Raw genomic sequence first — 144179 nt, 5'->3', positions numbered from 1 at the left:
TTCCTTTTCTAATTCAAATTTTTGAATATTCATCTTTATTTGATAAATTAAAAAATTTTGAATTATTTTCTGAAATGTTAAGTATTAAAAACATTTTCTTTATATTTTCAAGTTTATTCATTTATAAAACAAAAATTAATATGCATTCAAAGAATGACAAATTATGTAGGTAAGTAATCAAATAAGTAGATAATTTTTCAAGAAGATGATTTTACAGAATTTTGCAAAAAATTAAAAAAAGCGCGTGCTTTTTAGCATTTTCCAAACCAAAGAATTTTGAAATACATAATTTTGAAAAACAGAATTTTGAAAAACAGAATTTTGAAAAACAGAATTTTGAAAAGCAGAATTTTGAAAGCAGAATTTTGTAAAGTAGAATTTTGACCCCGGCAGAATTTTGACCCCAACCCAATTAAAAACTATTAATCGTCTACATTTAACGATAAGACTTAAAAAAAGAGAGGGTATTAAATGTAGAAAATATAAAAATTAACTTTAAATAAAGTTATAAATTGAATATTTCATAAAATCGTTTTTTGATAAACAGTTTGTTAAAGCGGACGATGTTTGAATAAAAAACTCAACATAAAAAATTTTATTTCGCTGCTGCAAACATTAAACTTGGAATAAGTAAAAGGTGTATAGTTGTACCTACATGAAATTTTTGTATTGGGTTGAAATCTTTTAAAAATTTTTTCACAGTCAATTCTGAACATGTTTTCATAATCAGTAGTTACCTCGTTGGATTTGGAAATAGTTAGAGTTTGAATATAGATATATTTTCAAAAATACAAATTCCAGGGCAAGTACCTAAATGCCTAAAGTCGATGTCTTAGTGGACCAAATTAAAAAAAAAATGGATTTTTGTAATCTTTAAGGGTGGAAACAAACGCTTTTTGTCCCATTAACCAGATTTCTGGGGTGTAATGAAATTTCCACATACCATTTCTTTATCACAAGCCCTAAGCCCACTAAGTAAATTCCCGCCCAGAGAAAAAGCCCCTTGCGGCTAAACGACAGGGAAAAGACCCCCTCCTATACGATTTTTTTCTTGTCTTAACCCAACCTACACGCTCCAGATTTTTGGCACATTACTCCTGAATCACATTGTTTATAAGTATATGAGGGTGGACCTTATTTTACTCTTTTGCGAAAATTGAATGTGACGCCCCATAGATTGGTTCCAAATCAGAAAAACAAAAAATTCTATTTTTTTCATATTTTTATCTCTAACCCTTTCTGACATCCGCTCAATCGCCTCCAAATAAATAAAAAAAATCCTCTAATATTTTCAGATTTGTATCTATATACCCCTTACTGGCCCTGTAACAAGGTGAAATTCTTGTACATGGACTTTGCGTCTGATTTTTGGATTATTTCCATATATCTCCTTTACGACTTGATTGAGTTTGTTCTAATTTTGCACAATTATACTAACAATGATCCTTAGTAATATTGCATTCCAAGATATTTTTAAAAATACATTCTTGAACCACAAAAAAATCGAAAAGGAAATCGATTTTTTTCGTACCTATAACTTGTAGCATACTTTTTTTTATATTTCTCGAAAACGGCTCAAGTAATTTTTCGCAAACTTCGTCAACACGTTAATAGACAATGTTTAAATGATGTTGCATACTAAAAATTTTCATTAGTGTTTTAATTTCCTCGTAAAAAATATCAGAAAACTATTTAAATTTACAAGGAAACTAAAACACGAATGAAGGTTTTTAGTATGCAACTTTAATTGAACATTGTCTATTGACGTGTTGACGAAGTTTGCAAAAAATTGCAATTCTGTCTAAGGGATTTTTGTGTAAATTAGAATTACCTATTGTATCATAAAGATAAAGTTATTGAGAACTTCCAAGCGCCTTGATATAGGTATTGCAAACAAAAAATTCAAATACTAAACAAAATTCAAAATCGTTGTTTAAATATCAGCCTGAAAACCTTTTCACACATAAAAACAGAAAATCATGATAATATTGCAAAGCATATCTCTAGGCTCCATTAAATATTCTTCAACTGAAATTTGATTACATTAAATTCGATTTAACACATACAAAAGGTTCCCATTAACAACAATTTAAAAAAAAATACAGAAAAATAATCGTTAACAACAATTTCAACAATCCAAAATGTTATTAATAAACAAACAACAGCTGATAGTAAACAATAAATTCTCGCATTTAATCATCAATAACTCTTGTCTTTTGTTTTCCACACGTAAGGTTTACTCAGCTTACGAATGCGAACAAAGTCAAGACTATAATGTTGATACTACTTGTAAATGTTTTTCTGACTCATTTACTTACGCTCGATTGTGATATGACTTGAACTTTGATCGGATTTTCATTCACATAGGGTTCTGCTTTAAGACCTTTGTTCTACAACCAACGACATTGTGTAATGGAACACTCTCACTTTTTAATGAAATACATAACCGTTTGCACTTGTTTATAGTGTTTTTTTTTTAGAGGGATTGTATAAAGAAATTGCAATTCAAAGACCATTTTTGCTTCATTTTATACCCCTTCGACTTTGAATACGTTAATAATGACCTTGGATTAGCTAAGAAACATTATTGTTTCTCTGAAATCGATTATTGCCTCATTCACGTTATACATAAGATTGATTGATCTAATCTGAATGTTTTCATTTAAAAGATATGATAAGCTTGTATATGGACTTTGATCAAAACAAGTACGTTGATATCGCGCTTGCTTACAGTTTTTATTGTGTTTTATTTTTTTTTCATATGAATATGCATTGTGTTCAAACAAAAACAAAACATGAACTCTGAATTTTATCAATTTCGACATTTTGATCAACAAGCTAGCGCACTTGGTGACTTGGTTTTCAAATGATGTTTCATCGAGATCGCTGCCTTCGTTTCGATGGTGCATATGAGAGGTTATAGTGAATGTATGAGCTTGAGATAAGGATATTCATGTATTGACTCTGTTCGAGATCATACGAATATACTACGTGTTCTAAATCAAAAATTGTTTAATAATATTTGTTAATCGGCAAACATTTTACTTCTTAATTGAACTTGAAATTGATTGAGTTTAAGAAAGGAACTATTTTTTTATATAAATCAATTTAAGTAGATCAATAGCAAGAAATTGTATATAAAAAAAGGATTATCAGTGAAAATTATGCATAATTTTGATAAACAAAACCGTTTTTTATTCAAGGGAACTAAAAAACCTACCTTCTGATACCAGTTTCAAATATTTTGGAAATAGAAATTACGTTTTTTTCCGCAAAAAAGCGAAATAACGTTTTTTTCCGTAAAAGTGAGTTAGCGAGTCGACGGAATGAAATGTCAGATTACTGATCCGATATTTCAGAGGCGACTTGTGTGTGTATTTGGTATATTTGACACCTTTTGATAAGTATGTGTTCTTCCTTCTGATAATGTGTGTCAAAAATTTTGTTTTAGCAAATTTTTTTTTTCTAAACAAAAACTATTTGTATACTCTAAGCTACATTTAAAGACCATAAAAACTAACATAAGTCACGACTTTGTTATGTTATTCTTATTAGCGTTTGAAAGTAGCCGTATTGTTATTTTTTTCGATTTAAAAAAACAATCAAACATGGAAACCTTTTTGTATTTTTTCGTAATTTTTCGAAAAAACTTTGAAAATTGTATGTTTATATTTGTTCAATAAAATCTTATAACAATTCTTTTAAAACACTTGTCTGAAAAGTGCAGACCGTAGATCTCGAAATATTAACATATTGTTGCACCCATACCCGAGAATTTTTCGTTTATTTTTTTTTTTATGAGAGCTTTTTTAAAATCTCATTTTCTGCGCTTTTTTTGACAAAATATTTTTGAAAAATGTTTGCAGAAATACCGTTACTATATAACCAAAGTCCTTACGAATTCCTTTTGAGGTTTGGCCACCATCTTCAGAAAACTGCATCAATAATGCAGTTTTCGGTTGAGCTATATCTTTTAAACTAATAATTGTTCTTGATAGAGGTCATATAAATGCCTAAAACAAAATTAAAACCAAATTTGTGACAGCTATTAGTATCATGGGAAAGGATTTCCCTTAAAGATGGAGAACTAAACTACTGTTGGTTAAGAAAACGGTTGTCAATTTGTAGCAACCGAACAGACTTTTAAAAGTCTTCATACATCACTGATTTTTATTTTTTCAATCTATACCGAACCTGAGTTACAAAAACTTACTTTATAATAACATTCTGAGCACTTTGAAGTTGAAGAATCCCTTTTATTATTTTTTTTTGTAACTTTCAAGAAAGCAATGTTTTAAAACAAAAAAGACTTATGCTTAAAGCCTAGTACGCAGCTAAAGCGAAACGAAAATTTTTAAAGTCTCCAAAGTCAACAGGGAACACGAACATATTAAAGAAAAAATACCATCGGGTAATATCCGATAAATAATAAAAATACAAATAAAAAAAATTCAGGAAAAAACATCAGAGTATAAGTTTTAAAGCAAAAACAAAAAAAAAATTTGATTTCGTTCAAGATTTCGTTATCGAAAGCTGCGTACTAAGCTTAAACCTTGAAATAAAACTCCTTTATTTTAGGATTTTATTTCTTTTTTTGATTTTCTTAGTACAATATTTAAGGTATGGTTCAAACTTAATTACTAACCTTGCACAGAAAACCCTTTACAATCTCAAACTCCAATTTCAACTTCCACATAAACCTTAAAAGCATATAATTTTCCTTGTTTTCATGGTAAATCTTAACACTATCGTTTAGTTCCAACAACATGCATTGTCAAGGCACTGGTCAGTATACAAAAAAAATTTCCAAGATAACAAAACTATGAGTGTATGTGCAATGTCCAAAGATAATAATAAATAATATTAGAAAACCAAACTCTCAGAATCAAATAAACTATATTATAATTATATTCGACAAAGTTCAAAACCTATCTATAAATAAATTTCCCTTATTGGTAAACATTAAAAGGTATTAGAGAGTCTTTCTTTTTTATATGTTTTTGTTGTAATATCTTAGTCTTTTGATTATGTTTATGTATTTATTTTTTTTTTTAAACTTCAAATACATTTTTATTATTGCGATAACTGAAAAAAAAAAGCAGATAGTAGCTATAATAATTCTCCCGTCTTCATTCGTCGTTGTTGTCGTCGTCACCATCAAAGCTTAATAAAATCACTCCAATTTAAAACCGCGTCGATACCGCAGTCATTAAGTGAGCTCCTCTGTGAAAAGTTGTGTTTTTAATTTATTGTTTTCGTCTTTTTTTTAACGACGAATTAAATTTAATTTAAATTTTGTAATTTTACAAAACAATACAAAAATATAATGTAAGTGCAATTTCAAGACACGCATTTAAACACGCAAATCCATTCAAAAGAAATGATAAAAATGATCACTCATACTGATCGAAGGATCAGTTAAACTTCATAGACTCTATACGACGAGTTAGCGCAATCTTTTAAAACAATGTGTTGCATATTTATCTTTCAGAATAATGGAAAACAGTGATCCAGCCTTCAATATCCGTGATGGATACACAACCCCTGAAGCTTGGGAAATAGCAAAAGTTGAACTCCGTGAAACCCCCGAAGTGAGAGAGGCAGCTATTAAGGAGCTTAGGGAGTTGTTGCATGCCTGCGATGACTTAAAATACAGAGATGATGATGAATTCTTGGTTATCTTTTTGAGAGCTTGCCATTTCTATCCCAAAAGTGCATTGGAAAAGGTAAGAATAAAATATAATCTCTTAATTTTGTTTTGTCCAAAATATCTTCGTTGCCAAGGCAGCTTATCTCAATTGCAAAACCAAGTCATCTAAATAGGCCAACTTACTTATATTGGCAATAATTTTATATATTTTTCTTTGATATTAAAAACGGTGAAAAAGTTCAAAAATGTCAAACACTAACAAATAAACAACTTACCGTTGACTAAAAGATTGCGTATCAGTTCAGCGATTTGATCTTTGCCCGCGCGCTGTTAAATCCAGTGGAATGTTTTGATAAGCTTCAAGTGGTTGCTCATAGAGGTATTAACGTGATGTTTCCAATTCGATAAATAATTTTATGATCATGTTGAAAGTTTTCAAGTTTAAGGGGGTTAACACACTTTTTAAAGCCTTTTATTAACATTGATCTTTTGATAACGATCATGTGTATTTTTATCTTTTTTTTTTTTTTTTAGTTGAAAACAGTTGCCAGTTTTCGTAAGGAAAATGCTGCTCTAGTTCATGAACTAGGCATTGAACAACTTAAAGATAAATTCATCAAAGGAAACATTGTGAATGTCCTGAAAAATTGCGATCAATTAGGTCGTCGTGTAATGATCGTTAGCTGTGGGTCCATTTGGGATCCTAGTTACATTTCTTCAGAAGAGATGTTCCAAATGCTTTATTTTGTGCATTTGGCAGCTCAGATGGAACCCGAATCACAAATTCGTGGAGTTGTCGTGATGATGGACTTTGATGGACTATCCATGAAACAAATTAAATCTCTGACACCAAGCTTCTCAAAACGCTTATTGACATTCATTCAAGATGCTATGCCCCTGCGAATGAGGGAGGTGCACATGGTTAAACAGCCATTTATCTTCAAGATGGTTTGGTCATTATTTAAGCCTTTTGTTCAGGAGAAGCTTAACAAGAGGGTAAGTTTATTTACTGTTTATCGCTTTATTGATTTAATACCTTATTTATATTTTCTCTTTTGTAGATGCATTTCCATGGTAGTGATATGAAATCTCTACACAAATTCTTATCGCCTGAAATTCTACCAGAAAACTATGGTGGAAAATTGCCAAAGATCGATTATGGTGGCAAGGAATGGTATCCAGCTGTTGAGAAACATCAAGACTTTATTAAGGAATGGTCTGAAATGGGACCAGCCAAGTGGTGATTTGAAGCTTTTGTCCTATAATTCTTAGTAAGAATTCTGTCTGTCCATCACATTGATTTTTCTCTCGAAAAAAGTCCGCTTTTTTTAAATTTATTTTGTACCTTAATTTTAGTTATATAAATATTAATACCAAAGTCAAATGAATTTTATTAAAAATAATGTAACAGTAATAAGTTAGATAGAAAAAAAAAGTTGGTTGTTTATTATGTAATTTTGTTTTTCAAATCATGACTGCCTGACAAGATCAATTACTTTGTTATTCTAAGCTTTGACATTTATTTTTAAAATTTTTAATACAAAAAAAAAAAAACACTGACTTATTTTAAATAAAATTATAAGATTTAAGAATAAATTTTGTTTTTGTTAAAAATGTTGGTAGCATTTTTCTTAAAAGAATTTGGGTTAAAACTACGGCTTTCACACAAGGGCAAATTGGTGTATGCTAAAAGACCTAGCAAAAGCAATAAAAGGCATGTAGTGGAGTAAATTCTGTAATAAGTGCCCATAAGCCAATGATGCGTGTATAACGTGTAAGAACATTAGTTAGATATAAACTTTTAATTTGTCAACGGAACCAAAAAAAATAAAAATAAAATTTATTTTTGAATGAAAGGGTGTTTTTTTGAGAAGGGAACATGTGTATTTATAATAAAAAATCAGTTTTAAAATTGGTTATCGATTGAAATCTAGTAATGATGCTACATTTGGATAGAAGTGCAAGTACTCAAGTAACTATGTATGAAGGCAATACAATTGTTTTGAATAAAAGGGTGTTTTTTCAAGTAAGGGAAGAGTAGAGATTTTGAACGGAAATTTTATTCGGAGGAATTTTTTTTTTTCTTCACTCAAAAAACACTCTGTCACCAAAAGACTCATTCATTTATTTGTCTATATTACAAATATAACGTTCATAAACCAGAAAAAGACAAGCAGTTTTATATAAAAAAAAAACTTTTCCCAATCTTTATAGGTTAATATAACACAAAATTGTAAGTAATGATATTTAAGCTTTTTTTAACATGGTTGAGATATATTAACACGCTGCCATTAATGACTTAAATTAATGTTTTTCCCGAACTAAAGAAAATTTCAGAGAAAACTTTCTAAAACTTCTTGTATACAATTGAAAATCTAAAATTGAATAACATTAAAATTTGCAAAAACAAAAAAAATGTGATTTGCTATTTGAAAAATATTAAAATCGGTTTTTTTTATTTTGAAATTATTAAAAAAATAAAATGCACCACTGGGTCGGAAGAACTTGCTCTTAGAGTTGAAGTTGCTTAAAGTTTTAAGACTTTTTATATAGGTAAAAATTTTCGAAATGTAGGTATATTATGTATCTAAAAAAAATAAAAATCGGTTTTCAAAGGAATAAAACAACATTTGAAATCAAATTGCTCCCAAAAACAAGTATGCAGTTTTTTTTGTTATATTAGATGCATTTTTAGAAAAAAAATTTTCAAAATCGTTAGAGCCGTTTTTTTAAAAAAAACTTTTTTTATATTTTTTTTTTTTTTTTAATTCCCACGCCTCTTTCCCCCTCCCCCCATATGTAAATAGTTTTTTGGAAATAAAGTTATAAAATAAAATTGGTATGCCACGCCGTTTTGTTTAAATCACTAATCAACATCTAAAATCAAAATTTCAAAAAAATTCAATTCCAAAATTTTATTAAAAAAAATTTTTTTTTAATTTTTTAAAAATCCAAAAATTCATTTCTGATTTATTAAATTAATATAAATACATATTATATATTGTATACAAAATTTAGTTGAAATACATTTAGTTTGGCAGAAAATCAGATAATAAGTTATGAAGTCAATCGGTCCATTCGTTTAGGCTGTAGCTCCTTATACAGACACAGACAGACAGACTGATTGAGAGACATGGAAAAATGTTATCTCAACTTTTTTTGTACGAATGCATAACCTACCTATATCGCAAGTAAAAATAGTGACTTTATTTTAATTTCAAATATTATACTCGTACATTTTAAATTTTGTTTTGTAATAAAAGGAGTTGCTAAAGTCTAGTACGCTGCAGAAGCAAAACAAAAATAGCACAACGAAAAATAATATCGTCATGTTTTTCGTTTTTCAGTACGCAATATCGGAGAGTTTTCACTCATTTAACACTCACTTTTTTATTTTCCTAAGCTATAAGCTTGTTTCTTGATCCAAAAGACTTGTGATGACTGTTTATTATTCATTTATTTTTTTGATTTAAAACTTATTTTCTGATGTTTTTTTTTTTAATTTAATTAAATTTGTAATTTTTTTATTTGGACTTTGACATAATACCTATACGATGATATTTTTCATAAGCATTTGCGTTGCCGACTTGGGTGACTTAAAATTTTTTCGTTGCGCTTCAGCTGCGTGTACTACACGGAGAAAAAGATCACCAAGATGACTTCCGTCTTAAATTAAGAGGAAATCCACTCAATTTAAAATGAAAATCTTTTATTATAATAAGAAGATTTTCATTTTAAATTAAGTGGATTTCCGCTTTTCGTTAAATAAATAAACAAAACGTGTTTTTATAAAATGTGTCTATTATCTATTATAAGCTTAACTTTAAAAAAAATTACAATTTAAGTAATAATAATCACCACTTGGCAGGGCCAAGCTCTGCCCACTCTCCAATATAGTCCTTATGAATCTCAACAGCTTCGTACCATTCTTTGCCACCATAATCAATTGTTGGCAGATAGCCACCAAAATCTCGAGGTAAATAATCAGGTTCTATGAATTTGTGCAAAGATTTCATATCATCTCCATGAAAATTGATCTAGAAAAAAAAATTATTTTATTTTTAACCAAACATTTAAAAAAAAAGAAAACAAGTACAAACCCTATTACGAAGTTTTTCTTGAATCATAGGTTTCGCCAATGACCATAAGGCTTTGAAAATATAAGGTTGTTTAACAACATGAACTTCTTTTAAACGTAGCGGGAAAGCATCTTGTATGAACGATAACAAACGGAGCAAATAGTTCGGAGTTAATGCTTTCAATTGTTTGAATGAAAGTCCTTCAAAGTCCAAAATACATACAACACCTCGAACTTGGGATTCTGGTTCGAGTTGTGCAACAAGATGAGCACCATAGAGCAATTGGAAAGTTTCATCGGACGAAACAAATGCCGGATCCCATGCACCACCGGAGTTAATAAGCATAACACGTCGTCCTAATTGATCACAATTTTTGAGAACATTTATGGTATTTCCATGCATGAATTTTTCTTTGAAAGGTTCAAGTTGTAAGCCACGAACTAAGTGAGCATAATCCTTTCGAAAAGACGCAATTGATTTCATCTGTAAATTGAGGGAAAGAAAAAAAAAAATTTAAGTTATGATTATAGAGACAACATTTTTCAGATTATTGTTTTTTTTTTAATGTTCAGATGGTTGACTTTTTTAACTTTTGAACCTCAGGCCAAATTTCTGGTTTCTATGACTGCAATTACCTGTTAACATATCAATGCGATAGCAGTTTATGATATTAATTTTAAGAAATCGATCATAAACGATTGTTTGTAAGCAACAGTTGGCTTATGCAGATTCTATCGATGCAAGTTTTAATAATCGTCTGTGTTGGCAAAATTAATAATTTTTCATAGTCTTAGGTATGACTTTTTAAGGGTATATAAGATTATTTATAAGATTATATTATATCCAAAAACCAGCTTTAAAAAACTCTGAGATCGATTTTCTCAAAACAATGGTGAGTTGGCATTAGAGATTGCAATCTCGGGATTCGGGATCCCGGGATCCCGAAAATCCCGGGATTATAGCTCTCCAATCCCGGGATTTTCGGGATTGATGGCTAAATATTCGCATACAAAAAGACACAATTCTGCAAAAAAAAATATGTAAAAATGGAAAGAACTTTCCTTACTAGTTGATTGTGGAATAGACTTCTTACGATGATTGAACGCTTTGGACTTTTAAAACAGAGCATTCAAAAATCGCTTATCGATCTCAATCACCCTATAAGGTTTGAAGAAACAGATTTTGATTTAATAAATGAGATTATTGAAGTACTGGCTCCAATAAATTATGAGTTGAATCTCTTTGCCGTTCTGATTCTAACATGTGTACAGCTGATGGTGCTCTTAAATTTCTTTTTAAGAGTCGAAAAATTTAACAAACTGAGGACAGCTTTAATTAATCGCTTGAGTTTGGTTTTCTTGCTCACCTACAGAACTCAAAAGTAATTTTCGAAAACTCAAGCCCAGAAGTAAGAAATTTATTTTCAAGTCCCAACAAAATAACATTAATAAAGCGCAAATTACATCAATTTTAAAACGTGTGGCTGTGGGTGCTGTCAACGATGACTATATTCATGAAACTGAACCTGTTGCTGTTCCATCAAGCTGCGAAGAATTAGAAAATTAAGTAAAAAACAGTCTCAAAAACATATAACCTAACCAAAATATAGAAGCGGCTGATGAAACGAATTTAATTAAGCTATCAAAAGAGGGATGCTGCTTTTTGAAGACGGGATAAGAGGAAAGTACTTAGAGCAGGCACATAAATATTTAATGTCCATCCCTTCAACGAACATTGAACCCGGGCGTGCATTTTCCGCTGCTGTAAGTCTTGGAACCAAATTTAAAAGCAGACTTGCAGCCAAAACATTGGAAATTGGATCCTTTGCTTTTTATTCGATTTTATTATAAAAATAATTTCAATTTAATTTAATTTAATTTAATTTAATTTAATATTTATTCATTTTTTTTAATTACTTCTTAACTAAACCTACAGACTGAATTAATTATGAATTAATGTTTCGAATGTACCTAGAGTTTATTCCGTTAGGAATATTTTTTAAGTTTTTGTTCAAAGCTATATTGTTTTTGTTTTACTTGTTTTGTTTGTTTTAATGAAGAATATTATTTTTTTTGTTCTTTGTCCGTTGTAAATAATAAAAATGAATGCATAAAACTTGTTTTTTTTTGCCTCCCAAGTTTAGTCTGAAAATATTTTTCAAATCCCGGGATTGTCCCGGGATTGAATTTTTTAAATCCCGAAATCCCGGGATCGGAAAATCATCCCGGGATTGCAATCTCTAGTTGGCATACAGATTTATAATTCTCAGCCAAAGAAATAATAGCTTTGAACATTAAAATGTCTGGGTTGTCAGCGATGCCAAATTTTTTAACTTTCTGTGCAAATTTGTTTGAAACTTGCAACTTGCAGTTTCAAAAACATACAGTTTTTAAAATGAAAACTTTATTATTTATAATTATTATAACGGGACCATTGTTGTATTAATGTTTTGTGTTGTAAAAGCCGATGGACTAAGTTTCAAAAGCTGCAGTGTTTCTAGTCCTTAGATTTATGTTCGGATTAGGATGTAATGCAATGAAAAGTAAAAAAAAATGCGCGATTGGATCTCACGTACCTATTTGCTCTTACGGTAAAAGTTGCTTTTAATGTTAAAACTTTTTATAGAATAGAAGAATAATTTTAAAAACAAAAATTATTTTCTTTTAATCCAAAATTGAAAACGATATTACTAAAACGCTATCGTTAAAAAATGTAATTTGAAATAGGTTAAGTCGTTTCAAGAAAGTAACGTTCAAAACATATTCTTCTATATTTCAAAATCGTTTTAGCCGTTTTAGAGAAAATCAACTGCTTTCATTTTCGTAATATGGCGAGTACCATTAGTTTAGAAACCAAAAAAAATCAATTTCTCTTCTAAGGAACCACCAAAAACCCTTCACAGTTTGAAGCAAATCGCTTTGGTATTTTGGGCTTTAGCTTGAGATAGACGTAGGCAAACCTATAGTCAGAAAGACAGACAAAACTGCGTGATATACCTAATACCCACTTTATTGACATTCTTCATCTTTGTAATGTCATGACTCATTGTTATCTTGAGTTCGATTTATTTCACTTGCCCTGTAGAGCCTGTTATTAGTACCTACAATATCGCAAGTAAAAATGCGAACAACGATCTTGATTTTACTTTAAACATATTTTTGATTTGTGAGTGTTGAATAATTATGACCCAATCGATAATCGTATTACCTATAGCCTTTTGAAAAGCTAATACCAACCGATAGCGTCACATCGCTTTGCTCTATCAATTTCTCAATTCAGTTAACAGAGCTTACAAAAAATAATTCTAAAACTCATATAATAATCATAATCGACCTTGTTATTTTTGACTTACATTTTTATTTAATACTAATTTAGCTACCAGCTATAAACATAAACAACAAAATGTTTAGCTGATTATTTCTCGTCACCGATCTTTATCAGTATACTTCATTTAATTTATTGGGACAAAAATAAAATTGCCATACATTTATCGAATAATTTTAAATTTGAAACTTTTGAATAAAATCAATTTTAATTTTTATAAATTCTTTGGAATATGAATTTTTGATAAATTCAAATAAACTATATTTGTCCAAAAAAGACGCTTTTTTATGGACTCTTTTGATTCTTGATTCTCAAAACAAAAGCAAGTTTTATACCAAATTTCGTTAATGTTGTATTTTTTCAAAAAGGGACCTCAAAAGACATACTTTATATGATATTTTGTATAAGGAGAAGTGTTACCTTTAATCCTTTCTTAAACATTCATAAATTAACATTTCTCGCCGAACATTTTTTTGTTCTTGTAATATGTTTTTTTTTTTTTTTAAACTGAGCAAAAGCTTTTAATGTTAATAAAATAGAAGACTTTTGATATGGGTTAAGTTTAAAGTTAAAAAAGTTATGACTGCTATAAAAATGAATATTAACCATACCTTTTTCAGCGCACTTTCTGGATAAAAATGGCATGCTCTAAGAAAAACCACCAGGAACTCATCGTCATCTCTGTAGTTAAGATCAGGGCTTGCGTGCAACAATTTTCGGAGTTCTTTAATAGCTGCTTCTCTAATTTCAGGTGTTTCACGCAATTCAGTCTCGGCTAGCTTCAAAGTAGCATCACTGATATATCCTACGCGAATATTAAATTCTTCCGTTTTATTTTCCATGTTAAGAATCTATTATATTATACAGGTACTCGAACACACACAGGGCGCGCGCTGCAGTTAATCGTACAACAATCAGGAACTAAATACTTTCAATTGTTTATTTTAAATAATTTCAAATTTTTTTATCTAATCACGAAATCCATTATAGTCCAAAAAAAAAATAAAATTATCTCAATTTGATTAAGTTAGCATGCATTAAAATATGTTTATAACTTTTTTCTGCTGCTGATCAAATTACAACATTTATGTTAATTTATTATTGTGTTTTCTAAGAATTCTTATCATTTATAAAAAAAAAAAAGATTGTTTTAATGCGACTTTTCAGAACGGAAATCTAATACGAACTGTTAGGGCAAGAATAAATGTAACAAAGTTGAAATCTATGGAAAATGATCTGGAACTTACATAATAATTATTATACTTGTTTAGATCGGTGAATGTGCTCCAATATGAAAATATGAGATTAAAAAAAAAATCATTTGAATTACTCGTAGGTTACAAATAAATACTTTACACTCATCATAATGTTTTGATAGATGATTAATTATACACTTAGTTTGCAACTTTTTCTGTAAAGCGTGTCGAGAAACTTGATAGTAGGGAGTATTATTTTAGTAAAGTTTGCACTAATTTTTACTTGCGATATAGGTACTATTATATCAAGTTATGCATTCGTAAAAAAAAAAAGTTGAGATAACATTTTTCCATGACATTACGATGGTAGACAATGCCAAAAAAGTGGGTCCCGGAAGTCCGTCTGTCTGTCTGTCTGTCTGTATAAGGAGCTACAGCCTAAGCGGATGGACCGATTAATGTCAAACTTGGTATGTAGCGTTATTTGGCGACTCTCCAGAGGGGTTTTTGGAATTAATTTTTTTGGACCAAAAATAACGGTACTTGTCATATACCGATTTTAGTAAAATTGAAATATCTCGAAAACGGCTCTAACGATTTTGTTTAAAAAATTCAAATGTTAGTTTTAAGCTAAGGTCTATCTTTCAATGAAAAAATTTTTTTTGAGAATCATTATTATTAACGGTACCTGCCATAGAACCGTTTTTTTCAAATCCGATTATCTCCGAAACTGCTTATTCGATTTCAACGAAACTTTTTTTGAAGAAGCATTTATATAATTTAAATATAAGTCAAAAATAAGATTTTGAAAAAAATAATTTTTGGATTTTTTAAAAAATTTTGAAATTTTTTTTTTTTAAATCAAATTTTCGAAAACGGGACATTGAATTTTTTTGAAATTTTGTTTTTAGATGTTGATTAGTGATTTCTAAAGAATGGCATACCAATTTTATTTTAAAACTTTTTCTCCAAAAAATTATTTATAAAAAATTAGTTTTTTTTAAAAAACGGCTCTAACGATTTTGAAATTTTTTTTCTAAAAATGCATCTTAATATAACAATCAAAACTGCATACTTGTTTTGGAGGGCAATTTAATTTCAGATTTTATTTAATTTTTTTTTTAAAAAGAATTTTATTTTTTTTTCCAAATTTCTATATAAAAAGTCTTAAAAATTTAAGCAACTTTAACTCTAAGAGCAAGTTCGTGCGACCCCAGTCGTGCATTTTATTTATTTTGCGTTTCAACTTTTTGTTTATGGATTCCCCAAACGAAAAATTGAGTTCAAGATTCAAATCAACAGTTGATTAAAAAAAAATAGGGGAAAGGTGAGAACAGTGAGATAGTGCAAACAGTGAGACAATCCATTTTTCTCGTTTCTGAAAATAAGCACAGTAACTCTAGTTTGGGTCAAAACGTTTATTTCCCCGTCTGCGTCTTTTAATTTTGTCCCGACTTAATTAAAGCTGTCCATTTTCCTACACCGTAAAATATCACACAAAATCAGGTGAAAGTAGTTTTTGGAGTGTTATAAAAAGAGTGTGTAACACAAAAAAATGTGGTTAGTGGACAGAACTTTTTTTACATAAATGTATTATATTTATTAGACTGGGCCAAAAAAATAAAATATTTTTTTTTTGAAAGTTACTTTGAAAATCTTGTTCAGGATGATGAAAAAAAAATTTGGTGAAAATTTGAGCAGTTAAAAATAATTTTAAGAGGTCTATCATCGGTGTTTTTTTATTTTTATACATGATATGATGTGTTACAACAGAACTGCTAGACGATCAAAGTAAAAAAAAATTCTGTTCATTTTTTCTTACATAAAATTAAATTTCCTACAAAAAAGATCTAATTGAAAATTTTCGTCAGACGAGCCGTATTCGAGTAATTAAGCTTTTTAAATCGAAGTGTTTTTTCAATTTGACTGTTTCACTTTGGAATTTTGTGATGAGCAAATAAGTGAATAGAAAAATAAAACCACGACAGATTCTTATAGTAAATTTAATTCTCTACAAAAAAGGTCTCTCAGTAATTTTCCCTAAATTGAGTTCTGAAGAAATTATTCACGATTTAAATCGAGAAAAAAATTAAAAAATCAATTTTTAAATCGTGAATAATATATATTATTACATAATATTATTTATATGTTCTTTCATAAAAAAATATCATGTAATTATAATTCCTTCTCGTTTTTTGTAATTTTATATTTTTCCGAAAAAGGACAAAAAGTAAACAGTGAGACATTATGTAAAAGCAAACAGTGAGACATATAGATTTTAAAAAAATTTATTATTTTAGCATGACTTCAATATGATTTCGTAGTGTTTTTTCTTTCGTTTTTTTTTTTGGCTTTTTGTTATTTTTTTTTTGAAAAAATGGGTTACAGTAACATAAATTAATTAATTACATACTTGTCAATTACCTAATTATTTGACGTTTTCGTAAATTTTTTTTCACCTAAGAATGTCTCACTGATCGCACCCCTGCAAACAGTGAGAAGTTTTGACTTTTTCTACATTTTAGTCCAATGTGATGCTCTCATTCATTCTTTAATTACAATTTTTTTTTCAACATTAAGATAAAATATGTCTTAAGCTCTGTTCAAAGTTTCGTTAAGCTATCTTGAAAACATTCTAAGATATACTAATTTAAAAAAAGGGTGTCTCACTGTCCGCACCTCTCCCCTACTCATGGAAAATTTGAATCAAGATTTGCTGTAGATTTTCAGAAAATGAGGATAATAGTTTTAATAAGGTTAACAATAGAAACAATAGTAGGTATAAAGGGCTTTTCCACCTCCAACGGCAACGTCTTGCTTATATTTATTTTGTGTAGTCTTTCCTTAACAGCTACAACGATTTTAATCAAATTTTCACCTTTTTCTTTTCGTAAAGGTTCTCATTCAATTAAATACTATTCAAAAACACAAATAAAAAACAAAAAATGTCTATACACAGTAACTGCCGGTGTTTGGCCTTGAACTTTCTTAATCGTTGCTCGATAATATGTTTATCGATCTTAATAAAATTTGACAGGTACAATTTTAATTCTCTTTTAAGATAAGTGATAAGTATATTGAATCGGTAGAACCTTATACGTTATATGTTTCGCACAGTAATCACACTGAAGCCATTGTCAATTTTCAAAATTAAATTGAAATAAAAAAGTAACAATGATAACAGCTTGGAAAATATGAAGTGGTAGATTGTTTATATTCGACCCAGTCCCAGTTATAAAAACCAACAAATCTTATTTACCCAATTGCTTAAAAAGAATGAGCAAAAATGTATTAACAACATTTATTTTTACTTTACAAAACATATTTAACCATATTTTTCAACTGGTATTTGGATTCAATGCTATGAAAGTAATTAAGATTTTTAAAACTTTCTCATATCGTAAGCACTTCAAGCGTACAATATGAATAAAAGAATTTTATATTTAGCTTTTTTATTGTGTATGAAGTGTTTACAAGATAAAGGTGCTTTAAAGAGAAATTTCGTTTATAATTTGACTCTTTCCAAAGTTAAGTTTTTGTCTCATCGATATTTCTCTGTTTTTATGAGTTTTCTAAAACAAAACTTAAGAACAATTTACGCAGCAAAAAAAGTAGAGATAAATAGTTTATGCTCAATTATAATGTTTGAATTTTGTTTCAGTAGATGGCCGGTCCTTTAAATGTTACACGTTTTGAAAAAAAAAAATCCTAATCACTTTTATCTTATAAATGGTTTCATTTTTACTATTAAAAAAAAGTACGTATACACCAGAGTTACCCAAAATTCTATTTAATTTGATGATCGATTAACGCCTCATTGAGTGTTAAAATTTTGCAGTTTGCAATATTTATATTCCATAGTTAAACTACATAAATGTGCTAGAGCCTAGGGGTACCGCTCTATATCACAAAAGTTTTTGAGATTGCCATGTGTTAATTTTATTATTTGTTGTATCCTTATTTAGTTTTAATTACACTAACCCAAAAAATTAAGGGAACAGTAAAAAATGATCGTATCATGACAAAATAAAAAGGTTTTCCAAATTAATTCCAAAAGTAAGAAAACATTTTTTTTAACAAAGCAAACTTTATTTCTTTGTAGGGAATTGAATGAATTTTTTAAATGTGTCCTTCAATTTTCTGTGATCCGTTGTTGAGATATTGACAGTCAAAGTCAAAACTATTGTTTTTGGTTTGATGACTGTTATTGCAGTCTAAAGGCCCCAGCCCATAGAATTCGTTGCGTCCGTTCCGTCGAAGTTTTTGACTGACAGCTCGATAAAATACACACGTTCTTATGGGAAGCGACCCATAAGCGACGGATCGGACGGAGACGGACGGTTTCGACGGAAGAAGTTGCCCAACTTTCTACTTTTTCATCCGTCGTATGGTTTGACATTGGTTGTCAACAATAGATCTGTTCATTTTTCTGTTTGAGAGTGCACACCGGGGAATTTCAGAACTAAATGAACTGCGTTCTTTTCTTCTCCGATTTTATGAGTTGTGAAATTTCAGTATTCATTAGTGAATTAATTGTAATAAAAGTAACATTTAATGATGTATCTTATAAATTATATCAATTAAATACTCAAATTCTGTTGTAGAGTTCAATTTTACTATGTCAAAGTCATATCTACAAATGATAATCTGTTATTAAAAATTGTTTTTAACTGAAGAGCAAGTACCTACATGAAATCTAGTCGCGCATTTTATTTTATTAAAAAAAAGAACAACAATAATAGTTAAAAATTTCTTGCATCAGAACTTCCTTAGTGCACATTCAGCGATAAAATATCGAACACACCTCGGAATTTGAAGTGAGCTGTCAAAAAGCAATCCGTCGTACGACGTATTCTATGGGTCACCCCTTTCTGTCCCAAACTTCAACTTCAACGGATGGATTGACGGAACGGACGCAACGGATTCTATGGGCTGGGGCCTTAAGAAAATCATAGAAGTTTGAAACAAAATGAATCTTAAAGCCAAATAAATAGCCTTTCTTAAAATTATAATCATTTTATCAGAAAAAATGTTCCCACTTTCTTAAGAGAAAAGTAAAAACAAACAAAAATTTGAAAATTTTGGTTTTTGAACAGTTGCAACGATTAAGCTAGTTTACTTTTAAAAATAAAATATTTTAACATTTAATCCTAAAAAATAGAAGAATAGAGCTTTCACATGCTTTTTACGATCATTTTTTACTGAGATACAGCCTATGGAAAATCACTAAGCAAAAATCACCATTTTTTTTGTTCCCTTAATTTTTTGGGCTAGTGTTTAATTTTATATGCACAAATAGAGATGATTGGTTTTATTGCATGAACATTGACATAGGGTTACCTTAACGAAATTAAAAACTTCATAGGGTTGCCGTTATTTTAACATATTTGTTTTCTTTATGTTCATTACCATAAAATACATATATGACAAAGTCTTAAGCGAATTCAAAATAGCTATGCCGGAATATTTCACGGCAATCCCATTACTTGAGCTATCCATAAAAAAAAAAAAAACAAAAAATAAAATAAAATGCTCCTATATAGAAATTTGTAAAATTTATGTATATAAAAAAAGCAAACGAAAAAATCGTTTTTCAAAGCAATAAAACAACATCTGAAATCAAATTGCCCTCCAAAACTAGTATAGGTACAGTTTTATTTCATATGTACATATATTAAGATGCATTTTGGGAAAACAAAATTTCATAATCGTTAGAGCAAAAAAAATTAGAGTTAGAGTAAATAATTTTTTGGAAAAAAAATATCAAAATAAAATTGGTATGCCATTTTGTAGAAATCACTAATCAACATCTTAAACCAAAATTTCAAAAAAATTTGTCACGTTTTCGAAAGTTTAATTTTTCAAAAAAAAATTTCAAAATTTTTAAACGAAAAATAATTTTTTCAAAATTTTATTAAATAAATTTTATTTATTAAAATTATATTAATTCTTTTTTATAAAAAAGTTCGTTGAAATACAATAAGCAGTTTGGCAGAAAATCAGATTTGAAAAAAGCGGTTCTATGGTTTTCAAAAAAAAATTTTCTTTCATCAAAAGATACCCTTTTTTAAAATCTAACATTTGAATTTTTTTAATAAAATCGTTGGAGCCGTTCGCGAGAAAATATAACTTTTCAGAAACTAGTATATGACAAGTACCTACCGTTATTTTTGGTCCAAAAAAATTAATTCCAAAAACCCATCTGGAGAGTCTCCAAAAATGCTACATACCAAGTTTGAAGTCAATCAGTCCATATTTTTAGGCTGTAGCTCCTTATACAGACAGACAGACAGACAGACATGTCATTATTACAATATAATTGTGGCTGTATGGCAAGGAGCATTGTAATTTTCAACGCAGGACTTATCAAATTTTCCAGAGTATACGTAGGTAAACTTCAGCAATAAATTTCTGCTATAGGAACACATTCTACCTTTTTCAGCCTCAGATAAGCATCCCTAGACCGTCACACCTTCAATTTTGCGGGACATCGGTAAGATGCACTCAGAGCTCAGTCTTTCCTTTGCTTTTCTTCACGCAAGAATCCTCCCATCTCCAACGTGCAGCTTAAACTTTCGATTTCTCGCAAAAGATAATATTGTTCCATATGCCTTGAGTTCAAATAAGATGCTCCTGAGCTCAGAGCAATCGGTTTTTCGTTCAGAATATTTTTGGAAATTCGGCTTCAGCATCGTCACAAGACTTTTCTTTATAAACGAAATTACTTCTTTTATTTCTGTAGCTTGACAAAGATCATTTTTAAAAAGCACTAGATTTCTTCGGTTCGTTTTGGACTGCTATCACGATCCAAAATCACCTCTTACTCTTATTCATTATAAAATCGACTTTTAAGCAGTATTTGAAAGAGATTTTGCTACCTACATGCATTCCTAGAACTGCGCCCGAAAAGGGTAATAAAATGTATGAGCAACATTTTTAAAACGGCAGTTTTTGAGAAATAAGATTACGTATACGCCACAAGTACCCGTAATATTAATTTTTTCATAGTTTTATTTAGCTGAAATCCAAGGTCCACAGAAATGAATAGTGAAAATTGGTCCAGAATTATATGTTTAATAAATCAAAATAATCCATCAATAAGTGGACAAGTTAGAGAGTCTAACGAAATCTAGTCCAATTTTTAATATTTGTCTATTAGAATGGAAAATAAAATTTTTAACATAATTTCATTCACTTGTCTTTTTGACGAAATTCAAAAACGAACAGAAACACTAACATCTCTTGAATACTGGCGTTGTGTTTATTTATTCTCATTTCAAACCATTTACCTGTAATACTTGCGCATGAAAAAAAACAATGCTCCTAAGTTCACCTTTTCCTTTGTTAGCGATTTATAACTCTATATCCCCTGCCACCCTTATTCTGAAATTTAAAACCAATGTGCATCGATATTTCGTTTTTTCTGTGCTTAAGTTATAAATCTTAAACGGATACTTCAAACTTTGCTCTTGGCAATTTTTTTCTATCTCACTTTCCATAAGAATGAAGTGTTATAGTAAAAAAATAAAACCATTAGAGAATTCCTTCTAAGAGCAAATTATATAATTATAAAACCAAGTTCCTATGCTTTCATTTTAATAAAAATTGCATTTAATACCACATTAGATCAAAAAGATAACATGTTCATAAATAAATGTACAAACACTTTTAATATTCAAGATCAGTAAAAAAAACGTTTGAGTCAATTTATGAATAATTATGTGAAAACTGAAATTTGTTACAATTCAATTAAATTATAAATTGCATGTGGCCAATCTATTTTAAGAAAACGAAGAAAAAAACAATACCTACAATTAATTTCAGATAATTATGAAAATGCTTAATTGTTTGTTTATGTAAACAATTTCTGTATAAAATTGTTACAAAATCTAATATGAGATATCCAATTCATGTTAGAAAATCGAGTTATACGTACTTGTTCACCTTAAAAAGATTTTATTTAGGTACTATATCAAATTATACTATTTTTCTTCATTTTTAATTTGAACTTAAACTGGTACTCACCAGCCCTCATAAAAACTGTGACATTTTATTTTTTGGCACAATTCTACAAGTGGCGTCTTGATTCTTGAAAAAATCAAATCATTTTTTACGGAAATAAATGCTACATGACGTAGGTAGGTTTAAAGTCTCCTACAAAAATAGTACCTTCAACCTTCACCTCAAAAAGCTAATGACTTTTCTGACAACATTGAAAGTGAAACTTATTCAAAAAAAAGTTGTTAATTGATTAGAAAAAAAACTCAATTTGTGTTGTTGTTGTTGTTGTTTTCGTAATAAATATGCATTTATTTACTTCTTCATAATATATTTCCTGTTTTGCGGGACGTTTTATGTAAATTACTCTAAGGAAAATATTTATATTTCTTTTTATCAATTTTTGTTTTCTTTCTTTTTTTGTTTGTTTAAATAAATCTCCATTTCTCTAGCGATTCATTTAAAAATGCAAATTATTGTTGTTTTAAATGAAACAAAAATATAATTACAATAAAACAAAAGAAAATATATAATAAAATCAAAAAATTCGCCAGTAGTGTGTGTTCGCCTAATTAACAGGAGATTTATCGACTAACTATTCAACAGAATAACTTAACATTTTTGTTGTGAGTTTTTTTTTTTATTTTATTTTGTTGTTTCCTTAGGGGAAATTTAGCATGGTAGTTGGTAGTTTAATTTACAATATCATCGATGCTGGGTCCTCCATGAAGTCACGGAAGTGCTGCAGCCATTTGGCACCAACAGCACCGTCAACGGTCCTGTGGTCTGCACTAAGTGTTACAGTGAGAACATTAATTTCTCTGAATCTGTGCAAAAGGAAAATAAATTCGTTTAAGTTTTGAACATTAGCTAGTAGCAATTTTTTAAATTACCCTTTAAGCTCATTGGGATCAACAATAAGCTTCTTCGATGTCGTTCCAACGGCAAGGATACATGATTGTGGTGGATTGATAACGGCACAGAAGTTGTTTACACCTGAAATGAATGTTTTTATATGAGAAACTGGTCCACATAAGAGTGACTAAGTTAATACCGAACATTCCCAAGTTGGAAACACTGACAGTGCCTCCTTGGAATTCATGGGGCTGTAATTTATTATCGCGAGCCTTGGCAGCTAAAGCCTTGATGTCTTTGGAAATATCAACGACACCCTTCCTGTCGGCACCGAAGACGATTGGAGTGATAAGGCCACGTTCTGTTGAGACAGCTACAGAAACGTCAACATTGTCAAATCTAAGGAAGACCAATTAAATTATTTTCTTTAATCTGAAATTATGGATAAATGTTTGCGAACTTACTGTCTAATAACGGTATCCATCCAGTAAGAGTTAGTTTCTGGAACCTTGCGGCATGCAATGGCAGTGGCCTTGATAATAAAATCATTGACAGAAACCTTAATATTCTCCTTGGCGAGCTTCTTATTGGTTTTCTCACGCAATTTCAGAAGCTGTTTGGAAAGTTCAAAACTCCATTTAATACAAATTCATACAAATGTAATAAAAATCCAACTTACCTTATCGACATTACATTCAGCAGTAAGATAGTAATGAGGAATTTGTTGTTTGGACTCCTTCAATCTCTTGGCAATTACTCCACGAATGTTTGACACTGGGATATCGATGTAGGCTCCTGGGCCACTTGGACCGGCTGAAACGCCTGCTGCTGCTGGAGCACCTGCAGCACTCATGCCTGCAAGATCGGCGGATGTTATTGAACCAAATATGCCACTACCCTTTCCTACACGTAAGTATTAAAAACAAACACAAGCAAAAAAGGGTCATTCACATTGTTATTGGATGCACAAAAACATTAATCACACCATACCTTCCAATCTTAGCCTTTGTTTCTCAGCCAAGTTCTTGGCCATCGGACTAGCATAAACTCGCTTACCACTTTGTTCAACAGCTGTCATTGGTGCGGGTGCAGCAGCAGCTGGAGCAGGTGCTGGTGCAGCAACAACAACTGGAGTTGGTGCTGCAGCTGGTGCTTCAGCTTTTTTGGGAGCTGGAGCAGCGCCAGCGCCATCATCTTTGAAATCCTTGAAGGCAGCAACATCGGCTTCGTTTTCAACAATGATGCACACAAGTTTGCCAATTGTGACATCCTTTTGACCGGCTGGCACAATAATTTTAGCCAAATAACCTTCTTCGGGTGTTTCGAAGCCCATTGTAGCCTTGTCTGTTTCAATTTCGGCCAACAAATCACCTATTTTTTTTTTAAGAAATAAAAAAAAAGAAAAATAAAAACGATTTGTGGTATACTTCATTGGGATTTGGAATGTTTATTTTGTAAAATTAAACTTACCTTCGTTCAACTTGTCACCTTCTTTCTTCTCCCAGCTTACGATGGTACCTTGTTCCATTGTTGGCGAAAGAGCTGGCAAAGTGACTTTAATGTGATCGGGCAGGTCGCTGTAGGCGCGAACAAAATTCGTACTCCATGCTGATTGTTGTGGCTTTTTCAGTTGGTAATCTGATATTCTAAATTGAAGAAAGTTAAAAACAAAATATGTTTAAGCTTTTGTGTTTCAGTATTTAAAATATAACACTTTGAGATGCAAAAAATGCAGTGATGATCTGTTTTGATAAGACTTTGCTTGAAAGATTAGTCAGTCAACTGAAGATGAAGATGAACGTGTGCGGAAAGGTCATTAAAACACACTGAAAATAGCTGTGGTCCAAGAATCGACCCTTGAGGAACACTAATAAAAAGATCTGAGGTACAACAAAAACAGTCTTTTTCCAGAAAGGCAGGAAATCATAAGGAAACTGCGTTTCTTTTTGAAATAAGAACACTATGATTTACTGCATCGAAGGCCTTAGAAAAATCAACTAATTCTATGAATGATACGTGATCACCTTCCATAGCACATCTGAGATCATTCGTCACCTTAAGAACACTAGGTACAAAACTATGATTTGTTCTAAAACAAAATTGGTTTGCACAAGGTAGTTATATTTTATAAAATTAGTGATCAGGCTTTGTAGAAGTTTATCAAGGTCCTTGAACAAAAAAGAAAAGGTCGATATTTAAGTGGCAATAAGCGAATGCTAACGGCAGCGAAACTTGTTTATCATGATGACAGCATTAGAAAATTTATGTGAAAGTTTGAAGTTGGTGGCGATTGTCAACTATCAATTTATAGTTGATAAATACTGAAATTTGGTGTTTTAAAATCTAGCTCATGGGAAAACTGGTCAACTTTTGAATAGAATTTTTCTATTACATTTCAATTAATAAAAGAAGGCATCATTATCGGTTTTCAAAACCTTTGGGTATAATAAGATATCGAAATTTATTTTTTATCAATTCTCAATTGAAAGTTGCTAATCGCAATAAGGGTGTTAAATTTAAATAAAATCATTCCATTCTGTATTTCAATACAGTAATACATTTTTAAGATGGTTGCGATTGTTTTCATTTCTTCCGAATTTTCTGAAAAGTTTTCCAAAACAGAAATTGCGGCAGCATTAAAACTAATAAAATACTTTTTTACGTACAAAAATCAGCTTTTTGAAAGGGCGGAACTGTTGCAGGTATAATTTTGTTTTTTGCTGAAACTAGTTTTTGTTTAGAAATTTGAAATTAAGTAGAAAAAAAACTTCATTCTTCCCGATATAATTATACAAATAATGATCAATTATAGTAAAATCGGCCAAAAAAACGCATATAAACAAGATGATAACATGCGGATAAAGACACTAACATGCATAACGACTAATTTCAGCAAAAAAAAATATCGAACCTAAAACAAGTCTGCTATTTCAATAAGCAGATTTAAGAAAAAAATGGAACCTGAAACAAGTCCGCCCTTCCAATAAGCAGATTTTGTATCTAAAAAAGTATGTTATTAGTTTAACTGCTGACGCAATTTCTGTTTTTGACAACTTTTCAAATTCAACATATCTCGATCAAATCGAAGGTTAAATAGTCTAAAAAATTGCAAAATATTAAGAAAGCAAAATTCAGTTATTATCACAGGTCACAGGCCAATTGGTGAGCAAACTGCTAAACTCGGTATACCGTGCAATGTCTCGTGCTCCCTTACTAGGCGACCTTGGCGATCTCTCTGATAAAAAGGTTAAATACATACCTTATAATTTTCTAAGCAAATTTCTAACTAATTATAACAAAGCGGCAAATAGGGCATGAACGAGTAAAATTCACAGAAACCTTTTCGATTAAAAGACTTGCACATCGTGTTTTGAGCTGAACGAACTTGCTTTATGTTCTGGGATACTGAATTGAACTGAAACCAAAGACAGTATCCTATCGGGCGATGAACACAATTCAGCTTTTCTTCATGTGAAATGTAGTTCAGCAATAGGGCTAGTAACTTTAATCAAGCAATAAGGTCAAAATTGAGTGAAAGTTACAAGTACCTAATCGAGCAAAAGGTTTGCGCACTGGATCTTCTGGTGAACGACCTAAAGTTTGGGTTCTGCGTTGCTGATGAGAGTCGGAACTAATTAAAGTAACCGTCAGCGTAATAGGCCGTTACGACAACGACTGCTTCGCTGTACTGGAAAATGTTAAACAATCAGCATCCTTCCACTAAATAAGGCAATACACTCCCAAGCTCATGCAGGTCCGATGACGATCATTAATCATTTTTTTTTTTTTACTGGCAGAACTATATTTAAATCTTCCACAACCAATTAAGGTCCTAAGAGTTATGGTATCAAAGTTGCGCAAATCAGGTCCAATTAGAATTAAAAAGAAATCAAGAACTGAAGAATGTTTATCTCAAAATGAAATAATATATCAAAATTTTGTGGAGAGCCTCTTCTAAATTAAAAAGCTTTTTCTTAACTATAGGTACATCTATTCCACCACAACTAAGTTATGCCTTGACAGTTGGTAGGGTAAAGTTGCCTATTTTCGGCCGTCTCCAGTTTCCGACCACCTTTCGAAAAATCGTTATGACTAGTGATTTCGAAGGGGTTTATTCCAAATTTTCGCTCGTATGCTGTTCTAACAAATTAGAGAACAGCATAAGAGTACAATTTTGGAATAAACCCTATGAAATCCATAGTTATAACGATTTTCCGAAAGGTGCACAGTGTGGCCAATCACGAATCTAGCTGGACAAAATTAATAACTCGCGTTAAATCGACTTTTTTTCTAAACAGTTTTAAACAAATGAATGTGAATAGATAAAATTCTATAAAAAAGAAATATTTTTTAAAAAGAAATCTATAATTTCTGCAAAAAGTGGGTCAAAATAGTGATGAAGAAAATGCATTTTTATAGTATTTGAATTTATGTTTCCGTAAACGTATTCTATGATTGGATATACTTAATTATTTTAAAAAACGCTTGAAAAATCTCAATAAATAAAAGCTCTATTGCTATTCACGAAAAAAGAGAGGCGGAATAATTAGTTTTTATTAAGAAATAGAACTTTTACACACGTTTTTGACAGGTGACATATATGATTTATTTTCTCATTATCATGCTTTAAATTAAAATTTTAGCAATGATTTTAATTAAATATGCTTCACAATCATAAAAAATGGCATCACCTTTAAAAATATCTGCAGATAATTTAAAAAAGTAACTCCTTTTTGTGCGATGCAAACTTGAAACAGAAGGGCCTATTAAAAACAGCTGTGTTTATATTACCTTCGATGTTTTTCAAGCTAATAATTCTCTAAATTTCTTCGTGACCCTATTTCTGGCCTTTTACACTTGCTTGCTTTTTGCATTGAACTTGTTTAAGATGTTCCGACAGAAAAGCATCATTCATCAATGATAATGCCTCATTAGTTGAAAATTCCAGTAGTTTAGTAGTTCCAGAGGATCAGAATTTAATTTTTTATACATTTTGATCCTTCACTCATTTCAATAAATCCTTTCCGGTATTATTGGAAAATGCTTTTTCAATTTTGCGGAGAGCGATTCTGCTGATTTTAACTATTTTCTAATGGATAGGTGCACTTAGGAGACTTTTAACCTTCCGTTTGTTATATTTTTCCCGTTTTTTTAGTTTTTAAAAATTCTTTTCTACTTTTGTTTCACTATCTACTGTTTTTGTTTATTTAGTTATCACATAATATTGGTCAAGCAAAATGAAATTCATGTTTAAAGAGCGGTCCAATGTTTCTTCCACCTTTTTTGTCTTTTTTTTTCGCTTAACTTGAAGCACAAAACTTTTATATATGTTTTTAATTTTTCTTTATTGTCAAAAATGTTCCAAAGATGATACCTGCTCATTAAAAGATCAAAAAAACTGTCTTTTCGATCTTATTTGGCAGTTTTGACACATTTTTCGAAAATTTGTTTTTTTTGAAAATCTTGACTTCATTTTGAAAAGTGAAAAAAGTTGTATGGCGGTCGAGAAAACGCGAGACATGTAAATAGCTAATCTTAATGACAACACTCCACAATACATTAATTAATTAATTTCAGACCGGAAAAATGCGGAAAAATTAACTTTACCTCTAATTGAAAAACAAAGATATTTTTTTTTTGCACTTCCTAGCCTTCTTATAGAATTTATTTTTTTTTAAATAGTTGCAATATTAATTAATAAATAAAAATTAAAACACTTTACCTCCAAATGTAGATTAACAATTAAAAAAAACAATTAGAACCAAAAAACTACCACAGCGTTTTTAATCGTCAACCAAACTCAAGCGAAAAATAGAATACTTTGTATTATCTCCATCCAACTGTTAACAAGAACCAACTTTCAAGCTTAGCTTACGCTAATCCGAGATGAAAACAAAAAAACCAAACATGAATTACAGTTACCCATTTTATTGAGAAGCTCAACTCATGATTTAAAATCATGTGGCTAAACTTTTTTTTTTCTATTTTGTCCAGTCAGATTGGCGAATTACCACACTGTGAGGTGGTCGGAAACTGGAGACGGCCGAAAATAGGCAACTCTACCCTAGTATATCTAAATAAACTAAAATCTTAATTATCATCCACTTATTTTTAATTGCGATATATGTAGGTACTATAGGGCAAGTTTAGGATTCGTAAAAAAAAACGAAATCGAGATAACAATTTAACATGACATTAATATGATCGAGAATGCCAAAAAAATGGGTACGGCAATTCTGCCTGTCTGTACCTCGAGCTACGGTCTAAATTACTAGAGCGAGTTGCTTCAAACTTGGTAATAAATAATTTTGGGTGGTTCTTCAGAGGACAAATTGAAATTTTTTTTAGGACCAAAACTAACGGTATACCTGTCATATAACGGAAATAGAAAAGTTAAACTATTTCAAAAACGGCTCTTTAACGATTTTGATTATAATTTTTCTGTAAGAGCCTACTTTTGAAATAAAAAACAAAATTTTTTGTAACGTTAGGTATTAACGGTCCCTGCCATAGAGCGGTTTTTTTTATTTATGAATTTCTCGTAAACGACAAAGCTGATTTCAACCAAAATTTTTATACAGAAAAGTTAAAGTAAACGTTATAAAAAAATTTTATAAAATTTTCAAAAAACACATACCTATTAGAAAATGTTTTTTTTTTGAAAAACCAATTTTTTAAAACGGGTCGATTAATTTGTTTGATACTTTGTTTTTATGTGTTGAATAATATTTTCTTAAAAATAATTTTTTATATACATACAGTGGTGGCAAAATAATTAGAAACATACTCCTTTGTTTACAAAATGTAATTTTTTTCTTTCTATAAATACAAAATATTTAACAAATTTTTAGCAAACACAAGTGATGATATAATCCTTGTAACATTTTAAGAAAAAAATTTTAGAATTTATCCAACAAAAGAAAAATATTGCAAGAAATCTAAAATATAGTCCAATTTTGTGTGGAAATATAATTAGAAACACTGAGGAAAAATTACTAAGAAATATCCTGTTTTTGATTTTTAGCATTTACATTTGCCAAACTTGGTCAATTGATTAAACGTACAATTAATAAAAAGGACTATCACCAACTAATTTCTATTAGTTGGTTAATGCAGTCCTCGAAAAATGCCACATGTTCCAAAAAAATAATAAAACGTCCTTAACAATATTCCTGACACACCAACCCCTTATATTTTAGAAAAAGAAGGTGCAATAAAGAGGAGATCCTTAGTAAAACATCAAGCTCTTCAAATACCTCTCTTAAAAAATATTTCTAATATTTTTTATTCATATTAAGAACATACAAACATTTTGAAAAGAAAGAGCGTGTTTCTAATTATTTTTCCACCACTGTATGTATAAAGATTTTAGAAATTTTTTTCCAAAAACTCTCTTATAAACAAGAAATCAAATGGTATACTTGGTTTTGTTTAAAAGATCATTTTAAACCCTTGTAACCCAACATTGCAAATTTTAAAATTAATAATGTCAATCGACTTGCCTTTAGCAAGTCGTTTACACGTATTTTTATAAAATTCAATATCTTCATTATTTATTAGAGTGGAGCGTTTTTGGACTTTTCTTTCAGATCACTGCGTGCAACTCATGGTTTATGCCTTGTGCTCTTCTGAACATATTCTAATACTTTTTTTTTATTCGACAATGGAAAAATAAAAATCGGGAAGCCTCTAAAGATTGCTCGTATTTCACGAAAATCGATATTTTATGAGGCGTTAGAACCCATCTGAATTGACTTAATCCTTTTCATTTCACTACCAACTGCTCATAACTTATGCTGAGTGGTCTCTAGAACCAGATCTGATCCCCTATTTTGAGTCGTTAATGGAAAAAAACGAAATCGGGAAGGCTCCGAAAAATGCACACTCTCGCAAAAATTCAGATTTTTTAAATTGTATAAAATCCCACCCAGAACAAATTTCTTTTACAACTTGTTTGTATTTGCTATATTTGTTAGAACCTATTTGAACCTTATAAGCTATGAAGCACTCAAACTGAGAACTTTTCTGTAATAATGACGTCGTTTATGGGGGATTTATGAAAATGCTACTTTGACATCCCCTGACCCATTTCAATAGAATTTTAAATTCTAATACTACACAGTGATCTGAAAGAAAAGTACAAAAACGCTCCACTCTATTATTTATGTACAAGTACATACTTAGTTTTTTCGAAATTTAATGTGTAAAAAAATAAGTTTAAATACCTAATTTATTTTTGTAGATAAATGGAAAAATTGAAGCAAAAAAACTATGTAATATTTATTTTTAGGCGCATTCATAAAATCCAAAAATAAAACCCTGTTAGTTTATGCAGGGAAAATATTTTTTCTGAATTTCGTAGTTTTTACACAAATTTGCTTGTTTTCAAAAAAAAGCCGAACTTTCAACTTTAACTGCCAATTAAAAACTATTGGTGCCATTTATCAAAAATATGGTGTATTATTTCGATAAAGCAATATCTAAAAAAAATATGTTATAAGCTTCAAAAGAAGAAAAATATAGTTTTTGCAACAATTGTGGGATCTTTGTTGGTTTGTAACAGATGTGGCACATGGGGCTTCAAGGGGTTAAACAGTGTTAAATTAATAATAAAAACTAGTTTTGTTCAATAAAAAGCTTTAATATTAGAGTTACTTTTACCATAAGAGCAAGTACGTGCGACCCCAGTCGTATATTTTATTAACTAAGATTTATCGTTATACCTAGTTCCATAAGCAATATTACTTAGAAATAATTGAAAAGATAATTTAGCTTGGTTATATCTGATTTGAAGATAAATTAAGTTGAGATAACAGTTTGCCAAACTTTATAATCGATGATAATTATCAAATTTTCTTAATTAATTTCATTTCATTGAGGATATGCAATATGCATGTACTTATACATCACATTCTAAATTATGAATGAGACTTTTAAAGCTCATTCGTGAGAGATTTTTAGTATGTTTACTATAAATCACCAGATACAGCCGCTCGCTCGTGTCTATTCTTACGTCACAAAAGCAGAAGCAAATTATCGAAAATCATTGATTTATTCACGTCAAACGTGTCGCCATCCATAATAAACCCCACGAAGAGGTTTCATGAACATACCAATTCCCAACGTAAACAAATAATTTATCTACAAAAAAAAGTGGACACAATCTAGAAGAAGGTCAGCTATCTATTTTTTTTTTGTTGATAATAATGATAAGAAATTAAAAATCAAATCAAACGATTAAAAAAAACCGCTCGTAATGGCCAACAAATAACTTGGACATGATTTCGAGAGGGCAATTCGATTCTAGCTCGCGATTCATTGCCACTTTGCCAGCATGGATGGAAATGGAAAGAAATGGCAAATGAAATTGGCTGGCATTTGAATTTGATTCATTTTTTTATTGCATTTGACGTTTTCAGAGCAGACGACAGACAGCGAGAAGCAGTTAAGTAGCTTTGGCAAAAAAAAATGCTTTTGCTCTCCCCCTCACAAAAGATTACACAACATTATTTCTAACCTTACCTTACATCAATGAGCAAGATGAATTGAAGAAAAAAAAACCAAATTTTCACTTGGAAATCCAAAATTTCGAATAATATTTACCTGAAAATCTGTTGTTTCCTTGTGGCCTGAGTGCTCAAAAGACGAAGAGCTACTCTGGTTCTGCAACGGACAGCATTGGACAGAGTTCCTCGGAGAATCGATTCGTTGCGAATGGCAATGGTTCGTAGCATTTTTGTCGATTAACTATATTTCGTGTGAAATCTGTTTGAATGGATGAACGAAAATAAGGTTTCTTTAGTTTTTTTTTTGTTTATAGAAAAAACAAAAAACGAAAGCGATTTGGGTTGAATTTTTGTAATGCCGATTAAATTTTTTTTTGGAAACCCGCAATCAAAATTTTCGCAACCGACCTTAGAAATTTTTGATAGGTCATACGGACTGATGACAGTTCGGAAAAGAGCTTTTTTTATAATTTTTGTTTTTTTTTTTTTTTGCGATGAGTGAAGTGAGCTTTGAGTGGATAAGAAAAAAAGAGCTTTTTTTAAACGTCAAATTGTGGAAAAATGGAAGAAAGTTCTGTTTGGTGACTTTTATGAACTGTGCATCATTGTATATATATTTCCATAGTACTATCATGAAGTAAAACGATCTTAGGAACTCTAGTGGTGACTTGAAAAAGCAGAATTTGTATGAAAAAAACACACTGAGCGCCACCTCAAAAAAGTGGCGACATCAACTAATACTAAATTCGACTTCATGATAGTACTATAGAAATATATATACAATGCTGTGCATGAGACTTCAAAAATAAATCAATTTTTTTTCCATGAAATGCAAAAACGGAAAATTTTTGTTTTGGACAGATTTCAATCAAAAATAAACTGATTTATTTTACCCATTAAAAACCAAATAAGTGAATTTCTGTGAGTTCAATTGCGGGGTATAATTTGAAATTTTTTTGCAGTCACTAATGTGTCAAAACTTTATATTGGGTAGACCTGTTTGTTTACCATATTTACCAGGTTTACCAAGAGTTTACTCCATCGGATGAATACACATATTAAATTTTTTTGCATACGATTTGACATTTTTGTAAATAGGTAGCTGAATTTTTTCTCAAGTAGGTATTACTTTTTAGTGGAGAGAAAGTACCCAACAAACAATATCCATTCTTTACAGGAGCTAAATCAATACCTGTAAAGCTTTATAGAAGCAAACTTGTTATTCGGGTACTCCTCTACGTATATATTCCACCGGTTATTTTTGCACTTCTACGTTTATGAAATAAAAGAGTCAATTTAAGCTTTCTCACTTTTTCATTTTATATAGAGCGAGAAAAAAGTCGGTCGAAAAGTGCTATGTCAATTTCAATGCATTATAGAAATCGTTGTATAAATCCCAAAAGTAATGAACACACCTTTTTTTTTAACAATGCATATTTCAACAACTAAACAAACAGAACTTACCATTCATTTATCTTGTTCCCTGAACGCAAAAGTTTTCGTGTAACGGCATATGAGTGGAACAAGTCTTGTTTTGTCTACCGGTTTGTTTTTTCGAAAAAATCATTTCGTTATTTAAAAATTTTATATGTATTTTAAATAAATTTATCAAGAATCTTATGAATTTTATCATATCTATTTGTGCAAAAAGCAGTGTCAATGAATATTTAAATGTTTTCATACTTGATAACTCAAAATAACTTGTTTAATGTTGCACAAAAGGAATATTTTTAAATAACAATCTTCGACCTGCGATTGTTTATAAATATTTTGATCATAAAACACGTAGAAAATAAAAAAGGTATGTATTGAATTTAGTATGTTAAATCTATTTTAACTTGCTTTTGAGGTTTTTAACAAAAAAAAGCAACTTTTTTGAGGTAGGATTGTTGGAGAACTCCAACAAGTTAGCCATAAGTAACGCTGCAACTCGGTGATATTATAGTTCAATTCCTGGCGAGTTCATCTCCTTCGCAGTTTCCCAGAATATCTCTTGTGTCCCGGCACCCAAAATAGGTAAAGTTTACACTGTTCAAACGTCTTCATGAGAGACTATGGACTCTCGCGGGCAGTTACAGAGTTTGTAGAAAGATGCAAACGATTTGAGAGCCGCTTGGCTATCAGAAATCAGAGTTTTCTTTGTTTCGCTCAACCCCAAAAACTCAGATTTATAAAATTAGACTATTGCAGCTTATTTGACACCAAATTCATCCTTACTGGTTGAACAGAATGAAAATTCGCCTGTAGCAAACAAAAACGCCGTGGTACAAGATGTCAAATAAAATCGCTCAAAATGTAGAAAAGACGAATTGAATATGTGGTGCACTAAAATGTCAAGTGTGTTGAAAAAAAAATCATTTTAAGCAACCGCATTAGCAACGTCAAAAGTCATTGCGCTTGTAGCTTGAAGTAAAAGTTGATTCGACTTGTACCACAGCGAATTTCCTTGCTTGCTACAGCCACAGCTACGTATTCTGGCACCAATATACTAATTTCATAATTTTTAACTTTGACAGCGCCACAAGACAGCCACAGCTACATCATTCTATTCCACCAGTTAAACTCGATAATGTCTAGATCCAAAAAACAAGAATGAAAAAACAAACATACTAGCATTGACCCCTTTCGGTTTTGAAACAAGCAAGATACTAGGCTATTCTCTAAAGACTTGTATGTATTTAAGATGTTCAGTCTTATCTTTGACTTGGTAGCAAAGCAATTTGTAAACTTACCGGTCAATACACATAAAACTTCGAGTGAAGGTCAAAAATATAGTGAACAAAATTGTTTGTGGAATATCATCATATGATACATGTTTTTAATGTATTTGATCCTAATGACATAAAAATAAAGTCAATATGACTTCAACAGGTAAAATATAACCGAAACCCATGTGGAAAACATGCTACACTGATGAAATTCATGTGAGGGTTTAAGATAAAGCAGGGACAAAGGATTCATAAAGTTCTTAAAAATATTTTTGGTGAAAGGATGTTTTTTTTTTTTTTGGGATTTAAAATCAATTGTCCATACATTTTTTTTTTTCATTCAAAAGGGTGTTTGTTTTTAGGTGTAGAGGAAATATCGGTATATGTACCTATTTGAAAAAGTGATCAATACTAGAGTAATACTAGTGGTACATACCCTTTTTTATTAATAATTAACGCGCACTTAAGGGATTAGTCTACCCTTAACCCTCTGTAGGCACACCTCTTTTTTGCGAATTTGGTTTATACTTTTTCATGTCGCTAGAACTTTTTTCAGTCTCACTATTTTATAGAGAATCATATATGAAATTGATGTAGAATATTCCGAATTCGAATATTGTATTCAGAATTCAAAAAAATGTATTTTCACCCTTATAAATAAACTTTTTGTGACCACTTTTAATTTTTGTCCTGCCAAATTCGCACCCGTGTGCAGACAGAGGGTTAATATGGTGAATACCAGCATTAGGAAAATAGGGAGGGGAAACCCTATTGAAATTTAGCAACTATGTAACTTTTGAGATTAGAAACAAGAATGTAAAGTGTATATAAGAATATCATGGTTAAAATGGTGTTTTTTTTTACTGAAAACAAAAATGATGGTCACCCTAATAAAATTTGGTAAAAATGTTGAATTCTTATACAGGGTGTCCCAAAAGTAATGGATCAAACAGAATATGCTGATAGGCCAACCTTAGGGCTCTCAGAATTTGGTAACTTGTTAATCCAAAATCCTAACGGTTTTCGATATAATGCAGTTTTTGTGAAATCTCGAAAAATCCCGACTTTGCAACAGTATTTTGCTTCCTCCGCTCATAATTGATTTTTGATTTTTACAACTCTTTCACTAACACATTGCCTAATAATAAGAAATAATTAATTAATCAAAATATTTTTTATTTCATACGCCATTTTGCTGCAAATTAATTAACAGTTCCATGTTTTATAAAAACTCAATTTCTTATTTTTATTTCAAAGCAAAACCCTGAAAAAAATTTGTATAGTGTGACTCTGGTTTATTATTTTGAAAACTTGCCGTGTTATTGCAGTTTTCAAAAATGTATAAAACTTTCCAAAGTTGAAGTTAGAACTAAAGATATTACAATTTAAAAGCAACAAAACAGGGCTTTTTAGAGAAAAATAACAAAGAAAAATAAACACATTTTTTCGACTGTTGTTTGTTTATTTCTTTTTGAATAAAAGCCTCGATTTTTGTTTGTTATTTTGCTCTGAAAACCTCTGTTTTTTTGTATTCAAATTGTAATATCTTTCGTTCTAATTTCAACTTTGGAAACTTTTATACGTTTTTGAAAACTGCAATAACACGGCATGTTTTCAAAATAATAAACCAGTGTCACACAATACAAATTTTTTTCAGGGTGTTGCTCTGAAATAAAAATAAGAAATTGAGTTTTTATAAAATATGGAACTGTTAATTAATTTGCAGCAAAATGGCGTATGAAATAAAAAATATTTTGATTAATTAATTATTTCTTATTATTAGGCAATGTGTTAGTGAAAGAGTTGTAAAAATCAAAAATCAATTATGAGCGGAGGAAGCAAAATACTGTTGCAAAGTCGGGATTTTTCGAGATTTCACAAAAACTGCATTATATCGAAAACCGTTAGGATTTTGGATTAACAAGTTACCAAATTCTGAGAGCCCTAAGGTTGGCCCATCAGCATATTTCGTTTGATCCATTACTTTTGGGACACCCTGTATACACTTTACATTCTTGTTTCTAATCTCAAAAGTTACATAGTTGCTGAATTTCAATAGGGTTTCCCCTCCCTATTTTCCTAATGCTGGTACTGTGTTCACATATTAAGGGTAGAATAATCCGCGCTAATTATAAAAAAAAAGGTATGCACCACTAGTATTACTCTAGTATTGCTTACTTTTTCAAATACACTGCCGGTCATCTGAATACGTCCACATTTTAGTTCATCTTATTTTTAGCCTGGCTTGGTATTTATTGCAATGGTACATCTTTTTTACATACGTAACGAGAGAACATCTTTATGCGCTTAGCTTAGGAGAAAAAAAATTGTCTTGGGACCTACCGTTCTTCTCACACGGTAGCTAGACAAAATCTATTCATAAAAACAAGTACAGCTGTGTTCAAAATAATAGTAGTGCCTGCAACAAAATAACATTTGTTATATTTACGGTGCTTCTATGGTTAAAAATTTAATTTCTTTGATGTCAAAGTTTGTAACGGTCAATTACTAATAAATGTATCGTAATTTTAAAGTGGAAAAGAAGGTGCCAAATAATTTTTCAATGATTTTTGGTTGTTCTTTCGAATTTGACCTGTTCAAAATAATAGTAGTTAAAGTTATTTTTTAAGAATTTAATAGCGGTTTATAACTTAGAATATTTATTTTTGGTTTAAAAGTAAGTACTCATATAATTTGAATAATTTTTCAACAAAAAACGATTTGTTTCGGTTTTAATCTATTTAAAGTTCGAAGAGCAAAACACTGCAGTTCGGATAACGGAAACTTATACGAAAGCTGCTTGAAGAAGGGAAAACCTACTTGGAAATTCAAGTTTATATTAGGATGCTCCCCTACAATGGTAGCCAATGCAATAAAGTCAACGAAAGACCCGAAACGCGCGGTAGAAAAAGAAAAAAGACCGCCGTAGATGACAGGAGTAATGTCCAGACGAGCAAAGTTGAGCCTTCTGCATCGTTGTTTCACATCCAGAAGGCTTTAAACCTGGATTACAGTGCAGTGAAAATTCGGAGGCGAATGTTAAACACTAATTTGTACGCTTGAAGTCCACGAAAAGTTCAGCGAAACATGTTAAAAAGCGTATCCAGTTTGTAAAAGACCACATAAACTGGCCAGCAAAGTAATGGCTTAACATATTGTTTACTGATGAGAGCATATTTGTCCCCTTTGGTGGTACTGGATCTCCAGAATACGTCCGACGTCCACCCAATACGGAATATGTTCCAAAGTATACGACGGAAACAGTTAAACATGGAGGGTCGAAAATTTAAGAATTTAAACATATTTCTTTGTTAACAGCGGAACTTTTCGTGGACTTCAAGCGTACAAATTAGTGTCTAACATTTGCCTCCGAATTTTCACTGCACTGTAATCCAGGTTTAAAGCCTTCTGGATGTGAAACAACGATGCAGAAGGCTCAACTTTGCTCGTCTGGACATTACTCCTGTCATCTACGGCGGTCTTTTTTCTTTTTCTACCGCGCGTTTCGGGTCTTTCGTTGACTTTATTGCATTGGCTACCATTGTAGGGGAGCATCCTAATATAAACTTGAATTTCCAAGTAGGTTTTCCCTTCTTCAAGCAGCTTTCGTATAAGTTTCCGTTATCCGAACTGCAGTGTTTTGCTCTTCGAACTTTAAATAGATTAAAACCGAAACAAATCGTTTTTTGTTGAAAAATTATTCAAATTATATGAGTACTTACTTTTAAACCAAAAATAAATATTCTAAGTTATAAACCGCTATTAAATTCTTAAAAAATAACTTTAACTACTATTATTTTGAACAGGTCAAATTCGAAAGAACAACCTATATCATTGAAAAATTATTTGGCACCTTCTTTTTCACTTTAAAATTACGATACATTTATTAGTAATTGACCGTTACAAACTTTGACATCAAAGAAATTAAATTTTTAACCATAGAAGCACCGTAAATATAACAAGTGTTATTTTGTTGCAGGCACTACTATTATTTTGAACACAACTGTATATTTTTTGACTCATCTGAATAGACTCAAAAGCAAAAATGTTAATAAATGATGAGTTGCATGGGTCAGTTGGACTCAAAATTGTGTCTGTCAATAAATCTGATTGTCTTTAACCTGTAAGGACGAAAACGGGTCGGAAAAAATCATTAGGCGCGGAAAAAATGGCGAAAATAAAAGAAGTCTTTGAATTAGACCGAAATCAACGATGCATTGGGACAAAAATTAACACAAGTTAAAATTTAGTATGCAGTTATTCGCGCAATATCCAAGGGTATAGAAACAACATTTACAATCGAAGTTGCTTAGCCACAACATTGGCCGATAGATGTGCAATGATCTGAACAGTATGACTTCGCGCTAAAAATTAAGCTGATAACTGGTATGAAATGCAGTTTAACGACGGCAAAACGGGTTGTCAGAAGTGGTAAACATTTGAGAAGAACAAATCTTCGCAAAAACTACCACTTTACAAACCACGAAAAGAAACTCGCCTCCAATAGTAAAAAAAAAAACATGTCGTAAAAGTCGAATTTCCAACCGGTGATTTTACAAAGGAAAAAAATGAATTAAGTTGACCCTTAGGTCTAAATTCCTATTTGTATGACCTTCGTAGAGAGAAGGATTATTTTAAGTTGTCTGCATAACTGTGAAGGGAGTGTCATTAAGTGCAAGCTATTTTTTTCTACAAAACTTTCGATCTGCAATTTCTAACACAGTTTTTTTTACTATTGGAGGCGAGTTTCTTTTCGTGGTTTGTAAAGTGGTAGTTTTTGCGAAGATTTGTTCTTCTCAAATATTTACCACTTCTGACAACCCGTTTTGCCGTCGTTAAACTGCATTTCATACCGGTTTTCAGCTTAATTTTTAGCGCGAAGTCATACTTTTCAGATCATTGCACATCTATCGGCCAATGTTGTGGCTAAGCAACTTCGATTGTAAATGTTGTTTCTATACCCTTGGATATTGCGCGAATAACTGCATACTAAATTTTAACTTGTGTTAATTTTTGTCCCAATGCATCGTTGATTTCGGCCTAATTCAAAGACTTCTTTTATTTTCGCCATTTTTTCCGCGCCTAATGATTTTTTCCGACCCGTTTTCGTCCTTACAGGTTAAAGACAATCAGATTTATTGACAGACACAATTTTGAGTCCAACTGACCCATGCAACTCATCATTTATTAACATTTTTGCTTTTGAGTCTATTCAGATGAGTCAAAAAATATACTTGTTTTTATGAATAGATTTTGTCTAGCTACCGTGTGAGAAGAACGGTAGGTCCCAAGACAATTTTTTTTCTCCTAAGCTAAGCGCATAAAGATGTTCTCTCGTTACGTATGTAAAAAAGATGTACCATTGCAATAAATACCAAGCTAGGCTAAAAATAAGATGAACTAAAATGTGGACGTATTCAAGTGACCGGCAGTGTAGGTACATATACTCATATTTCCTCACACCTAAAAAAAAAAACACCTTTTCGTATGAAAAAAAATGTATGGACTTATTATATTATCGTAAGGGTAACTTTAATATAATTGATTTTATATCCCAAAAAAAAAACATCCTTTCACCAAAAATTGTCCTTTGTCCCTGCTTTATCTAAAACCTTCATCCGGAATTTCATCAGTGTAGCATGTTTTTCACATGGGTTTCGCTTATATTTTACCTGTTGAAGTCATATTGACTTTATTTTTATATCATTAGATTCAAGTACCTTAAAAACATGTGTTATATGATGATATTCCACAAACAATTTTGTTCACTATATTTTTGACCTTCCATTCAGCTGGAAATGTCGAGAAACAATTTCCCTAATTTTTTTAGGTTTTTATTTGACTTCATTCATTCGTGGTTGTAGTGAACAAAAACATAAGATGATAAAATTTAAAATACACTGACGAAAAAAAGCCAATAAATTTATGAACTGGTTGCGATAGAACTTTTTTCTATCTGTTTTTAGAACAGTCATAAGTGTAGCTATCAGCCGTTTAAGGGTTGTCCATTCTCTATCGGACACCCTGTATTATATTCGGACCTATTCTAAACAAAAATTCCCAGGGAAGTGGTTTCGGGAGAAGGGCCCCAATCGGAAAAATGGTGGAAATTTCCATTTTCTTTTTTGCTTTCCCCATCTTCTGAATCATTGAAGAACGAAATTCCATCTAAAAAAATAATGAAATTTCAAGAACTTTGCAGTTGGGAGTTTTTTTTTTCAGAATAGGCCTGATTATGACAATTACAACTCAACTTCAACTTTTTGAATCGTTATACCTAAGAAACGGTGGATATTAGGAAAAAAAGTGTCATGACAATTTTTATATATATTAATCTGGTCTACAATTCTCGCATTGAAAATTTTTTGATAAGACTTACCGTTTTGCTGAAAATTGTGAAAAAACAGTTTTTGTGACCTTTGGCCCCAAGTAAATTTTTTTCCAGGTCTCGGATTGATGAGGACTTTTTAGATTTAATTTATGATGGTGTTTTCAACAATCCTACCAACTTTCAGCTTGCTGGGAATTATTGTAACCTCGGATGTCTAAATTGACCGGACTATTAAACGTTCTATAAAAAATTCCTTGGAATCAAATTGATTGCTTTAACCGTTTAGATGATAATGGTATCCAAATCGCAATGCATACGAGTTATAAGAAAACTACTGAAATCAGTGGGCATTGGTTTGGATACGAATATCTTCTAAACAGTTAAAGCAATCAATTTGATTGCAAAGAATTTTTTATAAAACGTTTAAGCCTCTACAAGAATTATATCTTGCTAATTTGAAAATAATGAATTTCCAATAAATTAGAAAATTTTGAAAAGTAAAAAATGTTTATATAATTTTTTTTTTAACTTTGACCTCGAATATCTTTAAAATGGTTAGATTAATGAAAAAAGTTAATAAGACCTTTTTTGTGGAACAATCTTTTTCCTACAAGAATATGTCTTGCGCGTTTGATTATTATAATTTTTCAAGTTGTTAAAAATTAAGAACAAAAAACGAATTTTTAAAGATTTTCTCGATTTTTGGACCTCAAAAATATCTATTAAACGGTTAGATTAACAAAAAAAAGTGTACAAGGCCTTTTTTGTAGAGCGTTCAATTTCCTACAAGAATATGTAAAAAAATTTGCTAAAAAATTGGTTTAAAAAGAAATGATTTTTTTTTTAGTAGAAGCTTGATGTAAAATTGGAAAATTGCGAAGCGGAGGACCTTCCCATTAATATTAAGAGCTCATATTTGCTGTGTATATTCTTAGTCTATTGAATAGACCCTTTTGGATGGAACAAATTCGTTCAAGAGTTTTTATTGGCGATTATGATTCCTTGGCATACAAGAATACTCCACCCAAAAGTGCTACTAAATCCATTGGTGCATTTCTGAGAAAACGGCAACACTGGTCGGTTTTCAGTTTTTTTGATTTAACTCGAAAACCAAGCCTGACTTTGAAATGGTTCAAAGACACTTTTCATAGCAAATTAAATTTTCTGTCAAGTTAAGATGGTTAAAAAATTTTAAAAATTATTTTTGTCTAAAATTCTAACCTAAAATCAAAGAAAAAAAAGTTAAAAAATTGACAATTTTATTTTTTTTTACTAAATCAAGGGGCATTTTGTGTATGTAGCCGGGACGTCCAAACTTTGTACTAATGAAATAAAGTAGAGGTAAAATTCTTTGATAATATGCAATTTTTAATTTTTTTTGTCAAGAAACAACTTAAATGTACCTATTCAAAAATTAGCACTTTTTCTAAATTTTTGACTTTTTTAGTTAAAAGCAAGTTTTTAAAACTCGATAAAATCGTATTAATTGGTAACTTTTAGACTTTTAAAGTAAACATACTTCGAGGGATTGATTTAATATAAACTAAATATGACAAACAAAAAAATTTATTTGCATCCTTATGGCCTTTTGTGCAATTTTGTGTATGTGCATTTTTATAAATTCGGGTCGAATGGATGGACGGAGAGCCATTAGCTTTGGTCTATTGCATAGAAGAACATTTAATACCAACTCTTTTACTGTTTTCAATGGCCTGAAAAACAATTCTTGTAAAATCCGCGACCAACGAAAAGTTTCTCTTGAAAAACGAAAAAAATACTCTAATGAGTTTGAAACAAAATAGCTCAGGGAAATTAGTAAATCAAATTGCACTTTTCGCGGGACAAATTTTTTTCATGGAACGTATTTAGGTGAATGTCCTTATCGTAAAAGTGAATTTTTTGGGATGATAAGATATCGGGAACAGCCGCCATCTTGGAAAAGAGGTCGGTGCCGTTTTTATTTTATAACTCCATTTTTACTCATTTAAACCAAAAATGTCCGAGGGTAGACTTATTATCAATTAAATTATCTAAAAAATGATATACAAATGAATTCCGTGAGTTAGTTAAATTCAATTTTATAGTCGGTCAAAGTCCGGGTTCTTCTCGCAAGGTTAAGACAATATGACATTTTTTCAAATATCTGAAGAACTTTTGATTTGTTTGGGATTTTCTTAAAGAATGAATTATAGCACTTTTAATTATCTATGAAATGAGCCCTTTATCGTTACTGTAACCAACATAATGTATAATCCATCTAACGTCGAAGTTCACATTCTACTATCCAAAAGTGAGAAAATAACAAGTTTTCTTCTATTAGACCGAGCAAATTTTTGAAGTGGAGGTATAACCAAAATATAAGTAAACAGTTTTTTAACTATATTCGTCTAAATATTGAATTCAAAGTTTGAAATCTTTAATGTTAACCTTTATATGGTTTTCGAGGTTTTAAATGAAGTGAATTTTCCAATTAATGTGAATAAGCTCAAGTGACACTATTTAAAATTCTAAATATAAGAACTGATGCCCTGTCATTTTTCCTAAACATGAACACCTCAATCTCAGCATTACGATAAGTATAACTCAAGATATGAGGTGTGTAAGCCGTTATGTTTTCGAGACTATTGTGTTTAATTTTTGATTGTTTATTTGAACTATTGAAATCCCAAATATGTTCAGTTAAAAAATCGTATATCATGACTTCGACGTTTGGTTGCCTCTACAATGTGATGGTTACAAAAACAATAAAGGGTTCATTTCATAGATAATTAAAAGTGCTATAATTCATTCTTTAAGAAAATCCCAAACAAATCAAAAGTTCTTCAGATATTTGAAAAAATGTCATATTGTCTTAACCTTGCGAGAAGAACCCGGACTTTGACCGACTATAAAATTGAATTTAACTAACTCACGGAATTCATTTGTATATCATTTTTTAGATAATTTAATTGATAATAAGTCTACCCTCGGACATTTTTGGTTTAAATGAGTAAAAATGGAGTTATAAAATAAAAACGGCACCGACCTCTTTTCCAAGATGGCGGCTGTTCCCGATATCTTATCATCCCAAAAAATTCACTTTTACGATAAGGACATTCACCTAAATACGTTCCATGAAAAAAATTTGTCCCGCGAAAAGTGCAATTTGATTTACTAATTTCCCTGAGCTATTTTGTTTCAAACTCATTAGAGTATTTTTTTTCGTTTTTCAAGAGAAACTTTTCGTTGGTCGCGGATTTTACAAGAATTGTTTTTCAGGCCATTGAAAACAGTAAAAGAGTTGGTATTAAATGTTCTTCTATGCAATAGACCAAAGCTAATGGCTCTCCGTCCATCCATTCGACCCGAATTTATAAAAATGCACATACACAAAATTGCACAAAAGGCCATAAGGATGCAAATAAATTTTTTTGTTTGTCATATTTAGTTTATATTAAATCAATCCCTCGAAGTATGTTTACTTTAAAAGTCTAAAAGTTACCAATTAATACGATTTTATCGAGTTTTAAAAACTTGCTTTTAACTAAAAAAGTCAAAAATTTAGAAAAAGTGCTAATTTTTGAATAGGTACATTTAAGTTGTTTCTTGACAAAAAAAATTAAAAATTGCATATTATCAAAGAATTTTACCTCTACTTTATTTCATTAGTACAAAGTTTGGACGTCCCGGCTACATACACAAAATGCCCCTTGATTTAGTAAAAAAAAATAAAATTGTCAATTTTTTAACTTTTTTTTCTTTGATTTTAGGTTAGAATTTTAGACAAAAATAATTTTTAAAATTTTTTAACCATCTTAACTTGACAGAAAATTTAATTTGCTATGAAAAGTGTCTTTGAACCATTTCAAAGTCAGGCTTGGTTTTCGAGTTAAATCAAAAAAACTGAAAACCGACCAGTGTTGCCGTTTTCTCAGAAATGCACCAATGGATTTAGTAGCACTTTTGGGTGGAGTATTCTTGTATGCCAAGGAATCATAATCGCCAATAAAAAGTCTTGAACGAATTTGTTCTATTTTTGCTCTGGAGCTCGGGTCTATTAAATAGACTATCTAGAGGTGTCTAGCAATCGATTTTTCGGAGTACCAAATCAAAAAAAAGAATTTCGTTTTTTTTGACATACGTATGTACATATGTACAGCTGTGTTCAAAATAATAGTAGTGCCTGCAACAAAATAACATTTTTTATATTTACTGTGCTTTTACGGTTAAAAATTTAATTTCTTTGATGTCAAAGTTTGTAACGGTCAATTACTAATAAATGTATCGTAGGTTTAAAATGAAAAAGAAGGTGCTAAATAATTTTTCATTGACCTTTGGTTGTTCTTTCTAATTTGGCCTGTTCAAAATAATAGTAGTTAAAGTTATTTTTGAAGAATTTAAAAGCGGTTTATAGCTTAGAATATTTATTTTTGCTTTAAAAATAAGTACTCATATAATTTGAACAATTTTTCAACAAAAAACGATTTGTTTCGGTTTTAATCTATTAAAAGTTCGAAGAGCAAAACACTGCAGTTCGGATAACGGAAACTTATACGAAAGCTGCTTGAAGAAGGGAAAACCTACTTGGAAATTCAAGGTTATATTAGGATGGTCCCCTACAATGGTAGCCAATGCAATAAACTCAACAAAAGACCCGAAACGCGCGGTAGAAAAAGAAAAAAGACCGTCGTAGATGACAGGCGTATTGTCCAGATGAGCAAAGTTGAGCCTTCTGCGTCGCCGTTTCAAATCCAGAAGGCCTTAAGCCTGGATTGCAGTGCAGTGAACATTCGGAGGCAAATGTTAGACACTAATTTGTACGCTTGAAGTCCACGAAAAGTTCCGCTGTTAACAAAGAAATATGTTAAAATACTAAAATTTTTGACCCTCCATGTTTAACTGTTTTCGTCGTATACTTTGGAACATATTCCGAATTGGGTGGACGTCGGACGTATTGTGGAGATCCAGTACCACCAAAGAGGACAAATTTACTCTCATCAGTAAACAATATGTTACGCCATTACTTCGTTGGCCAGTTTATGTGGTCTTTTACAAACTGGATACGCTTTTTAATATGTTCCGCGAAACTTTTCGTGGACTTCAAGCGTACAAATTAGTCTCTAACAGTCGCCTCCGAATGTTCACTGCACTGCAATCCAGGCTTAAGGCCTTCTGGATTTGAAACGGCGACGCAGAAGGCTCAACTTTGCTCATCTGGACAATACGCCTGTCATCTACGACGGTCTTTTTTCTTTTTCTACCGCGCGTTTCGGGTCTTTTGTTGAGTTTATTGCATTGGCTACCATTGTAGGGGACCATCCTAATATAACCTTGAATTTCCAAGTAGGTTTTCCCTTCTTCAAGCAGCTTTCGTATAAGTTTCCGTTATCCGAACTGCAGTGTTTTGCTCTTCGAACTTTTAATAGATTAAAACCGAAACAAATCGTTTTTTGTTGAAAAATTGTTCAAATTATATGAGTACTTATTTTTAAAGCAAAAATAAATATTCTAAGCTATAAACCGCTTTTAAATTCTTCAAAAATAACTTTAACTACTATTATTTTGAACAGGCCAAATTAGAAAGAACAACCAAAGGTCAATGAAAAATTATTTAGCACCTTCTTTTTCATTTTAAACCTACGATACATTTATTAGTAATTGACCGTTACAAACTTTCACATCAAAGAAATTAAATTTTTAACTGTAAAAGCACAGTAAATATAAAAAATGTTATTTTGTTGCAGGCACTACTATTATTTTGAACCCAACTGTACATACATATTCGAGTCAATAATGAGAGACATTGGGCACCTTCAAACAACTATCGTATAGGCTACCTGGGATACCCGTACCTGAATATCTTTTTGAACGAAAAGCTATCCAGATATAGCTTGCTTGCTTGTTATAAATAAATTGCACGACTGGGGTCGCACATACTTGCTCTTATGGTAAAAGTTACTCTAATGTTAAAGCTTTTCATTGAACAAAATAAGGGAAAATTTAAAATCTGATATTTTCACGGAATTTCATAAGTGGTGCAAAAAAAAATAAAATCTGATTTTATAAATAATTAAATACCATTTTATATGAACTTTTACAAAAAACTAAGTATGCCATTTTATTTCTTGTATTAAAAAGATTTTTTAGAAAAAAATTTTCGAAAATCGTTAGAGTCGTTTTTTAAAAAAATAATTTTTTATATATAAAAATTTTCTAACATTTTTCAAAAAAAAAACAAATTTTTTCACCAACCCGTTTGCAAAAAAATTGTTTAAAAAAAAAAAAAAATTTGAAATATTTTTTAAAAATCCAAAAATGTGTTTTTTGAAAAATTTAAATTTCTTTTAAATAAAAATTGTTTAAACGTTTCTGTATAAAAATTTTGGTCGAAATCTGTTTTGTCTTTTACGAGAAATTCATAAATAAAAAAAAAACCGTTCTATGGCAGGTACCGTTAATAACGGTACAAAAAATATTTTTTCTATTTCCAAAAGAAGCTTTTATGTGTTTTACTACACACACAAATTTTGATCAAAATCGTTAGAGCCGTTTTTGAACAAAATTAAATTTTTTTTTGGCGTTATATGACAGGTACCGTTAATTTTCATGTAAAATAGTCTCGAGTACGATTTTTTTTACGAATCCTAAACTTGCCCTATAGTACCTATACCTATATCGCAAGTAAAAAAATATGTAAATATTGAGAAGAGCAAATTGTTTCTTTTGAGCAGGGCCGCCAGACATTACTTATTTTCTCAAGAAAAAAATGTATGGAATTACGTAGTGCTAGGACATACTATTAGTGTATGGATACTGGCTATCTTGTGCCGATGGCCATTTTACCACTAACAGGTGCTAAAGGTACGAAAAATACGTAGTTACTTTTCTTATTTTCTCAAGGCTGATTTTTATATATGATACTCAGGGAACTAATGCATTAATTTTTGTAAGCTGCCAGACCCGTCGGATGGGCCTAACACCTTGCCAGACACGCATTTTAGTATACGGGAAAGTTAGATTTTGTTATATGGAGGTCTGGGAAAAAATTTATAACACATTTTGACTTCAGGACTCGAAAGAGTATCAAGACACGAGTCGAAAACCACATTTTGAACAATCGCATCTAGAGTCATTTGGCCGCCATTTTGTTTTTTTAATAAAAATTTCAATTTTTCACATAACTCATGTATTTTTGAATCTACAGAAAAAAAATGTACTGCAAATTTAATTTACTACAATATATGTTAAATTACTTTTTTCGATTATACCTTCGGTTTAAGAGTTAGGGTGGTTTTTTTTTTGAAACCATATTTTCGTCATATCTCTTTTATTTGAGCTTTTTTGAAAATGAACTTGAAGTAAAAGTTGTAGATCTTTTTATTACCTTCAATTATTACATTAACGGTTTTTCGATTTGACAGTCCGTTTTTGATCTGTAGGAAAAAAAACTTCAAAAAGGTTGCAATTTTTTAATATAGGAAAAATATTCTAGTACAGGGTAATTTGCATTAGATGTGACAACAACCTAGGCGTGTAGGTTGCACTCAGACAAGAACAAAATCGTATAACTAACACTGCCAGACCCATTCCGACAGCCATTTTTTTTGCCAGACACCTTAAAGCCAGACAAGCTTAAAGGCAAAAAAATGGCTGTTGGAATGGGTCTGGCAGTGTTAGTTATACGATTTTGTTCTTGTCTGAGTGCAACCTACACGCCTAGGTTGTTGTTACATCTATTGCAAATTACCCTGTACTAGAACATTTTTCCTATATTAAAAAATTGCAACCTTTTTGAAGTTATTTTCCTACAGATCAAAAACGGACTGTCAAATCGAAAAACCGTTAATGTAATAATTGAAGGTAATAAAAAGATCTACAACTTTTACTTCCAGTTAATTTTCAAAAAAGCTCAAATAAAAGAGATATGACGAAAATATGGTTTCAAAAAAAAAAAACCACCCTAACTCTTAAACCGAAGGTATAATCGAAAAAAGTAATTTAACATATATTGTAGTAAATTAAATTATCTTCAAGTTTGCAGTACATTCTTTTTCTGTAGATTCAAAAATACATGAGTTATGTGAAAAATTGAAATTTTTATTAAAAAAACAAAATGGCGGCCAAATGACTCTAGATGCGATTGTTCAAAATGTGGTTTTCGACTCGTGTCTTGATACTCTTTCGAGTCCTGAAGTCAAAATGTGTTATAAATTTTTTCCCAGACCTCCATATAACAAAATCTAACTTTCCCGTATACTAAAATGCGTGTCTGGCAAGGTGTTAGGCCCATCCAACGGGTCTGGCAGCTTACAAAAATTAATGTATTAGTTCCCTGAGTATCATATACAGGGTGTCCCAAAAGTAATGGATCAAACGAAATATGCTGATAGGAGAACTTAAGGGCTCTCAGAATTTGGTAACTTGTTCATCCCAAATCCTTACGGTTTTCGATTTAATGCAATTCTTGTGAAATTTCGAAAAATCCCTACTTTGCAACAGTATTTTGCTTCCTGCGCCCATTATTGATTTTTGTTTTTTTAAATTCTTTTACAAAAACATTGGCAAATAATTAGGAACAATTAATTAATCAAAATGTTTTTTATCCCATACGCCATTTCGCTGCAAATTAACTAACAGTTTCAAGTTTTATAAAAAATCAATTTCTAACTTTTATTTGAGAGCAACACCGCAAAAAAAATTTGTACGGTGTGAGAATGGTTTATTATTTTAAAAAGTTGCCCTGTTATTCTAGTTCTCAAAAACGTATAAAAGTTCGCAAAGTTGCAGTAAGATCGCATAATATTACAATTTGAATTCAACAAAACAGGGTTTTTCAGAACAAAAAACAACCAAAAATAAACACATTTTCTCGAACTGTTATTTGTTTATTTTTCTTTGAACAAAAGCCTCTATTTTTGTTTGTATTTTTGCTCTGAAAAACCCTGTTTTGTTGAATTCAAATTGTAATATTATGCGATATAACTGCAACTTTGCGAACTTTTATACGTTTTTGAGAACTAGAATAACAGGGCAACTTTTTAAAATAATAAACCATTCTCACACCGTACAAATTTTTTTTGCGGTGTTGCTCTCAAATAAAAGTTAGAAATTGATTTTTTATAAAACTTGAAACTGTTAGTTAATTTGCAGCGAAATGGCGTATGGGATAAAAAACATTTTGATTAATTAATTGTTCCTAATTATTTGCCAATGTTTTTGTAAAAGAATTTAAAAAAACAAAAATCAATAATGGGCGCAGGAAGCAAAATACTGTTGCAAAGTAGGGATTTTTCGAAATTTCACAAGAATTGCATTAAATCGAAAACCGTAAGGATTTGGGATGAACAAGTTACCAAATTCTGAGAGCCCTTAAGTTCTCCTATCAGCATATTTCGTTTGATCCATTACTTTTGGGACACCCTGTATAAAAATCAGCCTTGAGAAAATAAGAAAAGTAACTACGTATTTTTCGTACCTTTAGCACCTGTTAGTGGTAAAATGGCCGTCGGCACAAGATAGCCAGTATCCATACACTAATAGTATGTCCTAGCACTACGTAATTCCATACATTTTTTTCTTGAGAAAATAAGTAATGTCTGGCGGCCCTGGGATCTTGCTCTAGTACAATCGATTTGACTTTATTTTTTGTGCATTTATTTTATTTTCAAGCTGAATAAAACGCGCGAAAAGCAATTAAAATAAAAAAGGCCATAATGTTTATCAACTGATCACTCGGATACCTCAGGTATACCAGAAATTCTCGGATACCTTCAGATTATTTTTTGACTGAAAATGGTTCGTTTCTTTGCTAATTTTTAACATTGTTTATAACAATAAAAAGCTATCGGATAGCTTTATGTAAGTCTCCTTCAACGCGACAAAATAGATATTGGACTTTCTCAAGCCGTTTGGGCTGCTGTCCCTGAGTTGCTTGTTTGTTAAGACCACCATTAATTTTATTAGGATTCTTTTCAAAATTCATTTTATTACTCAAAGGTTCATAAGTTTTGGTATCAAACCATTGCAGTCCACTGTAATGCGTAATAAGCAAGTTGGCTTGCGAGACTACTAAAAGACTACTATCTACATCAATACCATAAGAAACAAACGACCCCGGAAAACAACCATAGCTATGGATAGAGCAATGGTAGAAATTATCACTACAAAAAGTCTAGAGCTATAAATCAAAAAATTGAAGACGAATTTGGTGTAACGGCTACATAAACACATGTGCCCCTTCGTTATGTGTTCCAAGAAGAAAGTCGCTTGTGTCACCAAGGAACATAAGAGAACGTTCTAAGTACTGAATTCATAAACAGATAAATTAGTTTTCCTTAAACTTTTTCCTCATAGCAAAATGAGTGAAGTGGCGGAAAGAAAATTGTTAGTAATCGTTAAATAATATCTGTAACAGAAAACTCGATAGATAAATAAATAAAAAAATATTTTATTCATTACAATTTTTACAAGTTTATAAAATTGATAACTGCTTTCTCGTTTTTTCTTCAAATTTAGCTTGCTTCGGTATAAAGCTGCTCCATCAATATTTCACCTATTTTACATAAAAATAATTAATTAGTGAAGATTTATTAATTCAAAAAATATTAAAAATGAATAAAATAATATTAAATTAAAACTTTATAACAATCAAATAAAAAACAGTAGAAAATAATCCTCATATTGAATGTACTTCAACATGTGCCGGGTTTCATATTCACCAGAGCACCTGATGAAGTACAATAGACATGGGATAGATTTTTTGGTTTTGTTCTCAAAGAAAAGGAGGATAACTAGGATAGTTTCTGTGTGTGTTTATTTGTGTGTTTGGATAGTCACTGGGGAGAAGGAAGCATATTTTCTTTCAAAAATACTCTGTAAATGTAACTCATTAAATTTAATTGATGATTTTAATCTAGCACTCCGCGCGCTACTTCAGGTACCTGACTGCTTTTTAATATTTAAATGCTATCTCAGCCCCGGTCTCTGATTAGCGCGCAAAGTATTAGGATTTATATAATATTTTTATTTTATTTTTTAAAGTGCAATTATTTTGCAGCATCCTGAAAATATATTTAAAAAATATATATTAAATTTATTTAAAAAGGATTATCTCACAAAAAGAAGTTAAATAAAAAATAAAACAAGATTACTAAAAGGAGAAAGGGAAAAGACATAACACTCGTTTTTTTTTCTTTCCTCTTTATCAATTCTTGTTCGTGAAAAAAGGAAACGACCTTGTGGTAGCTCTACATGAATATACTTAAGGTGAACGATCTCGACAACTTTACACAACCACACAACAACTTAACACTAACTCTCTCGTCTCATACAAGCCTCATGGTAACTACCTTTTAAAGAGCTTTATTTTTTTTTTATTATTATTATTCGTCTGCTGTCTTTTCCATAGGAACAAATTCAAAACCAACAAACCTCGCATTATTACATGCGCCATATAAAAAAATAAAAAAAAACTTAAATAAAATCAAATCATATTCGTGGCGAATGAATGTCTTTGTGTGGAAATAAAACACAAATAAAAAAAAAATTATAAAAAAATGCAAAAAAGATCCAAAAAGAAAAAAAAAACTCGTCGTTCGTCGCCGTATGTTGACTTTGTACCCACACGTATGCCGATTTCGCAGGCAATACTTGTCGTCGCATGACCGTATATGTGCATATATCGTACCACTCTCTATACAGTGCGTTTGATTTGGCAAAATAAATATTTAAAAAAAAGAGGAGGGGGAAAGGGGGTGGTATTGGAATTGCTATATGACAATGACAGCCAAGTGCTTTAATATAAAATAATGCGTGACACTCAGAGCCAACACACAACCAAGACAAGATAACACAAACTCACTCATTTCTATTCATCCATCCATCAGCAGAGGAGGGCAGCATTTCTACAGAATCAATGGATTACTGTAGCATTTGTCATAAATTTATCGACAACGATGATGTCATTTCAAAAAAATGAAAAACTTTTCATCCAATTTCTTTCCCGAACCCGAACCCAAACCCGAACCACATCCATTCAATTCCAATTGTCCACCAAGACTACAAAAAAAAAATGCAAAAAAAAAACCTGTTGCAGAAATAAAAAAGAAGAAATGTACAGGATTCAACATGAAAACGACGACGAAGACGACAATGGCGAAGACTACGACGACCTGGGAACTCGTATATATTCTCGCAACATCACGTAGGTTGTTGTTGGGTTGGTTATAATAGGGTTGAAGATACCTCTTCTTTTAAAAATAGATCTTCTCGATCAAGCACATAAGCAAACCAGCAGCAGCAGGAAAAACCGCACTGTTTACTTTCGCACATACCAGTATTTAGGTACTTATATTTGCTCTATACCTACAATCTAACCTATTGTGTCAGCTGATGATGATGACGATGACAAAAAATAAAATGATCGCCCAAGAAAAAAAAAAAAAAAAATCATAAGTAGAACTTTTCAGGTCCACACATGTGTCTAATTTTGCTCTACCCTGCTTAATTTTTTTTATGAAATTCTTTTTTGTCAAAAAATGGATGAGCAAATATTGAGATTTTTTTCATTTCATTAGTTCCTTCCTTTCTTTTTCTTTTGAAAAATAAAATAAAAGAGTATAGGTACCTACACTCTATACCAACGACGACAACGAAGACCGACGACGACGTAGAGGATGGAAAAGAGAATTCCAAAACCATGGTTGTGTCGGTTGTTGGTCGTGCACAGAACCACGAACCACGTTGTTGCCAAGTGGGACTCTGCTGGCAGCAGTAAAATGAAATAAAATAAAACAAAAAAAGACTTAAGATGATCGAGCTTCGTCGTCGTCGCACACATTTAAGCAAAAATAAAAAAAACCTCAACGCGATCGCTATAAAATACATTCATATAACACGTGCCCAACTACATTCATACAAACGACGACGACAACGACCAACAGAACAGACAGAGCACATAAACTTGCTAATTACTCATGCAAAAAAGCTTCACTGATAAGCTTTTTTTGCCATTCCGACAACTAACTAACTAACCGATACCGACGGACAGCCGGCGACGACTTCCACCACCAGCCGGCGCGCGGGTCGTCGTCTCCAGATCTCTTTAAAATGGTATTTGTGTATAGCTTTAGTAGAGTGGAGTAGAGTAGAGTAAAGTAGTAGGCACTACTAACAAATGAACAATGACAAATGAATAATTTTCGCGAAAATACCTTTGGGTGGGGCAGATCCACACCATCCACACACATACAAAACAGTCACACACTTACATACATATAAAACCACATTCATACAATTATTACAGAACGAACGTTTTCGAGTGTGAATCCCAATCTGAATCTGAATCCTATAGGCGGTGGCAAGAGAAAAATAAACGAACGACAAGAAAATTATAAAAAAAGATTTTTTTTTTTGACTGACGACGACCAAGAAGAAGACGAAGAAGCTCTTGTAAAAGAAATATCTGACGAAATGCGTTCTTCGTGAGGAAAAAGAATTTCATATGATATGGTCTGGTAATTCAATTAGAAGCCAGTCAGTAGACGATGTGTGTGAAATAGGCAATTAAATTGCAATGAGCTGTAAATTTGCAGCATTTTTAGTAGTTTGCACTACCTAACTTACACCAAACGATAACGTTTGCACCAAACCAACAATCTCTATCTTACCGGCTTTCTTGAAATATGTTTTAAGAGCGACGACCAAGAGGCATAGAGAGAAGAGAGCCAAATTTTGCGGCCACGAAACAAAGTATTTTTTTTTTTTTGCCAAGATAGATAGTATTTGGCTATATGGTAGTCTTGGTCTTGTCATTCTATGAAGGAAAAGCTCTAAAAAAAATATAAAAGCTACACAAGCATAGTCACAGTCACCATCACACGAGATACACCTATATGTGCAGTGTGCGAATTTTTGTGTGGCTTATTCCATTCCATGTGACCGGGGTCGTCTACTTCTTCATCGCCCTTCCATAGACACGACTAATACGAGAGTTCATTTACAAAACAGCTGTATACGTTTTTTTTTTTGCCGACAATGTCTACTTTCATAGCAATGCCATGCAAAAACTATCATCATGAGAGATATGACAAAACTATACTAAGCTTTTTTTTTTTGAAAAGTTTCTATACGCACGATTTTTTTTTTAAATGACCTTAAAACTAATATAATCATCCATCATATATCATCATCTGGAAAACCAAGTGTAATCATTATATATTATAGGAGCACACTATACACCAGCTGGCTTCTCTTATCTCTCGAATGTTCGAAATTCGAGTTTGAAATTTGATTTTTTTTTTGAAATTTTAATTTTATTTTTAAAAATGAAAAATTATATCCCAACAATAATAATTATTGTGCGCTGCGAGAAGAAGCTATACTATATGGTCTCTCTCTGTGTACCGGAAATAACTTTCACATACCTCAACATTTACGTCATATATACCACGAAAAAGAATTGAAAAAAAAATTCAAAAATTCAAAAAAAATAAGAAAAAATAATTTATATAGTTAAAGTAGATGTATAGAATTTTTTTTTATAAAAAAAAAAGCTAAAAATAAATACCAAAAAGTCTTTGAATAAACTTTTTTTTTTGCAAATTAAAAAAAAAAAATACTTTTCACATGTTACACATACGCACGAGTGTCTCTTTCATCACTTTTTTTTTAATTTTTAATTTTTTATTTAATTTAATTGTTTTATTATTTTATTTTTTTCAGATTTTGATTAAATATAAATTAATTATTAATCACACATAAAAAGTTAAAAGTATGAACAAAAAAAAAAAAATTACACACTGGGGAGTATATCAGCAGCAGTTCAGTTCAATTCAAAAAAAAGTTTATATTTTATTTAAGGAGAACACACAGCACAGAATTTCTATCCAAACCAATTCGACCGGCTGTCGCCGTTCAAATGAGTATGCACACCGTCAAGGAGTTCACTTCGAGTGTCTTTCTTTATTGTGTAGTGTGCCTTTGCTTGTGCCTGTGCATGAAATATGAAAAAAAGCTTTCGTCCGTCGGTGTTGTCGGCAGAGGCAGAGAGGCAACGGCGGTGGCGGCAATATGATATATGTACTCTGACTGACTCTGTGTCGCCTATACTATAATACATACATGCACAGGGGCGGCGGTGGCTATGGCTCTGGCGCGGCGCGGCACTGTTGGCGCTGGCTGGTTTAGAGCAGAGGATTTGGAATGGGTGAGAGCCGGGAAGCAGCTAACGAAAAAAAAACCAAAACGATGGAACGTACACGTCTACCAAGATGACGAAAGTTGTGAAAGAGAATGAAGTGAGAATTAAACGCGACGACCGGCGAAGCGACCAACGACGATGACGACGTGATCAACTCTACACTCGGGTAGAGCGACTACGATTTGATACTCGGAGGTGAGTATAATTTCGATTTATGAATTTAAAACCACGAAAACTTTTTTTTATTCACAAAAACTATTTGAATTTTAGAAAGAAAAAAAAAAAACTTGAATCTTCTTGTAAATGTCTTATGATAACCACCCCAGTTGTTGGTTTGCTGATCACTACTGCTGTGACACTGTCCAGCTTCAGCCAACTTTCTCAAAATGAACATCGTTCCTAGCCATTCGGAGCTATGTGATAGTCATCCTATCCTCAATGCAGGCAGACGGAAGACAAACGTCGACAATGACTATGACGACGACAACGATAGCGAGGACGACGACTACCACACGAAGACGACAAAGTTTGCATGCCTTTGCCTTTGCTTGTGATTGTGCCTTGTGCCTGTGACTTGAGTTTTTAAGTATATGGTATGTGCGCAGCCAAAACTTTTGTAAAACACATTCAAAAAAAAAAAAAATTGCGTTCCCCGCATGAGAGTTTTTTTTAAGTAGTTAAAAATCAGCAGAGTACATAAGCCTTTTTGTGTATATGTGTGTGTAGTCTGTCTATCTCTATGTGTTTGTGTATTGGTTAAAGATACAAACAAAATAATAATGAGCCGGCAATCAGCAGTGACAGGGTTGACCCATGTCGACGACAAAAAGCTTTTGCACTCTATTTTGTCAAATCTAAGACCATTTGTACCATACCGGTATTTGTTACACTATTCGAGTATACTAGACAAAAATGCTCTTCAAATTCCGAACGTTTTTCGAAGTATCGTTAACGTCGTCCTTTTTCGAAAGATTCCGATTTTTTTAATATATAGCGATTCCAATCCCGAATGATGTCTTGAAATTATTTTATTCACTTTTTTCCTTCTCCAAACACCAATCAACACTAAAAAAAAAAGAAATTTTTGATGATAGTACCAAGAGAACGCGAACACACGCTGCTTCTCCAAAATCCGATTGCGAATGGAGTTAAGAATCGACAGAGCGCTACTTGAAGACCTCGACTCGCTAACGATATCCGAATAAAAACCTCTTAGTCATTTTTGTGTGATGTGATGTTCTGTATTCTGTTCTGTGTTCTTCTCTGTATGGTGTTTTTTTTAATAATGGAAATGTGTGATGGGGATGTATGTTTTGTCTGTTTCTGTTTCAATTTCTGTTTCCCAAATAAAACTTTTTTACACAATTGGAAGGGAGAGCAGAAGATTGTGTTGGTTTTTTTGTATTTTTTTTGTATATGAATGGTGTTGTACACCATCTCAACCACATCACACCCATCGATTTTCATCATCATCATCATGATGGTAAACATCATCAGTCTAGAGAGATGGTTTATGTGTTCATTCTCCTGCCGAATTTCGCGCGAGTGCTTGCTGCTGCTGCTGCTTATACAGCTACACAACACACAGCTTTGACGATGTGGGCTTTATGTATCTTTTACATGGTTGTTTTGTTTTTATTTTTTTTTTCCCTTTTTTTTATTTCGTTTTTAAGGCAGCCAGACAACCTTCACCGGAGAGACGCAAATTGCATACAACTCAAACCAGGATCGTAAGCTTTTTTTTTTTGCTAGTAGTTGGGGATTCTTCTTTACAATATTCCCATTTTCCCAAATGCTTGCTTTTGCTTCATCATCCATCGTATATCGTCCTCTTCTATAACCTTCCTTCTTTACCAGAGTATAAACGTATAAATAGATGCTGCATCTATGTGCGTTTTGTATCGGTGGTGAACATAGGGACACGTGTGTGGTATGATTGTTCTTTGACTGCGGCGGCGGCGGCGAGCGAGGCGAGTTGTCGTCTAATTTTTACCGATGCCGATGTAGCCGAGGATAAACGGATGGCGGTCGGTTGGTAAGATGGATAGATAGATAGATGGATGGATGGATGTGGATTCAGCAGCCACCATAGGTAGTACCTAAGCTAAGCAGCCTATGTTTGAATGGAATGGAACTCTTCTGATGGATGATGAGACCTACAGACAGAGAGAGAAAGAGAGCGAGAGAAATATTTTTCATCATCTTGCTTGCAGTATAGTGTAGTAGAGTATAGAGGATTGCGATTGAGCTTTTTTTTAGGCAGACGTTTTCACTTGACAGAGACGTTGTTGGAGTTGATGTTGTTGATGGTAACTAAAACTACTACTACCTACCATCCATCTCTATACACATCTATGCAAAAAAGAACTTTGGTTCACAGTTTCTCACACCCTTTTTTTTTTGCTGGTTCTGTTTGTGGTGTATAGAGTAGTAGATAGATAGTCGATAGAAGAGACCATTGTTGGCGGAGAAGAAGAAGATGGACCTGGGCCAAGTGCTGCATTATTGGAGTAAAAGCTGCTGTATTAGGTGGGGCAGTGGCATTCACCTTGCAAAAGATCAAATAATAATTATAGAAGAAGACTCTGTCTTGTAAATCAAAATGGATTAGGGAGGTTAGGAACCGAAACGAACCGAAACTCAGACTATAGATATATGTAGATAGATAGATAGATAGATATTAACTAGATAGAGAAATTCTATAGTTGGAGCTTCTCGTCGTAAAACTGATTGGTTAGTGAACAATGCAATGAACAAAAATAAAAAGAAAAGGGTCAATACCACACGTTTTCTTGTGCTTGCAAGTTTGTTTGAAAGTAACAAAGAAGACATCACACCATTATTTTATACTACATATGAATCATACCCACTTCCTTTGTATTCGGGTTCATTAGTTTTTGAGAAGGACGTGTTTTCTGCAAAACCACAAAATGATTCACACAAAGATTTATTTTTATTTTACAATATAAATGTATATATGCACATATTTACCTCGTTTTTAATAAAAAAAAAATGATAATGTAGATTGGTAGGTATATTGTGCTTACGTAAGCGTTAAGATTATATTGAAGAAGCATGAATAATAATATTCAATCTAATATCGGACTTATTAGATTTTTTTCTTTTGATTACTTTTGAATGCTTTGCAACGGAGATTCAGTCACTCAAAGAAGTGATTATAACTCCTTTTATCAGTTTTTTGAAAAAAATCTAGATGTTTGCTAAAAACCTTATTTAAAATTACTGATTGCTCATTTGTTATAATCTACTTGTTATAGAACTAAAAAAACCCCAATAACAGTATCATCACACGTAACTATAACAATACCTGCCTCCTGACTGCTAGTTGTTCTCTTTTTAAAAACGATAAAGACAAAAATGTATTATATTGCATTAATTGTAAATGATTAATGCTGCTTTTAAGGCTGCTGATCTTCTTCTCTACATTTTTTTTCTGTTAGTTTTAGTTATTTTGTTTTTTTTTGTTTTTTGTGTTTTTTTGGTTGAACCACGTCGTCGTTGTCCGAAACAATTTGTGGTGCATTTTCATTTATCACGCGATTTTCACAGTCTGATGCGGTAAAATGATTTTCAGACAGTATTTTCATAGAAAGAAAGAGACTTTTCTTATTCACAGGTTGGTTTGGTTCGTTGGTTAGTTGGTTGGTTAGTGTGCAGAGTTCTAATTGGAAAGGTTTACCACAAATTATTTAACTTTTTTTTGTTGTTCTTCTTGTTTGATGATTTTTGTTGTTCCTTTAAAGTTCATTATCGAATGCAGCTTAAATAGATTAATAGATACATTAAACATAAGTTTTTTTTTTGCATTGTTCTTCAAATGTCCGTTATGGTTTTGATGGATTTTGTCTGATCTCTTAATATATTGGAAGTTTATGGCTTTTTTTCCCCTAGACAAGTTAGCTTAGAAAGAAGTTAGTCGTGGTGGTCTTCAGACCTTTAAAAATGCATGTTAGTATTCACAGGTGACTTTGATCAAATCAATCATGTCCAACAAAAAACTGCCCTAAAATATTGCATGCATGCGCATTTAGCTTATCTCGAAATTGAAGGTTAATGATCTTGCTAAAAACATTAGATATTTTTTCTGATCCTTATTAGTATGTTTTTGATACTAAGCACATCAGCCCATTGTGACATATGTGACTTTTGTGCTAATGAACAAAAATTCAAAGCAAATACTAATCTTCTCAAATAACCGTTTAGCAATACACAGAAAGTCAATTTTATTAACTGTATGGCCTTTAACTGATATCAATATTTTTGTGATAGAGAAGGTAGTTTAAATATATGATTACAAATTCTATTTTTCTGGAATTTGGTTTGAGTTGTAAGGATATTATCAGTTAACGTAGGCTTTAATTAATACTTCCAGATTTAGTTTTTGAAATGCAAAATTATACTTCAACAATCCCTAAGATGTACATTGTATAGTGCCTTTATACTTCTCTCTAATTGAAAAAATAGCGTTGAGTGACTCTTCACTTGCAGAGTCCAAAAGTATTCTTATACTTAAGAAAACTACAAAAATGTAAAAAAGCAGATTCTATAAAATAAAAGTTACACATACGCCCCAGTGACCGTTTAAGTTTAGAAGTGACTAAACAACAATCAAACTTACTAAGTGTGTTTACATAATTCTTATCCGAAGCATAATGTGGGTTTGTAAATCGAATTTTGTTAAAAAAAAATCCCATATTTTCAAAGAGCAAGATATTTTGGACTCCAATTATTTCATATACATAATATACAAGAAAACTATAGGCGATGAATGGTCAAAGAAACTGATTGTAGTAGATCAGTTTTTGAAGCGCCTAATACCTTTCTTTGTCTTCAAGGAGAGGTGAAAGTGATGAAGAAGAAAGGCATGGTTGATATTTTGAGGACCGAGAGAGAGTTGAATTTCAGTATTTCATTAAAGTTGATTCCTAGATACTTGGCGTTGCGCAAGGCAGACGTCGCGTTGAAATTTTCATACTTTTCGGTGCAATTGTTTCCACGTATCGTAGTAATTTTCGCTTTGGAGAGCGTCAGCAAGCATTTCTTAGCAATGAATAACTCCAATTTGGTGGCAAGTCTGTCACGCACAAATAATCATACCCAAAACGCAGTGTTAAAAACAGTCTCTGTGTGACCATACAAATGATAAATAAAAATTTAATTATGAAACCAGTAGACTTTTTCTGAGTGTGGATATCCTCAGACTAAAATATCGACTATGACACAAATGACCAGAAATCGATGGTTTACATCAATTTTGGTTTTTAAAATTTAAGCGGCCACTATGGCATATGTGTGACATTTGTTTTTCTTTTTCTATGGAAATAATTTTTAAGACTTGGTTTATTTTTTTGATAAAATAATAAAATTATTTTTGATCTTTTATGTCTATGCTTTTGCTTCAAATCTTATTCCTCATTGAATTTTTCCTCACTGGTAGTGCGATTTGCTAGGAAATTTAGGCATATATAGATTATCATTTAAATGAAAAAATGTTATCATGCCATTTTTGCCTTGCAGGAATCTCTGCTCCAAGACCAACCTCAATCATAAAAGTCATTTTTATTAGTTAGAATGTAATACTATAGAAACAATAATATTAAAGCAGTTTTTAATAAACATTATCTTTCATAACACTTTCTTTAGTAATTGAACCAAATAGCCACTCACACAATATATCGAATTACTGTTTAAAACAATTAAGCAATTAATGCTATCGCGTTTTGGTTCCTAACTTAAGAGCACCACTTTTCACGACTTTGCTTAAAATCGATTGATTTTGCATTAGTCATGTTTATTTTTGTTTAACTTTTCCTATAATTGTTTTAGTCATTATTGTATTCAAGTACCTACTCATCACCTTATCATAGAACTTTCATAAAAAGTTCCCTTTTCCTTTTATACCATGAGTTACCAATCTTTTCTTTGAAATTAAAATAGTATACCCATAATTGGATGAATGTGCCAAAGAAATCAAATATTCAAAGAAAATGGCTCACTAGAAATTCTTGGGAAAACTACGTTATAGCTGCTTATGGCCTGTGTGTTACATTGGTAAAACCTTGCCGAAGGTTAAAAACCATGTATACAATAAATTTACGTATATTGAACTGGAAGTGTTTTATTTATATAATAACTAGTTACTAGCAACCACCCCCCCCCCCCCCCCCTCCCTAATTACCCTTTCATCCAAGATATTTATATGGAAACATTTTTTTAATTTTTTTTCTGAGCCATGTTACATACATAGTTTAGTGAGCCGAAAGAAAAAAATTTTAATTTAAAATTAAATTAACACATATTTTATCATTTAGTTATCAGTGTTCTTATCAATTTCTAGTCGAACGCAAAAAAGATTGCTGTGTTCCTTAGTTTCAGAACATTGAAAATCAACTATGTATGTTGTTATCATTTGAAATACATAATTTAGTGCACGCGTCTATAAGTACGCTTTATCTTTGGTAATCCTAGAACTGTTCTTCTATCTTCTATTTCCTCATAAATGAATTAACTGATTTCCATGGTTTCTTTAATCAAAAAAAGGAACACAGCAATCTTTTTGCGTTCATGATTAAACTGATTTGAATTAAATTAGTACTTGGGCTATAGATAGAAAAATATTGGTGATTCACATTGAATCAAAATTTAGACTTCGAGAAAACCCTTCAAGTGTCGTGTTAATCGACTAGATTTTTCATACATTTTCAGTTTTTATAAGCTTATTCATAATTTAGATTACGACGTAATCCTCTAAAAATTCAATACGTTTTGTTAGTTAGCAGACTAGTTTTAGCTTAAAATGTACATTCCATATATAATTTGTGAGTTATTTAATCTTTTTAGAACAAATCTGCAAATTTTTCATTTGTTTATTTATTTATTTTTCAAAAGCTTGATTAGCGGAGGGATAGCAATTCAAAATAGACAAATATTTTTTTTAGTTCTGTAGCTAATGGTTCTACTGATATTAATAAAAGTTTATCAACAAGTAGTATTTGAAATGCTGCGGGAAAGAATGATCATTGTTTTACGATCTGTATACCTCAGATTTTAATCTTATATTTTGATTGATCTAGCCTTTTATAGGTTGAAACGATTGTCAGGAAAACCATTGAAACTTATTGGTCCCCCGAATTACAACCTTTCATAAAATAAGAATCAATCTTGAAACATATAAGGCGTTCAGAATAATAATGGGTCAAGTCCATTTAAAATTTGTGCATTATTCTGAACTTTGAGAAGCATTTTCTCAGGAACTAAAGGAACTTTTGGAATAATGGTTTCACAGATCGGTAGCTCTGTATCCTTTAATGTACTAACATCCTACCTATTCTGAACTAAAAATTCAAGTTTTTCTCAATGACTTTATGAACTGATTATATAAAGATCTGTCTATCTATCTTCATCCTAAATCCGGTCTGTAAGTAAGAACTCGAGTAAGAATTGAGCACCATAGAAGTTTTCTCATCTAGTGACTGTGGCTTGTACAATTTTTGGTATGCCCCGATATATCAAATATGTATTTCACACTCAGCACATAGAGAGGAAAGTTTTTAAGACGTGTTCATAATATTCACGAACCCATGTTCCTGAAATAGTAAATACAAATATTTCGGCATTCATTGAACACGTTTAGGGCCACTTGGTTCACACTCGATTATCTCTTAATCAACGATTATTCCAAGGAAAATCCTTGATTGAAAGATAATCGAGTGTGAACAAAATGGCCCTTTGACTGAGTTTGAAAGAGACTAAGTAAGCAGGAACTTACAGATTCAATTCTTTTTTCTGTAAAGTTCTTGTCGCACAGAGTTTTCATAGGTACCTTTTTTGTTTTTGTTTTTTTATTTTTTATTCAAAATATCAACTACATACACATTTACACTCAATCGTTAAACGAAAATACAATAAATTAAGGTGAATTATTAGATTGTGGCGGGACAAATGGACTCCATCTTAAGCAATTGTCATCAATTTTTGGAAAGTTCCCTCTGCGTCTAAGTCGCTCTTCAAATTCATCCAAAACATCCTGGAATCGAAATAATTTTTTTTTAAACAAGTTTTTTTTAATAAAAGAAGGTGTTTGAATTTACCTGTTTTTTTAATACTATATGTTTTCCTTTCCAATATTTCATCATTCCAAGGGCTTGCAATGTACTTACAATGTCATACGAATAAATTGCCATTTCCTAAAAACAAACAAGCAAAATATTTTGAGACATGTAATTACAAATTAATATTATTATCTATTTTTATTTTCTTAAAGGTAATTTTTTATAATAAAACGGATGTGATTGGCCTTTCGAAAATAACGTTAAAATGAGTTTGGTAGAAAGGAGCTCTAAACTTTTTAGTTGTAGCACAGTTTCAACAGATTTTAATCCACTTCAGAATTCGAAAGGGAACAATAGCCTTTCTTCTCCGACTGATTTAGCCCGGGAGAAAAAAGACCTGATCCATGAACGTTGGATTGCAAAATACTTTCTGAGACGATCTGGGACGACAGATTATTCTCATTCGCCGGGTAGAGGTGAGAAAAGATACTGCCAATCTAGCGAAGAAAATCATAAACGTTTCTTACTATCTCATTACAGTGATCGTGATATTGAAACCGCTAGACTGCAGATCACCAGTGGCATATGCTGGATCATATCGTATCGTCCTATTACTTCGTCCAGTGATTGCGGAGAAAGAAAGTAGAACTATTCATTGGAAGTGATGCAAATACTCATCACACAGTTTGGGGTAGTAAGGATATAAATGAAAGAGGTAAGGTTAGGTGATTTTATACTTCAATACTTGACTTCTAATATTCAATTTTGGTATTGGACCTACGTATGTCGCTGAACTACAAGAGACTTCTATTCCTTCAACATCCGTATGAGAGAACCGTATCATCCTGGATAATGACTCATTACCCATCTACACTAAAGGTTCAAAATTCAATGAAGATGTAGGAAGAGGAATATTGAAAGACAAAGTGGAAATTGTGTCGATTAAGGAAGTCCTATATTAGCTCAGGGAAAGCGGATCTTCTCGAACAGCCATGAGGCAATTAAATCTTTTGTCTCTGTCTCTAAAAAATCAATCACAGTCCACGGTCGAACGTCTCTAAGGGAGATGTCTGAACAGTTCAAAATTCACCTCATGGGTGCCGGGTTACACAAACATTCCGAGCAAATATAAGGTGAAAGAACTCGCCAAAAAAGGAACAAACACTCTGCTAAAACAGGATGCTTTAAGCAAACCTTAGATAGGCTCAGAGTAATACCTATCTGGCAACCAAACAAATAAGGTCATGTATAGACTTGAAACGTTCAAAGCGTTTGTTGAATTTAAATCCACTATACATGTTCTAACCAAAAAAACTTTTAACATTTCTATAGGAGCTCTATAAAGAATAAAAACAGGAAACTGTTTCAAAATTTCCAGGACTATGAAAGTGCTGAGTTCAAAAAAAATTATTTAACTAGGTGTTTTAGAAATTGGTGAAGTAAAAAAGATTTAAATAAGACGATTAACATAAATGAATTTTAAGTAACAACCGTCAAAAATCAATTTCTAAAGTAATCTTAGTGAAGTGGCTATCTGCATACTAGGCTTTAAGAAGAAATAATTGAATCCGATGAAATTGCAAGCATCCTAAAGAGGTGTCATTCTGTCGAATCTTGAAAACTACACTTATTTTGATATCTGTATTTCTTTTAGTCTTTATTTTTGCACTCCTGGGGTTATTCTGGCAATGCTCTTAGTGAAAGTGATTGGTATTCTAAGACATGAACCAGTATGGTTCGAGTAGATTTTCAGGATTTTTTTTAATAGCTCTGCTGTTTTTCTGGTTTATTTTCAAAGGAGAATGAGCAAGTATGTATGGAATGTGGACGTTGCACGGCCAGGAATGAATTTGTTATTTTTTTATGTAATTAAGGTTTACATATATTGTGGAGAAGTTTTATCCTTGTGACGTACTCCAAAAACGGATAAAATGCATTTTTGCATATAACACTTTATGCAGATTATCTCAAAGTTGTATCTTATGTGTGTATTTTAAGTGCAAAATACGATACTCTCTCATTTTCCCTAAATCTGAAGACCTTTATCTTGAATATCCAACCACTAGAACCCAAACTATAAGCATTTTAAAACAACAGTTTCAAGACTATTTTGAGAGTTTCGTTATTCAATTTTTTGTTAGTTTGAATTGTTTGAAAACTTTCGAACAAAATCTTGAAGTGGTTGTCTTAAAAATCTTATATTATGAGTTCTGTTGGTCGGATTTTCAAGAGTAATGACTTCAGACTCAGGGAAAATGACAGACCATCATATTTTATGTTCCAAATAAAAATATAAACCAATTTGTCGTTCATACATTGAATAATGCATTAATGATACTAATACTGCATTTTCTTACATTCTTAACGCAATACTGCGAAACGTCCATAGTAAAAGTTTTTCCTAAGTTATAGTCCTTTCATTTGATACCAATTTTATTAATGGCCGCTCAACGTCCAAAATGCCCATTCTCCTTTAACTCTAATATCACTGCAATATTAAAAAGTAAGTATTATTTCGAGCCTCGTTATAACCTCTCTTTTGACTCATTTTATTCGAGGTGATGCAATTGGTTGTTCAAAAAATCTCCTTGAAGTGTTTCGATCATTAGTATTTCCCAATCATTTTTTGTTTCAGTCGGGTTGGTTCCTCCTGTCGAACGGTATAAAAAATGAATTCCATGAATCTGATTCTAGTATGCAACAGAAAGATTTCATATTTTCTAGTAATATTCGTCGTTATTTGAATCATCTTGATTATTGAGTTGGGACATGACCGCTTAGACTTTGTTCGTTAATTCGTTTAAAGCTTTTCCGCCAAAATAGTAAAAAAGGAACTTTTGATTCACAAATGAATCATTTATTTTCAAAACATGATAAGTCCACTTTTTTTTTTTCAAAATTCGTTTTTTTTTACTAAATTTGTACCACGTCTCACAGTGCGTTGATTCAGTGCAAAGTATGGAAAAAATTCAAAACAGCCTAATTTGTATGATCTTTTTTTTGTAACATTATTTTTTAGTCTCATGGCAAGTAAATAGTGTATAAAAACATTTTTTATTTCGGTTATAAGTTTTTGTCATATAAGTACACTAAGGATTGTTATTTTTATAACTCAAAAAGTGCGTTTTTCATACAAATTGTGTGTAAAAAGGGTTGAAACAATCAGTCATAGCTAGCAGGGACGCGGGTGGACGCGGATGAATGTTACCTTTTTGGAAAGGTCGTATTTCCTTTATAACCTATTAACTTTTTTGATGAATGCACGTGAATCAAAAATGATGCTTAACTTTGAAAATAAGCTGTTTTTGTGAGAAATAAACCGTTACTTTACCGGTTATTAAAACGATCTAAGACTTTGGAGTGCAAAAAAAAACCAATAAAATATATTAAGCTTACCCTTCTTACCAATCCAATTAAAAACCGGTTAAATTGGAGCAATTTAACTCCGTGGTGCAGCTATTCGTAAATCATCACTAAATGGCCTACTTTTGACATGTTACCTTTAAGAGGTTGTGCAGCTTGCTGTAGTTGCATTTTACAAAAAAAAAATTACAGTTAGACATCTGGCTATAATTTAGCATTCTTCAAAACCGGTTTTAGAAGGTCAAATTTGTTGACTTTTTTCCACTGGTCGCCGCACTGTGCGCCTGTCTTCAAAATATGAAGTATCTAGTATTCGATTTTACAGCTACGCGAAATATTTTAGGAGTATCAAAAACAGGATAAGTCCCGAACTTATCATCTTTTGAAAATAAACAACAGCTTCTTTATGTGTAAATGCTATATTAGACTACTGGCTGAAAATCTTAAGTTTAAAGCGTCTTTAAAGTTAAATAAGCACTCCGAACATTATAATTTAATCTCATATACAATTGTTTGATAAACTGAGGATGAAAGCAAAATTATATACCCATTTTAAAACTAATTTCACATCCGTTTATTTTCAAAGTATGATAAGTCAAAAAGCGTTTTTATTTTTTATCTTTTGAACTATCGCTCCAAAACGAAACGGTTTTCTGTACCTAGGCAAAAGTTCTACAGAATATATTTTTTATAAATTTTGCTACACACATCAAAAGAAAATAGAACGTTTTTTTCTTCTCCTGAAAAATTTCTCTAGGTCAGTCTTTTATAAAAATAATAGTGCCAATAAGGCAATCTTTTAGTTTTAAGTTGTAATTTTTTTTCAGTGTAGGGTCATTTAAACTCGTATTACTCGAAAGGGGGAAAAAACTGCGCTATTATTTCGAAAGGTAGGACAGTATTCTTCATTTGAGAACTTAAATTGTAGAAGGCACTCGAAGGTAAACCAACTAAATCTCCAATTTACTGAAAATTAAGCTAAATAAAAATGATTAGAATTGTTTCGCTTACGAGCCCCATAACAATAAGCCTTAATGTTATTTAACAGTGTTATTTATGTTTTTTGGAAGTATTAAACGTCTCCTTGAATATCCATAATAATTTAATATTGTTCACAATTTTTTCACATCCGTTATAACTATCTCAAGTTCACATCATTTTTGCTTTTTAATAGGTTCCTTACAATGATCAGTCATGTCTTGAACTTTTTTTTCGTGACTTCGCAGTTTTTTGGAACTGTTTCTTTATTTCGAAACTGTTTTTGTATTGTAGGACGGCAAAATATCTATTTTTAGTGTTTTCAACAAAGTGCTCAGGATTTTATATTTTTCCAAATCCATAAACAAAATATATTTTATGATGAAAAAAATTAAGGAATCTTTCTAGATCATTTTAAGAGATTCTTTTGTGGAGTGGGAATGCTCTCCTTGACTCTCTTTAACTCGAAGTTCACTTGCAGCAGTTACTGCCTTGATTATATGCCCATCAGAGATCTTATTCTTAACTTTGAAAAATGAATCAAACTGTTCGGTTGAGTGAACAAAGCCTTAAATAAGCCAGACATGGTACTTAACTCATTCCTAAACATGCGTATCTACAATTTATCATCTTATTAATGGTTGATTCACCCTAAACCGTACACATTAAAAAAAAAATATTATTTCGTCTAAGTTATTACCTGTGAAACTTCTTTAATACTCAATGTGGTTCCTGTACGATTACAAAGGTAATCCAGCAGGACATCTTTCCAATACGATCTATAGGATATCAAACCCAAGTCGGACAGTGGCTTCTCTGGGGATCCAATTTTTCCTTCCACTCGCGTCAAAAGGTAACCTGTTAATTGAATAGAGACCAATCATTATTGTTACTATAGACAAAAAAATTACTTCAAAACATCTTATCATTGGCTAATTGAGTTACAAAAATAACAAAAAATAAAAAATATAATAAACATAACCAAAGGACAAAACTCTAAATTGAACTTTCCAGACAACTTTTTTTTTTCTTCTTGTTTTCAACAAGCTTTGTGTATTGTTTCTTTCTGCGTTTGGGTGTGGATGGGCATATCCATGTGTATGTGTGTGTGTGTATGTTGCGCATAATATCGTTAGTCTGAAGTTGCGCATTATTGGCATAGGTTAGGGTGTTGCACTCAGGCAAACATTAATTTTCGGGGGTTTCCCAACCCAATCATTTTACATGGAAGAGGATGAATTCAGACGGCAGCCAGACTCGTTATCGATTATTTTTTTTTCCTCCCCATTTCCATCATGCCAGCCAACACATTGTGAATAGAATGAAGTAGGGAAGCACAAGGACATTCCATCAGGACTCAGGAGTAAGACATAACTTAGGTTTGGGAATGATAAATACAAAAACAAAACAAAAAAAACATTTGTAATGGTTTTTTGTGAAATATAAAACCACAAACTGTTCTTTTGAGTTAGTCCTCAAACTTCTTACTTTTAAGAAAGAAAAAGAATTAAAAAAAAAACAAAAACAGAAATTGTGAATTCGGCTGATACACTTTTGTGGTGTGAAGATACCTTCCTATAAGTTACGTACCTATCTATCTTACATATAGAGAGCCCTATGCGATAATAATACCTACGTACTGTACTTATATATATTTATTGTTGGGGTATATGTAGAGAAAAAACGTAAATATTTCGTTCGTTGGCGTCTGGAGTTTAAAAACCCCTACATAATGTGAAAAAAGCTGTGGCAGGTTTGGACTGCTGGTGCTAGAGTTTGCCTTTGCCACTCTCCGGGTTTTTGCTTTGCATTTTCCTATCACTCTCTTTCTCTTTGCCATATAATCACTTCCTCTCCCCGGGTTTAATATATATCTTTTGTGTGTATCCTTTTTTGCGTTTTGAGAAACGTCGAGACGATTTTATCGATCCATCTACTATAGTCTGTTCTGTTATAGCAGCAGCAGCAGCAGCTAGCTACCTTGTTCATGGTCCTGGGGACGACGCCCTATACGGCGTTTGACCTGCCCTGACCTTTTCCGACTTTGCGCGTATTGCATCGAAGCGACGACGACGACGTCGCCTTGTGTCTTTGATTGAATAAAAACAACAAAAACGATTATTTTTTTAAGGGCGGTTATATGGTTATATGTGCCATTGACGGTACAAGACGGCGGTAGTGGTGGTGCTGCAATGAGGGAGGGGAGGTTATTCTTGTTTTATTTTTATTATTATTGTTTTTCTATTTGTTATTAATTAAATGATGATCAATGCCCGCTGCTGATGGGCGTTTGAATTTTTTTTAAATAAATTTGTTGTTGTTTTGTGTGTTGAAAGCTTTCACGGAATGATTTTTTGAAATCATCAAATCATGATGTGGCAAGGGGTAGTAAGACCGAACCGAGACCGGAAGGTTGGTGAGGAGGAAGAAGGAGAAACATTCACCATATTGCATGCATATGTATATTTTTCACTTCTTGTGTCGGTGTATTTATTTTGTGTCTGGTTATAATTTAAAGCGTTTGCATGTCCAAAGCATAAGGTCAATGTCGCAATGATTTGATGAGGAGAACCCATTTTCTCTATATTTAAGCGTGAGCAAGAGTATAGTGAGTGGTAGGATGAGAGAAGTCAGTATATTGGGGTGGTGAATGTCGGTGCGGCGTATAGGCTCAGCTGTTTAACTTAATGATTTTTAATTACCCGATAAGTTTTCATTCATAAAATTCATACAACATCATCACACAGAAAAAAAATATGAAAGAAGTGATTTTTTTCTTCCTCTGAGAAGAAGTGGTTTCTTAAAATAGGAGAATGTATGTATATGGTTGCGCCTATCCATTCAAACATTTCTCTACGTGGTAGTTAAAATGCGGGGGGATTTGTTTTTTTTTTTTTTAAGATCCCAACTTAACAGCAGACGTTTAATTGTTGAGTTCACTCTAGGGCGTCTATTGTGTTTATCATATTTATAAATAAAATATTATGTTGTTTTTCTGTATAAAACATTAGTGAGAAAAGAATGTAAATAATATTTAAACTGTTATAAAAACATTGAACACGGATACGTTTATATTTAATGACAAAATGAAAGATGAAGGACATTTAAATTTGACTTGAATTTTCCTAATCTGCAGTCAGTTTTCTTTACAAAAAGTTCTTTTTCACGAAGAATATCAGAAAAAAAGACTCCTAAAAAGTTGGCCCCAAGCTTTCAAAAATTTGTTTTTTTTTTTTAGTTTTGGGACCGCTCTTACCTCTAGAACTCCTGCCTAGCAGCGTCTACTTATTTCATTTATTATTTTATAATCAGAACTCTTAAAACGATTATTTGTCGATTTATTTAAAGAGCAAAAAAGGTCTAACTTTACACTTTTCTTCTGATTTAAAATTTTTTCTTTCTGAACTTGAGAAATCAGGATTTCTCCAAAATCAAAACTATAAAAAATGTTATTTCGTCTGGTTAGGTTCACAGGATTGAAACAAGATATTGCACAAGGAAAAATCACTAGACCAAAAAAAGGATCCAACAAAATTATGATTCATCTTTTTGTTTTCGTTTAATGATTTTATAACCAAATATTTTTTCAAATGCTTCAATCGTAAAGCCATAAAAAATATCATGAGACCAACATTTTTTTTCTATTTTCCTTCTCAACAAAGTTAAACGGTTTTAGTGATAAAATGGTTATTTTTAGTAAAGCTATTTACTAAGCTTTAGTTTTCTTTGTATTTGATTTTTTTTAATAACCATTTACCAGTCCTCAAACCATACTTTTAACTACCAATAATTCAGCAAAAAGTCACTTTACAGAATATTTTTAGATACAATATTCGGAATACGATCTGCTTGTCTAATATGTAAGAAAACATTTCTTGTCAAATTGAACTTGGAAAATTAAATTAAGGTTTTGAATGTACAATAGTCGTAATAAGTATTTTGACAAAATGAACATTATTCGATGTGTTGAGAATAATCTGTTACGGTTAAAGATAAAAGAGGCAAGTAAACGGTCATTTAATAGGTTTGTTATGATGAATTTGATTATGGTCAAAGTCAGTCATATGGGTGGCATTATGCTTCGATGTTGTCATTTTTGTGTTAGCAGTGCGAATTTCTGAGTGGAAAAAGTATTTTGACAAAGGTTCTTTTTCAATGTTGGTAAGGTAAAATAATGCATTTTACATTTTTCAAGCATGTATCAAAATGTTAAACTTAATTAGGCTTCGAAAAGTGAGCAAAACGGCATAACCAAACACTTTGAACATTATCAGATTCATCATAACAAACCTATTAAATGGCCGTTTACTTGCCTCTTTAATCTTTAACCGTTACCGATTTTTCTCATCAGATCCAAGTTCAATTTGACAAGAAATGTTTTCTTACATTTTAGACAAGCAGATCGGGCTCAATTTTAGCTGACATTTTTTTCTCCTATAATTCAAATATTTTGCAATGAAATCCTATAGAAAAACTTACTTTAATTTCTCGATTAATTTTTTCTTAAAACCGGACCAAATTTTACGGTGCGTTCAAAGTAAAAAGTTTATCGACCGTATTCTGCTATTCGATTCACGTGAAAGTCTAATATAAGAAGCGTTTAAATGGGGGTTAAAATTGAACTTGAACAATTTTTTTTTCTTTAAAATTTTTAAAACAGGTAGAAACAACGTTTTGCTTTCGAAATTCATTTTGCGAAGCCATGTTCACGTGGTAAAGGAAGGAAATCTTTCGATTCACGTGAATCGAATAGCAGAATACGGGTGTACCTAAAAAAAAAAAATCACAGGATTCCATATAGAACACAGTTTTTGATAAAAGTCTAACATGTGGATGTGGCCATGGCACAGAGGAATAGGTAGTTGACTTCAGAGCCGGCATCGTGGGTTCGAGCCCAACGGTCGGCTCAGAATTTTTTCTAGATCACCTTCTTAGCGGAGGCACCTGTGCGATAACATGAGACAATTTTCAACTATGTCTCCCCCTTAAGGGGGGTAATCCCTTCGGAATTTTTTATTTTTGCATTATTTTTTTTTTTGCGTAATAAATTTATTTATCAACCGAAGAAACTATTTTCAGTGGTCTTAGCCTTAAATGAAGCCTCAAAAGTGCCTAGATAGTCCCGAAACCAATGCGCTCCGAACCTACCATAGTACGAAAACGAAAACTTTAAACGCATTTTTTTCGAAACTAGTTTTTTTCCGCGCCGTGCAATGTAACTCAAAAACTAATGAAGCTATTGACTTGAAATTTGAAGCAAATTACTCCTTAAATCATTGGCCACAACATGAACCTAAAAGTTGAATAAAATTTGTACAGTAAATATTTTTTTTAACTACTTCTTTGTAAAAAAACATGTTTTTTTCGTTTTTTTTATTTCTAATTTTTATTTTTCATTTAAAAAAAATAAATTAAGGTTCATGCAATGCGTACTAAGAAGGAGGTAGAAGGAGGTGCTGTTCGATATTGGAAAATTTTATTTTTATGGAAAAAAGTAAAAAAAAAATTTATTTTTTTTTTCATTTTAAGTTAAAAATTGTTTGAAAGTTGTGGTTGTTGTACCTATTTTGAAAAAATATCGAAATAATAATTTCTGGGGCCACTTCCAAGTAAATTTTGTCAACAGGTAGTACTCAGACTTTTTATTTGCACATTCTGCTTATTATTTATTATTAATTATTGCTCACTTTTTTTCGAAAAAAAAAAATATTTTATATGTTTCATAAAGACAAGCAAATCTTAAATAAAATATTTGCTTTTCAAAAAAAAATTAAAAGATTACCTACAAAACCTAAAAATTCAACTGTTACTAGCACCCTCTTGCGGTTAAGATAGCGAATTGAAATTTCACAACGTTAATGTTGTAGATAAGTGGAACAAATATAGGGGGTGGCCCGACTGAAAATCAAAAAAAAAGTATTTTTTGGACCACACTACTTTCCCTCTATCACGTAGTTCAATGTTATATGTTGTTCTCTTGTTCTTTCTCTGCTTTGTCTATCTGTGTTGTATTAATATTTTGTGTTGCATCAGCCGATAGACTTAGTTTCTCAAGCTGCAGTGTTTCTTGTCCGTACATTTATCTTCGGATTAAATTAAAATGTAATGTAATGTGATAAACGTAGAAGGTAAATTCAGCGACGGATAGAGTTTTCTTGATTTTGAGGGAATGTACACAAAAGATTAGTGTTATTGCATAACTTCACACACACTTCAACATTACAAATACAACAACTTCACACACACTTCAACATGAACTTGTCAATATTATTGATTTCAACTTGTCGTTTACTTTCATCTTTTATACAACATAACTCATGTCATCATTTCTCTAGAAAATCTAGAACTAATGATTAATATTCAACTACGCACAAAATCATTGATACGAGACTGCTGTAGGAGGCGGTTCAAGATCAAAGAATATTTTGTCTCCCTCTTTCGCTCATCAATGTTTATTTGTTCAAATTGTTGTTATAAATACCATTTCATATCTTTGTAAGTTAATACATATCAGCAGCAAAAACAATGTCAAAAGAGATTTGCGAAAACTTTTCCACCTCATCTTAATTCTTCACGCACAAACTCTGTTCATCATCTAATCGGAAATGTATGACAGTTTCAATTTGCAGCAGGCACCAACAAATGACATATCAGCTTTCGTATGTGTCCATATTTAGAATGTTTGAGTATTTTCCCAAGCATAAGTACTTTATTTGTGTTACTATATAAATTCCTCTTATAGCTATGCACTGACTTACTGTGTGTAGTAAACATTGATGGCGGCTTTTTTCAATAGTTACGACCATCTGTGATCGCAAATGCACTATCAAGCATGAAGAATCATAGCTTAGTTTATGCAAAGGCAAAACTTGCCTAGCAAAAGTAAGATACATATTTGTAAACTTTTTATCAGTGCCTGATCTAGAGTGGAACAAGATGGACATAAGCCCAGATTTGCAAAATTTAGGGGTAGAAAAGTAGAATGTCAAAAAATATATGGAGTAAAAAACCTAACATCGATTAAAATATGGATTCAAGGACGGCAATCGTAGGCAATCAGTTTTTTAGATGAAAATTGCTAGAGTTGCGATAAATACATATTGCTATACTTAATGTTAGCACCTTAAGGACCAACTATAATAAACATGAGCTTACATAGACTAATGTGAAAATAGCATGTTGTGCGAGTGACCAAAAACATCTAATATCATAAGGCCTGATATAATGGAATGATTTGCACTTAGTAAAAGGATTGCTATAAGATTTGTTGTTTTACAAAAAAAATTTTAGAAATATATGCATCGAGGAAATTTTGAAATAGGCAAACGTCAAGTGTCGAAAAATTGTTTTTTTTTTTCCTTTTCAAAATCGTTTTTTTTTTCGTTGATATCGGTTGAATCGATAACGAGTAAGCTAGACTTTAAGTTTAATACGCTGCTGATGCGAAACGAAAAATCCCATACAAAAAAACGAAAAATTTCGTTCTGCAGTAAGTACTCTATTCGATCGGCGAAATTGAAAATTGTTTTAGATTATTTGGATAAGTCTCCACCTCTTTTTCGCAAACACATAATTGACATTAATTGTATTTTGTATGTACTTTGTATTTTCATTATTTTTGTTATTCATTTTGTCATTAGCCCTGTTCCATTAGAGGTGGTAGTCTACTAATTGTAAATGTTTTGGTTAATCTAGTACTATCATCTACTCATGCTCTTCTTTCCGAGTACATACGATTTGTATTGATTTCGTTAAAAGTGCGTTCCATTGAAAAACCTTTACTTAATGTGTAAAGGGTAGTTTTATGCAAGTAAATTATAGAAAATAATCCTCAAATTGTCTGCTACTGCCTTAGATTCTAAGGTTACCTGTATTCACAAAAAAAAAAAAAAAAAAAAAATGATTACTACTTTTTTGTGTGTTCTCGACATTCTGATACCTCTGTTCTGTAAGTATCCTAATAACGATTTCTTTTTCAGAATTACAATATAATTTAATTACAATTTTTACTTTAGTGGAAAAGAGATCTTACACAAAATTTTATGTGAATTCAAATGACTTCATTAATTAATTAATTCAACAATTACAGACATATTGCTCACTCTGGATTTAGTTTGGATTAAAGTTAATTTTAAATCCAATCACTTAAATCTGAATTAAATAAATCGAAAGATATAATTTTTTGTTCATATAATTCACTGCAAAAAAATTATGTGATTATTTAATAAATTTAGTATAATTTGCATTTATCTTTATTTTTCCTTTTCAAAATACTTGACAAAACAACTGAACACTGTGAAAATCAATTTTACATCTGGATTTATTAAGTTAAACAGACCTCCAGAGAGCAGTTTAAATTAATTTAGATTTAACAAGATTGGATTTAAAATATTGGATTTAAGATTGGATTTAATTTGGATTGGATTTAGTGAATATTATGAATTTGGATTTGTTTTTGACATTAAAATTTTTTTACATCCAGATTTAATTTTTAAACTAGTGAATAATGGACCAATATTTTAAATATGTAATAATATTTTATTTTTAATTTACAGGAATTACCATGAAAGCCAGAAATTGGGGTAAGCAAACAATGTACCTAACTTTTATCATTTAAATCCTAAAAAATATTACAACTAAAAACAATAAATTAACAAACATATCACTTAGGATGCTCTCTAAAAGAAATAGTTAAAAATGGGGAGTCCACAATTGGTTTATGTTTTAATTAACATCTTTCTAGATTTTTCTATAACTTTGTTCTCCTTGAAATTTCGAGAAAGTGCTGTTCTTTGGAGTAATAATTTTGTAACAAACAAAAACCTTATTCTATACTAAAAAACTAATCACAAAAAAAAACAATTTTTATTCAAACAAAAGAAAAAAATTATTTACTTACTAAAATCAATTAAAAGTCTTCCATATCCCTTCCGTTGGTAAGGAGGCAGCGTCAAGATGCACGAAACGTTGTAAAAAGAATTTTTTTCCTAAAAATAAACGACAAGGTAGATATGTGAAAAAAAATCTTCCAAATTTTTGCTTGCCAAAAAATTCAATTAGATTAAAATATAAAACTGAAAATAAAAAAAGAATAAAGAAAAAGAAGATATTTCTTCTTTATTTCTTTTTTTCTTCTATTTGTAAAGTATCTTATATTAATTTTATTTTTGTGATGGTAGATACATATATGCCACTTCGAGAAGATGAAATAAAATATTTAATTTTGAGGTAGGGATCACACAAGTTCAACAACCTTGGTTCCTCCGACTGACTATGTGTAGAGTACATTGTACCTACCTACAACAACTGGAGACGACAGAAGCTATTTACTTTTTCGGGTATTTATAAGCATTCCCCAAATTGTATTATACGACATAGCTTTGTCGGCGTGCACCCATACCAAAATTACAAAAACCATAGACACATATCTACTACTATGCCATTGTTAGGTAACTAACATCACCACCATCGATATCATCGCCAGGCTCCGACTCCAACTCCGAACTTCGACTCCAGCTCTGCATTCGCAAAAGGTCCTCCGTTCTCTTCACAAACATTTTGCCAAACTTCAAAGCCCCCACGCAAAGGGAACAACACATAAAAATTCCCAAACTATGGAGTCACACCACAGGCATCATCGTGTGTACAAATTAAGCTCGAAAGTTGGGGTATAAAGATGCAGACAACAACTACTACTAGTTTTTCTTTCTTTTTTTCTTTCTTTTTGTATTTTGTTTGGTTATAGGGAAACACCCCTAATACCAAACTCTATAGACAACGATGAGGACATCCCAAAAACTTCGTCAAATGTGAAAACTTGTCTAAAAATTCTTTAAAAAGAAATTTACGAAAATATTTTTCAAATCACTATTACCAAAAAACCACAAATAATATATTGGGTTCTATGTGCATACATGCATGCACCTGCCCTTTAGTGCGGCTCGGCGGAAGTACGCGGGGGAGTCATCATAGAAAAACTTACAAAAAAAAAAAAAAGAATCAGATTCGATATACTCGGGGATTACAAGAAGTTCAATGACCATAGATTAAATTTTTACAAACATTTCGCTATATTGTACATGTTAACTGTCGTCTGGCTCAAGAATTGTCTGCCGAAGTGGGGGTGAATTCAGAGAGAACACAAGCAAAGCACCACCAGCAGCAGCAGCAGCATCCCCTATCACCCCCAAACCCAAAATGCACTGACTATATAAATACACATCTAGGCAAAAGGCGCGGCGACTTCAAAATGTCTATTCCACACGCAAAAACCATTCTCTACGCGAGAAGCTTTCGTCAGGCAGGCTAGACAGTGGAGAGTACATATCACCATCATCCTCATCTTAAGCACCACACCACCAGCGGCAATACTATCACTCTTCCTCGCTCTCCTCAGTTTTCCTTGGCGTAGTAGCATTGGCAGCCGTCACCTCATCATTTTAATGTTACCAGCAGTTGCGTTTTTATATGTTTTTTTTTTTTTTGTTAAACGTTGTAAGCTGTGGAACAAATTTCTTGCGATACTACAGACTTTTAACTAATGACAGAAAATTGCAGGACTTCTATTACGAAGACTTAAAGGGTTTTGCGATACCAACAATATAAACCCGAATATGAAGTTCTGTTTTTGGGAGAAACAGTATGTTGTAAACGTTGCAAAAGGTTGTTATTTACCCCTACAATTACCTGGGGACCTGGGGACAAAACAACATATACAAAACACGGTTAACCTCAAACTGGAAATACGATGAACCTCTTCTATGACGAAGTTAATTTCTGCTACCATTGCTGTTCGGAAGGTATCACTACGGCAATAGAACTACTTTACAAAAAACGAGCATCAAAATTAACCCACAATTAGCCAAAGCTGTGCGGTTTCAGTATACCCGCTGCCATAACATTACAGTCAACTTATATAACGGATTCCAACTAAAACCTAAAACATAGGTTAAGCAACATTAAGAAACAGTTTCCCCAAAAACATAATGTACGAAAGGATGGTACTTAATGGGGTTTTCGTTTGGTACCAAAATTTAGTTTGTATTAAGATTTGTCAAATCACTGATTACACTGGCCAACAATTTTCAACTTTTTAAAATTTTCCAAAAAGATTTACATCAAGTTTTATAGATTTGGGTTCATAAGCACTGAAATCATATTGGTTTCTTTTCTCTAGTTTTTGAAATATTTAATTTTTCATATTTGGAGGAATATTCATACTAATTTTAAAGTTTTCCTTATTTTGAGCGGGGTTAGTTAACATAAAAATCACATTCATTTATTTCTAGGAGCTCTATTTTTTTTTTAAATATTTCAGTTTTCCACATTTTGGGGGTAATTTCGTACTAATTTTAAAGTTATTTTAACTGTTTGTTAGCATTTTGTAAAAAAAATTTTATCGAATATAATGCATTTGGGCCTAAAAATCACACTGGTTGCTTTCTAGAGGCTCTTTTTTTATATATTTTCATTTTTCACATTTTGGGGGTAGTTTTATACTATTTTTTGTAGATTTTTTTATTACAAGCGTTTTTAAAGTTTTCCTGGAAAAATTTATTTCGAATATAATGCATTTCGGCTAAGTAAGTAAAATTAAAATAGAAAAAAAAAAAATTAAATAAAAAAATTAACAAAAAAAAAATTGTATAAATTTCTATGCCCTTTCATGTGTGAATAATTTAAAAACCGGAGCAGCACCCCAAAATTTAGTAAGAAGTGATAAACAACGGTCTGACAAATTTTTGTTTGTTGGGCAATGTTGTCAATATCACCGATGTTCCAATTTTATTTGAGACAGAATATCGACCTATATCACCGGAAGGTCGAGCAATACAAATTTGATTTGATTTTGCAACTATCTCAGAACTAAATTTATAAATTGGCTGTCAGATAGATGCCATATATTTAGACTTTGCCTAGGCTTTCAGTAGGGTTCAACAACGACATGGTTTTTATGTTGCTATCGGCAAGAAAATGCCAAAGGTTATTTTTAGTCGAAATGGAGTGCAAAAGAAAAGTCATTTAGACCCTATACTTTTCCTTCTGTTTTTACATGACCTTCCACTTTTACATTTCGAGTGCAAAGTGCTTACTTGAATAGGTACACTTTAGTTGCTCCAAAAGCAGGTTTGCTGGTCCTTTTTCTTTTTCAAACTAAAGTAGCAGCGGTTGGTAAGAGTAATCCTCTGTTTGATTTCAGCGCTCGTGTTGTTGTCTGTGTTTTTAGCGGAGCTAAGGTAGCCGAAGTCCATTCTACCTCAAAGTTATGGCTGTTTGTAGTGACGTTTTGTTCGATACATGTTGAGTGTCCTTTTTTGACGACAAAATATACTCGGTTTTGCCCTCATTAACTGTTAAACCCATAGTTGCCTCTTCCGTTCCCATGCTCACAAAAGCCCCGCTGACATCACGCTGTGTTCCGATTATGGGAATTTCATCGGCATATGCAAGTAGCTGGACGGACTTTGAAAGATGGTGCTTTTGGTGTTGACGTTGTCTGAAACCTTTTTTGACATAAAAGATATCGGTGAGCTTCTTTTTGACCCTGACCGAGTATCATGCGTTCTCTATCGTCATCCTGCACAATCGGACGAGCTGGTCCAGGATGCCAAAACTAGACATAACTCACTACAGCTCGTCTCTGTAAATACTGTCATACGCGGCCTTGAAATCGATGAATTGATGACGGGTATCGATTTGGAATTTTTGAACCAATTCTAAAACTTAACCTATCCCAAACTTTTTGAAAATGGTCACACTAATGATGATGATATCGTGTATGAATGAAAGACTGCAAAAGCTCAACACTACTCACTCAACAGTAGGTACACACAAGTACACACAGATGCAACATAGCAAAAGCAGAGGCTACACAAACGACTGCTCGTTGTCGTAGCTCGTAGAGCAGCTAACAGCAGCACCACCAGCAAGCACCATTGCCACTCATCAATTTAAGTCTCACTATTATTATTTTTGTGTTATTTTTTCTTCTCCCCATGGTGGCGTCAAAGAATTTATTTCATTTTACTGAAGTAATAAAATCGAAGAGGCAGATTGCTGCTTGCTTCTCCCTTTGTCGTATCGTCGAACCAACGTCGACATGCTTGCTCGTCGTTTGCTGTTCGTCGCTCGTTGTCGGCAGAGGTCCACGACCTTATTATATGCTTATGTACATCCATTCCATATAGAAGGCGTTGAGCAGCAGCAGCAGCTCCCTTCATTCTGTTCTGAGCACACTGGCTGGTGGCTGGGCTAGGAGAGGGGAGGATAGGGAAGGTTAGGTAGAGTAAGGGGTATGTCAGCAAGTCAAGAGCGAGATAGAAGTATTAAGAAAGCTTTGTATCCTTTTTTGAACTTGTTGTGTGTAGTGTAGACATGATGTCACGTCATTGTACTAACTTGGTGTGGCTGTGGCTGCTATTGCTGCACATATATAAAAACAAACATACATTCTTTTGGCACATGGTAGGTATATGCATGCATATGTACTCGTCCGATAAATTTGTGTATATGGAAACTGGGGAAAAACGTCTGGCACACCAATACTCTTGCAAACACAGAAAGTCAGGCCGTGTACTTCAGAATAACGAGCGAGTGTACCCTTGTCCTCGACACTAGAGTTCGTCGCGTTCGTTAGGCTTGTAAGCACTTTGAGGCTCAAGCCAAAGCCAAAGCTATAGACTCTCGGTGCGCGCCTTATATAATATATAAAACACGATGGAAACAATAGGCGTCTGCCTGTGTGAGCATTCACAAAATTAATTTTTGAAATGTACCCACGACATGCGCAATTTGTAACACAAACCCAGTCTTCATGTCGCACCAAGCTCTCTGCAGTAGGTACTCGTACTACACTTCATTGCTGGTGTAACGAAGGGATAATGAACCCGTCGCTGTCGTCGTCGTTGCCATTGAAGACATATAGGGGTGAGAAGTGTCTGCGTTTGGGTATGGTCAAGATTTGTTGTTTCTTTGAGACTGAGAGCTTTTTTTTTTATTGTCATACCCTTTTGTGTATGAATTCGAACGATTATAGAAGAGTGTCATATATGTACCTACCTAGCTGTTTTGCTTATTGAATTTCTTTGCAAAGAAAAAAAAATAATAATAAAACAGAAGGAAAAGAAAAGGAATGGGTTCGTCGTTCAATGTCACTCTCTTATTTCAAGACCACAATTCATCTTCTTATGCGTTTTTACTTATTTAACACTTCAAAAGTGTTAATTCTTTTAAATTATTTATTCAAAAGAATGGAAATTACATTGCATGGGAATAGGTATATCATAATCTGTGAATGGTTTGAAGATTCGTCCTATGCGAAAGTAGATGTTGCTGTTATTCGAGACAAATTGGGAGGGCAATTATTGTAGACTAACAGCATAATAAAATTCTATCTAAGTTCGAAGAAAATTAATCGATTTTTAATAAAATTCTAACTTTTGTTTATGGAGGCTTGGAAAAAACTAGCAAAGAAATAACATCAATAGAGTTATTCTTATTAATAGCTTATGAAATGAAACTTTTTAAAAGAAGACCATCTTATAAAGAGTCCCTAAAAAAATACAAAATAGAATTAATATAGGAATTCCATTCAATATTTACAAAAACTGTACTTTTTAATTCCTCTGGGTCTTTTTGAATATATTTATATATCGACTTTCCGAGACTTTGCACATAAATCAATAATATTGCATCTACGTACGTCGTACATACAAACATAGAAAAAGAAACTGTACAAACTCATACAACAACGGAAGTAGATCTTTCCTAAACGCTGCTTTTGTAATATTAGCTCAGAATATTTTGTTTGTCCCCAATAACTTTGCATAGATTATAATCGACCTCAGTTTTGTTCCTTGAAAAAATTTATTTTTAACAAGGCCAAATCTAACGGACCGTATTAGTATAAATTAGTATAAATTGTAGATTCAACTTAATGAAAAAACACCAGGATACATCCTTATGCATCAGAGAAACAATTAGAAAGTTGGCTTTAACACAAACTTTTTTCCAAAATCAATATTTTTTTCAATTCTGTTTCGAACTTTGATTCATCTCGTGAGTACAGTACATGGTAGTGGAGGATGGGATACGAACCCAGACTTCTGGTATCAAAGTCCACCGCACTAACCATTGCACCACCGACCGGCTAATACAAATAAAAAGATATTTTACAAAAGTTTTTTTTTTACAAAAAAATTTAACAAGTACAAATCACATTTAATTTTGATCCTAAACTACACTTAAGAGCAAACAAAACGGAATCAAAAAAGATAATTTTTATTTAAAACACAAATTGCAATGGATAAAATAATGTTTCTTCAAGTTTTATGGTCTCATTTAAAAGCTTGAATTTTTTACTTTTAATTGTTGGTAAAAACTTCAAAATGCATACGATAGTATCATAGCTATCTGTCAATAAATTGCACTTCATTTTTTTCTAAATGTTAAATTTTCTTGATATTCTCTGCTTCAATTTCAGTTTTTTTTTTTCCTACCGTTACTATTGACGTTATCTGTCATTAAATTGCACTTAATTTTTTTAAAATGTTAATTTGTGCCAATTTTTCAATCTTCTAATAAACAATCAGTTAACTGTTCGACGAATACAGTTATAAGGCTCATAAACAATCAGATAAAAACATTGAATTTTTCAATCAAGAATAACTTATTCTACAGAATAACAAAAACAAAATTGTCAAATTTAAAAATATTTAAAATTAAACGTCATTTTTATTCATGATTGTTTTTGTTTTCTTGTGTTCCACTGTATTTTTTTCAAAATTCTTTCAAAACAGCTTTGACAACTGACACAATATTTTTGTTGAGATTATTCCTTACAATAATTTTTATTCGTCTCTGAAAGAAGCAGATAGTTTTATTCTTAGGAATAAGCTATATCTGCTTGTTGAAAAATTGATTTTTTCTCTATCCTTAGGAATAAGTACTAACTGACTGTTTAACTGACTATTGAAAAATTGGCCCTAAGTGTAATTATTTTCACCAAAACTATGAAATAAATCGCTTCAGTAGATTAGGAAGCAAATCGAGATATACAGACAGTCCACAGAATTGCAAGACCAACAATTTTGGAGTCTCTATTATCGTAATGCCATGTCTGATTGATGTCTCGAGTTCATTTATTTACAAATCCTAAACTAGCATAAGATGTGTTTGTGTATCAAAACCAATTTAAAAAAAAATATTAATCACCCATAATAAAATACATGTTATTACACCTATAACAAACGAGAAAAATATCAAAAAAGTAGAAAATTAGGAATATAATTTTCGTTAAATAAACTTTTTCGTCAAAAACAAGAAATATATAATTATTGCAAATATTGGACGAAGAAAGAGAAGCCATTACACACCTTGTCTGTTCATATCGAACTCTATTCCGTAGAGGTTAACTACATTTTTGGTAAAAGTGTTCATCAACGATCATAGTGATATAATTAAAATAGATTTCTACAATCTACACCTAATTATTAATCAATTGTTTCACTTTTTACTTTTTCATGTTGGAACATCGCTGGCTTTTGAGAAAATTGATTGCTTCTTGGGGTAGTTAGATGCTGATTTTCGCAGACTTAATTCTTTTTATCTAATGTAATATGTATGGTACATAACTACATTGGCCCAAAAAGTGAAAAAGTACAAAAGTTTTTTTTATAGTTTTTCTGGGTGGAAAATTGAAATGATGCAGAAATCTTATTTTTTTTTGTCTAAAAAACTATTTGTATACTCTTTTTCACAAAAATAAATGCTCTAAAAAAATATATTTACTTTTGTGTTTTTGCAAAAAGTGGTGAATGTAGTGTAGTAGGATTTATGCTTGTAACGCCATGTCATATTTAAGGCTCACAAACAAAATCCTCACAACATATGTGTTCTTAATTATGAAAGTGGACTAAGTCACTCCTAAAAATTGCATCAAATCTAGCCTAAAAATAATTATTATTTATGGGGTAAAGTTTATTTGAACTCGAAATTGCAATAAATAAATTTCTTTATTGCTCCTTCAGTGATTTCATAAAAAAAAAATACAATTAAATCGTTATGAGAAAATTATTATGTAAGTTTTTCTTTAACCAATGCAAAAAGTGACTTAGTCCACTTTCATAATCAAGGGCACATATGTATGTATGTATGTAAATATTTTACCAAGAAAATATGTCGATCATGTCACTTGAAACCCATTTGATTGCTTTATTTACATTATAAATATGACAATGAAATACGACCTTAACTGCTGTGTATTGTGCAATCATTTAAACTTTATTACAAAAGGAAAAAATTCAAAAATTTAAGAAAAGAGAGGAGACCACACTTTTATCTAAATATATTGTGTGCTTTCTTTTTGCTCCAATAAGTGCCTTTTTTCGGCCGTGCGTTCTTTCGATAAATTATTTCGTTATAGTTCTGAGCTTGTTATTATCCTGGCACTAAGGATTAATATTTCACCAGTTCATTTTTGTTTGCTTTAGGATTTTATTTTTTGTGAAATTCATGTCTGGTGAATTACCAAGCCTCTACAAAGCTTTAATTTTTACTTGCTCAATAGGGCAAGTATTGGTTTCGTGTAAAAAAAAAAATTCGAGGTTTTAATCAAAACTAACATTACGATGATGGAGAAGCCCAAAAAAGTGGGTTTCGTCATGACGTCCGTCGGTCTGTGCGTCGGTGCGTCGGTGCGTCCGTGCGTCCGTGCGTCCATCTGTACAAGTAGCTACAGCCTAAACGAGTGGACGGATTTTCTTGAAATTTGGTATGGATGTTTTTTTCGTAATTTCCAAGGTTGGTTTTTTTTTGTTTTTTAATATCTCGCTTAGAACGTATACCTCCCATACAAAATTTTCGAGTTATTGCAATTTTATCGAAAACGGCTCTAACGATTTCGATTAAATTTAGCACACGTAATGCTGTATATAGTTCTAACATAACTGCGTTTTTAGTTTTTCTCAAAAAATACGGATAGTGGAAATATGGTCTTTATATTTTTTTAAATCGCGGATGTCGGCTCTTCCCGTACATTATTATGGAGTTATTGCAATTTTCTCAAAAATGGCTCTAAGGATTTTGATAAAATTTTGCATACGTAATATTCAAAGTAATTGCAGTAAAACTGCGGTTTTAGTTTTTCTCAAAAAAGTCAAGTCAAATAAAAAAAAATTTTATTTAACTAACATTTGGCCTCCATGCCGGCTCTTCCCCTACATCAACCAAATTTCTTAAAAACGTATATAGAGGCAGCTCTAATAACCTACAAGTAAGCTAACATAAAAGTGCTTTGAACTGCAAGAGCAAGTACGTGCTGCCCCAGTAGTGCATTTTATTTTACTATGGAGAAACGTGACTTTCTTAGCTTTAGGGCAAGAAGTCCGTCGTGCAAGAATAGGAGCTTCTAGCCTCAAAACGCAATCTCGAATTCATGAAAACAATACGTTATGAAGCTTCTTTTTTTTACAGTTAACATAAAAAGGACTTAAACCTTTCCCCAAAATAACAGAACAACCCATCATGCGTTCATTTTAAAATGGAAGGAGTGACCATAAGCATCTCCTTGCAAAAGATTGGAATTTTTGATAAATCATTGATTTTGCTTATAAGGCCAACATTTACAGTTTGTTTTGTATTCGTAAAAAAAATGAAACATCGTTTTTCTCACTGATAAACAAGTGACAGTTTGTTATCTAACAAACAAAAAAAAAAAACAGTTTAAACAATAAAATGAATATCAAAATATCACATCTTCACTATGAACTTTGAGTTCCTGTCTTATGCCGAGCCTTAACTAGGGCTGATTATTTAGGGAAATGATTTGCTACCGATTTGAGTGCTAAAGAAAAAAATATGTAGTTCGAGTACTAACGATATGAGCCTGTAAAATATCAACGTAATGGAGCAGGATTAAAAGTTTTTCCTTTAAATGTGTTGTTTTATAAACACGAGAATAGTAATAGAGTTTCCGCATACCTTCCTGGCTAAAGCCAAGAGTACTCATTAGAGTGGTCCACGCTTGTATGGGAAAAATAAAATTTTTAAATAAACGTTTGGCCACCCCCTGGTTTGGTTCCACATCCTATTGGTATCATACTGTTGAATTTTCAGCCTCCTATCTTATATAGAAGGTGGTGGTGATCGCTATTGAAAAATTGTATTTTTATGGAAAAAAGTAAAAAAAAAATATTTTTTTTAAATTTATTTTAAGCAATTTTTGCTTGAAAGTTGTGGTTGTTATACTTATTCTGAAAAAATATGGAAATAATAATTTTTGGGGCCACTTCTAAGTAAATTTCGTCAACATCTTGCTTATTATTTATTATTATTAATTATTTTTTTACTTTTTTTCGAAATAAATATATTTTATATGTTTCATAAAGACAAGTGAAACTTAAATAAAATATTTTTTTTTCAAAAAAAAAATGAAAAAAAAATCAAGATTACTCATACAAAACCTAAAAATTGAACTGTGACTAGCACCCTGTTGCTGTTAAGATACCGAAATGAAATTTCACAACGTTAATGTTGTAGATAAGTGGAACAAATTTAGGGATGGCGACCGAAAATCGAAAAAAAAGTATATTTTGGACCACACTAGTACTCATGTTATAAATAAGATTGGGCTATATTAGTCCTTAAAACTAGATTGGTAATTAATAAAACGAGTTTAGTTAAAAATTTTAAATATACTATTGATTGTTAATAATTCATAAAATCATGATCTTACATGAATAATTTGCGCTAGGATATATCAGTTTTAATAAATTCACACAACTTTTTCTTGACAGTTTTTAAATAAGATTCACTCTTCACACAATTTGGTAAATTATTAAAGTACATAGTTAACGCCATCGTAGAAAATTGAGCTTTGGGTACTACTTAACCCTTAAATAAATAGATCTGGCCAGTACTGGATCTGAAGGGCTCTAATTGTTTAATATATCTAAGCAAATTACAAATCAGCTCCGTAATAGGTGTCATAACAGGACATTATATAATTGGCACGCAACACGTCTTGGAATCTATTCCAATGATTTCTGCAGAAGCTGCTTGGATGAGGAGGAGGTGGAATCGGTTCCTCACCTTCTGTGTGAATGTCTTGCGTTATCCCAAAGACGTAGACTCCATTTAGGAGAATTCTACTATTACAATCCTAGCCTAGTGATCTAGCAAATATAGACATAGGTAGTCTCGCTCGCTTTATTAGCTTTATTAGGAGCTCCAAATGGTTCAACGGATAGGAAGAAAAAATCTCAAATATTCATTGTTTTATCACAACAGACCAATCAGCTCTCCTGTTGATAGCCACGTTAACCTAACCTAACTACTTAACCAACAACGCTCTGGTCTGATGTTGGTACCATTTCTCAAACTATATCGCTGGACTTCCGACACTTTCACTAATCCATCCGATACATAAACCGATAACATACCATTTCGTATTTAAAAAATAAAAACCATAGCGTCAAACGTAAATTACTGTTTCACATTAATTAAATACAAGTAAAACACGAATTGGAAATAAGGTGGAACAATAATTGAAGTGTGGCAAAATTATCGCGTTATAAAAAAGAGTCGAAGCATTGAATGTTCAGTACGAAATAGAAGACTGCCGTAAAGAAAACGCCTAAAACCGTTTGCCCACTACTAGATCGGCCCATCGACCAAATCTACACACTTTCACAGCCTTAAGAAAAAATCTCTTAATCAATTTTAAATATGATAGCATAAATAAAGACGAGCTATATAGAGGCACGTCGCGTCGTCTCTCGCCATCCCTGCCAAATTCTTCAGCTAGAATATCACCGAAATTTGTATGTCGAGAAAGGTTTACGACAAGGTGAAGCGCTACCTAAATATCGTACTTGTAGCAATTATCCGCTGCTCAGAAGTCAACAAGCACGATTATAAAAACTGGGTTAAAAAAAAGGAATATAAGAACATGGTACGGTAAAAAGCGATATTAAGAACCCAATGCTTCAAATTACCTAGCGCAATTTTTATTTTTCGGGAATGTTTATTTGAAGATTTTGTGTTTCTAGATTTTAAAATATAAATATGCCTGGTTAAGGGGGGAAATCCCTCTAGATTTTCTTTGCATCTGGAGAAATTATTTTCAGTGGTTTAAGCCTTATATGAAGACGCTTCAAAAGTCCCTAGATAGTCCGAGCCGTGCAACATTACTCAATATTGAAGCTACCGACTTGAAATTAAGTGCAAATTACTCCTTAACTCATTGGCCATTACATGAAAGTAAAAGTTAAACATAATTTTCACAATAATTATTGTTTTTTAACCCTTTCGGAGCCAGCGGTACTCTCATATAACATTTTTTTAAAAGTTCGTAAAAAATATTAAATTAAACAATTTTTTATTTTAATTTTTGGATTATTAGAAAAAGTTAGTCAAATATCATACCTTTAATTTTTTTTTATCGAGAAAGGGACTGAAATTCACATTTTTTTTTTTTTTTATATATATGGTCATAATTTTGAAAAAAAAGATTTAAAAAATGTTAATGCAGAAAGTGATTTGTATTTTTTGCTTAGAAGAAGTAGCATACATTATAGTTTCATAAAAAGTTATTTTCTCAGTTCTCCGACTTTTTTTGGTGGTCATAGGCAGTGCATGTTACTTACATGTAACATGAGAAAAACACATTAGTTTTGCTATTTATTATTTTGGAAAATAACTTTTTGCTATTCATATTTCTTAGTTGTTATGTTTTTGACCCGATAATACCGAAAAAACATTTTGTAATATTGATTTTCATAGCTTGGGTTCGAAAGGGTTAACAATTTTTTTTTCTAAAAAACAGTTTTTTTATTTCTAATTTTTCTTTGTCACGTTTTTTCTTATTAAATTTAGGTTCATGCGAAGTGTACTGAGATATTTTAGTGGAAAACTTTTTCCCTTTTGAGTACATACAAGATCCTGTGACAAGGATACGCGAATGGTTTGTTTTGCTTTTCTTATCTCGATTTTTGGTTATTTCTTCTCAGTAGATTCGTTATTTTGTTGTTTCGTTTTTCAAACTCAAACTTCGCTATCTTATAACTTTGTTTAAGGTTTATTTTGTTATCGATTACTTCGTTTTTCTATTATTTCATTTTGGAATTAAGTTGGCTTTAGTTCACTTCGATTTGAGTTATTCCGCCATCCTACCGATTTGCTAACCGTTGAACCAAAATTCTTCAAAAACCAAAACAATCCATAGAACTGAAGACGAAATATCCTAACACCAAAGAAAAAAAGAAACAATAGACACCCTATGAGAGTTCCTTGGTAAAACCAATTTGTTCACCACTCGACTCTAGTATCCAAAACCATCTTGATACCTTAAAGATTAAGCTTTGTTGCTTTAATAAAATCGGATTGTATATGTATGATAGTATCATTACCAGAAGTGTGAAAGAGATATAACTAAGGCGGTAGTAAACATAAGTAACTTTTACCTAGGGACCGGTTATAACGAATATAAATCAGGAATGATGATGGATTTTACTTTATAAACTTACCTTACTAAAATATCCCACAGTATGGCAGCCATCAATATCGGCCAATGTCATAACGTAAAATAAAAACGGCTCCACATCACAATACAAAGTTTTGTGATCCAAAAAGAATTTCGCCAGCAAACACAAATGTTGACAATATTGTTTGTGTCGTTTTCCATCCACCTGCCACACTTGCAACTTTCCCTTTCTATAAATTTCATCGCCCGGTGGATGTCGCCACATGCATTTTTGTGCATGTCTTTTAATTCCAGTCTCAGATTTTTGATATCTCAAACAAAATTCACATATATACATTTTGGGAAGACGTGCCACATCCTCTGGATAGGGTGATTGATACCAAACTTTCATTTGATATTTACCCATTGTGATGTATCTGGGAAGATAAAAAAAAAAACTTTAGAAAAAATTCAGAAATATTGATGTTAGACTGAATAATACTTACTTAATACCTTTGCCTACTTGAAGGCCTTTCAGTTCGTTTTCAATCTTTTCGCTAGCTATTGCCTGAGCTTCCCGAAACAATTGCAAATCATATTCCGGAACCAAACCAATCAGATTAGGCTCTCGATCGTGATCAGTGCAATCTTTTTCACTCTTAATTTTATCACCCATTGACGAGTGAGCCTGTTGTGGCTTAAATCTCGCACGAGCTTCTCGAATTTTTTGCAAATATTCCTTCTGCTCAGGAGTGGAGACTTTCTTCTGAGGATCAAACTGACTCGCCACTCTATCATATTCATCGTCTTTTAGTTTTCTTTCATTTGCCCGCTCTTTACACTCTGAAGCGGACATATTGTGGAATATAGGACAAGCTTCTGGCAAAAAGTGTTTCTCCAAGTTGCCACTGAGATGACCCGACGAATCGCATCCCTCGATTGGACATTTTTGTTCTTGAGGTTGTGGTGAGATTGCACGCTCTGTGCAAGTCTTTTCCGATTTCAGATCGCGCTTTGTTTTTGCTTTGGCCTTGCTCTTAGTCACAACTGAAGCTTTCTTCGCCGGACTCTTTGAAAGTGATCGCTTATCTAACTCTCCCTCAGATTCAGTATCTGAGACTCGTCCAAGAACATGCTTTGATCGTCGCGTACTCAATGATCGAGTTAGCTTTCTTGGTGTAGTTTGCTTATTTGCCCCTGCATCTGAATCAGACAAAACTACTGCTTTATCAGACTTGCCCGATGGGGTCTTTGTGGAGAGTGCCTTCTTTTGGACAGCACGTTTAGATGGTGGCGACGATGAAGTATCGCTAGATTCTGATCCATCTGATTCAGTCGATGAGGATGAACCCTCTCCCGACGAAGAACCACTCTCAGAATCAAAGTCATCGGAACTTCGTCGATTTGATGATGCTGCTGTCTTTCCAATTGGTGGAGGGGGGCGTGCTTTTTGTGGCGATCTAGTTTTCGGAATGGTTGCTTTTGATTTGGCTCCCGTCGTTGTCGTTGCGGGGGTCTTATTGATGTTGGTCTTTTGTTGTTGTGCATTTGTACTTGCTTTTTGTGTCGATTTTTTGTCTGGCTTTTTACTGTCATCTTGTCCCGAATCGGACGAATTGTCTGGTGAAAATATACTCTTATTCTTCGAATTGCTATTGGAGAGGGCTTGAGATTTGGCTGCAGTATGAAAAGCCTTTGTTTTACTGCTAACAACTTTAGAGGCAAAGTTTTGCTGCTGATGTTGTTTCACTACCGCCGGAGGAGCCTTACCCCCACCATTCGCTGGCGGATGATTTGGCACCGGAGGAGGAGCAACCAACGTCTTCTTGACCTCTACTCCGGGTCTTTTTCGTGTATTTGGAGGAGGTTGAGTGCTAGAATTTGACCTATTGATTCGTTTACTTGGAGGCACATCATCATCGCTCGAATAAACACTGCTCCTTGATAGTCTGGGATTCGTAGTGGATAGTCGAGCTTTTGGCCCAGCGACAGAGGATGACGTTGGTTTGTCATCACTCTTAACTTGACCCTTTACTTCCGTTGAGCTTTTTCTTCGGACATTCTGTGTCTTAATTGGTTCAGAGGTCTTTGGGTTTGCAGAAGTAGTCGTAGTTGGCTTTCCCTCTGTTGAACTCGACGAATCGGTTTCGGAGGAGGAACTGCCACTTTCCGAGCCACTACTACTTCCACTTGAACTCGAAGAACCTGACGATGAACTCGAACTAGATTCTTCTGTAGAAGTTGTACTCTGTAAAACAAAATAAAACCCAAAATAGTTTCATCTATATTGTCTGTATAAGCTCTGCAGAGCATAAACTCTGCACAAAATTGTGTGCTTGCGTAATTACTATTTCGAGCGAACGCGCCTGTCTAGTCTCTAGTTTATAATAAAAGCATAAATTTGTCGTTTCTCTAAACTACTCTTTATGTAAATTAGTTTCATCTTGTTTTATTTGTTACATTGTTACAATATTTGTATGTTGTCTGACGACTACACTCAACGACAACTCGAGACAGTTAACAATGTTGAAATTTTCAACGTCGCTTCTGAAAGAAGCCAAAAAGTATTTACAATTATTTAAGACAAATTCTCAGCCACAGGGATTTCCAATTTATCCCGAAATAGTACGCAATCACAAATTGGTTCAAAGAGTAAGTGGTTTTTTTTTTTTTTTTTTTGCTTAAAAAAGTTTTGTGTATATTTATAAATTTCTTTTATATACAAAAAAATAACTCACTTTCTTGCGAAAGGACATTATATTGTTGTTGATGGTTTTTATGTGTTGTTTATTGTGAGAGGTAAATGTGAATGTAGAGTGGATATTTATTTATTTATATAAAAACTGTTTCTATTTTTCTTCTGTGATAAAAACAAGTAGGTACTTTTCTTTCTTCTTCTTAAAAAAAATACTTTGTTTATTTCACAATCACAACGCCATGTTTTTTTTTGTACTTTTCTTTTTCTTTGTGTTTGACATTTGGTGGTGGGTGTGTTCATAAAGTGATGGTTCGTCATGAAATTTGTATAATATTTCCCTTCAATGTTTACACGATGAGCATTCGTTTGCAAGAAAATAATCGTGTCCAAATGAGTAATACCCAGCAAACGCAGAACTACAGAAAAAACCGGTGAAATATGTACGTAAAAGAAGTACTTCTTTTCCACTGAAAAAAGATAGGAGCCCGGGAAAAAACTCAGTTATATACTTTCTGTATATAAGAATACGTGAAGCAGCTATCTCTTTCTTGCATGCAAGATGAAATAAATTTCCCCTCCATTAATAGTACAGACAAATGTACTTCAAAAGTGCATCAGCGAAGCACTTCTGGAAGTGGTTCTGATGTACATTTTGCAGTACTTTTTTACCTACAGAAAAAGCACTGAAACTTGTACTTTTAAAGTACTTATTTGGAGCACTTTCATGGGTTTATATCCGTACTGCTAAAATCCATATTTTAATTTCATCTGAAAATAAAAAAATCTTCAAAACAAACAAACAATTCTTTTAAACAACTATTATTTAATATTTTATTGGAAAAACACAAAATAGTTTTTTTTTGAAAACAAAATACATAAAAAAAAGATCCTTGGGCACGCCACTGTGGCCTGGCCAGTTGAGAAAAATGAAAAAAAAAAAATACTCTGCAGTCTGCACTTTGGTGGTAGTTTTTGTATCTTGTTTTGACTTTTTTTTTCTAAATGCTCAAGGCTGAAGCTGCTGTAAACTCAGTCAATGATGTCTGGAATTGATCGCCACTAAAAGACAGAAAAATCAACAACTTTATAATTTATCAATTTTATAATCAGCATACCTTTATTTTCCAAATCAATTGGTGGTTGTTTTTGTGTCATTTTTTTTCTAAATGCACAAGGCTGAGGCTGTGCATTTTGATGGTGGAAATGGTGGTGGAATTTATGTGGCGTGCCGAAGAATTTGTGCGGTAGATTGTTTTTTTTTTAAAAAATAGTTTTCACAAATAACACTGAGAAGATTTTATTTATTTTTTAAGTTAAATTGTTCTATTTATCTATCAAATGGAGCACAGAAATGTTTTTTTTTCTTAACGAATATGTTGCTGCGGCTATCAAGGTTTCACTAGAAAATATAAAATGCAGGAAAAGTCAAATCAATGGCGCGCCGCCATTACAAAAGAGACAAAACTTTGTGCATTGCATACATCGCTCTCTTTTCCTCCCATTTACCAAAGAGTTTATTTTTTTCAGGAGAAACAAAACTACAATATTTTGAGGGGAGAGATTTTGGTAAATAAGGAAACACATACACCTACAAAGTATAGACTTTGTTGGTGGTTGTAATTTCCCCTAAACTACTGAGGTTTGGTTTGCAGGGTAGTAATAGCCCTGAGGTGCGTTCTTTTTCTAACAATAGTCAACGATCGTTGTTATGTCAAAAATTATTGTTGAAGTGTCATTGTTGGAAATAGTTGGATTTTTTACAAATCATTTAGGAACGATTTATTGTTAGAGATTGTTAAACGTCAAACCAATAAAAAAAATTTGTTTTGAGAATATTTTTATTTACACAATTATAAGAAAAATCATGTTTTTCAGTCAAAATAAATTCTCTCCCATCATAAAATTACAAAATCTTGTTTTTATTTTCATTTTTTCCGCTTATTTCCAAAAGAAAAAAATCTTTAAGTTGGTTTTGTAAACAAAACATCCACTTTGACACATCAACTATCTCATGAATGTTCAACTCATATCATGGAGGTGAGTTGGAAATAGTTACGATTTGTAACTATTTGACACTTCAAAACGAGTTTAGGAACGATGTTCATCTGTCAAATAGTTACAAATCGTAACTATTTTGTAGTTTAGGAACGACAAAAGTTAACGATTGTTAACAATAGTTAACTATTGTTAGAAAAAGAACGCACCTCTGTTCCATTGGAGGTGGTACTTTACTACTAGTAGATGTTTTGGTTAATCTAGTAGTATCATCTACTCATGCTCATCTTCCCCAGTAGGTACGATTTGTATTGAATTCGTTGAAAGTGCGTTCCATTGAAAATCGCTAGTAAACTACTACTACTACTACTTTGCCACCTCCAAAGAAACAGGGCTAATATGTCTGCTTCTACACGAAAACGCAAGGCGCAGAAATAATTTTCAAATTTCCTTTTTATTTTCCCTTCGGTGCATCGCGCGTTTCTACACGTAGTATTTTTTATAAGACGCAAATTTGACAGATATTTTTTTTTATTTTGTTTTCGTTTTCGAATGTATTTTTATTCCAAAATAAACAACAAAATATACAAAAAACAACTCTATGTGCTACGAAAACATTTAACAAAATTTTAAAAAGTTACTATTAACCCAAATAATATATGAACATCCGACGAAGCGAACTATGCGAACGACGAAATCAAATAAAGGTAAAACAGCAAAAAAAAGAACAAGATCAAAAAGAAATTTCAAAATAAGTGCCAAAATTTTCGACTGGGGACTCACAGGGTAGAAAATCTTCCATCCCCCCTTTTCGAACTTTCTTTCTCCCTTGCTCTTATGTGCATCTTGGACTTTACGTCTTCGTGTAAAAGCAGACTATCCACTGATCTCTATAATCTACTGGATAGAGTGGATCCTTCACAAAGCATGTTTTTTTGAAGTTATATGTATTTTTGTTTTACTTTACATACGTCTGCATTCCCAAATCTGCATTGAAAGGAGACACAGTATTTAAGAACCAAAGATATTGGATAGGGAGAATAAATGAAAATGCAGAGATATAGGAAGATTATGGTGAAGACGAACATTTTCGTCTGTATCATGCCTCTCTTTCATACGTACGATTTTAGGTATAAATCTATCCCCCTTTACTTTTCTCCATGCAGATCTATCCTATGTAACAGTGCTGAGGGCGAGGGCTGTTATGATCTAGATGTCGAAGGAGATCATAACTATCCTACGTATTTGCTTCACACTAGTGATCCGCCTGTGGGGTTCGCCGGGTTGACCTCAGAAATTGTTCCATTTCTGAGGCCAACCAGGAGTTTTTAGGCCTACACTTCTATTTACTTCGTGTTGGAACATTGTATGATATTGCTTTTTTGACGGGGTTCTCAGGATTTCTCCTTTGAACATGGCAATACCAACTGAGTCGGCCTTGTTCAATTTTTTGGGAGATGGTATTTTTAACATGAAGGCTTCCTCGGATCTTCGTACTTCTAATTCTATCAAGCTTTGTAGAATCCTATGTAAATCCAGTAATATTTCTTCCGGCGTTTGTATCAGAGTGAACATTTTCATTAGCCCCGTTAAATTGGAGGTGGTAGTTTACTCATGAGTAGTACTAGTACTACAATTAACACACGAAAAGTATAACTTTTTTTTAGTCAAGAAGATTTATGACATAGAACTTTTCATTTAGCATGAAAATAGAAAATTAACTACCGTAGCTGGATAATCTATAGATCCAAATGCTAAAATTTATTTTTTGATGATAGAAATCTGTTTAACTAACGTTTTTCTGTTTTGACATAAAACATTTTCATTTGATCTCCTTGGATTTCGAGTTGATTTTTTTGTTCTATGTTCAACATACAACATTATAGTAATGAGTACGTATATGAAAATAACCAACTTACAGTCAAGAAATAATATTTTTGGAGTAATTATATTGCTTTTTAAGCTTTTTGTTGTTTTTTTTTTTCAATTAAAAACATAAATTTAATGAAGAGCAACATGACCAAACAAATTCAAAGATTTCAAATTAAGTATTTCACAAAAAATTAGCAAAAAATTATTATTACACAGCAATTATTTAAATAAACCTTACTTACAAACTATTGTTGATTATTGTCAGTAACTATTTAAAAAAAAAACCATAATCGACCTGCCGCATGACCTTTCAATATTGCTTCAAAGGATTTTATTTTGAAGTCCGGCGGCTAATTTTTAAATATAAAATATTCTATGTAACTTAAAAGTAGTCATTTTTGTATGGGGTTCAAATGAGGCAAATTTTTCTATGTCAACGAAGAACTTTATAGTACTGAGTGTAAGCCATTAAACCCGAAAAGTGAGTATTTGTTTTGGCCATAAATATTTTTTTTTGTGGAAACAATTATTGAAAAGACAAACATTTTGATATAAAAAAAGTCATTTTTTTTCCATTTCTTCGACATCACGAACATTATAGTTTTGAGGCAGCGATATGGATAAAGAAAAACAGATAGGTTTTATTGACCCTCGACATAAACCATAAAAGAAAATCTTACGAGTGGTTGTGTAATATTTCTCACTTTTTGTTTTGTATAGCGATAAAAAAGGTCCTACAAAAAGTTCTGTCATCTTCGATTTGACTTAAAATTTTTGCATTAGTTGCATATTTACAATGAATGTGAATTCATCTAAAATTCGATTTTAGCAAAAAAAAAAAAAGAAAAAAAAATCAGTAGTTATGAAGCATGGGTTAGAAAGAGTTAACACCTATTGATGCTTCCGGAAAAGAAAAGATGCTTATAATGTGAGCTGTAACATACATGTTCCTTGTTTAAATATGCGCTTTATCTTTCTGTAGATTATTTAGATCGATGTAAATTCATAGTTGTTTCATGCTTTTTTTGTGCTCATGCTATTATTTGGCTATTGTTTGTTTATTATTTTATTTTTTTGTTAATTTATGGTAGAAATTTTTATTTTCCAGATGAATATCTTCGTTTTATATAGATCAAGGAAAACATGGATATCGCCAAATCATTCAACGAAATTTTCAAATTTGGTGACAACATTTTTATCTCCGTGTTAATTTCCACCTGCACGTGAAGTTATTTTTTTTTAATTTTAACATGTTCTTTTTAAATATATAAATCAGAATCAAGGTGTAAGAAACCTTAAAGAAAAGGAATTGTTGAAATAGTTAGGTGTAATACCTTTCTGGTAAGCCTCAATGAATCACCTTATCGGAAAGGTATGCAATAACGGTATGGGTAATTCTATGAAAAGAATAATTCAAACCGGAACGTCAACATTCCGGTGTGGAACTTTATTTTATAAATAAGGTATAATTACAACGGCCACTTTTTGCAAAGTGTCAAAAAGTGAAATTTTTCAAACTCATTTCCGACCACAACATTAAAAATAATGATGCTGAAAACTTATTTTTTGGTCTTAAAAACAATTTTTGTAGTTTTTTCCTAAAACAAATAGAGCTAAAAAGAAATAAAAAATGTTTATGTAAATTTCCCACTTTTTCACTTTTTAGGTCATTGTAGTTAGGGTCAATGTGGGTAAATGTAAACAATTTCATGTCTTTTTTTTCTTTTGACTTTAGATTTTAATATGTTTTCACGGAACAACTTGAATGGTATCTTCAAATGCAAATATGAAATGATGGCAATTCTTCTTTATAAATAGAAACAAATATTTCCCCAATTGTTTAAATTACTGTCAAATATGACATGTTTACAAATACCCCACCGTGTTTGTGTTTTTTTACAAATTTAGGGTAAATGTAAACGGTGGTTTAAAATTTAAGATTTTCTCTTTATCATATGGATAACGACTTGAAAAATGTTCAAGAAGGTATTTGACAAAAACTTTTTCAAAGTCCAATAATTTTTTTTGTTTTCTTCCTTTGATTCTTTACATAGGCACCCAATATGCATCCTGAGCAGCTCTGAACGTCATATTTTTTTTTTTTTACGTCAAAGACCGATTTTGCAACATCATCCACTGAAAATTATGGTGTTGACTACTTTAAAATGTGACTCCGCGGCACTTTAGCAATAGTAATTGACTAAAAATACGTTATTTTTATTAAAACCAATAATTTCAGCAAAAATATATGTTTATATTTACCCCCATAATACGGTGTTTACATTTACCCATTATGAAAAATATTCTGGGGTAAATGTAAACACATGCAAATCGACATAAATGTCCTGTATTTTAAAATTTGCTTGTATCACATAGAATCTACATCAAAATTCAAAACTAAAAAGTATTTGCAAATTATACTGACTTAATTGAATCTGCAAAAATATTTAATTTTTCTGAAAGACTTGTTTGGCACTTTAAAAAATTATCTTTCACGCAAAACACGCTCGTCGAATGAATTATCTCTTGACAGCAATGAGCTTGAAGTAAAAGTTAAAGGATACATGCGTCCGCGATTTGTACTTATGTATGCATCAAAGAGATTTAAATGAAGCTTGTTATGAGCCATGTTTTCATTTACCCCTGTTTACATTTACCCACATTGACCCTAAGGCTTTAAGGCTTGGCCACACCGGAGGGTATGCGGTATAGCGGTAACGATATTTGTACTAAAAAAATTCCACACCTGAACGTTGATGTGTCAGTTTGGAATTTTTTTCATACAAGTACCCTCACCGCTACCCGTACCGCTACCGCATACCCTCCAGTGTGGCCAAGCCTTTACCCGTATCGCTAACGCATACCTTCCCTGTCTGATTATTCCTTAACTTTATAAATCTACCGGAAAGGTATAATTATATTAAGAGAAGATATGATCATTTTACAAAATTTCGCCATTTTACAAAATGGAGCAATAAGTTTTTGACGTTTAGGCCGTGTGCGAATTGCGTTAAAATGTTATTTAAATTTTCTACCACGATTAAAATTTGACGGTTGTTTAAAACAGGGATCAAATTTATTTTTTTGTTGTGCGAATTGGTGTAAAATGTGTTAAATGGAACTTTTTTTGGCACTACTTTGATTAAAATTCCCTCAAGATAAAACAAAATTACCCTCAAAAATTGTTATTTTTATATTCAAAGGGGCAGCTGTCAAAAACTTAGGAAGCCATCTTTTTTTTTTCTTTCATCTAACATTTCTCGATCCAGACATTCTTCGCGTGATCATACCTTCTTTTCTTATACCATGTATGGTAGCAGTACGGATAGCTGTAAAATGAAAGGAATGCTCCCATTAAATAAACTTTGAAAAAGTCCACCTACTTTTAGAAGCAACAGCAAATATTGTAAACCGCTAAACAAACCCATCGTCTCATCAATTGGAACACGCTCATCAATTGGACTTTCTCTTGTCACTTTTCACCACCTGTCAAAATTAAAAGAAAAGTAAACAAAACAAAAAGAAATACGTTTTTGCCAAAAAAAAAAAAAAAAACATGTTAAGAATGTAGATACAAAAAATTGAACCAACATTAATATCACTCGATAAATAGATAGTTAATTTTATTAATTAGTATTTAGTTTATTTAGTTAGCTTTGCCAAGATGGCAATTTTTTTATTTTTCCTTCATATAACCATCACGATATTAGTGTCAATAACTGCTTCCGATGACGTATTTTCCACGTATGTTGGACGCAAACAGGTGCGTGAAAAAACACTCCACCAAACACACAAAACCTACCTTAATTTAAATTAAATTAAATTTCAAATCGAGGCCTGTAATGAATGAAAAACACTTTCAGATTCAATATGAGACTATGGACATGTCCGACAAGGAATTTGGCAAGTTTAGTCAACTCTCGAACACTACCCATCTCCGAGAGGCTGTAAATAAAATCCTTATCCCACGAGTAGTCGGAACCGAAGGTCATAAAAAGGTACGCAATTATATTGTCAAGTCTTTAGAAGACCTTAACTGGTCGGTGGCAATCGACAGTTTCGATGATGTCGCACCCATAAAAGGGAAGCTTACATTTCACAACATTATTGCCACGTTCAATCCGAACGCCGAACGTTACTTAGTTCTGGCATGTCATTACGACAGCAAGTACATGCCTGACTATGAATTCCTCGGAGCAACTGACTCTGCCGTCCCGTGTGCCATGTTACTGAACATGGCCACTGTCATGAAGGAACACTTGAACATATTCAGAAATCAAAAACTGAGCCTTATGTTTATTTTCTTTGATGGCGAAGAAGCATTTAAAGAATGGGGACCTACCGATTCAATCTATGGTGCCCGGCATTTAGCGAAAAAGTGGAAGACCGAAAAACTCCTCGATCGAATTGATATGTTAATGCTCTTAGATTTGCTTGGAGCACCAGATCCAAAATTCTATAGTTGTTTCCAAAATACAGAAAACTGGTATGCCAAATTGACAATAATCGAGGATCGATTGTCCGAAGCTGGATTGATGGAACGTTATTCGAGCAGTGGAATGACACAACAAGGAGAATCTCATAATCAATACTTTCAACCGCACTCTCTGAAGACACTAATTGAAGATGATCATGTGCCATTTTTGAATTTGGGTGTACCAATTGTTCATTTGATACCAATACCATTTCCAAATGTGTGGCATACAAAAGATGACAATATGACCATTATTGACTATACAACTACGGAGAATATTAATAGAATATTGAGAATATTTGTTATGGAATATTTGCTATCTTATGAAGATGATGACGACTATGGTGATGTTAATGAATAGAGATTATTTGTGATTTTATTTTATTTTAGCAGATGAGGCGCTAGGGTTTGGAATTGTTGCCAAACAACTTCCTAATCTTTTTAATCGAAAATGATATTTTTTAAACTTAAAATAGCATTTAAGAGTTTTTAATTTAACCAGTGTTCTTTAAGTTTTTGAATTGGCATACTACAATAAAAATTGGTTTTAAAAAAAAATTAGCTCAATATCTAATTGGTACAACTAAAAGAAAATCATGTGAGTATTTAGTTTTAACTAAAAATAAAATATACGACGGATCGCAGACAGAGACCAGAAATAACAGTCAACCTTTATTTCCAATTGGTTTCTCTCTGTATGATTCGGTTAAGGTTTGAGATTTATTTTAAAAGTTATCGTTTGAGATTTATTTTTTAAATGTCTCTCACTGGTTGAGATTTTTACAAAAAACTTAATGGAAAAGGTAAACCTTAGAAAATAAATCAAAAATGCTCAATTCAAAGGAAAATGTCAATCAGCCGATTAGGCTGAAATTTTGTGTGGAGATTAACATTACTATTCTCCAGTGAAGTACGTAGGATTTTTGTGAAATATTAAAATTTAACGATTTTATGGTCTTTTTTTCATCGAATTTTGTTTTAAGAACGAAATAATTTTTTCAAAGTAGTGCCATTTTTTTAAAAATTAATATTTCAAAAAAATCCTACGTTCTTCACTGGAGAATAGTAATGTTAATCTCCACACAAAATTTCAACCCAATCGGTTAAAAACTGTAGGAGTTACCTGGTCGCCCGATGGAAGCACAGGATTTTGCTATCATCGTGAACTACACCGCCATTTAAATAATTTCACATCATTAGAAAATTTAACATTAGCCTATTCTGTTACCTATTAATATACTTAATTAAACTAAACAAACACCAAAAGAAAATAATATTTCTTCTTTGTTTTATACGCTAATGAAAATGACGCTCGATTTCGTGGTTTACAAGGTGTTATTACCCCTTAAGTTCAACGAATAATAGACTCCCGAAGTTCTTTGACCCAAGATTATATCTCTTTTCGCCTAAAATAAAGTGTAAAGATGAAAATGTGATTTGAGTCGTTGGAACGACAAACACAAGCAATGCAGTTTCGAATATTTCAGGAGTCCGATGTTCTAATTGAAGGATTTCTCTCAGACCTTGACCGAAATTTTTCTTTTTTTTTAAATAAAGGTTATTTTATGACCTTTATTGAAAATGGCAACAAATAAGAGTTAAAGGAACCTTTCAAAAGGTTGATTTTACGCCAATAGTTACTTGAAATTTTGTAAGCTATCAGTAAAAAGTTGAAAATTTCTAAAATAAATTCTTTTATGGTTTATAACATAAAGCGCTTAACTATTATCTTTTCCTCATTTTTTTGAAGTTAATGGTTTCTTAGATGGTTTCGTTTGATGCCAAATGGCATCATCACAGGAGACAAGTTTAGAAATACAGATTTAAAAGTGGGCAAATGTTTAGCTTATATAAATCTGTTGTTTGTTCAGCTCTCTTAGATAAGCTTTTCAGTTAAAACTAAAATATTTCACATACCCCACAGTGACTAATCTACTAATTATTAATTTTTAAGAAACAAAATAGCGTAAAACAATTTATAAAAACTGTGTAACCTACTTTGGTAAAAAAAAAGATATTTAAGAAAATTTAATTTCACTGAGGGCTAAAACTGAAGGAAATTGAAATGGGACCACACTGCAGCACACAGCTTTCGAATACAAAAAGAATTATCAAAATTGATTCACTCTGTCCAAAGCTATGAGGTAATAAACCCTAAAAAAAAAAAATACAGACGAATTGAATACCTCGGTAAAAAGGTAGTTGAAGTCGGTAAAAATCAGGGCTAACAAACAAAAAAATAGCTTAATACCTCTGTCGCAAGTTGAAGTTCCGTTCTTATTTTTAATAACGTTTATTGCTTGAAATTTTTAAAATTTGAACTCTTTTCTCCGCATTACTCACTGACGCATCTAGTTTCGCACTCTTCAAGATTAAAAAATCGGTTATCATTTCCTCCACATCCTCCATAAATAAATTCTTCACAAATGTTCTCAGTTAATTTGTATGTATAAGATGGAAATAATCCATCACAAGATATTATTCCATTTCCATTAACCGAATCGGGTAGAAAACATTCAGCTATTGAATATGATTTTTTTTTAATTAGACATCTAGTAAAAAGTAAATTGAAACTTACCTGGTTTTTCGGCATTACTTACTGCAAGGAAGCTTACAAGAGCTAAGAACAAACCAATTAAGAACTTCATTGCAGTGCAGTGTTTCCTTCTCTTTTGGATTTCGTTTGCAGAATACAAATTTCTGATTTATTTGGTGCTATATATGATGCCGCTTAGATTTTCTATGAAATTGTTAAAGTTGTTTTTATCTAAGATTAGTTGCAAAATGATGTGTACATCATCTTGGATTAGATAAACTGATAAGAATAAATATTTAGACAATTAATAGTCATTTACAGCTTTTTCTAAGAAACTTGAATTTTTTTACGGTGCTGCATACGACCTTAAGTGCAAATTTGAATACTTTGTTGTCTATTTTTGTTTTTGTTTTTTTCTATTTATTTTTCTTGGAATCGCAAAGAGAGAAAAAGGTTGAAGTTCGAAATACCCAGAAGGAGATTGAAAACTTTCGTACATTTTACCCCCCAAAACCCATTTGATTATTTCGTGTTGTTGTAATTTCTTTTGTATTCATTAATAAATATGAAATACAAAAACAATACAAAGGGTTGCTTGGAAAAAATTATTAGTTTTTAATTTCACTTGTATACGAAATAAAACATGCGTTTACAACCCTACTATGCACTTAATCCGACCCACCTGGGACGTTGAGTTTCGATGCGCTGCATCCGAATCCGTGTCCGTTTGACGAGTCAACAAATTTTTTTTTTTAATAGTATTTTCACTTTACTCAAAAGCATATCAGGTTGTGGCCAAACGGGCCTCGGATTCGGACCTTCACAAGTAGTATGAATCCAGTCGTGAATTTGATATTACATAGCCGTTAATTGTTAATTGTTTTCATTAGTAGTCACTGTGGCGTATGTGAAACTTTTTTCTTTTGAAAAAGTTGCAATGCTTGTCGTTGTTGCAAAACTTCCTTCTACTCCTGGGCGGGCAGTTATCCCCACAGCAGGAGCCCTCGACCTGGAGGGTCAAGTCCTTTAATAAATCCAAATGGGAGGCTGCTCAAGTTGCTTCTTATTGGCCTTATCTCTAAATATGTCGAAGTAACCCACTAAGAAGTTCATCTTAACAGAAACTGTAGACGCCATCGTTGATCTCATTTACAGGAGGCTCGAATCCACAATGGCTTGTGGCCGCTTTAGGGCTCTGCTCACTCTCACCAAGCAAGAATAACTTCATATTCGACTTTTATCTCCAAACGACTGCAATATAATTATTAACTTCCAAGAACCAGGAAATTCTATCCACCATTTTTTATTACAAAACTCATTAAGGGCCTTGAAAAATCAAAATTACCAACTTCTATTATCTTTATTGAGCTTAGAATGCAATCCATAATAATCATCGATAACCCTCTGTCTATATGTGATTTATTCTTATCATTGAGATATACTCACTTCTGTTAAAACATTAATCGTACTAATCGCATTAGTTAAGTTTGCAAAGCCAAGAAAACAATGAAACGGCCATTGATCATTGGAGCGTTAATTATTGCAAATTTCTTTGCTGTAGGTAAGGTTAGCTATTAGACATCATCTTGAATTTAAACTATTTCGCAAATTATTATCATCTTCAGCCAATTGCTTAGAATGCTATACATGCAAGTCAAGTACGGACATTGATTGCGCAAGAAACCCAGGAAAGCAGATCGAGGTGCAAGAGTGCAGAAACGATAATGAATGTGTCACTGCAATAGGTAAGTCAAGTGGCTTTTGCTTTGCTTTTTTTTATAAATGCCAACTAACCTTTTCATTGTTTGCCCAAAAAAGTTGTTAATGGAACCACTCAGAGGGGTTGCTTATCAGATGTGTTTCCCAACAAATACTGCACTCTCTGTGAGAAGTGCAACACATCGTTGTGCAATGTTCGTATTTATCCGGCAGATCGCTTGCGTTGCTATGAGTGTCTAGGTTCATCTTGTATAGATATTCAAAATAGCACATTTTACAAGCCAGTGGTTTGTGGGGTTTACAAGGAAAACGATCGATGCTATACGAATGTGATAAGTCAAGAAACTGTTCGACGCGGATGTGAAGCAGCCGATATTGATAAATTGGGTAGTTGCCCAAATATTTGTCTTAAATGCAATTACGATGGTTGTAATACTGAGATTGGAGTTACTCACCACAACTGTTTAGCTTGTTCTTTTATCCAATCGTTATCGCCTCCAGACTATGCTTGTCTAAGAAATCAAGAGGAATCGACTGATCAATGTGCCATCTCGGGGTCAAAAACTTGTTATAATAAAGTTCTACTCGGTCATAAGGGTAAATGCTTCACCCTGCGGAATGAACAGACAAATGTAATAACCAGAGGTTGTTCTTCGGCTATGGGATCCACAATCAATGGAAACCTAACAGAGTGTTATGGAGAATATTGCAATAGCGACTGTGCGAATATCAGTTGCAATATATGCGATACAACAATCAATCCCGCTTGTCGCAATCAAACCAATTCGCTTAAATCTGAAAAATGTGATTCAAATTCATGTTTCTCATGCGAAGATGGGATGCATCTTTGGCGTGGATGTGGATCAGACATTCCTCAACCAAGAACTAATCAAATATGTTATCAATGTCGTGACGCAAACGGTTGTAATCGGCAAAGTATTCGTTCGTGCTACAAGTGTTCGTCCATTAATGATCCCGAATGTGCCAATTGGATGGATATTTCAAATATAACTGCCAGTAATTGTACTCATCGAGATGAGAAATGTGTAACTACGTTGGTTTCTAGACTAAATTTGGTTTATACTTTGCGTGGATGTGCTTCACAGGTTAGTGAGTGCACCGAAAGTGATCCATTTTGTGAACGATGTGAAGGTAGTTTGTGCAATGATGGTCCGAAAATTTGGAATGCCGATATCAACATTGGCAAATACCGAAGATGGCTTCGTTCTTATATTATGCCACGAAATGCGAGTGGATACATGAAAATAAGCTTTTTCTATTGGTGCATTTTAGTACTGAGATTAGTCATTTAATAAATTTCATTAAATAAATAAAAAAAGTATTTTCTTTTTCAATCCTGATATTTGTTTGTCTTGATATTTAATATGAAAAGGCTCTTTTCTTTAATCGACAATATCCCGAAAGAAAAACAATCATAAAACCCTGTAAAGTATCATTCCCTAAGCGTAACACGCTTGTGAATGCTTTATAAATTGCAAATCGTCTTTGTCAAAGTCCATGACTTTGCACCATAAAGCAAGTGTAGAATCATAAGAGTCTTGTATAGGGACACCTTAGTCAAGAATAATCCTCAGTTTGATTTCAGGGTTGGTATTATTATTTGTGTTTATAGCGGAGCCTAAGTCGAAGATCTTTACTATCTCGAAATTATGGATTTCCATGGTGACTTTTTGTCCAATATGTCGTTGATTGTCCTTTTTCGGCGATAGCATATACTAGGTTCTGTCTTCATTGGCCGTTTAACCCGGAATGCGATCGAAAAAGGACCTGGCAACGGTATTGATACTCGCATTCTTAGATTTGCTATTACCAGATTGTGATCATAGTCAAAGTTTGATCGTCGGAGCGTTCGGACGCCAATAATACTCGAGCAAAATCTAGCGTCGATCGCGATATGGTCAATCTGGTTGACAGTTGATTGATCTGGAGATTTCCATGTCCCTCTATGAAAGTTGATATACGTGACATGCTTACTAGCTATAACAACATTTTCCCCAGCAGAAAAATCGACTAGCTTGAATCCGTTATCGAATGGGTGTCGGACAGACTATGGTCACCGACTGTACTTCCAAAGATGCCTTCTCTTTCTAGCTTGGAATTAAAATCGTTGCTCGTAGGTTTTTTCCAGAAGCTCGTAATAACTATATTTGGTAGGGACATTTTCTCTTCCGTGGAGGCGTAGGTGCAAATCAGGCTCATGTTGGGGAATTCAACCTTGATGCGGTTCGTGGTGAGGCGCTCGTTCATGCAGTTGAAACTCGAACGCTCTACATGAGTGTGCATCCAAAATCCCCAAATCTACAATCAATCACAAATTAAATCTCCTGCTAAAGCTTCTCTAGAAAAAAAAAACAGTTTTGCAGTTTAAATAAAAATTTACATATATTACACTAATAATAATAATAATAATAAATTTATAGACAAAATACAATTGTACTAAGGTTGTATAACATCACCACCGAATTCAATATTATAAAGAATTTGTTGTATTTTTAATCTGGCAAGGGCATTTTTGTGTCTGGATAGGCGTTTTAAAATAGGCGAACAGCTAAGCAAAAATTTATCATCACCATCGATGTTCATAAGAGTGGCATATTCTTCGGCTGTAAGTGTATTACTTTTGGTTGTTTGTTGTTGCTGTAATTCTTTTTTGGACTCTTGTTGGTGTTGTTGCTGTACTGCAATTTGGGTGTCTTGTTCGTCCAGTGTTAGATATTGCGTGGTTGTGGTGGGACTCGGAAATATGCGGGTTATAAACTGATTACCATCAACAAGATCGATTGTTGTTGTATCATTTTGATGCTCGTGTTGGTGATGATGCTGTTGTTGTTGTTGATGAAGTTGATGATGATTGGTGGGATGATTGGCTTCATCGTCGACGAGGCTGCTTGTAATTGAATTGTTTTCAGTCTTAAATGGACCGTGTGTGATGTCATTGACATCGTTGACATTGATGTTTGCTCCAGAATCTGAATCGTGTATTAGGATATCATCATGGGAATTATCTTGAAAATCTTCCAATACGGTTTCTTCAATCTCCAAGCTGCAAAAAAGATCGAGATTAAAACAAGTTGGAAGTAGAGAAGAAAAACTTACTTGGAGTTATCCAAATACTGGGCAATGAAACTCATTTGGTCAAAAAATATCCATTTTTTGCGTTTATATGTTACTGGTTCCATTCTTGCCATCAGCTTGTAGTGTTTTGAAAATGCATCCCGCAGTGAACGCCAACGTTTTCTACACTCTTCAACTGGTTATAGTGTTTGTAAAAAAGAAAAAAGGAAGTCTGGGTTATTGAATCAAGTTTATATTTAAGAATTATGAGCAAGGTAAAATTAATAAACAAGGCTGAATTAAATAGGTAAAAATGGTGGTCCCAAGCCTATATGCTTGTTGAACTAATTTGCGCGGCGTTTTGTTACCAAAACTCAGGAACTTTTGAGTGATAGAGATTTAATAAATTCTAATTGATAAACTCTAGTTGATATTAAATTAATAAATAAATAATAACAATCCAGGGAGAGCAACCCAAGTCTTTTGAGACAATTCTATATCTACTTTGTAGAAGTCAGAAAGAAGATAAAGTGTCTGATCATTGATTTTGTTTAGCTAGAGCAGGTCATTGGCATCGAAAGTGAGCGACATTAAGTTATGTTTGGTAGACCTATATAACTTGTACCAAACCGATTTGAGTGACTAAATACTCAGCCTAATTGCGATTTGCAACTATCAATTGATAGTCGATAAAAATTAAATTTCGATATCTTATTACTTAATTAAGAAAAAATTTGAAAGCAGAGAATGGTCCTAACCGTTATTAAATGAAATCTAATTATAAAATTCTATTAAAAAGTTGACCAGTTTTCCTATAAATTAGTTTAAAAATTCCAAATTTCAGTATTTATCAACTATCAATTGATACTTGTAAACCACAATAAGGCTGACTGTTTGCACCATAATGAATTGAAAGGTTAAACAAAATATTTCAAAAGAAATAAATAAATAGACAAAAACGCAGCGTAAGTCAGCATTGATTATGGGTATGCCTACATCAGTTAGAGTACTCGGTGGTCTCTATGCACTCGGTTTATTTGCTAACGAGTATCCACTTTTATCTGTTCTCTGAACTAAATGTTTTGAAATAAATGGTTAAAATACTCCCTCGGTAATACTGTGGCAGAACATTCATTAGTTTTTTTTTTTTTTTTTTTTGAAAGATTTGAATGTAGCGAATGAGCTTAAAATCTAATGCATTTAAACTGGTTTTAAAACATTCATTGCAAACCTTTAATCCGAATGATGAAAGAATCTTTCCACGCCGATGGAAAAATTCTTAGGGATATTGATTTTTGAAGGAGAGCAGTAAAAAGATGTTTATTTCATTTTATTTATTTAACGTCTAACAAGAGTTACTTTCATAGACTAGATTTATAATTAAATAAGTACATACATATATAAAATAATAATAATAACAAAATAAGTTATAAAAGTTTCACATAGCAATAACAGATAACATTTTTACATTAAGTTCATAATAAGATTTTTATAATAAGGTCTGTTCATATTGAAATCAATTTTATCTGAATACAAATTAAAATTTATACATGCAGAAGTTACGGGTTCATTAAGACCATAGTTTGTGCGATGTTTAGGAACATATAAAAATATTCATCTCTAGGACGTAAAGTACGAGACGGAGCGTAAACATTAAACAATGAAAGCAAATAAGGACAATCAAGGTGATTAGTTTGGCAAGTCGCCATTCCAATCCATCCTGCGCAGAGCAAATCTCGTAGTTTGAGTATTTAACAAAAGAAGGTAAGTCATTAATGAATACCAAGAACAGAAGAGGGCCGAGATGGCTGCCCTGAGGAACTCCTGAAAAGTTATAAATAGCTTGAGACTTATACAAACCAATCTTAACATACTGTTTACGGTTTGTCAAATAGCTGTGGATCCAACTCAAAATGGTCGAATGCAAACCGAACTGTTCCAGCTTTTTTACCAAAAGTGTTTGTTGGACACGATCAAAAGCTTTCTCAAAATCAGTAAAGATTGTGTCAACTTGGTGCCGCCTCTCCATATTATTTATGCAAAAATTTGTAAAAATAGCCAAATTTGAAGCAGTGGATCTCCCATTCATAAAGCCGTGTTGATACTCAGAAATATGACTCCTTATAATTTCAAACAATTTGTTTTTTACAACCGCTTCGAATATTTTTGGCAAAAGTTGAAGCTTAGCTATAGGTCTGTAGTTTTCTACGTGAGTTTTACAACCGACTTTATGTATGGGAGTTATTAATGAAGTTTTCCAACAATCCAAAAACACACCGCTTGCTAAAGATTTGTTAAAAATTATGCATAATGGTTTGACTAAACTTACTTTACATGACTTGAAAAAAATTGGTGCCAAATTATCAGGAGAGATTTTCGGACTAGCTTCTAATGACGATAAAATTGAACAAATTTATTCTTCAGATACAGAAAGATTTCTCAAATCAACACATGAAACATTTGAAAATGTTAAATTATAAACGATTGAATCATTTAAAAAGTTAGATTGAAAATAAGAAGCAAACATATTGCATATTTGCTGCAAATTATCAGCAGTAACACCATCATGAACCATATGGCTTGGAATTCCAAAAGACTTCCTCCAAATTAGTTCCAAATTAGCTGCACAATTCTTTAGTATTATTACATTTATCACATCAATATTTATGATGTTTCATTGCTATTATTTAAATAAGAAAATTAGTTAGTATCAGGTACAGTATTAGATACTACCAGAAAATACAGACTAAAAAATTTTGCAAATAAATTAATTATTAATATGTTAGATACGGTGTGTACGTAGGAGCTAGGAGAATACTATGAAGGCGAATTTGCTGCATGTTTTTGTTGCACATATGGTATGGTTTTTGTTTGAAATGTTCGTAGGCAAAAGATATGGACGGGTGAAAAAGACAATGGTAAAGAGTGTTATCTTCTTTCGTCAACGATGCAATTATTATATACTGTCCACTATTTTTCAAAATAAAATTCCCTGACCAGTTTCAAAATTTTCCCTGACAATTAAAAAAATTAAAAAAATATTTATTTTGAAATATCAAATTATCAACGTTTATTTATATAATTCTATAAAGTGGTAGAATATGTACATATTAGAATGGAGTTGATCAAATTTCAAGCAAAAAGAATAAAGCTCGCATTTTACAAAGATCCATCTATTCCTTATTGAAAATCGTTTTTGCATCTGTGCACGGATTTAAATTGTTTTTTGCTCTAGCCGAGCATTAGCATCATTGGAAAATATAATCAAATTGTCTGTTCAAGTTGTTTTTGATATTATCTATTTCTATCTAATGTAAACGGGAATACAATAAATTGTCAGTAAATAACATTTCCTAGCAACAAAATATCTCTATCAGATCTCATATCTCTACCACGACAAATTAGGAAGATTAAAATCACCTCAAACTCTTACAAAAAATTCCAAACTAATATTCTAATTTTGTATGCAATGCTCTAGTGTCTAGTCTCTAAATGCCTACTTCCTGTGAGACTTCAAAAAATGATGTCATTTTTTTGACTTCGGCGTATAAATAATTGCCTAATCAAATCAATTAATGAGTAAGAACAGAAGACATACCAACCAACTACCTACCTAATTTACATTCACAACAAAAACATTCAATTTTATTAATAACTACAAGTAGATACAAAATTTGTTTTATAACTTCTTAGTAGCTATTTTGAATGGGGTTTAATTTTGAGTAGCATTTTGGATTGCATTTAAAGGTCAATTAAATGTCATAGAGTGCAGACATGTCAATGACATAACAAAAAAGACAAAAAACAACCACCCGTAGCGATCAACTCACTTTGAGAATAAAAAATTATTCATAAAATATACCAAAGGGACTCGAAAAAACTCTATATAAGCTTGCATACTTTAATTGCCGAGGGAGGTTAAACAAAACAAGCCAAATCTGATGGCGGCGAAATAGAGTAGACTAATGAAGCACCTGCAAATCGAGCGACCGAGACTAGTTGACTTAAATCGGAGTTAAATCAAAATTAATAGTTTCGGGCGTTGTCTGTGGTCTCCACAAAACAAATAAGCCAATTAACTATAAAAAATCGTGTCTATTGAAATAGAGCCCCCCAAATTAAAAGCAAACATTTTAGATTTGAATAGAAGAATCAAACAAGTACACACATCATCACTCTATAACTCAAAACATATGGAAACAAAAAAAAAAAAGAAAAACCATGAAAACTCGTTATATTCTAATTTTCTCTTTAACATATTCAAGGACAATGGATACACACATTGAACTCATTTTAATATAATTTATTCACAAAAAAAAAAAACTAATAAAATAGACAACAAAACAAAGGAAAAAAAAAATATTTAATTTACAAACCACTGGATCCAATTGAAACAGCAATTTCCTTCCAATATTGATGGCGCAAAGCTGACTTTCGATATCCTTTTAACGACTTGTCATATAAAATCGGTCGAATTTCAACTTGACGGATGAGATCCTCCTCGTTGATTACAACGAGTTTATTTGGTTCACGTTTGGGTTTTCGTTCTTTTTTTATTTCAACAAAATCACTGTAAATGTCGTTTATATCGGACATAATAATTTTTTAATTCGTTTTTTACATTTAAATTTTTGTTTATATTTTGATTTGTTTTTGCTTTTTGTGGTGTGTCTTTTTTTGTTTTTAATTTTTTTTTTTAATTTCAACGCAGTTCACTGCAAAGCGATAGAATTTTTCTTGACAATTTTGAGATGATGGCCGAAGTGAGACATCGCATTTTTTGACAGCGACATTACGGCGCATACACTAGAATTACAGGGTGATTTAAAATGTTGGTTGTTTTTTTTTTTTATTTTTTTTTTTAATTTGTTGAATGGCAAGGTAGTGTTAATTTAAAAAACAGTGACGTTGAAACGATATGATTGCAGTACAGATATTAGGGGAATTCATGAAATGGTATAGACTGGGTAAAACGGGTAAATGTAGTAAGGTCAGTGATCTATATAAAACACTATATAGGATACCTATTATCATAAAATAAAAAGATGATAACCCCATTACCAGTGAAATATATACGCATTGGAAATACTTCTGAAGCACAAATTGTATTGTTCTTGAAAGTACTGCTGAATGTGCAATAAAAGTACGTCAAATAGGACTCCGTTGGCGCGCTTCCCAACTAACGCAACAGCTTCTGTAAATTGAGATCTCGCAGGCACTACTTTTTATACAGCTTATACTGAACTTGCTTCAGAATTCAATTGCTTATAGAATTTCGAACTTGTTTAACAACTTCTAATAAGTTGTTTAAATAATGTTAAAGAAACTTAACCGTAGAAAGCTTTTTTTCGTATAAGCTTGTTTAATGAATGTATAGAAGCTTTACAGAAATTACCAAGTTTTGTATTTGATTTCTGGTTTTGATATTGAATAATCTAGCTCGGACAACTTTTGGTTTTGACATTTTTTTTTTGTTTTTGTAGTTGTTTTTTTAATTTCGATAAGACATGTATTAAGCTATCTGTCAAACCTCAAAGCTTCGGTAAAGCTTCGTTTAAGTTTCTTATAGACCTTATAAGTAGATTCTTTTAGAGGGTCAAACTTGTGTAACGTTCTCCTTTTCCCATGCCCAACAACCTTACTAAAGTTAAAAAGGAGCTGAAATGTAGCTTCTGTAATACCTTTACCAGAGCTGAAATGTTAGTTGGGATACACGTTTATGAATTTAATCAATAGGGGTATTCACGATCTGGTGCAACAGGTCTAGTAAAAGTGTAAAATTTTATTTTTTTACAATAGATCGTGAACGCACCTCTTCTTATCTATAGTAAATATTGAATGGAATCCATGATATGAATTATATCAGCTTCATTCTTTTTTTTTACGGAGTTGTCTTTCCTACGATGCTTATTCTTTTTTTTCAATTTTTTATAATTTCATTCTTTGTTGTGTTCGGGTTAATTTATTTTCACAAATTACATCAAAAGAAACAAAATAAAAAAGAATAAGAATAAAAAAGATAAACTGTTCATCATGGGCGACACGCGACGACGAGCTGCCATCTGTCAAAAAAATTTTACACCATTGTATTTTTATTTTGCAATAGGGTTAGGGTATAGCAAAAGTGCAAGACCATTGTAAAATTTCAATCCATATATTTTGTTGTTGTAGTGTTGCAAGATTTTACACTTTTGCACTTTTGCAATGATACAAGACCAGTTGCATCGGATCGTGAATACCCCTAATGCGTTAATGAAGCTAGCTTCAGCTGAAAGTTTGGGTTTTAAGTATGTACAGCCTCTTAAAAAAAATCGTGAAGAGATAAAAATGGTCGAGAGAAATTTTAGTTTAAAGCCTGGTACGCAGCTCGCTCTAAATTTTAGCTCCCATACAAATTATCTAAAAATTTTATACGAGCTAAAATGGATCCCATACAAATTATCGATAACTTGTATGGGAATTTTTTCTCGGCTAAAATTTAGCGCGAACAGCATACCAGGCTTAAAGATCTGCCATTAGCTTTAGTTTGACGATATTGACATTGTGATGAAAAATAAAAGAATACTCAGTCACTTTTCAACAGCGCCTCCTATGAGGCGATTTTTATGGCCAAAACAGACGTGCAGTTATTTCCCTGCAGCAAAATAAAATAACACGGGCTCTTATAGGAGAAAAAGCTGCATGCATCCCAGAGCTGCAAGATGTCTCTATTTCTAAATTCGCTGCCAAGTTTCATTGTAGCCCCGTTTTTTACTATACCACTTGATCCATATAGATCATTAACACATTAATTAATCAGGATCATGATCCTGATGAAAAGCAAGATCTCATGTAGTTGTTGTAATACGTGTTAATTAATGATCTATATGGATCAAGTGGGATAATAAAAAACGGCAATAAAACAATACATAACCATCTTATTTTGTTTCATTATCACTGAAACATCGTTGATTTAAATCAAACATTGTAATGTCGTTTTCTATTGACGAATCTCAGAATGAGATTTGTGAATTTGACAGCTGAAAGGGGGGAGTGAAGAGGGGAAATAGTGGACAAATCTCAGATTTCATGATCTATTTGCGTCTTGAGATTCAAAAAAATGACAAAAAAATGAATCTGAGATTCAAGAATCTGATTCTGGATTTTTATCAAGATTCACGCATACAAACACACGCACTTTCACACACACTCCTCTGTTTGACATTTGTCTGAACATTTGTTGTTGTTTTATTTTTTTTATACGCACAGATTTCGCACACAATTACAAAACTAGATTTCATATTCTATTTGCAGTGGAAAATCTGAGAATTTTACACAAAAATCTCAAAAGTCAATAGAAAACGACATAACGTATATGAAATTTTTGCATGTTATCATTTTTCATGGAATGCACCTGAGTCACCCTTTCATGAACTCCGAAATCGGAATAGCTTACAGATGGCAAGGTAGTTTTGCTACAACATAACGCTACGTTACGTAACGTTGACATTCTAATGTTTACGTTGCGGTTGTCTGTCAAAAACATTTTTTTCGGACTCGTTTGTTTTTCCAAGTTTTGTGCCCATAAAAATTATAAAACGATTTAATTTATTTAATATAAACTAAAAATAATAATGGTTTGTGATAAATGTGAAGCAAAACTATCCAAAATAATCACACCCGATCCATGGAAAGCCGGTGCCCGTAATACAACCAAACCTGGAGGAAGAAAAGTTAACGAAAACAAAGCCCTAACAAGTGCTCGAGAAAAAGCTAATCCATTATCCAGAACACTTGCTCCTTGCAAGTAAAATACTTTTTTATTTTAGTATTTAAAATCTTTTTTTCTAAACAACCAAACTCTTTTACAGAATATGCCGCCAAAAAGTCTACCAACAAGGATCTCACTACTGCCAGTCGTGTGCGTATAAAAAAGGAATTTGTGCGATGTGCGGCAAAAAACTTATGGACACAAAAATGTACAAACAAAGTTCTGTTTAGTTAAAATTTAAGACAACAAAAATATTGTACTTTATTTTATTATAAATATTTTTTGTTATTATTTAGCAAATAGAAAATTAAATGTAGATTTAAGATTTTAACCAAAATCACTTAATTTTTTCAATGGAAAAATCTTTGAGTAGTTGGAATTCGTTACAATCAAGTTGTGTTGAATGCAATAGCATTTACATACTTCTCCTTGAAAGATATAAGTGAATTGACAATTGTGGTTCTAGACCCAATTATTCCAGTACCATAACGTCTTTTTCTCTACACCCTTCATTGGCTAATCTCATGATAGACCCTTTGAAAGCGGTTTTTAGTTTGAGTATAAACTCTGTTGCTTCTGTAGGATGGGTTCTAATGACTACTGTAATGCAAATGCGTCGCTTATATTTCCAAGGTCATGGAAACGCTGATTAATTTCCAGCTTATGAAATACCTCGAAGAACGAAAGCTTCTTAATGACCAGCAGTACGGCTTTCGTAGCAATAGATCTACTTGTATATGTCACCGAACAGTGGAACAAATCTTTACATCGTTTTGGAGAAATAGTCCAAGAGCTAGTGACACATTTGACTCTTGTAAGGCTACAGTGGTGATTTATAGCACGCTAAGTAAAATAATCTTGGCCTCAGCGGTGCACAGAAATTGAAAAATAAAAAAACATTTTTGTATCAGATTTTTATTTATTTGTTTATATTTTCTTATTTTTCAATTTACTCAAAAACTAGAAGTCATAGAAACATATTATAATAATAATAGAGTTTCTGGAACCATCTCGGCGTAAGCCAAGAGTACCTATCTCTGCATTGCATGAGATTAGGCTCTGTTGTGTGCCCTAGATCCTAAAATACTCAGTATATGAGGTTAGAAAACCTTTTTGAACAAAACATAATGTATTAATCACAATTTTTTATATGAAGAATAAGTTTGTTTTTGAAAACATTTATACTTAGCTCATTTTTTAATTCACTCGGAAGGCCATTAAATGAATTAAAACCCATGTACATTAATGAATCCTGAGTGCTGCTTCTGTTGCACCTATTTGGTCTTAAGTTTTCGCAATTGCGCAAATTATATGGTTGCACATCTCCGACGTTGATAATATTACCTTGTAAATACTCAGGAACCATATTATTCTTCATTTTATAAATTAATACCATAGCACTATATTTTAGTCTTTGTTTAACACTCATCCAATTTAACGCATCCAACATAACACTTATAGGGGTATAAACATTCACTCTCAATATCACTCGCATTGCTTTATTCTGAAGTATTTGCAGCCTCAGAATTAGGTAACTTGTTCATCCCAAATCCTTACGGTTTTCGATTTAATGCAGTTTTTGTGAAATTTCGAAAAATCCCGACTTTGCAACAGTATTTTGCTTCCTCCGCTCACAATTGATTTTTGTTTTTTACAATTCTTTCACTAAAACATTGCCTAATAATAAGAAATAATTAATTAATCAAAATATTTTTCATTTCATACGCCATTTTGCTGCAAATTAATTAACAGTTCCATGTTTTATAAAAACTCAATTTCTTTCTTTTATTTCATAGCAACACCCTGAAAAAAATTTGTATGGTGTGGCACTGGTTTATTATTTTGAAAACTTGTCGTGTTATTGCAGTTTTCAAAAATGTATAATAATTTCCAAAGTTGAAATTAGAACAAAAGATATTACAATTTGAATGCAAAAAAACAGAAGTTTTCAGAGCAAAATAACAAACAAAAATCGAGGCTTTTGTTCAAAAGGAAATAAACAAACAACAGTTGAGAAAATGTGTTTATTTTTCTTTGTTATTTTTCTCTGAAAAACCCTGTTTTGTTGCTTTTAAATTGTAATATCTTCAGTTCTAACTTCAACTTTGGAAACTTTTATACATTTTTGAAAACTGCAATAACATGGCAAGTTTTCAAAATAATGAACTAGTGCCACACCATAAAAATTTTTTTCAGGGTGTTGCTCTGAAATAAAAGAAAGAAATTGAGTTTTTATAAAACATGGAACTGTTAATTAATTTGCAGCAAAATGGCGTATGAAATGAAAAATATTTTGATTAATTAAATATTTCTTATTATTAGGCAATGTTTTAGTGAAAGAATTGTAAAAAACAAAAATCAATTGTGAGCGGAGGAAGCAAAATACTGTTGCAAAGTCGGGATTTTTCGAAATTTCACAAAAACTGCATTAAATCGAAAACCGTAAGGATTTGGGATGAACAAGTTACCTAATTCTGAGAGCCCTAAAGTTGGCCTATCAGCATATTTCGTTTGATCCATTACTTTTGGGACACCCTGTATATAAAAGAAAAAGCAACACACCCAAAACTGATCCCTGAGGTACTCCCAGTTCCACTCCCATTGTATTTGATATAGTATTTCCAACTTTTGTTCGTTGAGTCCTTCCTGTAAGGTAAGACTTAAACCAGTTCAACTCATTGCCTCTAACTCCATACATTTCCAGTTTTTGCACTAATATACTTCTCTCGATAGTTTCAAACGCACGCTTGAAATCCAAAAACACTGCTATTACGAAATTTTTGCAGTCAATCTCTTTTTTCCATTCATATATTAAACAATTCAACGCGGTTTCACAAGAGTGTCCTTTTCTGAACCCAGATTGTTCTTGCACTAAAATTTTGTTATTCTCCAAATAGTCTTGAAGTTGATTTGCCACATAACGCTCCAAGATCTTCTCAAATGTTGGGAGCATATTTACAGGACGAAACTCTTCGCATTTAACGGTATTTACCACTTTTTGAATAGGAACTACAATAGATTCTTTCCAATTTTGGGGAAATATTCCTGAGCACAAAGAATTATTAATAATTTTTAAAAGTACGGGGCCAATAATTTCAATGGATTTAAAAATAATGTCTCTGTTAATACCACTACAGTCTTTTTTATTGTTTAATTTTTTAACGAGAACACACAATGATTCCACGCTAGCATACCGAAAGTTGAAAACACAATTTAGTTGTATATTTGGTGAGATATATTGCTGTAAGGGAATTGAATTATTAATTTCAATCACACTGTCAATAAAATAAGAATTGAACCTATTCGCAATTTGATATTCAACATTTAAAGATTCATCACCTAATTTAACGTTAGTGATATCCTTACTTTCATTGTTTTTCATTATTAGAGTCTTGATTACTTTCCATATACCGACTTGATTACCACTATAATTTTGTATTTGCAGACGAATGTACTCATTTTTTGCTTCTGAGACTGTTGTTTTATATTTATTTCGTATTTGTTTATATCTCTGCCAGCTTTCGACGTTGTTGCTGTAAATTGCAACTCTAAATGCTGCAATTTTTTCTTGCTTCAATCTCCATAGACTACTATTATACCACTGACAGTCAACATTCACTCCAACCACTTTCTCAACAGTCATAGCTGCACAACATTTTTCAATACATTCATTAAAACTTATTGTTAGTTCGTTAAAGTCTCCCTCATAATATAAATCAGAAAAGCCATTATTAGTCAACAAATTATCAAATTTTAATTTGGAATATTTAAAAATATTTTTCTTTTTCAAACCATTTTTACCATTATCGCATTTTATTTCCACTCTTACAGTTTCATGATCACTCACCTTAAAGTTCTTATCCACATACACAATAAAGTCGTCTTTCGTATCTATATTAACACACACATAATCAATTAATGTTTTTGAATTTTCTGTAATTCTTGTAGCCTCATTTATAAGTTGAATATCACCTTGATCCGTAATTAAATCTAACATTCTCACTTTGTTAGTATCATTTATTAACAAGTCAATATTAAAGTCTCCCATTATTACAACATTCATTTCACTTTCCAAATGCTCAGTGTACCACCTTTCATAAAAACATAAGAAATCATTTACTGATGCGCTTGGTGATCTATAGACACTCACGAAAACCCATTTTTTACTTTCAAACCAAACATACAATTTTAAAATCCACACAATATTATCATACCCTGTAACGTTCACCACTTCAAACCTTAATCCTTTTCTTATATAAGCCATCACTCCTCCTGTATGTCTTGAATGCGAAAAACAAATAATATGTGAGTAGTTATCTATTTTATACTCGCACTCTTCTATATCAGGTGTTATTCTTGTTTCAGATAGTAACAATACATCTGGGTTACAATGATTTAACAATACTTCTACATGGTTCTTGTTATGAAGAAGACTTTGCGCATTTAAATAATACGAAACCGCCTTCCTCTTATTTATGGGTTGCTACAAGTGTCTTTTTCTTTCTGTTTTTAGTCTACGAAGGTAAACCTCACAACAATTGTCCAACGCATTATGATTAACGTCTAAATTTAGTTTCAATTCTTCATTCATTTTAACACAATTCACACAAGATAAACATTCAGCTGTACATTCAGAACCTTTATGTTGACCTCCACATTTGAGACAAGTCATTCTATCACTCGTACAGTCCTTACTGAAGTGGCCGAAACCCAAACATTTGTAACATCTCTTTACGTAAATAGCCTCACTCACTTCACATTTATCCCATCCAACACTTATCTTACCAACTTTCATAATTTCATTATAGCTATTTACGTCCATTTCTATTATTGCAGTATAGTAGTCAGATCTCTTTCCCTTTCGCTTCCACATAGTTTTGAATTTTAATTCAGAATTCTTCAGAAAATCATTTTGTTTACGTATGCACGAAATTAAATCATTTTCTTCAAAACGGTCTGAGATATAAGATATTTTTATTCTCGGGTTTCTATTAATCACATCTACCGAATAATCATCACCAAGATTATTTTTAACATCCGATGTTAACTTTTCAATTGAATTTTCATTATCGCACGACACTATAATTGCCCCACTATTTAGCTTTTGAATACCCGATACTTGAATACCACTAGTAGATGGATTAACTCTAGCTTTTATTTCAGATTTTGTTTTTTCAGCTGTTTGGTTAACTTCTTTTGGTACCACTTTAATTTGAGAATTTTTCTTTAATTCACTTGCGTATGTTTTCTTTTCGACCATACTGTCAACACTGTTGTTTTTCTTTTTCATTTCTACCGCAAGCTTATTTACCGAATCTTTTATGCTCGTTACACTTTCTTTCAATTGGTTTTCTCTTTCACTCGCGTTATTCACAATTTGATTTTTAAGCTTGTTTTCTATTTCTTTAATTACCGCTTGAATGTCTTCCCTGTTTTGTTTTAAAGATGCCGCAAAGTCATCTTTAACCTGTTCTAGTCCTTTGTTATTCTCAGATATGATTTTTTTTATATCATTCATTACACTGTCAACATTATAAATTTGATTTACACAATCATCACAAATAAATCTTATCATGTTCACTGTTTCTAAAACACCACTGCTGTAAGTGTCCAAACCACTACACTTCTGCGACAGATGCCACACTTTTTTACATACACCTTCGCATTTTATCGACGATCTCCCTACAATAGCAGTATTGCATTTATGGCAATCCATCTTAAAAAGATTTCTGCCAAATTATTAATACCGCTCAATTTGGATATCAATATTATATAAAATCGTATATTAAATATTATCAACTATTCACACAACTATCGGAGCGAATGAAAAAACACGTCCGCACTCGACAAAAGACGACTTTCTTTTAGAGCCTACTATTGCACGTGTATTAAGGTACACGTGCTACACGTGTATTTAAATAATTCGTGCCGAAGCACGTGTATTTGTAAATACACGTGTATTTATATTTACACGTGTATTTATATTTACACGTGTAAATAGCGTTCGAACAGGTAGATTTGGTGGCGATTTCCTAAAATATGTATTATATTGAATGAAAAGGATATTGTTCAGGTTTTTGCGGTTATTGGCTAGATTTACACATTGAAATTACACGGAAAATTTAATTGGAAATTCTTATTCAACCCTAGCCATATAAATCTTGGAAAAAAATTTTGACCCGATTCCCATTATCGTATCGAACTGAACTTTGTACACATATGAAGTTTGGATTGCAACGCAATATTTTGGGGTCCGAACTCAGGGGAGGGGCATTAGGGGGTTGAAACACCCCAAATCTATTTTATCCCATTCTAAATATCGCAAAAGCTTTTGTAGGTAAATTGCAAGAGAGGGGCTTTGGGAGCTCATACCACCCAAGCAAATTATCATCTTCTTTCAAATATTATACGACTAAAAAGTAAAAAAATAAAGCAGATTTGATTAGATTACCAAGCAACAAAACATATAAAATAATTAAATTGACTCCATGGAGTCCCTTTAAATGCCGTCCAAGGGCTCCGGTTGTTCCACCGGGACAAGAAAAACGGTTGTTTTGTTGTGAACTACATAAGTCACAGTAGGCATTTGTCCCTTCTCGGTGGGCATATTGCCATACCCAACTCCTTGGCTTCATATTTTAGTTTTATTTTAAAATTTATTTTGATTGAATTTGTCGCTTTATTTATAAAACACCTTTTACACTTTCACTATGAACTTAGTAAACCATATGATCTTCAAATAAACGGTGATTAACAAAAAAAAAAAAAAAAAAACATGTAACAGTTGGTACACTTTCTTCTGAGAAAGACACAGTAGGCAATATGCAAATATATCTTGGAAAAATTTATTAGCTTTTTTTTAATGAAAAGGCACATCATTATTTTTAATTTTTGAATAAATTATTTATAAGGTCTTCAAAAAGTTCAAATACTATTTTTCCAATTCGAACTATTTATTTGCACAATAATCTTCAGTTGTTTAGTTTTAAAAACTTTTATTTTACCCCCAAAAAGCAAAAAAATCATTTTGTTTCGTATTTACACGTGTAAATATAAATACACGTGTATTTAATAAATACACGTGTAAATAAGATACACGTGTAAACGTTTTTTAGATACACGTGTACACGTGTATCGGGTACACGTGTAATTAAATACACGAACAAAATCGTAGGCTCTAAAACATATAGTTTTCAGTGTTTGATAGGAAATCACTAATGTCGTTTTCGATTGGTTTTACTCAAGGATTCACTCATTCTGAAATCCAATAAAACAGTTTGAATCGTTTCCACTCAATTCTGAAAGTTTGTATCGGTGTTAGTGAATAATCAAATAAAAAAAATTTAATTTTGTACGAGAAAATTTTGTTTGACATTTATTTTCTATGTATAAGTAATTTTGAGTCGATTCTGATTTGAAATCGAGAAGAGAATTTTACTTCTGAGAAGCGTTTAAGCTGTCATGTTTTTGTGAATAAAACGCTTTCAGAAGGCTTCTGAATGCTTCCGGACTTCCGGACGGCCAATCGAAAACGACATAATTTTAACTTTAAAATATTGATTTAAAATTAAGTGTACAATTTGAGCTTTTAAAAAAGGTATCACTCATAACTGTAAGTGTTGCCGTTGTTTTTAAATATTTTTTTTTAATTTTAAGTCATTATTATTTAGAAAATTGCATCTTTCCACTCACCTAACAAGGACTTATCCTGGCGAGAACGGGCTGTAATTGCACAGTTCTTCTTAAAATCGCTTAGACAAACACATATATAAATTTCGACTTTACGGAATAAAGTTTAATTTAATGCAAGTAAACTGCACACCTTTAAGTTAGCCTGGCAGGCATTTGTGCACCTCAAAAAAGTCTGGCAATATTTTTTAGAACTTCTCGATGGGTAAACTAAATTCTATAAAAATTTCAACCTTACTGTTGAAATTCTTCGTTTATTCTTAAACGGTCTGAAAGTAATTCTACCGAAATAAATAATCGAGACTTATAAGAAAAAAATGTTTATTCAACATGAGAAAATATTTTGAACTAACAATTATTAAAATCGTTACTACGATAAGTTTCAAACAAAATCAAATGAGTTTTTAACAAAACAAAACAGAACAAGTAATTATATCAAGTTAAAGTATAATATTCAACACTCCCACTTTTTGTCAAAAACTCCCATTAATGTTCGTAAGAACTGAAAACGTTGTTTTGGTAACGCCTTCGTCAAAATGTCAGCAATCATTTCAGTTGTTGATACATATAGCAAATTGAAACAATCTTCTTCGAATTTTTCCCGAATGAAGTGATATCTGACATCAATATGCTTACTTCTTCGATGAAATTCTGGATTCTTAATTAATCGAATCGCACTCATATTATCCATATAAAATGTTGTAGCTTTCTTAATTTTGCTTGGCACCAACTCTTCGAACAATTGTTGTAACCAGACTAGCTCCTTGATTGCTTCAGAGGCTGCTACATACTCAGACTCTGTTGTAGATAATGACACACATTTCTGTCTTGTACTGCTCCAACTGATAATGCCATCATTATATTTGAAAACAAACCCTGATGTAGATTTTCTTGTGTCAATATCCCCAGCATAATCAGCATCGCTGAATCCACATAACTGATGAACGCCATTTGCTTTGTACAGAATGCCATAATTGACTGTACCCTTTATATATTTCAGAATGCGCTTTAAAGCATTCTCGTGAACCACCAATGGCTGCTCCATGTATCGACTTGCATTCCCAATTGCATAACTGATATCTGGTCTTGTAGCAACTGCCAAATACATAAGACTTCCAATTAGTTGTCGATATGGAAACTTACTTGGTTCTGATTCCTCAAAATTTGTTAGTAGTTGGTTTGGATCACTTGGCACAGAAACTGGATTGCAACTCTCAAAATGGAATCGTTCTAAAATCTTCATGGCATAAGCTGTTTGATGCATAAATATGGAACCATCTGCTTGTTGGTCGATCTCAAAACCAAGAAAATAACCCACTTGCATTTGTTTAATTTCGAAGTGTTCTTGCAAATGTTTTATAACTGCTTCTACTTTCACTTGATCGTCCCCAGCCACAATTCCATCATCCACATAGATTGCCATCATTAATGTTTTTCCATTTTGACTACTTACAAACACACAGGAATCGGTATCACAAGTTCGAAAACCAAATTGATTGATGAATGATTTAAATTTTCTGTTCCAACATCTTGATGCTTGCTTCAGCCCGTACAAACTTTTCTGCAGTCTGCAAACTCGCCCACTGTTATCATTGAAACCAACTGGTTGTTCCATGAAAACAGTTTCTTCCAGATCGCCATTCAGAAAAGCCGTTTTAACATCGAACTGCTTCATGAACATCTTCTTCTCAGCAGCAATGGCCAGAATTGCACGCAAGGATGTGAAACGAACCACTGGACTAAACGTTTCTAAATAATCGATACCATATTCTTGATTAAATCCACGACATACCAATCGTGCCTTGAAAAGTTCGATTGAATCGTCCGGATTCCTCTTCACCTTGAAAACCCATTTGTTGTCAATTACCTTTTGGTTGCTTGGCTTTTCAACTAAACTCCAGGTTTGATTTTGCATAAGTGAATCAAATTCTTCCTTCATCGCTTTCAGCCATTTCTCACTTTCTTTCGATTGTACAGCTTCTTCATACGACTTCGGCTCTTCACTGATCGCCAATAAAGCCATCGCCATGGAAGCACCTTCTGGACGATTTCGCAAGCGTTTTTCTAAAATGTTGGCTGTATCTATTCTTGCTTCTGGAATGGGTTGACTTGGAACTTTTCTTGTTGTCTGCTGGCTTTCAGGTATAAAATCAATTTGAACATCTTCAGCATCTTCATAACTGGACACATTATCGACATTTGTGTCTTCGAGAATATAATCTTCTTCGATAATGGTAGCTATGGATGATTCTTCTACCAAAAACCTTACATCACGAACCACTGAGACACAATTGGAAGCATCAATGACACGAATACCTTTCTGACTTTCATCGTATCCAACAAAGATACATTTTCTTGACTTTGGATCTAACTTTCTTCGCTGTTGCTTTGGAATGTGAACATAGACCTCTGAACCAAAGACACGAAAATGATCTAATTCTGCCCGCTTGTTATACCAGAGTTCGTATGGCGTCTTATCTTTAACAGTACTAGTTCCTGTTCGGTTTAAGATAAAAACTGCCGTTTGTACTGCTTCCGCCCAAAGTTTTGGATTAAGTCCTTTTGCATATATCATCGACCGTGCAGATTCCATGATGGTTCGGTTTTCACGCTCGATACACCCATTTTGTTCTGGAGTGTAAGCAATGGATCGACGGTGATGAATCCCATTTTCTTCCAGTAACTGCTTGAAGGCAATATTTACAAACTCTAGCCCATTATCTGTTTGAAGAATCTTGATAGGATGACCACACTGTTTTTCAGCTATCTTCAAGACTATTTTAAACTTTTCAAGACCTTCTGATTTGTTTTTAAGGAAATATACAAAACGAAGTTTTGAAAAATCGTCCTTAAAAAGTATAAAATATCTTGAGCCTACAAACGAAGCTTCTTCCATTGGCCCGCATACATCGGCATGAATGATTTCACCACAGCTTAGAGATCTGTCTGGTCGCAATTTGAAGCTTAGCCGATGTTGTTTACCATATGCACAGCCATCACAGTCAAAATTTTCATCAATGAATCCAATGTTGTTATTTTTCAAAATACTTCGTACATGGGGCAAGTTTTGATGACCTAGACGTTCATGCCAAATGCGCAAATTGTCTCTTTTCATAGCCACCATTGATTTGTCGGGTGATGGTTCTATTACTCTGAAAAGCATCTGAAACATACCACCTTTTCTTGCTCCCACTGCTACAACATTTTCGCCATCCAATAGCTTAAAAGAATTTTTGTCAGAGAAGCTTGTGTGACCGTTATCCATGGCTTTAGTCGATGAGAACAAATTCGCAAATAAAGTTGGTGCATACAAAACATTTTGGATTCTTTTCTCTATCCAATCAACTCCATTGTAAGACAAAACCTTCAAATCGCCTCGCCCAACAGCTAACATCGTTTTTCCATCACCAAGGACAACACTGATTGGAACATCCAATTCTGTAAACGTCATAAACCAATCACGACGTTTACACATGTGGTTAGTAGCACCTGAATCTACGAACCAGGCATCACATTCTCTCAAGGATTGCACAATGTTGCTGAAAAAAGCTTTATCATCACATGGTTGTGTATGTACCTTGCAATCACGTTTCCAGTGTCCAGTTAGACCACACTTGAAACATTTACCAGGTCGCTTTGGCTTGTCTTTCTTTTTGGAATTTGTGAAATTTTTCTTCTTGATTGTACCAGTATTTCGCTTTGCCAGTAGAGCTTCACTCGTTCCAACTTCTTCCAAATTAATATTTTCAACACCAAGGCGACTTTCCTCTACTAAGAGCCGATTTGTCAAGTTAATAATCGTTTGATGTTCCTTGGCTGTTGAATCCCATGCCGTAGAAAAATGTCGGTAGTCCGATGGCAATGTCATTAGTATTTTTGTTATCAACATACTATTGTCAATAGTGACACCTGCTACCTTCAATTTTTGCACCAAATTTTCTAAAGTTGAAATGTGAGTGGCAATATCATGGGTTGGATTTTTCTGATACAAGTAATATTGTTCTTCTAAAAGATGCTTAGCTGAATCATTGGTTTGCTCATAAATTGAATGAAGCTTGTCCCACATTTCTTTCGATGTGGAATAGTTACACAAATGAATGAGAACCTTGGACCCACAAGAATTCACAATAACTTTCTGAGCTTTAGCATCCGTTCTTAGCCATGCTGCCAAAAGGATAGCATCAGTTGGCTTTTGTGACGTTCCATTTACAACGTCATACAATTCCAAGGCCATAAGATTAACCCGGACTTGAAATTTCCACATCATCCATTGGGATGGATTAGTAAATTTTTCAATAGTTGAAATATCCTTTTCCATAACTTCTCGAATATTCTGCAACAGTTTGCTCTCTCAAATTTAGTTGATGCTTCTCGAAGTATTTCCAGCAATTATCCGAAAAAAAAATTTTCAATTGCAAATACTGATTACGTAATTCTTCTTGAAATTCGTTCGTTCTTAAACGACCAATTACGTAATCGCTCGAAAAAAAACTTTCACCAAAAAATGTTGCAAATTTATTTCTTCTTACTTTCGGCGTACAACTGGGCCCATAACCTGTTGAAATTCTTCGTTTATTCTTAAACGGTCTGAAAGTAATTCTACCGAAATAAATAATCGAGACTTATAAGAAAAAAATGTTTATTCAACATGAGAAAATATTTTGAACTAACAATTATTAAAATCGTTACTACGATAAGTTTCAAACAAAATCAAATGAGTTTTTAACAAAACAAAACAGAACAAGTAATTATATCAAGTTAAAGTATAATATTCAACACTTACAATACCAACTTTTTTTTTAAATTTTTTTTACACTTTCAAGGTCATATGATGTGCAACGCTGAGGCCTGCCAGACCAAGATTATTTTACTTAGCATGCTATAAATCACCACTGTAAGAATTTTAAGCCTTACAAGAGTTACCTTAGTCAAATGTGCAACTAGTTCTCCTACTAAAAGTAAGATTATTGCGCTTGATAGAGTTTGGCATCAAGCTCTCTTATCGAAAATGCATGCATTTGGTATGGGTGATTCTCTTCTTCATTGGATTAGAAATTTCCTTTCGGACCGTTCAATACAAGTCGTGTATTGGATGGTTTCAAGTCTGAAACCCACAAAATAAACGTTTTGTCTCCGACTCTCTTCCTCATTTTCAATAATGATCTACTCTCTGAAACTTCTAGCCCATTAAACTGTTTCGCTGATGATAGTAGCCTCAGTTTTTCATATTTGTTTGAGAATTCACGGAGGTGGAACTTCAACGACAAAATATGTTATGCTCAATAAATTCTGATCTTGACAGCATTGTCCAATGGGGAATAAAAAATCGCGTAGAATTTAATGCTTCATTAAAACGGAACCTTCCCCCTACGACACTATCAATGAGTGGCACTTGCATCGAGGAAAGTGAGAAACTTTCCATTCTAGATATGAGTGTAACAAACCATCTCCTCTGGAATGAACACATATTCGATGTCGCCAAAAACTATGCGAAATGTTTAAGTTTTCTCCGAAGATAGAAGAAATTCTTCTCATCTTCTGATCTAGCTTTAATTTATAAAGCTTACATTTGACCAGACTTGAATACAATTGTCACATCTGGGGCCCTATTTTGTAAAACGATTATCGTTAAAACTGCTTCGTTTTCGTTGAAATGCGACTACGTATTACGATAATCGTTTTACTTCAACGATACTCGTTAATCTTTACGACTGCCATTAACCTATCGTTTGACTTTCGTTTTGTTTAGCTATCATAATATTATTGCGTTTGCTAGTAGAATTCATGTGAGCCTCAAAAAAATATTTTTTTCGGTTTAGTTTGGCCAAACGGCTTTCTCGTTTTACATAATCGCTCTTTTTCGTGACTATCGTTTACTTCAGTATCGTTGACTTGTCGCTCGTTTCGTATTACGTAAAAGACCCCTGGGCAGGGGCTCCGATAACGTATTTCTCGACCACCGACGTAATGTTTCATTATCGCTATTTTTATAAACAATGGTCAGATGAAATAGCAAGTTGCATTCCTTCTCTGAAACAATTCAACAGCAATACTCGCGCTTCTAGGAATGCTCATCAGTTTGCCCTTCGAACGTACCGTCAAATTCAGAGATTCATATAATGAGGACCACATCGGCCAATAAGCTCTACAACGGAGGTTCAATAGTTTTACCATAAGATAAAAAGCACATTTCAAGGTTATGAACCTAGAATTGAAAACTACATGAAGAAGAATGAAAAATCGTAGTAGAGTTGCAAGCAATGATGAGAAATTGGAAGAAAACACTTCTGCGATTTTGATGATAAAACAAACTCAGCCCTAAGACAGATTGCACCATTCAATGTTGACGGTAAAAGCAAAAATTTAAAGAATTCACCAATACATTTGAAAAAATGTAAAAATGTTAAAAAAAGAAAGTCATGCGACTATTTTAAAATCATGCAAGATAGTTAATTGCTTTGTCTACCTAGGCTCCAAAACACAAACAACAAAAAAAAAGCACTGAAATCAAGTGGAAGACTACTCTTGCCAACTGCTGCTATTTTGGTTTTAGAAAGAAATCGACAAGCAAAGTCTTCTCTCGAGCAACTATGTAAAGTCTTCCTATACACGACTCAGTATTATGTTGATTGCTATGAAATATCAATTTGTGTTGAGTCAAAACATACTTATCTTCCGATAGAGAAATACCCAAATTTTTTAATTCAATATAATTTATTTTCGTTGATTTAGATTATATCTTCGAGCCAAGGTCTGATGTTAATTTTTTTTTTTTTTTAAATATATATAATTTCGCGATGTTTTAAAAGATAGTCAGTCTCATAGTCCGACCATTTTTGCTGTAAAAAAACATAGAAACATAAGAATTCCACAATTTTTGAGAAACAAAAAAATCACTTACATTAAGATCCTACAGCTATTGGTCGAGCATTATTCTTATGCACATCACCGCTGTTATCAACAATCTCAGCTGAACAATTTGATGTTGGCATACTGCTGGATCCGTTGAAAGACTTAGTGGTGGTGGTGGCATTTTTTGAATCTTCGTTAGTGGTCGTTGTTGTTGTTGTCGTTGCATTATCACTTGGCTTATCGTTCGAAGATTGAACAGATTCACGACGTTTGGCAATTTCTTCTGGTTTCATATACATCAAATCGATATCAGTTAAATCGATCTTAGGTTCCTGAAAAAAACCAAAATAAACATGAATTCAAACTCAAATTGACAAATGATTTTATAATAAAAACGATTGCCTACCTCTATCAGAGCAGCTGCTGGAACTTTCAAATGGTATCCCTCGGAACATAACTTTTGCAGCAATTCTATTCCTGTGTCTCGGTCATCGAGGTACTTTGTTTCCCATGCATCCAGAAGGCGATTGTAGTATCTGGGATTCTCCACATACACAAGAAACTTATAAGTATCGGCATTGGGAAAAATTCGTTCCAATGGATCGCAGCGGTTACGTTCGTCTTCGGATATAATAAGACATCTCACATCGTCCGGCGTAAGCTGGTCTAAAATTGAATCTAGGTACTGAGATAGATACAAGAAATTAGAAGAAGATATTGGATTACATTCATATCGTTATTACCTCTTCGCGATACTCAATCAAGCGGCTAGTATAGTAATTGTGTTTCTTGATTTCTTCTGGCGACAGAATGGGTGTAAATAGATTTCTATCGTAACACAGTGGACCGGTTAATTTGAGTTCGTTTAAGATTTCAGCCTGCTGCCTCACACTAAGCTTCGGTGGCACCTAAAAAAAAACAACAACAAATCAGTCATCATTACAAAATCAAAAGTTTCTACCAAAAATATTATCTTACTTGATATAAAGCCGTATTGAGTACGCTTTGAATTAGAGGTCCTTTAACATGAAGATCTAATGGCAACTCAGAGTGCAATGATGGTGATATGTTAATTTCAAGCAGCCACGGTACTAGATCCTCATCTAGCAGAACATCAAAACCAAAAAGCTCATAGCAATTGTAACGGCTATTGACATTCTGTCGATACATTCTATTCAGACATCCTTCTCCACTGATTAGAGACTTAATAGCTAGATTGCGTAGAGTAGCCCAGAGTCGTTTAGTGTCGACTTTGCGTTTCTCAAGATATGACCATAAAGATTGCAACGTCCATTTGTGTCCTTGACACGCGTTTATGTCCTCATTTTTGGCATAATTCTCAGATAATTTATTTATGCTGTAGTTGGTAAGATGCATACATCGATCGTTGAGGGATTCCAAGTCAGAACTGTACTTCACTTTAATTTGAAAAATATAGGATAATTTTATGTTGTGGGTATTTTTTTTGTTGTGTTAATTACCTGAAGCAAATCGTGCCAAACCATTTTTATACATGTAAATTCTAAGAGGATTAATCGATGTTACGAGAACGTAGAGTCTTAGATCGAATTTGTTTTCGTTTATTAGTAATGGTTTTTCGATATATCTGCAAATAAATAGTTATTTTATTTTAAACTACTTTGTCATTTTAAACGTCCGAAGCTGTAAATCGGAAGAGACGATTAAGATTAGACGAGTGGCCATTTTGTGCGTCCAAGAAACAAAATGGTGAAACATTGGAAGCACAGACTGTTTCTTAGATTTAAAGGCAAAAGCAAACAAGTTGTCCTGCTACGGGACAGAGCAAAGTAGAAATGCTATCGTTATCATCCTTGTGGATAAGCTACGTTTTGGCTATGCCCAATGGCCGTTTGATGTTTCTTAAAGTGGTGATGAAAGAAATGGTGTGGATCTGAACAGGTGGTAAAAGATGTATTTTTAGCTAGTACCATGTTCATCAAACAAGGCTGTAAACTTATCACTTGTAGCAGTGGTCTATTATGAGTAATTATTTGTGCGACATTACCAACAGACTTCAAAACAAAGAGTGCAGAGAACAAATCATACTGAGAGCGAAATCACTGCTAGGAACTTCTAAAAGAAACTACCAACGCGAGAAAGAAACATGGTGATGAAGAAAAACACGAGATCTGATTTTTCCCTAAGGCAGCGAAGGGTTCCAGAAACCTACATGAGCATGATCGTGGACATGTACGAGCAAGTAAAAACAAAGGCAAAATGCCTCGCCGGAACCACCGAAGAGTTTCCAATTAAAGTTGATTTGCACCAGGGAAAAGTCTTGAGTCCATGCTCTTTATAATAGTCCTTGACTTTCTGCTTGGTTGTTAAGTGACGGATCCTTAAGTGAATAAGTTATACTTTGCTCAGGATGAAAATCCAACGTGGTTCGATGTTTTGGAGGGAATTGGATACCACATGAGCGCCAAAAGGGCAGAATATCATTTTCTGATTCGGCCCTATTGCGGAAATTCAATAGAATGGAATAGTCTTTCCGAAGTGCGAAAAGTTTAAATATCTTGGATCTATGATCAATAGTAAAGCATGGCGTTAGAAACGATGACATCAACCATCGCGTAAGCGTGGGGTGGATGAGGTGGCAAGAAAACTCTTCCAAACGCGAAAAAGAAGCAGGTCCAAAAATACGGAGTCAAATTGATATTTTATTCGTGCGTATATTTATAGATTCCATCAAAGTTAAATTTGCCGAAGTTTTGCAAAAGAGATAATTTACAAGACCTAAGAGTAGATATGTGAATTTAGTAAGTAAAGGAGAGAGGGTATCCATCTTTATGTTGAAAACCTACAAAGCAACCGATGTTTATAAACAACTGGAAATGTTCTGCTTTTCAATGCACATGCACATACTTGAGTTCACTGTTTCTACTGAAGTTTAGAAATATGTAATTAATTTTATAACTTGGACATTCCTCCAAAAGTGTATAAAATGTTCATGCATAGAAAGACTGTGTAGAACAAGCAGCAAGTTTAGCTACTAGGGTATTGGAAGCATAAAACACTACAGTACACTTCGATTACATCAACTTACTTCTGAACAACAACCGGCTTATCCTTTGGTATCTGCGACCACTTATTCACCACACTAATACCCGTTCCACGTGCACTTGCTGGTGGTTTGACAATCCATTTGGTCGATTGTGCCGCTGCTCGAGGCCAAATTTTTTTCAATGCATCTACTTCATCTGGCAAAATGTAAGTCCTACAAAATCAAACAAAAAAACAACCAATTAACATTCGAATTATACATTCTTCAACTATACTCAAACCCTTTTGCTCACTTTTGCATAAATCCAAATTCACTTTTTCCATGTTTGGTCATGTTGCTTCTTAAATTCTTCCACATACTATCTTTTCGTCCGATTCGAAATGATCCCGGCATATGATTGAATTTCTGATGTGATCTAATTGTCTTAAAACCTGGACTTCGCATATGCTTCTCCCAAACTGCCATCCAATCAGTTGTTCCTGTGAAGAATTAAAAATCACAATTGATCTTGGATATTATTAAGAAACACAATAAACTTACTCTTGATTAAACGAAATCCAGAATTGAAAATCACTCGACGAACAACTCTCGGCATAACCGGACTCAATCTCCATTTCATAATCTTATGCAAAGTCGTTGGAACTGCTGGTCCCTTTTCGAGATGCGAAGAAAACGTTATGTAGGGTGCCACTTGTGGAAACAAACTCGGCTGGAGGACGGATTTTGGATTCGGTTTTGTCACAGTTACTGCTTCGCTCATAAACTTAATATCCGCATCACTATCCAACACAAATGGACACCCAACATAATCCTCTGCATCATCATCAGATTCTTCGAACACATTCAAGTCATCAATGTCTGTTACGACGAAGAGAATTGAGGAAAATAGAGAGACAGAGAGGGTAGAGAAAGCACTAAAAACTAACCTCCAATATCATCAGCATCAAGTGAAGTATTATCATCGTCATAAACATTTGGATGACTACATGTATCATCGTCGGGTGTTGGCGAATCACCTTTAGACTCATCGGGAATGGTTAATGGTTCTATATATGAACCAAGCGGTCGACTGAGAATCAATTTAAGTCTCTCGAAGCCGTCTTCGTCTTCTTTTGGAGGACCAAGGAGTTTATTAATTTTTGGTTTTTGATGGTGGTGAGTGGTTGTTAAGCGATCACTCGAAGCTGAGGAATTGGTGGTAGTGGTGGTATTAGGCAGTAATCTCGCTGTGAGATCACCATTATTTTTGTTTGAATTAAGCAAGCTACTGGCATGAAATGAGTTAACTATTATTTTGGCAGTCGCACTAGGCGATGATTCTTGGCTTGGATTTAATTGATTTTGGTGGTGGTTTTGAGGCATGTTATTGTTATTATTATTATTTTGATGGCGCTTAGCGTTGCTCGCTGATTGACTTAGAGTTATTGCTGTTGGCGTAGGCGTGGTGGACGACGTTATTTCTTCACCTCGGGGCCGCTTTAAATTTAACTTTGTTTTTAGAAAGTGTTTAGGAAAAGCAACCCACAAGTAAAAACGAAGAAAAAACAGGAAGAACACAGAAAAAAAAAAACAAAACACACAGAAATGTTATACATGCATTGTTAATTAGTGATTATGATTAGTGATGGAAACTATCGAATAAAAATTATCGGATTATTCGTTAGTTGCCATAAATTATTTAATAGTTCTGTTATTAATAGTTCTTATTAGTTATCAATAGTTCTAAACTATTAATTCATTCATGTACTATTTTCATTCTACTCACCTAATAACCTAACGTAAACTAACCTAAACTTGCTAATTCCTAAACTAACCCAACCTATCCTAGGATGGGAAGAGAGGAAGAAAAGTTTCGCAAATCAAGAGATGCTGTTATCAACTCATGACTCTTTCGCTGGTGGACACAGAAATAGCATACATTTTTTTAACCGTCAAATTGTTACTCTGCGTTTAAAAGTTGCAGAAAAAAATTCATTTCTTTTATTGTTTATTTAATTTAAGAATTTTTATTTTGAAAAAAAAAAAATGATTAGAAAAGTTCGTTTAGCTGGAGAAAAATGGAAAATTATTTTAGATCTTCACAGTCAAGGTAAAAATCCTTATATACTCTGAATTTTTCGAGTAAATGGGGGATAAAGCCATTTATTTGGTATGACCAAATAGAAATTTAAAGTCTGAAAATTAATTGCGCGAACCTCATCCTCAAGCAGACTTATAAGAAGAAGACTTAATGATACTGAGTTATAGACGGGTAAGCAAACAAAATTCAATGTTTTAAAAACACTCAAAAATCGCCTAACACTTGCTAAGAAACATCTAATTAAATACGCAGTTTTGAATGAGACTTTTGGAGTGATGAGACAAAGGTTAACTGCATTGGAACCGAACAAATTCTAATTTTTAAAATTGAATTGAAATAATTTCTATTTAATGACTTTATGAATCCTCATGAGCTGATTCATGTCCCGAATAAAAATTATAATGCAATGCAAGTTCATAGATCCAAAATATTTTTGTAAGAAAAATCCAAATGTGCTATTTATTTGTTCTTAGCTGTATATTAAAAATTAAATATTATTAAATTAATGTACCTACATAAATATTAGAAATAATTGTAGAGATGAGTTAGTCGCAAAGTGTTATCTATTTTTAATTAATTTAAATTTAAAGAACTATGTGTAAAAAAAAAATAATTTAATTGACACATCGCTTCTGAAAACAACACTTTCTTTAGATCAGCAGAAAAATTACCAAAAAGAAATGAACGAATCTAGTTTAAGAATTGAAAAAGGTGAATAAAAATAGTAATAAATAACTGAATGGTTAATAGTTTTTTATTCTAATGAATGAGTGAATTTATTCGTTAGTTTAAATCATTCAATAGTTCCCATCGACAGTTATGATGATCAAAATTTAAATCTATATCAACACGACATTAATGACGTGTGTTATTTACATCTTCAACAACAATCCTACTTACCCCTTCGTAGTCCACAATTGAGTTGCCATTCTGCCGTGGCGGAGGACTGCGACGTTTTCCTCCAGACGTTGCCAGAACGGCGTTAGCAGTGTCAGTGGCACAGCCATCTGGCGTGTGGACATGGTTGTGGGTGGTTAGCATCTGTTGTATTCTCACCTGATTTTTGTAGCTCTCGATGTCTCTCAGCCAGGATTCGTGGAAGTCTTGAATCTCTAAAGTTTTCTTGTTGTTGCTGGTGTTGTTGGTGGTGTTGTGAGTTTTGGAGGCATTTTCCTTAGCATTCTCTTTTGTGTGTGGCGTTGGAGATCTTTTTTCGCTAATTGGGGCCATTTTCTTCTCTACCTCGTAACCTCAATCCTTGACACTTTTTTTTTTCTTCTCGTCGTCGTCGTCGACTCACTTTCTGCTGCTGCTGCCGAGCTAGCGCAAAGGAACATAGAAAGTTAATCGATTCGATTGTACTGTCTGCAATCGTTGCACCGAACGTGTGTTAGATAAGTAAATCATATGACGATAAATCAGCACGATCTGCTGCTGCTGCTGCTACTGCAGCGAGCATATTTTTCATGACTAACACAGCCAGCACTACAAGTGCCTCTAAAATTTATATATATCTGCTCTTTTTTTACTTGAAAGAAAGATTTTGGCATCGAATCAAAGGTTCGTTACTTGAGAGAGATGAAGCAACACAATCCACCCACAATCCCACCATACAACATCGGCGGGGGGAGTATGGGAAGGAAGGAAGAAGAGTATTAGGCACATGTTTTGTAGGGTGAGTGCACCAATACCCGAACAGTTAACGGAAATTCAAAAGTAAAAATTATTAAGATTGTGTCAATGAGTACAAAGGTTTTATTATAAAAAAAATAAAAGCCGAAGAAATTCGTTTAATTCCGAACACTAAGGTGCCAAATTCCGAACACCATACATTTTTACAATTTTCTTCTATGTAGGTATTTAGATAAAAACTCTTTTATAACTAATTTAAATAACACAAAATACGGAACCCTCAAGGTAAACAAAAATTTTCCATAAATACCTATGTATTTATAAACCAAATAGGAAACGGGCCTATATCATATGGTTCTAGCTCTTCGATGGGCTCAATTTTTTCGCTGCTTCCGATATAACTTTAAGAACTGTTTTAAAATCAACTTATTTTTTAGCTATGGCTTTAAATGTGTCATTAGATGTGCATTCTAATAACTATTTGGTAAAGAAATTCGAGAAAGTTATTATGGATGCATTTTGTATGGTCGACCGCGTTAGGGTCGAAGTGATAAATTCCATATCTGCGCAATGCATTTTGTATAAAACCAAAAAGTTCTTTATTTTCTAGAACGTGTACAACAGTCCGCAGAAATTTGGTTTTGTAAATAATGGATAAGAAAACTCAATTACATAGTAATAAATGACTTCAAAAATATAAAAATGATATTTACATAATAGGATTTAATAAAGCATCAGTTTCAGAATGGTTAAATGAGAAAAGCCACTTTTTTATTTCCTTTAAAAATACTGTTGTTACACTCACACACCTAAGATTTTCAGGTAATCTATTAAATAATCGCGGAGCATCTACATCAAAACAATGCAAAAAGTGTTTTTCAAAATTTCTGGAGTTGATTCGCAAGCTATAGTCGTCTTGCATCCTAGCTCTAAAATAGCCAGAATTGAGATAAAAAAAAACTTTAAAACCTTGTAGCAGTAAAGGTGAAAACATGAAATTCCAGAGATTTGAACAGTACAAAACTAGGTGTCCTACGATTACCTTTAGAAATGATTCTTATCGCATGCTTCTGTTTTATCAATAAGGGTTTATTTTCTTGAAATAGGTACCACCCCAACAAGAAATTCCGTAATCCAACATTGATTTTAATAAACCATTGTAGATAAGTTTTAAAACTTTTTTTTTTTACATTAAGATTGCAGTATCTACATGTGTACTAAGGTGGAATAATTGTCTTAAAACTAAATTCATATATTTTTTTTTTTATACCCTATCACTCAAAACAAATCTGTTGCACTTTGGAGAATGATGATAAACATAAGTTTATTTCTTGTGTAACGTTATCTCTGATATTGAATAACATGAACTTCGTTTTGTTGCTTATTTATCAATTATGGAAATTAAACCATCTTCTTATCAAATCTAGGTCCCAATTAACTTCTCCAAACAAGTCAATTAGGTAAATTATTTTGTTTGAATAAAAACGAGATGTGTCATCAGCAAATGCTGTTATTTTACCTTAAAAAGGTAACAAAAATAGAGAGTTAACATAAATAAGAAAAAGGATTGGACCCAAAACTGATCCTTGAGGAACACCCATATTTAAGAAATTCTCAGAACTATATGCATTTTTAATTTTTACAACTTGCTTACAATTGGATAAATAGGAAGAAAACCATTTATAAATCAAGCCTCTAAAACCAGCGTAATATAGTTTACCAAGCAGTCAGGAATGGTTAGCCATATCAAAGGCCTTACTTATGTCTATAAAAAATGTTGATGGAATTTGCGAAGTATTCAAGCTTTTATACATTTCACCAGACAACTTTAATAGGGCTTCTTCAGCCGCTTCTAATACTTTTAATACCTTTTTCAAAAACTTTAGAAAAAAACTGATAGTATAAAAATGGTATGGAAATTATTTTTGGACATTCTATCTCCTTTCTTATGTAGAGGAAGAACAACAGCAGTTTTCAAGCTTTCAGGAAAAATTCCTTTTTCTACACACAAGTTGAAAATGTAACAAATAACATCTAAAATATGGAAACTTATATGCTTCAATACAAAACTTGATACATTATCAGTAGATGATGAGTAAGATGATTTAAGAGATATAATGATTTTTGAAATTTCAAGGGCAGTAGATTGTTTAAAGTAAAAACTCTCTACACTAAAGACGTCTCACAGAGTAGTGAAGGATTAGTTACATTTGAATCACGAGCTAGCTTATTAGAATAACATTTAAGTGAAAAGTGTTCAGCTACTGGAGCTGTTCGGAAATAGGTGTATCTACCCTATGCACAAAGGGCATCATCTCATCATTATTTGCTACAACGACCGACCGACAACGTCGGAAAGACACGTTAGGAGGCGGTAATGCAATTCAATTTACATATTTGTTTTTGTTCATCAGCCAGACTACTGTCATGTTGAACACATTTGGGAACAAACGAAGGTGACAAATTGGATTGTGACCGTGGCAGGGTTAACATGTTTGGCATTCTTTGGACCATAAATAGGTAAAATGAAAATAGAAGATGTAACAAATGTAAATTGCACAAAAAACAACAGATTTGTTATTCTTGTATTTTCTAAGTGGAATTGCCGAAAGAAAAGCAAAGCTGACAATGACAGACGAAAATAGATTCTCAACGTCGGTCGCGAGTTTCTTGTAAGTAAAACAATTTTATCTTCGATTCGATTTTATCTGTGCCAAGTTATTAGAAGCATATCAGTGATTAATGTCGAGATTTCGTTTGACTTCTCAAGGAAGATCTAGAAATTTGCAACAAGAATACATTCAACTTTTGAATTTGATTGTATTTTTTGTTAATCAAGTTCAATTTTACTCTTTGAAAATAATATCTATAATCAAAAAATAAGTTTGCTTATCCAATTAGAGAAATGACAGTACCTTCTTAAAGTTTTGTTTACATTTTTTTTTATTTTTGCAGAAAGTTGGACTGCATTAGCCGCTTTTTAGTGCAATTTAATAATACCTAACCTCAATTTTTTTGGATTTACTTCCATTTTTTTTTCTTCTGTTAAATGCACTTGACTGTGTTCTAGTTTTTTTTTTTTTTAATTTTCTTACCTTTTTGAAGTTTATTTTGAATGAAAATCCTCTTTTTATTTGGTGATTTAAAAATTGATTTAAAAAATATATAATAATTTATTTACAAACAGAGAATTTATGAACAATTCCTATTTGTATAAATTGAAATCCGAATTAAAAACAAAAAAAAAATAATAGAAGAATTTGCAAAACGTCGTCTGGCTGAATGCTGATAGAAAATGAACTGTCAAATTGAAAGAAAAAGTGATGCCAAGTCGATGATTTGTATGTTAGTTAAACATTACGTATTTGTTACGTTGATGTTGCGTTATTGCATTGTAAAGGTATAACTACAACGGCCAATTTTTACAAAAAGTCAAAAAGTGAACATTTTCAAACTCATTTTGTGACAGTTTTTCCCACCACAAAATTAAAAATAATGATACAGTAAGCTTGTTTTTGGTTAAATAGTAGTATTTAAATGGAGTAGGTTAAATGTAGTATTTTCCAAAAACAAATAGCGCTAGCACAGTACACATAATAAGCAGTGGCGTATCCAGAAAAAAATTTGGAGGGGGCTAGAAAATTTTTCAAACATTTTTTAGAGGGGTACGAAAAATTTTTCTCTCTATTTTATTCACCTTTGATCGAGAGTGAAGCGCTGTGCTGCGATACTGAAAGTGGTATAGTAGCATTTAACTGCTCTCGACGTCGACAGCTTCGTACTGCTGTCTCCTGTTTTTAAAGTTCTTGTTCCGCAATTCGACCGAAAGTGAATTGAAATCACTTTTAGATTTCACGTGAAATAAAATATCATATTCTTCATTTGGATCAATTTCAAAAACTTCGAAATTGCTTCGAACTGTCATAGCTGAAGGATCATCCTTTTTAATTTTGTTTCTGAAGTTAAATTATTACTGCTGGATGCAATTTTATCGGCAATTTTAATGAAAAAAAAAGAAGAATTCAAGAGAAAAAATAAGGAGACACAAATAAGTTATGATAATATTTTGTCTAAAAATTATAGATTCATTAAAAAAGGCACCAAATTTACAAACAGAAATAATGTGAATTGAATTCGATCAGAAAATCTAAATGAGTGAAAAATGCAGAAAGTGAAAGCCTAGAAACTAATTTTCCATTAAATTATTTTAGATGTTTAATTCGAAATATATATTTTTTCGTAATATGTTGCTTTTATAATCCGAATTCGAAGTCCAAACTGGCATTTGCTGAAAGAAACCATTAGTTACATATGTTGACCACTAAGATTTTGAGATATCAAATATTTCTATTTCCAATAGCTTTGAGAAGTATATAATTTTTGAAAAAAGTGTTTATCGAGATTGCATAAGAACTTTTGCAAAATTACACGGTGATGATATTCGACGTACGTATTATATTAAAAAGTGATCTGAAGAATTTCGAATTGGACTTAAATCCGAAAAAAACCACCCAACCCCCAGCTACAGCTAAGGCTCTTACTCAAACAAACACAAATAGCCGTTTCAGAACTTGGAGGGGGCTCGAGCATGTGAGCTGCCTCTAAATCTATAAGATTTACGAACAAGTTTCAGTGAAGCATATACATTACAATGAAATTATGTAAAAAATAACATGATCTGGAAGGCTTGGGGGGGGCTTGAGCCCCCTGAGCCCCCCCCTCAATACGCCACTGATAATAAGGTAATATATTCCGAACGTTGTCAAAATTTGTTTGTCAAAAATGGGCACCAATCTGTCAGGTCGGCCTTTAATTTTAATATTTCAATCGCAGTAAACAGGAAATTTGTTTTTGTTTTAATTTATAAAATGTCATTTAAAAATATTATAAATTGAAAAATAACAATTTTTCTTCGTGTTTCATCGCGGAAAATGGTAAATAATTGTTTAAAAATTAGTGGTGTGCGTGGTTTATCGGTTTTTGTGCGTTTTTCGTCGGTATTTTAAACAATTAAGAATTCGGTAGCTGACATTGGTCGCCAAAGTGTCATGTTTTGACAATCTGGCGACCAATGTCAGTTCGGAA

At 32.4% G+C, this 144179-nt stretch overlaps 11 protein-coding genes and 1 long non-coding RNA gene across 19 annotated transcripts; 4 read left to right on the top strand and 8 right to left on the bottom strand.

Annotated features, from left to right (window-relative positions):
- The first annotated feature begins 5169 nt into the window (after positions 1–5169).
- On the top strand, positions 5170–7336 carry LOC129906474 (clavesin-2-like). The gene is made up of 4 exons (XM_055982256.1): positions 5170–5328; positions 5492–5726; positions 6185–6646; positions 6712–7336. Exons 2-4 carry the CDS (start codon positions 5496–5498, stop codon positions 6892–6894), a joined length of 876 nt encoding a protein of 291 aa, XP_055838231.1. The 5' UTR covers positions 5170–5328; positions 5492–5495; the 3' UTR covers positions 6895–7336.
- A 2113-nt stretch (positions 7337–9449) lies between these two features.
- LOC129906947 (clavesin-1-like) lies at positions 9450–14213 on the bottom strand. The gene is made up of 3 exons (XM_055982943.1): positions 13665–14213; positions 9751–10212; positions 9450–9687 (listed from the first exon to the last, which is right to left on the bottom strand). The coding sequence occupies exons 1-3, from the start codon at positions 13893–13895 to the stop codon at positions 9505–9507; spliced, it is 876 nt and encodes a 291-aa protein (XP_055838918.1). The 5' UTR covers positions 13896–14213; the 3' UTR covers positions 9450–9504.
- Positions 14214–22752: 8539 nt separating this feature from the next.
- LOC129921375 (dihydrolipoyllysine-residue acetyltransferase component of pyruvate dehydrogenase complex, mitochondrial) lies at positions 22753–33112 on the bottom strand. Of its 3 annotated transcripts, XM_056003179.1 has the most exons (9): positions 33017–33112; positions 32706–32867; positions 24573–24748; positions 24093–24473; positions 23782–24005; positions 23567–23715; positions 23302–23501; positions 23141–23243; positions 22753–23074 (listed from the first exon to the last, which is right to left on the bottom strand). In XM_056003179.1, the coding sequence occupies exons 2-9, from the start codon at positions 32834–32836 to the stop codon at positions 22945–22947; spliced, it is 1494 nt and encodes a 497-aa protein (XP_055859154.1). In that variant the 5' UTR covers positions 32837–32867; positions 33017–33112; the 3' UTR covers positions 22753–22944. The 3 variants fall into 3 exon arrangements, with proteins under 3 accessions (XP_055859154.1, XP_055859155.1, XP_055859156.1); XM_056003180.1 differs by having other exon boundaries at positions 23782–23957; positions 32706–33059; XM_056003181.1 differs by having other exon boundaries at positions 23782–23957; positions 24159–24473; positions 32706–33059.
- Positions 33113–56382: 23270 nt separating this feature from the next.
- On the top strand, positions 56383–103305 carry LOC129907785 (glutaminyl-peptide cyclotransferase). Of its 3 annotated transcripts, XM_055984159.1 has the most exons (3): positions 56383–57020; positions 77794–77820; positions 102126–103302. In XM_055984159.1, the coding sequence occupies exon 3, from the start codon at positions 102141–102143 to the stop codon at positions 103095–103097; it is 957 nt and encodes a 318-aa protein (XP_055840134.1). In that variant the 5' UTR covers positions 56383–57020; positions 77794–77820; positions 102126–102140; the 3' UTR covers positions 103098–103302. The 3 variants fall into 3 exon arrangements, with proteins under 3 accessions (XP_055840134.1, XP_055840132.1, XP_055840133.1); XM_055984157.1 differs by lacking the exons at positions 56383–57020; positions 77794–77820 and adding an exon at positions 94194–94349 and having other exon boundaries at positions 102126–103305; XM_055984158.1 differs by lacking the exons at positions 56383–57020; positions 77794–77820 and adding an exon at positions 101794–102025 and having other exon boundaries at positions 102126–103299.
- LOC129907784 (histone acetyltransferase KAT7) lies at positions 64661–94616 on the bottom strand. The gene is made up of 7 exons (XM_055984155.1): positions 94436–94616; positions 92204–93945; positions 91762–92134; positions 78138–78225; positions 69939–70096; positions 64937–65032; positions 64661–64872 (listed from the first exon to the last, which is right to left on the bottom strand). Exons 1-7 carry the CDS (start codon positions 94451–94453, stop codon positions 64756–64758), a joined length of 2592 nt encoding a protein of 863 aa, XP_055840130.1. The 5' UTR covers positions 94454–94616; the 3' UTR covers positions 64661–64755.
- Positions 95199–96041, bottom strand: LOC129907786 (uncharacterized). Its single transcript, XR_008771155.1, has 2 exons — positions 95511–96041; positions 95199–95454 (listed from the first exon to the last, which is right to left on the bottom strand). It is a non-coding gene; the product is annotated as an uncharacterized LOC129907786 (long non-coding RNA).
- Positions 103306–105010: 1705 nt separating the features above from the next.
- LOC129905885 (male accessory gland serine protease inhibitor-like) lies at positions 105011–105552 on the bottom strand. The gene is made up of 2 exons (XM_055981511.1): positions 105315–105552; positions 105011–105256 (listed from the first exon to the last, which is right to left on the bottom strand). Exons 1-2 carry the CDS (start codon positions 105382–105384, stop codon positions 105072–105074), a joined length of 255 nt encoding a protein of 84 aa, XP_055837486.1. The 5' UTR covers positions 105385–105552; the 3' UTR covers positions 105011–105071.
- A 784-nt stretch (positions 105553–106336) lies between these two features.
- Positions 106337–108319, top strand: LOC129907216 (uncharacterized). Its single transcript, XM_055983314.1, has 3 exons — positions 106337–106833; positions 106898–107017; positions 107091–108319. Exons 1-3 carry the CDS (start codon positions 106779–106781, stop codon positions 108302–108304), a joined length of 1389 nt encoding a protein of 462 aa, XP_055839289.1. The 5' UTR covers positions 106337–106778; the 3' UTR covers positions 108305–108319.
- A 1056-nt stretch (positions 108320–109375) lies between these two features.
- Positions 109376–114789, bottom strand: LOC129907059 (putative uncharacterized protein DDB_G0272456). The gene is made up of 3 exons (XM_055983101.1): positions 114443–114789; positions 110109–110262; positions 109376–110055 (listed from the first exon to the last, which is right to left on the bottom strand). Exons 1-3 carry the CDS (start codon positions 114660–114662, stop codon positions 109449–109451), a joined length of 981 nt encoding a protein of 326 aa, XP_055839076.1. The 5' UTR covers positions 114663–114789; the 3' UTR covers positions 109376–109448.
- A 2789-nt stretch (positions 114790–117578) lies between these two features.
- On the top strand, positions 117579–118153 carry LOC129907062 (cysteine-rich PDZ-binding protein). Its single transcript, XM_055983103.1, has 2 exons — positions 117579–117852; positions 117917–118153. Exons 1-2 carry the CDS (start codon positions 117680–117682, stop codon positions 118044–118046), a joined length of 303 nt encoding a protein of 100 aa, XP_055839078.1. The 5' UTR covers positions 117579–117679; the 3' UTR covers positions 118047–118153.
- Positions 118154–122299: 4146 nt separating this feature from the next.
- Positions 122300–123391, bottom strand: LOC129906442 (uncharacterized). The gene has a single exon (XM_055982224.1). It carries the CDS (start codon positions 123389–123391, stop codon positions 122300–122302), a length of 1092 nt encoding a protein of 363 aa, XP_055838199.1.
- Positions 123392–132238: 8847 nt separating this feature from the next.
- LOC129907056 (tubulin monoglutamylase TTLL4) lies at positions 132239–142346 on the bottom strand. 4 transcript variants are annotated; one of them, XM_055983094.1, is made up of 12 exons: positions 142190–142346; positions 138363–138782; positions 136309–136870; positions 135923–136240; positions 135675–135861; positions 135425–135595; positions 133839–133963; positions 133336–133775; positions 133101–133265; positions 132764–133042; positions 132407–132689; positions 132239–132344 (listed from the first exon to the last, which is right to left on the bottom strand). In XM_055983094.1, exons 2-11 carry the CDS (start codon positions 138690–138692, stop codon positions 132408–132410), a joined length of 2859 nt encoding a protein of 952 aa, XP_055839069.1. In that variant the 5' UTR covers positions 138693–138782; positions 142190–142346; the 3' UTR covers positions 132239–132344; position 132407. The 4 variants fall into 4 exon arrangements, with proteins under 4 accessions (XP_055839069.1, XP_055839071.1, XP_055839072.1 ...); XM_055983096.1 differs by having other exon boundaries at positions 136309–136858; XM_055983097.1 differs by having other exon boundaries at positions 136309–136858; positions 138519–138782.
- Positions 142347–144179: the final 1833 nt, after the last annotated feature.

Source organism: Episyrphus balteatus, chromosome 1 (assembly GCF_945859705.1).
Source record: "Episyrphus balteatus chromosome 1, idEpiBalt1.1, whole genome shotgun sequence".
In the NCBI taxonomy this organism is placed as follows: domain Eukaryota; kingdom Metazoa; phylum Arthropoda; class Insecta; order Diptera; family Syrphidae; genus Episyrphus; species Episyrphus balteatus.
This window is presented reverse-complemented; position numbering and strand designations above follow the sequence as displayed.

Bases quoted from the DNA above. Each gene is read 5' to 3' on its own strand.
- LOC129907059 (XM_055983101.1), bottom strand. From the start codon at position 114,662: ATGTCCGATATAAACGACATTTACAGTGATTTTGTTGAAATAAAAAAA. The intron at 110,263-114,442 runs GTTTGTAAATTA...CACTATAACCAG, and splicing joins TGTTTCAATTGGATCCAGTG to TTGAAGAGTGTAGAAAACGT. The intron at 110,056-110,108 runs GTAAGTTTTTCT...TCTTTTTTGCAG, and splicing joins CAGTATTTGGATAACTCCAA to CTTGGAGATTGAAGAAACCG.
- LOC129907216 (XM_055983314.1), top strand. From the start codon at position 106,779: ATGAAACGGCCATTGATCATTGGAGCGTTAATTATTGCAAATTTCTTT. The intron at 106,834-106,897 runs GTAAGGTTAGCT...TATCATCTTCAG, and splicing joins TGCAAATTTCTTTGCTGTAG to CCAATTGCTTAGAATGCTAT. The intron at 107,018-107,090 runs GTAAGTCAAGTG...TGCCCAAAAAAG, and splicing joins TGAATGTGTCACTGCAATAG to TTGTTAATGGAACCACTCAG.
- LOC129906442 (XM_055982224.1), bottom strand. From the start codon at position 123,391: ATGATAAGATTTATTTGTGATGATTGTGTAAATCAAATTTATAATGTT.
- LOC129907784 (XM_055984155.1), bottom strand. The intron at 78,226-91,761 runs GTAAGTTTATAA...GTTTATTTTTAG, and splicing joins CTGTGGGATATTTTAGTAAG to GAAAAAAATTCTTTTTACAA. The intron at 65,033-69,938 runs GTAATAACTTAG...GTTTGTTTTTAG, and splicing joins GTATTAAAGAAGTTTCACAG to GAAATGGCAATTTATTCGTA.
- LOC129907062 (XM_055983103.1), top strand. From the start codon at position 117,680: ATGGTTTGTGATAAATGTGAAGCAAAACTATCCAAAATAATCACACCC. The intron at 117,853-117,916 runs GTAAAATACTTT...ACTCTTTTACAG, and splicing joins AGAACACTTGCTCCTTGCAA to AATATGCCGCCAAAAAGTCT.
- LOC129921375 (XM_056003179.1), bottom strand. From the start codon at position 32,836: ATGCTACGAACCATTGCCATTCGCAACGAATCGATTCTCCGAGGAACT. The intron at 24,006-24,092 runs GTATGGTGTGAT...ACTTACGTGTAG, and splicing joins ACAAAGGCTAAGATTGGAAG to GAAAGGGTAGTGGCATATTT. The intron at 23,244-23,301 runs GTATTAACTTAG...CATTCATTTCAG, and splicing joins TTCCAACTTGGGAATGTTCG to GTGTAAACAACTTCTGTGCC.
- LOC129905885 (XM_055981511.1), bottom strand. From the start codon at position 105,384: ATGAAGTTCTTAATTGGTTTGTTCTTAGCTCTTGTAAGCTTCCTTGCA. The intron at 105,257-105,314 runs GTAAGTTTCAAT...CATATTCAATAG, and splicing joins AAGTAATGCCGAAAAACCAG to CTGAATGTTTTCTACCCGAT.
- LOC129907056 (XM_055983094.1), bottom strand. From the start codon at position 138,692: ATGGCCCCAATTAGCGAAAAAAGATCTCCAACGCCACACACAAAAGAG. The intron at 136,871-138,362 runs GTAAGTAGGATT...CTAAAAACAAAG, and splicing joins CAATTGTGGACTACGAAGGG to TTAAATTTAAAGCGGCCCCG. The intron at 135,862-135,922 runs GTAAGTTTATTG...AATTCTTCACAG, and splicing joins TGGATTTCGTTTAATCAAGA to GAACAACTGATTGGATGGCA.
- LOC129907785 (XM_055984157.1), top strand. From the start codon at position 94,221: ATGTTGAAATTTTCAACGTCGCTTCTGAAAGAAGCCAAAAAGTATTTA. The intron at 94,350-102,125 runs GTAAGTGGTTTT...AAACACTTTCAG, and splicing joins ATCACAAATTGGTTCAAAGA to ATTCAATATGAGACTATGGA.
- LOC129906947 (XM_055982943.1), bottom strand. From the start codon at position 13,895: ATGGAAAATAAAACGGAAGAATTTAATATTCGCGTAGGATATATCAGT. The intron at 10,213-13,664 runs GTATGGTTAATA...CTCAATTTACAG, and splicing joins CAGAAAGTGCGCTGAAAAAG to ATGAAATCAATTGCGTCTTT. The intron at 9,688-9,750 runs GTTTGTACTTGT...TTTTTTTTCTAG, and splicing joins AAGAAAAACTTCGTAATAGG to ATCAATTTTCATGGAGATGA.
- LOC129906474 (XM_055982256.1), top strand. From the start codon at position 5,496: ATGGAAAACAGTGATCCAGCCTTCAATATCCGTGATGGATACACAACC. The intron at 5,727-6,184 runs GTAAGAATAAAA...TTTTTTTTTTAG, and splicing joins CCAAAAGTGCATTGGAAAAG to TTGAAAACAGTTGCCAGTTT. The intron at 6,647-6,711 runs GTAAGTTTATTT...TCTCTTTTGTAG, and splicing joins AGGAGAAGCTTAACAAGAGG to ATGCATTTCCATGGTAGTGA.